Genomic DNA, 144,179 nt, shown 5'->3' with positions numbered 1-144,179 from the left:
TAATTTGTTGCTAATTTCTTATATCTATGATTTGTGTTATTGTCTTCATATTCACGAAGAATGTAAAACGAGTTCCTGTTGATCTCAACCAGGCTTATAACAGAAGTCTTTATGTCAACTATGCTTAGCATTTCTGAGTCTTCTATTTCATCCATTGTTTAATATATTTTTAATAATCAAGGTATTAATTGACGTATCAAATACAATAGACGTATTCCCCGTGCAACGCGCGGGTAAAAAAACACTAGTGTAAGTAATATTGTTATTATAAGGAGGTCAAGTCAATTTTACTTTTACTTATTATTGTCATTATTTCTTTTAATTCTTTTTGAAATAATTAAAATTTAAATAACAATTATTATTATTTTTAAATATGAGGATCTGATTTTTTTATAATTAGTAATTGATATAAAATTTTATTAGTAACTAATTAATATTATTTTTATTAATATATCGGTCAAGTCCATTTTACTTACACAATATTGATTGATTGATATTTTTTAAAGTTACAGTAGGAAAATATATATTGATTGATATTGATTAATAATTAACTTTTATTCAATTTTCACTTCAAAAGGATTTATAGGGAGGGCGTAGAAGGTTAAATAATTACTCTTTCACAAATATGATCGTTCCGGGGAAGAGAGTTTGAGTGGGTTGGCCGTAGCCTATTTCTTCACATGCAATGCATTCAAAAACACACGTGGATCCCATCTCAGCACTTAGCAGACAACAGATTCCATTAGCAGACAAATTGGAAAGCGTGCAACCAAAGTACACTAGCTAGTACTCCCTCCGTCCCTAATTATAAGCTAACATTGAGACTTTTTTTGTGTCACTAAATATAAGCTAACCTTGCAAAAGTTAATACTCCCTCCGGTCCTATTTATAAGCATGAAAGAGAAGAAAAATCTTGGTCTTTTTTATAAGAACCAAATGAAAGTTTGAGCTATATTAATTATTTTTTTCCAATGATGCCCTTATTAATTCTAACTTGTAGAATGTGTCTCATTAATTATTCTCTCTCTTTCCCACTTTCCAACATGAATAACAAAGGGTAATTTTGGAAGTTTATTTTGATTCAAGACAAATTTAATGCATTTTATCTAGTTTTACTACATTTCTTAAACTATGTGAATTTTTTTTTTGTTGCTTATAAATAGGACCGAAGGGAGTATTTCTTTCCATATTCACCCTTGCATTTATTGGTAGTGGAGCACCACCATTAGTAGTACAATGATGAAAAAGTGTTATCATAAATAGGGGTAAACATAGAAAGTTGTACATTTTTTTTTGAAAATCAATGCATCAATTAAGGCTTTCTTAGTAAGTGTGATTTTTACAACTTTAGCTTATAATTAGGGACGGAGGGAGTACATACTATGAATTTTTATTTTTATTTCACCTCAGTATTTTGAGGAATTTTTTAAAATTAATTTTAGCCCCATGACGTGTTTGTGTTTGTTCGGTGTGTCTATATAAACCCCCCACGTCTTGTATACAAAATGTGACTTATCTATTACCCTTTCTGCTTTGTATTCATTTTGTGTTTATTTGCCTGATGTCTGGCTTTCTATTTGGTTGCTGTCCTGTTTTTACTTTTCTCTATTTGTAGTGCACTCTATTTTGTATTATGGATTGTGGTACCCCTTGTACCTCTATTTATAATACACATTTGGCTTATCAAAAAAAAATCTATTACCCTATCTTACTCTTAATTTCCATACACACACGGTTGCCCTTGAGTCTTCCATCCGTTTCATCTTTCCAAATATCAGACAAAAATAGGCCACAACAAGGAACCGTGAAAGTAGAATCAGATTCAATCTCAGAATCGATCCATTTTCTGATCAATTTCTCTATCTCCTTTAATTTCTTTGCACACTTCTCTTTTGGTTGTTGACATATTGCAAATTAAATGGAAAAGAAAGTGCTTGATTTCATATTGATCCCAAGTGGTCTCCTTGTAATGGTGGCATACCATGTCTGGCTCCTTCACCGGGTGGTGAAGCATCCTACCAAAACCATTATTGGTGTGAATGCATTCAATCGCCGGTTATGGGTTCAAGCTATGATGGAGGTATATATATAGTATATGTGTGTGTGTGTATAGTGGGTGCTAAAAAGTTTCTTCCTTTCACTCTCTTTTGTGTTCAAGTTTGGATTTTGATTCATGGGTTTTGATTTGATTAAATACATATATCGACATATGAATAATTATTTAACATTGTGATTCAATGAGTAATTGTGTGTATTGATACTAGTTTTTGAGTGCAATATAAACCAATTTTTATTTTATCCTAATCTAAAAGATGAAGTTACATTTAGTTTTTAACTTTGGAAAAAGTTCTAGTGTCAGTTTACACTATTGGCTATGAACGTCTGAATATAGCTTACGTAAGTATTTGGATGTCAATCAAATGTAACGGAAGAGAACAAATTTTCATTATAATCGAGTTCGATTCACTTTTTGTGCAAAAATGTCCTAATGTCTGTTTACGTTAGTGTTAACGAATATTTAAGTATAATCGAAAACAGTACTTGAATTTATGTTTGATAATAGTGCAAATTAACGGTAGCACAAACTTTGACATAGAATCTAATTAGAACCCTTCTTATTCATTGTGATGAAAGTTCAAACACACTAAGTCTTTTGTCATCATAAAATTGTGATCATGTATTTGCTTATGTATAATAAACTATAAGCTTGTGAAGGTTTGCTTTATGTGACTAATGATCTAAATTTGAAACATTGACATTGATTTCTTCATGTATAAATGTGAAGGATGCATCCAAGAATGGGGTTCTAGCAGTGCAATCTCTAAGGAACAACATAATGGCATCAACCCTTTTAGCTTCAACAGCCATAATGCTAACTTCCCTCATTGCAGTACTAATGGGAAGTGGCAGCCAGAGGAAAAGCGTTGTCTATGAAGTCTTTGGAGACAGAAGCGAACTCGGCTTGTCAATAAAATTCTTCTCAATTCTGGTCTGCTTCTTGCTGGCATTCTTGCTTAATGTGCAGTCCATAAGGTACTACAGCCACGCCACCATCCTCATCAACGTGCCCTTCAAGAAACTGTCTGCGAATCTCCGGCACCAGATGCTGACCGCAGAGTACGTCGCCTCCACGGTGAACAGAGGAAGCTACTTCTGGTCCCTTGGCTTGCGTGCATTCTACTTCTCTTTCCCTTTGTTTATGTGGATCTTTGGACCAATTCCCATGTTCTTTTCTAGTGTTGCTCTTGTTTTCATACTTTACTTCTTGGATGTCACAATGGAGTGTGGATGGGCTGGGGTTGCTGACTCTGATAGTGTTGAGGCTGATTCGGACCACCATCATGTTGACATGGAAAATGGAAGGTCAAATTAGAAGCTAGTTTGTTGATTAATGTTAATGGTTTAAAAACCAGTTTAGAAACTTGTACAATTGATTCTGAAGCTAGAATCAATATTCGTGAGTAGCTTTTGAATTTCAGAATTATGTACCAAACAAAAGCTTAGCATGCTATAAGTGCTTTGCCTTAGTAGCTTAGTATATAGGCTAGCAAAGCTCAAAGATCCAATTCAAAATTCAACACAAGTTGAATTGAATTTGCTTTTGACGTTATGGAATTGAAGTATTTTTGTTTTGCAACGTTGTTTATTATTGATAAATGCTAAATTGAGGTTGCTCTTTGCAGATTGAGTTTCTCCCATTGTCATTTAGATAACCTCTTTTCCAAAACTTTTATTGTTTTAGAAAATCAAGACATTTTATCTCATTGGATTCCAACCATACTCTCATTTAAGAGTGTTTTCAAACTATACACCAATTAATGAACAGTATGCATCAATATTATTCAAGATAAATAAATAAATATAAAATTCCTAACCCACTTATCTTAAATATAATTAGTCAACTTAGGGTTACAGTGATTTAACCCAAGTTTTGCTTAGAGTCATTTAAACATCCCTGATAGTTGTTAGTTAAATAATTAGCAAGAATCATGATACGCGAAAAATATGAGGTGACAAAGGATCGGAGACACATAATATTAAATTAGGATAGAGGAAAATGATATAAATAGTTTTGAAATTTCAAGACAACATACATTTTGGAATATAGATAAAATGTTATAAAACAACACATTTTTTCTGTTCCTATATGATTGCCATTTTAAGCTGGACACATCTTAAAAAATGTTATTAATGTCCTAGTCTTCACTAAAATTATCACTTAATTTTCTAGAGCAGAGATCCACTTATTCCAAGAGTGATCTCCAAAACTACTCTAATCCTTATCATCCACTTTTTTAAAAGCTAATGGTAAGTAACTTTAGAGAATTACTCTTGGATACAAATAAAATACTGTACTTTTCAAAATAGTGACAAATATATATATATATATATATATATATATATATATATATATATATATATGAACGGAAGAAATGTATTTTAGATTGGAGGGAGTATATTGTTTTTTTTTTAATCATTTATAATAAATATTTTTTTGAAAAAAAAAAGCAAAACTAATAAAAGGGTATACAAGCATTGATAAACTTTGAGGACTAATCTAGAAGTTAGGTTCCATGAAAGAAACAATTTACTCTTGGAAAGACGCATCTCACTTTCCCATGGATGTAAAACTCCGTTTGCTGTAGTTGCCAAACATGCTAACGTTGGATTCTGTTGAAACTTAATGAAAGGAGAAAGTTTTCTCCACGTTTGCATGATCATACTCTTTGATGCGTCTAAAAACATTTCTAGAATTGGTTTTGAGAAGAATAAAGATTTTTGCCCTTCTTTTTTTTTTTTGGTTACACCAGGAAATGAAACAGAACAAAAAAGAACAAAACTATAACATTAAATCACTGCATAGCAGTGGAACCACCATGGATGGGGAAAACTCCGGACCTTCCAATCCCATCCTTCCTGAATTGCAAGATTCGCTAGTGCATCCGCAACAGCATTTCCGTCACGAGTAACGTGATTGATTGTTACATTCCAGCTTCGAGCCAACACGGCTCTAATCATCTCGATCACGTCTCTATGCCAATAAGTCTGAACGTCCCTGGTACTCGTAAGCACTTCCTGTAATTCCAGACAATCCACATAGCAAACCACATGAAGAAAGCCAAGCTCCCAAGTGTGCAAGAGGCCTTTATGAAACGACATAATTCAAATTGATATTGGACATGGTAATACAAAATATATTTGTATTTAGATTTTAAAATTGATTTTACTTTATCATTCTAACAAAAATCATTTTTTTTTAAATTCACTTTTAACATATCATTCGAATCTCGATTCTTCCATAAAAAATTAAAATGGAGACATATAGCATATTTGTATAGTATATTTGGATATTTGTATACATTTTATGTTATAGGCAGCTCAAAGTATCCGCAGGGATTTTATAACAGTTACTGGTAAGTCGAGACAATCAGAAACAAGTTTTATCCCGTCTAAATTTTAGTAGAGCATACTCAATTCAACATATTTATAAGGTCAATTTGAGGTTGCCATTGAGCAACCATTATCACGGAACGCTTATATACAAAGATTTCATTAAGGCGCACCTCAAGTACAAACTTATACCACGCCTATAAATACTACTAGTTTAATCGTTTACTCCTTTTTTTTTATAATAAAGACGTTGACTGTGCAAACTCATTCTGCACAATTTGAATTCGTGGAGGACCAAATGTGTTTTTAAGCCAAAATAAAATCTTCACTAAAACAATCGAGTTTTGTAGATTATTTCTATTAGAATATAACCCCCACAGAAAAAAGAAAAAAAAAAACTTACAGAAAAAAATTAGGGACAAATATAAAGTACTAAAAAATAATGCAAAATGCCATTGCCATTGCCAGCTAACACACAGAAGACATATTTTAGTTGAATATGTCACTTCTGTTGTCTTCCTTTCATCTACCCATTAAGTAGTGCTTTAATATTAATGTTCCACCAACTTGGTGGAAATTTTGAATTCAGCGTTCTCTGTATTAGTAATTTGATTAGTATTTACTTTATAATAAAAGTGAAGTTAGGTAAGTATGCTCCATGTAATAAGCCTTATTTATTTTTTAACTTTTTAAACCTCAAATCCAGTAGGTCTGCTGTATCGTGTGCGTAATGACAAAAGCCATTTATGGGCACTTCTTTATTTCCTTGGTATTTACTATTAAAGCAAAAAAAAAATGTTCGGTTTTCTAATGAGATGTATCGGAATGTTGTTATGCATCATCATCATGAATTCTAATGCACATTCACCTAATGAAGTACACTTAATGGATTAGACAAATGTGTTTCTTTCACATTGCCTCAGCACAAATCCAAAGCACGCAAAATTGTGAAATTGTGTTTCAGAAAGCAATTTTGTACATCAACCTGTTTGGTGTCCTTATCAGGCCAAAACAACCTTCCTATGTGATGTAATGCTTCTTTTTAATGAAAGAGTTTCCTGATAGCTTTTATAGTTATAAAATACCCAGGCACTTGAAAATTTGTATAAGCACATATGAAACGTATAATTGAAATAAAGGGAGAGACAAGAACTAAAGAGAGAAATATGGGAGATCTAAAATCGAAAGTTTTTGTCACCAATAATTAGTCCCGCCATGTTTAGGGCTTCAATAGGCAGTAGTTGTGGGAATCTCACTAAACAATGTTCTAGTCGACCCAAACGGCAACAAGGCTCAACATTGCGCTGGACAGTCCAAAGGTTCCACAGCTAAGTGGACACCATGTTTGCCAACCGAGACAACCAAAGCGAGGACAATTAGCTGGATGGAACAAAACCGACACATTTACTGAACAATTGTAAGGCTACCTAAAGGAAGGCATCATCACAGATGTGTTTTGCTAGCACTCTTCATGCTATAATACATCACAAAAGACAATGTTTAAATACTCACAGAAAATTGAGGCCCACATATAAGGAATATCAGCATGTGCTTAAAGCAACCAGTGCTTTGACATGGAAAAAATGAGCTACCCTTCAATACACAATAGGAAAAGCAACACGTGTTATCAAACACTATTTCAATAAAAACAACCCAAGGTGGAGTTACTCTAACTCCAAGCACATAATAGGAAGCCGTTAGTGTCTACTTGTAAAGGGTGTAGAATATCCCACCTCCAAACGTGCCAAAAAAAGCCTAAAATAGACAATACAAACAAATTAGCTCCATTAAGTAATCATATGACTCAGTGGACCAGAAGTAAAGGGCACCTAACAAACTCTAAGAAGGGTGCAGATCTCAATAAAGTTAAAGGAAACATAAGGTAAAATGCCTAAACCTTTTTCAGTTACAATGTTTCTGAATTCTGAATACCTTGTCATTGTTCTTTCCACTAAGCAAGCACCATCAGTTGCCCAAAAACTTCTTGTTTGTTTTCTTTATTTGTAGCTTCAGTCCATTCTGATATCCTGATATCCTGTTAATTTATATGCATCATAAAGAAAAATGTACCTTGCACATTTAGCACAACCAACTATTGCTCTTGAAATTGATGGTTCTCAAAATTGTACCTTGGCACATCTGTCTAAATCAAAAGAAACTGATGTTTCTGAAAGCTCCCACAGCATTTGTTTCTACCTTGCATCAAAGCATAAGATAGCAATTTCAATACACAATTTCTTGAAAGACCATCTATAGTTAGGAGCAAAATACAATGCACCGATTTCTGAAATCAAAAAACGCTTGAAAAGCTAGGGCCTATTTGGTTTCTATTTTCATTTTCAGTTTTAATTACAAAACTAAAACTGTGTAATCATTTTCTATTTTCATGTATTCATTTTCCTATGCAAAACACTAAAAACATGAAATAAAATGAAAATTAGGTAACAGTTTTGCAGACAGAAAAAGAAAATAGAAACCAAACGGACCCTTAATTCTTGATGGTTCACATTTTCTATGAACATAATGAATTTGAGGTAATAGCAAGTTCAAAATAAGCTTCCATGGTGTAGGCCGTAGGGCTGGCAACCAGGCACTATATTCAGTAGTGCGTGTAAAGAGAAAAGACTAAGAGAGAGAGAAAGAGATATTGTAATGGGATACACTGCAAGGTGCAGCCTCCCTCATATATATAATACTAGGTTAAGAGTAGTACAACATGTAGTACAAAGTACATATGGGCCTGGCCCATAGACTCTACATCTAACCCTAACTCTTAAACCTTAATGCTAACACTCCCTCTCAAGCTGGAGCATAGATATTAATCATGCCCAGCTTGTTACAAATAAAATCATTACGCACCCCATTCAAAGCCTTTGTAAACACATCTGCATGTTGATCGCCTGTTCTAACATAAGAAGTAGATATAAGGTTCTGTTGAAGCTTCTCACGGATAAAATGGCAATCCACCTCAATATGTTTAGTTCTTTCATGAAAAACTGGATTTGACGAGATATGAAGGGCAGCCTGATTATCACACCATAGTTTCATTGGAGATATCCTCTCAATTCCCATGTCACTCAAGATTTGTCCTACCCACATAAGTTCACATGTAGTTTGAGCCATAGCACGATATTCAGCTTCTGCACTAGATCGTGCCACCACATTTTGCTTCTTGCTTTTCCAAGAAATTAAATTACCTCCCAAAAATACACAATAGCCAGTGGTGGATTTTCTATACCCCCAGCAACCTTGGTCGGCCCTTTCTGAAGTGGCTGGGAGGGAATTTCTTTTTTTTTTCGGATTTTTTTTTTTATTACAGGTTGACGGCTGTGACGGCTGACCTAGGCAGGTTGAGAACCTAGGCTCTTGATACCATGTAAAGAGAAAAGACTAAGAGAGAGAGAAAGAGATATTGTAATGGGATACACTGCAAGGTGCAGCCTCCCTCATATATATAATACTAGGTTAAGAGTAGTACAACATGTAGTACAAAGTACATATGGGCCTGACCCATAGACTCTACATCTAACCCTAACTCTTAACATAATCCTTAATGCTAACAGTGCGTATGACTTATGCATCAATAAAACACTTACTCATTTATGATCATAGCCATAATTTCATATCTTCTACTATCTTTGAATGTCAGTTACTTTTAGCTTCAATTTCATGTTTCCAGCTTGAACTACAATATCTCCTTTGGATGAATCCACTTTTAGAACAGTCACTTTTTTACCAAGGGAAGCAACATGCACCATATCACCAACCTTGGGAAGCTCAAACCTATCTGCGACATTAATAGGTGAATGAAAACACAGCATAAATTTTCCTATGATATAGTTTCTAATTATAAAACCAGACAGCACAACTTCAGCATGTGCTATACCACCAGGTGAAAAGTAACTAGTTCTGGACACTTGATTTAGATGCAAGAAATTAAGCAAGGAAGCATATCATCTCGTAACAAGTTAATATTTCCCTCATGCTTCATTTTTCCTGCATATACCTGATGATGATTGGTTCAACTTTTTTATAGCAGATGCACTTCTATCAGCAATTGTAGGTTTTTTGTTGTCAGCTGCAGTATGAAGGCTGTTTGTTGCTGATGAAGGAGAGCTCTTAATGGATTTTTTGTGCTGTGAAGCTTGCTTAGCTAATGCATCCATCTCCCTCACCTTCTTGTGAATATCAGATCTTGCCGTTGCTGCAGCCTCAGATACTTCTCTCATTTTTTTAAATCTTAGTTTAGTACTGTGTTCCGCAATCTTCCTTCTGGTGTTCAACAGACTATTGTGAAGTTCTCTGGAGTGCCTATAATTACAAACATGAAAAACTCTTCTCAAAATTAAGAATTTACAAATACTCCAACGTATGGTGGAATTTATTGATAATTATCTGCAAGTATGAATTATTACCAGCAGCGAAAAAGGAGAAGTGCAGTATTTAGAATCTGTTTATTAGGATTGTTTTAGAAAAAAAAAGTTCTTTATGGAACGAATAACATATGAATGGCTCCCCTTTAAATTGTACACCAAATAAATGCATATCGGGGGGGGGGTGGAACGGCATGAAATAAAACTTAAGTTTTTCCCAAAAGCAGAGAATCTCACATTAGATAATGACGCCCTTCAGCCAATAGCTCTTGGTATTCTTGTTTGAACTTTTCCATATCGGCTATTACCTACATAAAAAGTAAACTGTGTTGAAATGCTACTGAAATATTCGTAATATGATGAAAAGAAGAGAATTTAATTATTTGGTGGCAAATAAATGGTGCCCTGTATAATTCTGGCTTGGGTTAAATTTGTATTTAGTCATTATAGAATTTCCAAATTTTGATTTTGATCCTTAATTTTAAAAACACCTTGTTTTAGTCTCTCATTTTTGTTAATAGGTCCAAATTTAGTCCTTGGCATTAAGCTAGCACGGCCAAATGATGATCAGCGGGATACAATTTGAAATTAAGCATGCACTCATATTGATTGCATTTGGGTAGAGTTAGGCCTCCCAAATTCTAACAAGTACTCTAGCATCAAGTTTAAGGCAAAATGGTCAATTCACTACTTGAAGTCTAAAAAAAAAACACAAATAGAACTTCTTACTTATGTTACAAAGACATCATATACAATCATTAACAAATAATAAATACAATTATGATAAATTACAAATACCTCATCTATCTCTGCACTGGCAGAACCATATAACTTACGAGCAGTATCTACAACAACAGATGGAAGTCCCAACCTCTCGGCTATATTGATTGCATTTGAGCGCCCTATAATGAAAATCTCGAGTTATATGTAAGTCTATCATTTAGATGATCCATGAAACATGCCTATTAGTAAGGCTATAAAATTTTCAAACAAATCTTCACGCAGAATAAACCACAGAATGAAACACGCCTATTCAGGCCATAAAACCTTTTATTTTTATTTCAGTGAGAAGGATCATAGATTGCACAGCAAAAACAAAAATGTAAAACTTCCATGTGCAAATGATATTCTTATCCATTGAAGCCTTAAAAAAGAGCTTTCTTGGGTAGTTGATATTCCATGATTTAACTCAAGCTTTTAGATGCTTCAGATCAGCACAAACGCACAAAGGAAGGAGGACGAATCAAAAGAAATGACAGAAAAACAGTGTATTTAAAGCAAGATAAAAAATTGCATTAACAAACTTCTAATCATTGTTGTTATTATTATTCATGAGTTAGAGACTGCTTGCCTGGTATGCCCCAGAGAACCTTGTAAGTTGGCTTCAAGTTCACTTCATCGAACTCCATACATGCATTTTCAAAGGCCTCATTACTGCTCATGAAACGAATGTCAGAAATGCGAAAGAAAACTTAAGGCAGCAGTTTCATACTTTTGACGTGAAGACAAAAAACAAAAAAGGAATGACAGGTAAAAAATGCCAAATCAATGTTTTTTCTAGTTATGTCTTCATCATATTTTCTGACTACCTGTATTTCAGGGTTTTCAGTTCACCGTGATGAGTTGTAGCTATAGTCAACAAGCAACCATCTTGAGCAAAAGACTCCAATAAAGACAATCCTAGTGCTGCTCCTTCAAGGGGGTTTGTTCCTGCACCAACCTAACAATTGCAAACATTATACTATATATCATAAACTTGCATGATATTGCACTTTTGAACTCATTTTACTAAACTCATGCAATACATGCCTCATCTAGTAGCACCAGTGACTGGCTTGTTGAATGTAATTTAATATTCTGCAAGATGAAATTTAGAAAGCAACATAAGAATTTCATAAATTAAAAATATCAAGAGAAAATGCCTGACTTTTAACTTCAAACTGAAACAATCAACATTTTAAATGCTGATAAAACTCAATTGGGATGTTTATAAGTTGCTCAATTTCACTGGAGCTCTGTTGTTCATTGAGTTACAAAATATGTTAAAAAAAAGTGAAACAAGGAAGGTACTTTCAGCTTTTACGTTCTACACAATCGCAATATAATTTCCTTACACTAATCTGTCTCAAGTGGCCAGAGAATGTAGACAAAGACTGTGATAAGGACTGCTCATCACCAATGTCAGCAAAAATGGAATCAAACCAAGGAATTTGCAAAGATTCAGAAGCAAGAACATAGAGACCTGCAACATGAAAGGTTGAGAGCATAAAAATCCTACAATAGCAAAAACAATTGCCAATACCTGGCTTCACAAATCATTCCTAAATAGGTAATCCATGAATGACAACAGTAGGTTAATGAAAAGAAGATTCAGTCATCATGAATAGGTTAGCACATATAAGAAATAACCCATGCTTGATGTGAAGTAAGCCGCTCATAAAATATTTAGAGTTTTGAAGGTCCAGTAAAATGATGAATTTGTATTTACATATATCCACTGAAACCCACAAAGGATTAAATCATTGATTAACTAGTACACAATACTTATTGTATTTGTACCATTCTGTCACCTAATATTTTCACTAACATTCATGATGAAAAGTTCTAGTATAACTGTTCAATCATCTGTAGCCTATCCAACTCTTTCATCTCATATTGCATGATGATAAGAACTTTTTTGCTGGTCTAAAACGTGACACTCTTATTCTGACTTTCTACCTTGATATATAATTTACTCATAATGGATATCTAACCCCTAATCCATGTCATGAGATGGTTATTTAAAGTTTGCAGAATGTTAAAATAGTTATCAATATTTATGAGCCGATTTAGCACGTGCTAGAATATTAGTCAACTAAAGCTATAATGATTGCAGAGTGTTAGTAAGTGATTAGGCCAGTTATATGGAAATAACACCCATCACATTTCAACAGAATAACACCCATCGCATTGAATTGAAATTCACATGGAAATACATGAAGACATTTACTAACACATTGAAAATACCATTATATAGCAAAATATAACTTATGTGCATGTTGAACTCATGACATGCATTTAAAGTTATTTATCATCTTAGTTGACTCTATCGCTAGCTAATTGTGTACTTTAGGCACTTTAGCAGTCCTGAACAATACAATTTCCAAGGCATGTGCACCTCTATTCGAATAGATATAGAATGAGTGATGTGATAATGGGAACAGAAGCAGAAAGCCAAAAATAAAGGTGATATAACACCTCTCTGTACAACTTTCCTATTTAACCAACTAGACTCCCAACTACCAAACGACCCTGCTAATTGACTAAACAGCTGCCTGCCTGACTGTTACAATTAACTAATTCAGTTATGCAGCAGTTTAATTCCAATAGTTCTGATGTAGATTTTTCACATTCTCCCCTCTTGGCCATTCCTAACATGATGCAACCTGCAACTGAGTGAAACCTGGAAAAACTTTATCGCAAAAATATCCTAGAAAAGAACTCCTGCTTTAACAAACTTTGAAAAGCAGTTACTATTTTACTGATAGGCCTCCAATAAAGAAGGTTTATGTTTTGGAAAATTCAATCTACAGGTATAAATGTTAGACTCAGAAGGAGTGCAGCAAGAGAATCGAACTAAATGAAGCTAAATAGGCACATAAGAAAGTGGAAAGGATTCCAAGGGAAATGAGGGGCGGGTGCAATTATTAATGGAGGGAAAGAGAATGGAAAATTAATCAAGACAGTAAGAGAGAGCTATTCTCCTTTTCTAGATTTCAGCCTATATTTATCTTTTTAAGGAGAGAGCTCTCATACCAAAATGAAAGATTTATGGTTAATTGAGGGCTCTAATATAGTCAAGGCTTGGGGGAACAGGGCATTAGCTAAAATTAGATCATGTTTTTTTCCTCAAGATTTTTTGTTCAAGGTTTGAGGTGGCTGCAATGGGATGATAAGTACCGTGAAAAGATATGCAATTCATGACCCAAGCCCCAATGGTTAAATATCAAGAGGCTTACCATAATAAAAGATTAAATTAAATGAAATTTTACTTCATGGATTCCAGTAATGATTCTATTTATGTTCAAGTAATGATGCTAAACATTGAGAGAGAGAGAGAGAGAGAAGAGAGAAGAGAGGAAAAATTGATCACCTGACTTTGCCATCATAGCAGCCAATCCTACAGTTTTCAAGCATATGGTTTTACCACCAGTATTAGGGCCAGTTATAACTATAACACGAGTTTTCTGAGGTACCAAAAAATCAACTGGTACTGGCTCTGGCTGGGTTTTCTCCATCGGAGCAACCTGATACCAGAAGTACTTTATCATGAGGAGAAGTAGATGAGAAAAACCTTAAAGTCAACTGATAACAATACTTTCCAGCAACATATCAAATATCTAAAACAAATCTTATCATATGATATACAGTAGCTTCAGTGAAGGATCCCTACCACAACTACCTGGACTGGGCGAGCTCCCCAGGGGGCCTGGGCCTCGCCCAGGGCTACCCGCCTCGTGGCGGTCACGCAAGGCCAGAGTTGGGCCTCCCTCGCGAGGCCCAACCGGCCCAACAGGGATAGTTAGCTTACGAGGCCCAGCCCCTAGCCTATAAATAGGGAGCGGTTACCACATGTAAGGGACGCTGGGCTCATTTCTCAATAACAAACTCTAAATTGAGTTACTCTCTCTCTCTAAGCGGTTATTTTCTCTCTCTAGGCAGTTACACATTCATCCCTCTAGATTCTCTCTCATGGCAATCCCTTCACTATAGGTACTATACCCTATCTCTATGTTCTTGGCTGGAACACTACCTAATGCCCCAATTTATGCTTCTCCTCTTGATGATAGATTCTTCTAGTTTTTTTCGTATACTTTTCCATGCAAATAAAAAAAAAAGAGGGAAAGGAAACATTGATCATTATTAGCAACAATCAGGATGGCGCTTTTTCTTTGAGTGTCTCTTGATTAGAAAAGGCACATTGTTGCTGGCAATCAAAACATCAGCCCTTTTACCTGAATATGAAGGCCCAACCCAGGACTAGAACCAAAACCCTACCCATCCTCATATAAAGCAAAAAATTAGGGGGTCAGGGACAAAGTGAAGAAAACAGTAGCCTCGTGTCATCAGTGACTTAACTGAAGTAGCAAGATTGGCATCCTTTTTAGACTTCTGCAGATTCTCTCTATGACTCTGGAGCAATAAAGGATGATAAGCTTTTGGCAGATACAACGTCCATTCCTTATTGTTGGGTAATGGTCCATAGGAATTGTCATTCCCTGTTAAGAAGGCTTCAGTAGAAGAAGAGCTGTTCTTTTCTGGCAGAAATATATGGGGGCTTGATCCTCGGAATGAAAGCCCATAAGTTGCCCGAGCATTAATCTGCATAATATGAACCACATTGCTAATTATCTTTTGCACCATGTTGTAAAATATAAACTGCCAACTGGGGCCACCTACATAAGCAAGTGCGCAAGTTTTTTTTGTTGTAGCAACTACGCGGGTTACTATAAAGGGCACTAATCCAAATTTTACACAGATACTATGGTATATGTTTCATATGGTAGCAAAATATCATTTTAACAGTAATTATGTGCATAGTAACCCTATTTATGTCTTTTGATGCTAGGCTCAAGAAAAAATAGGCTGGAAGTTCTGTATGTATTTACCTGCCAAATTCTGTAACTGACTTGCTGAGTTTAATTATGATCATCACTTTATCTTATTCCAAGTGATTTAGTGTAAAGTTTAGCAAGGACCTGGAGAACAGCAGGCCAGAAACTTGTGGGAGGCTCTTGCCTTTGACTTATATGCCCATGACTTAATGAAGTTTAGCATATTTAAATCAACCAATACTTATTTAACCTTTACTGAGATGCAGCTAATTATCTGAGTTGAATAAAGTACAACTAATAAAAAAATTGTACTGAAAGCATTCAATGAGATTACTTGTTTTATGCTGAAATTTAATTCATGAAAAAGAAAAAAATGTGAAATAACTGCATAAGAACTGTCAACAGTAGCAGCTGTTCAAAATACTACCCATCCCAAGTCCCAACCCTCAGGAGGAGATGATCTTCATTAAGAAGAGAACCAAAAGTGAACTCATTGAAATGTGAAAGGTAAAAAGAGTAAATCTCACAAATTAACGAGTTTAGAAGAGGGAAAACACAGAAGAAACAACTCAAATAGAGAAAATGGGGATCCACTTCTGTCAGAAAACGTTCAGGGTATTTACCACATCTAGTTGAACCAAACTGTTCAATGTGTTTTCAATATCATCTAGGTCCAGTTGCATCTGCATACAAATTATGACAACATCAGAGAAGAAAAAATCGTGGCCAGAAGAATCTGTGGAAAACCGTGTAATCAATCAGCTGTGTAGGAAATCTTTTATGACATACAGATTGTATCCATAGAATTTGGCTCATTTAATTGTATTCTTTAATCAGTTAGGACATTCTACAAATCATGGGATTAGCCTTTTACTAATTTCCTTTTTCCCAGCGGTTCTCATACATACAGATCATCCATTGATGTATTATTCAATATGAATGAAAACCCCTCTTTTTGAAATTATGGGAGAATCTTTATTTATATCATGTTTGTAACCTTTTTGGTTAATGTCAAAAGCACATCCACCTCAGCCTTTGCCACCAAAGTTCTTGCTCGCTGCAACTCATCATTTAACGGAACAGCAGAAAGTGGCTCTACAGTGCTTCCAACACCTGAACCACTGCCAATAAATACCATCTTTGAAGAATGAAATTTTAATCCTACCTACTAGCTTTGTAGACGAACATTATTTTATGAACAATGAATGACTGAAGCTATGTTGGAAAATTTCATATACCTGGACAACAAGAGACCTTTAAAACTTGTATTTTGTCCAGAATCCACTCTTATGCACCACCTGCCATCAACATTATTCACTTCCTGTTTGAATTATCACAATCGATAGGGAAAAAATATGGAGGACGAAAAGTAATTTGCGTGCAGCAGGGTGAATCTTACAAGAACTGATGATTCACTCCTTTCTTTCCTGACTAAGCTCTCCATTAACTGTTGTATCTGAACAAAGGAAACAAATAATATTCAATGATGGGAAGCATAAAATGAGCTCTGCGAGATATATAAATTTCTGTGTTTTCACCTGAAAGCTTAAAATTTTGAGATAGTTAGTTCATCACAAACTCCTTTAAATTAAAATAACTAGTTTGATCATCAAAGTGTATAGATAACCATAGGAACAACCCACCAAGTCAAATAAAAAAGCATATAAGTTTTACTAGATCAAAATCTTATTTATTTTAGTGTAAGAAAGAACTAATTGCAAATATCTATCTATCAGTTGATCGATCTATAAAGCGCACAGCACACACAATAATTACAGATGAAAAATAGATAACTTGCCAAGTGGAGACACATGCATCACACTCCAATCTTCAAATCAACAGAAATATCCCGTAATATATACTATGTACTACAAAAATATCCCAATTTAACTTGTCTCCCACACACAGTAACACAGCCATCAGATCTTTGTCAAACAACATGTCATTTGTCAAAGTACCAAGAGTTGAATTGTAAGTTCGTTGAGGAATCAGGCAAGTGGGTGAAATAAATGAGCTTCATCAGAATATAACTCAATAATACAACTATGGTCTAGACCCCTTTCCTGTTTTTTAAACCAATTCATCAATTAAACTACGGTTTTAGTCAATTTATTGTGAATTTTACCAAAATGTAATGGCTTCATTTATAATTTATAATTTAATTAGATGGAAGTACTAATTGAGTCATTCTACTTTGCAATAATCTTTCGAATGGGAGGTTTCTGTGGGGTTTGAAAAAGATGACACATTTATAATTTCAGATAAATCATATTGATGTGGTCATGAGCATAACTTTCTCCCTAAATAAATTTCTACTGGTGGAAGTTAAAGTGTATAAACAAGTGGTCAGTTCATTAATTAAAAACCTAAGACAGATAAAATAAAATCAGGGTTTTGTCCAATCCTAAGTAGATTGTTGTCAAAACTTCTGTGACTAAATCCTAATCTCAAACTAGTGTGTCAAAACATCGAATGAAATTTAACTAGATTTGTGGCTGTAAACTATACTATAAACTATTGAAATTCCATATAACTGACAAAATCAGTATCACCAGAACCAACATCATGAAATAAAGAAAATTAAGCAGGAGTTACCTTTCTCTCAAGCACTTGCACTTGTTGACGTGACTTCTTAAGCTCTGGACTCTACAACAAGGGTGTAAGCTTAAGTTATACATGTGTTTGCAATAGAAGAAGCAAATGACAGTAACCTAATTGTTCGGCACCAAGAAAGGAGAGATGCATTTTTTTAAATATTCACTTTTATCAAATACTATGCAATGAAGAATGTTAAAAAACCAAACTTAAGATAAAACACATGACATCTCAAATCAAAGAAAAGCAGCAGCTAATCACTGTCAACATGCAGGGATAAAAAAAAAAGGAAACTAGTATGAGATATGGAACAAACCGCAGAGTCTTTAATAGAGCCATCTTCATCAACAACTTGTTCTATCGCTTTAACTAAAGATCGATTGATGACAAATTCCATTATCTGCAAACATGTTTATATGGGTAGAAAAGTATCAAACATGGTAATATCAATATTTGTTTGGTTTCAGAAAAAATAAAAAGTTATGTTTTTATTTTCTACTTTCACTAATAGTCATAAAAATGATATTGTTTTCATTAATGTTCTGTTTTCGAGGATTTATAAGAAAACATAAAAAACACTAAAAATGCTGTCTTCAAAATCTTTTATCAGAATGCTTGAACCAATAAACAAAGAGAAAACAATGTGGCATTGTTCTAATTATTAGTGAAAATTGGAAATGATGGTAGGAATAAGAATTATATGCTATGGTATATATTCAAAATCTTATTTCACCATTTACCACTTCTGTAAGAGGCATGAAACGACCATACCAATCTTTGTCTTGCTTAATTGCAGCTTTTAGATCACCCTGCAAGGTGTCCGCACACAGAAGAAGAGCCCAAATAGCCCTTGCCTCATAGCCAGTCACGTGTATGCTTCTCCGGGCATTCTGAATCGCGGTTTTCACCTACAGGAACCTTAAATCAACTACTTGACAATAAAATAACATGATAGTTCTCTTGTCTTAAAAAAAAAAGAACACATTTTTACACACTAGTTAGTTACCAACCAGCAAAGCATCAATGTGTCCCAAGTGCAACCTGCAAGCGCCATGCTTGTGCATTTCAACCGCAGCATTGGTTTCATCTAAGAGTTTGAGACTTTCCTCGTAAGTTCGATCAACGGACCATAGCTGGGCCTGTTCCATGAACACCCACAAAAATCATTCTAAGTGGTTTCACCTAACAGCTTAAACTTTTACTATAATTCATTCATGATTAAGTGAACTAGAATTGACTTATCAAATTCAATAAGATTGGCTTATCAAAAAAAAAAAAAAGTGAACTAGAATTAGACCCTGCTCAAGTTCTTAATATAGTTAATTCATGACTAAATGGTCTAGAATTTGACCCTTGTTGCCACCATTCTACTAAATAAAAATTGAATTTTATCACAAAAATTCAACAGTCATGAGCATTGCCCACATTTTAAGACTAAAGGGTTCATTGATATGGCTTCATATAGTGATTTTGTGACAAAAGTACAGAACTGAAAGCAAAAGGTGAGAGATACCTTGAGGGCTTGACGGCCTAATGAAGTGGTGGCAAAGGTAGCGACCAAATCACAAAGCTTGTCCCACTCGAGAACTCTAAGGCTGTCATCGTGAATGGAAGCTGCTGCTACAATTTGCCTGTGTCTCTGCTGCTTCAGTTTGGTAATGGTTATGGGGAAAACAGAGATGGTTGTGGTGAAAGAGAACATTTTTATGAGTCTTAAACCAATGGATTCAAATGGGTTTTCAAAATTGCACAAAATTATGGTTTATATGAGGGAGAACCTGGTACTTGTGTGCCACAAAGGTTGTGGCTTGTTGAAGGATTGTTTCAACAATAGTGGTTGATTGGCATGACGATAAGAATAATAATGATGGTCATTAGTTTGTAATTTTTTTTGGAATTGTTATTCAAATCCTTGTTACATCTATTCTTTTTTTTTTCCCCCAAGCTATCTCCACCGCCGATAGGTGGGTAGACCTCTCCTAACAAATGCTTCTCCATACGCACCGCCCAGGAATCGAACCCTGGACTAGATGGTTAAGGAGTTCAACTATCTACCAGTTGTGCTACACATCGTTGGTTGTTACATCTATTCTAACTCCTATTATATTAACTTAAAAAAAAAAAAACTCCTATTATATTCGTTAAAAATTCGAAAAGGCCTTTATAAATTATTTTCTCGCACTTTCATGATGCGTTACCTATGCACTTTCAAAGTTCGTTATTGTCTCACTTTAAAGTGGGTATGGTCACTCTTTGAAAGTGCGAGTAAAACGCATATATTTATTTATTTATATTTTTGTTTAATTTCTAGAAGGAATTTGGGACTCTCAGTTAGGTTAAGGTAACAGGACTATTCTGAACTCAATTCTGCAATCATTTATGTTGATATTTGCTTCTAAACGCACTTAAAAGTGTGTGAGTCACACCTCTTAAGTGTGTTTAGTTGCAGGAAAAAAAAATCAATCTGAAAACGACGACGACGGTGATGGACGACGACACTAGAAAGAAGAGAGAAGAGAAGATGGAGGTTGAGTATAATGATGGGTATGAAGATAAGTATGAGTGGTGGTGGTGATGGTGTTGGTGTTGGTGTTGGTGAGGGAAGAAAGATGAAAGGGGAGAGGAGAGAGAATGTGAGGATGGGGTGGACAATTGTTATGATTTTTTCATTAAGGGCATTTTAATAATTTTGCACTTTAAAGAGGGTTGGAATAAATGTTTGAATAAGAATTCCTTCTCTTTACCAAATGTATTCTCTCATGTTAGACTAATTTTCCGAGCCTCTGAGATCATATTAAAAGGTGGTTAAGGCTTTTTCCAGCAAATATTTCTTTATACACATTGTACAAAAATCAAACTCTAAATAAAATACCTACAAAACTCAATTATTTATTATATAGTAGTGCTAAGATTTATTGGTCATAGTCAGTAATTAGTGACCTAGTTTTGGGTGAGGATAAAATATAGTTATTTTTTTCGATGATTGGATAAAATATAGTTAGTGTTTAAGTTGTTTATCAATAAAAATTCAATCACCCACTTTTTATTTTAAATTTATTAATGTGATAGTTTCTCCTTTTTTAACTCATATGTGATGTTAAGATTGGATAAAGTGAAAACTACACGTGTGGAATTACATCTAAACTTTATCCTTTTAGAAATATGTTTTTGTATCCTTCAACAACAAAAAATATATGTTTTTGTATTAATAATTAAGAAAATATAGTATAGTTTTTGCTATGGAAAAAAAATGGCAATAGAGTAGTAAAGAGAAATGAGAGGAAGGAGATCAGAGAATAGTTATTTAAAATTTGCATGGTCGTTATTTAGGTTGAATTTTGGGATAATTCTTTCATGGAGATTGTAACGCCCCAACTCCATTGTAGGGGTTACATTAGTAACCAAACAGATTCTCATACTTATATATAAACAAAGAATTCACAAATTGTTTTTCATAAACTCGAAAATAAGATAGAACAGCTTGCAAACTTGTACATCGACGAAGTCGTACGATTACACGGGGTACCTTCAAGCATTGTTTCTGACAGAGATCCGAAATTTACTTCGCATCTCTGGAAGGCTTGCACGAAGCACTCGGTACGAGATTGAGCTTGAGTTCCGCTTACCACCCACAGGCTGATGGGCAGACTGAAAGAACAGTTCAATCGTTGGAAGATCTCTTGCGAGCTTGTGTGTTGAACAATCGAGAGAGTTGGGACGAGCTTCTGTCGCTGATGGAGTTTACTTACAATAACAACTACCACGCTGGCATTAAGATGGCACCTTACGAAGCGTTGTACGGAAGGAGATGCAGAACCCCTTTGTGTTGGTTTCAAGACGGGGAACATTTGATAGTTGGGCCAGAGTTAGTTCGACAGACGTCAGGGAAGGTGAAACATATCAGAGACAAGATGAAGACGTCCCAAGGTAGACAAAAGAGCTACGCGGACAACCGACGAAGGGAATTGGAGTTTGCACCCGGGGACCATGTGTTCCTTCGTGTCACCTCAACTACCAGAGTAGGAAGGGCGATCAAGTCGAAGAAGCTTACACCGAAGTTTATTGGGCCTCATCAGATCATTGACATGATTGGGCCGGTGGCTTATCGCATTGCTTTACCGCCTTCCTTGTCCAAAATTCATGATGTACTGCATGTGTCTCAATTACAGAAGTACATTCCAGATCCCTCACATATTATCACCAGTGATGAAATCGAGTTAAAGGATAATTTAACTTTTGAGGTTTCACCTAAGAGGATTGCGGATAGAAGCATCAGGCAGTTGAGGAACAATCAAGTATCGTTGGTAAAGGTGATTTGGAATCAGACCACGAGAGACGCCACGTGGGAGCTAGAGGATAAGATGAGGGATCAGTACCCTGAATTGTTTTTGGACCCTTAGTTTCGAGGGCGAAACTCTTTTTAGGGGGGGTAGTAATGTGAGACCCTGAATTTAATTCAAAGGCATTAGAGTCTTTTGAGAATTATTGCTGTTATTAAATAAATAATATTTGGATTTTTCTCTAGAAGAGAAAATTGGTTGCTTGAGAGTGGAATATTCATAGTGCTCCATGTCCTCAAATGAGTAACTGAATGGAAACAGAATTCCTTTTATTATATTTTATTTTAAATGAAAAAAAAAAGAGGGATTGGTTTCAGAGAAGAGTGATAGAGTGGCTTCAAATTTGAAAGTTGGTTTCAGATTAGAATGAGAGTAAGTAAAATGACTAGATACATTGACATTGGAATAAAATTTAAACATAAGATAAAAGAAGGGAGAAAACAACCGTGTAGTTGCTGCAGAAATTGTTGAGAGTTTGTTTCTCTTAGTTGTCCTTCAGTAGCTTATATATAGCACTTTTCTCCTTGAGATTAATTCATTGGCTATCTTTTCCCCTTTCTGAAAATTTGGTTTAGAGTGTACATGCAATACTATCTCCGAAGGTGAGGGTGGTGCTGGTCTATAGAGTCATGTATCTGTGTAGTTTCATTTATGTACTGCTACCTGAACAATTGATGCTATTTGTACATATGTTGATAACCCTTCTTTTTGCCTGAACACTCACAAAATTTTAACCATGATATTATACCTTGGGACCATGGTGGTAACCTTGACTGTTTTTGTGACTAGAATACGTGACCTGTTTTGAGATTAGATAATAAGCTTGGTATATTGTTTTGCTGCCTTGAGAAAATCCTATTCCTTGTCTTATTAATCTGGTCTGGTCAATTTCCTTGTCTAGTTTAAACTCCTTGCTAAGGTAGTCTTTTCCATATCTGTTACTTGAATCACATTTGATTTCAAAAACGTTATAATTCCTCTTCTATTTGGCTATGAAACGGTATGGCTTATAATTTGGTGAAAGAAAGGTCACAAAAGAAAAACTATTTTCTATTCTCTCAATATGTAAGATGCACACCATGGTTGATTCTCTTTACTTTGCTTACCTATGTTTTGTGGAATGGTTCGGTTGATTTTCCCAGTTCTTGCAACATGATTTACTAAGTGCTTGGTGAAACTTCTGCCTCTAAATTGTCTATGATTGTTCACAGCCATATTGATTTGGTGACAAATTGGAATTCTGCTCATTGAGATTAAAAGAGACTTGCAGATACTCTATTTGGTTCTAACATTTTGAAATAGGGCAGTTGCATATTAGGGTTGAAACAGGATGTGTTGACATCCTAATTGAAGCGGCATGTGATGGCAGTTGTCCCACCTTTTGTCCCGCCCTTAGTGGCATTCGAACCAACTGTTGGTAGCAGCATTTAGTTCTTAGGAATTGATTCTCTAATTGATATTTGACTAACCTTGTACCTGACTTACCTTGTAGACTTATGTTTTGGCTTAATTTTTATTGCTTAATCTCACATGGGCACTAACCCTTTCTTATCTGATTCTCTGTTAATTGGGCGTCTATCGCCATTAGATAAAGATGTTGCACCGCGTGAAGTATGATCTTTTTCACAAAGACTCGCCTAACGAGTGGGAGATAGACCACGACACGCGCAAGGCTACATATAGTGGTTCGTTTGCAGTCACAACTACTTTTGCTGATGGACATCGCACGTCAGACTATCACATTGGAGAGTTGGAGTTCTAGCTTCCTCCACCGGATGAGCAGCAGGAAGAAGCCCCTGTCGAGCAAATGGTGGGCACATCTGAGGAAGAGGATTCGGAGGAGGAGACCATTCCGGAGATGATCGAAAGGATGATTAAGGAAAAGTTGGAGACGTTCATGCGCAACTTTTTCTTGGAAGTTCTGGCATCTCTCTAGAGCCAAGGAGTTGTTGATGTCCATGAAGCATTTTTCTTTTATTTTCTTCTTTTAGTTATTTCGTTTCGCACATGTTAAGTGCTTGAGACAATCTATGTCAAATGTTGGTTCCAAATTTTAGGTGCTACTTTCTATCGTAGACAACTATTATGGTCTATTATAAATAATACATTTGGAAGGTTTACTAATGTGATCCCTGGCTTAGAAATTGGGGCGTTACATTTGTGCTATCAAATGTAACGCCCCAACTCCATTGTAGGGGTTACATTAGTAACCAAACAGATTCCGATACTTATATATAAACAAAGAATTCACAATTTTTTTTTCAGAAACTCAAAAATACCTTTCAAATGTATTATTTATAATAGACCATAATAGTTGTCTACAATAGAAAGTAGCACGTAAAATTTGGAACTAACAATTGACATAGATTATCTTACGCACTTAACGTGTGCTAAACGAAATACTTGACAGAAGAAAATAAAAGAAAAATGCTTCATGGACATCAACAACTCCTTGGCTCTAGAGGGGTGCCAGAACTTCCAAGAAAAAGTTGCGCATGAATGTCTCCAACTTTTCCTTAATCATCCTTTCGATCATCTCCGAAATGGTCTCCTCCTCCGGATCCTCTTCCTCAGATGTGTCCACCATCTGCTCGACAGGGGCTTCTTCCTGCGACTCATCCGGTTGAGGAAGCGAGAACTCCAACTCTCCAATGTGATAGTCTGACGTGCGACGTCCATCAGCAAAAATAGTTGTGACTGCAAACGAACCACTATATGTAGCCTTGCGCGTGTCGTGGTCTATCTCCCACGCGTCAGGCGAGTCTTTGTGAAAAAGATCATACTTCACGCGGTGCAACATCTTTATCTAATGGCGATAGGCGCCCAATTAACAGAAAATCAGATAAGAAAGGGTTAGTGCCCATGTGAGATTAAGCAATAAAAATTAAGCCAGAACATAAGTCTACAAGGTAAGTCAGGTACAATGTTAGTCAAATATCAATTAGAGAATCAATTCCTAAGAACTAGATGCAGCTACCAACAACCGGCTCAAACACCACTAAGGGCGGGACAAAAGGTGGGACAACTGCCATCACATACATGCCACTTCAATTAGGATGTCAACACATCCTATTTCAACCCTAATATGAACCTGCCCTATTTTCAAATGTTAGAACCAAATAGAGTATCTGCAAGTCTCTTTTAATCTCAATGAGCAGAATTCCAATTTGTCACCAAATCAATGTGGCTGTGAACAATCATAGACAATTTAGAGGCAGAAGTTTCACCAAGCACTTAGTAAATCATGTTACAAGAACTGGGAAAATCAACCGAACCGTTCCACAAAACATAGGTAAGCAAAGTAAAGAGAATCAACCATTGTGTGCATATTACAGACTGAGAGAATAGAAAATAGTTTTTCTTTTGTGACCTTTCTTTCACCAAATTATAAACCATACCGTTTCATAGCCAAATAGAAGAGAAATCATAACCTTTTTGAAATCAAATCTGATTCAAGTAACAGGTATGGAAAAGACTACCTTAGCAAGGAATTCAAACTATTAGATAAGGTACCATGTATGCTTCACGAAATTGATCAGACCAGATTAATAAGACAAGGAATAGGATTTTCTCAAGGCAGCAAAACAATATACCAAGCATATTATCTAATCTCAAAACAGGTCACGTATTCTAGTCATAAAACAGTCAAGGTTGCCACCATGGTCCCAAGGTATAATATCATGGTTAAAATTATGTGAGTGTTCAGGGAAAAAGAAGGATTATCAACATATGTACAGATAGCATCAATTGTTCAGGTAGCAGTACATAAATTAAACTACACAGATACATGACTCTATAGACTAGCACCACCCTCACCTTCGATGATAGTATTGCATGTACACTCTGAACCAAATTTTCAAAAAGGGGAAAAGATAGCCAATGAATTAATCTCAAGGAGAAAAGTGCTATATATAAGCTACTGAAGGACAACTAAGAGAAACAACCTCTCAACAATTTCTGCAGCAACTACACAGTTGTTTTCTCCCTTCTTTTATCTTATGTTTAAATTTTATTCAAATAGCAATGTATCTAGTCATTTGACTTACTCTCATTCTAATCTGAAATCAACTTTCAAATTTGAAACTACTCTATCAATCTTCTCTGAAACCAATCCCTCTCTTTTTTTCCTTTAAAATAAAATATAATAAAAGGAATTTTGTTTCCATTCAGTTACTCATCTGACAACATGGAGCACTATGAGTATTCCAATCTCAAACAACCAATTTTCTCTTCTAGAGAAAAATCCAAATATTATTTATTTAATAACAGCAATAATTCTCAAAAGACTCTAATGTCTTTGAATTAAATTCAGGGTCTCACAGAGATTCTCATCATTTATATATTTGCCTATGTAACCACAAAAAAATTAGATATTATAAATTTACTTTATAAAGTAGACTTTAGCTCAGAACTATATATCTTATCAGTTTTACCATTAAATCGTAGTAAATTCTAAACTATATTATCAGTTTCAACTAATTTTTATCGATATTTAGTAATCTTTTATATTTCAAGTTTTCATTCAATTATAGAAAATAGATACTGATTATGGAATAATTACCGGTTCAAATTGAAATTGAAATAATTAGATGATAAAATAAAAAATAAAAATTATCATCTATATATCGATGAGACTTGATTATTAATTTTTTAAGTTGAATCTACAAGATCGATCAACCTATTTAAAGCTCTAAGTTTTTTCCCTCATATCATTCAAGAATTAATTAAGTGACCTTTCACCAACATGCAACTCTCTGTAAGGCTGCTTGTTCCGCCGCATGCAGATGGCAACGCCAAACTCTGGTCACCCTGATGATCTGCTGTCTGATCGGTCAGCATTTATTTTAGACTTTTGTGTCAGTGTCCCAGTCTTAGCCATAGGTTCCATAGTCTTCTTTCTTATCTACACTATTGTCCACCACATCCCTATACAGTACCCCGATATACGTTTAGACTCAGCTACCTGAAGATGAAAAACGATAGAAAGGGGGGGTTGAATAGCGTTTTCAAACTTAAACTTTTCCCACTTAAGATTTTAACAAATCTCTTCAAACACAGAAGATAAAGGTGCTAAGATAAGAGTTGAGGAAAACACACAATGATTTTATCCTGGTTCACTTGATAAATCCCTCAAGCTAATCCAGTCCACCTGTTAAGGTGATTTCTTCCTTCTTAGAATGAAGGCAATCCACTAATCAGAGTTTGTTACAACTGCACTTGCAATCTGCAAAGTGACTAACAATACAATGACTTAGCTGTCACTAAGATTCACTTTCTTAGTCTTCTCAAGGATCTGACCAACCTTGGTCTCCTTAAGGAAAAACAAACAACTGTTTGAGAGTTTGGGTTTACAAAGAATTGCTTCTCAGAAAGCTAAAGTAAACACAATAAGAACAGTTTGAAGAAAGATTGCTAAGAAAATATTTGTAAATTGCGTGAGCTTTTTTCTTAGGCGGCATCTTTCATCTTCAGCCTCTTTATATACTCCAAGGATTAGGGTTTAGACGTTTGCATGGAATGCTACCGTTGGAGGGCAGATCTGGGATTTCCAAGTTAGGTAAGGTCGTCAGGAATAGTACAGTTGCTTTTGTACTTGGATAGCGACTTGACCTTTAACCTAGATGGCTTCTGATCAGAGCGACACTTCATGTTGGAACTTGTGAAGCTTGGTGATCACAGTCAGAGGGAAGCTTGGATCCTCTGACCTTTGTAACTTCTGCTTCTGGGCTCAGAGGAGAATTACTTGGTCTTCAGAGCTAGCTTACTCTTGGACTTCAGAGTCTTCACTTCTCAGCTTCTGGACCTTCAGAACTTCTGGACCTTCAGAGCCTCTGGACCTTCAGAGCTTCTGAACCTTCAGAGCTTCTGGACCTTCAGAGCTTCTAGTCTTCAGAACTTCAAGTGATCTGAATCCATATCAGAGCTTAACTATCTTCAGATCTTCTGAAGCTTATTCTACGGTTCAGATTGAACATAGTGAGTGCGAAAGCGTTGCGTAGGTTACTCTTTGAGCATAGTGCTTCTGATTTATGTGTAATTAGACCAGAGTCAGAGCCTGTCATTAAAACACTTAGAAAACAACGTTAGAGTACCATAATTGTTCATACATAATAGTTAACATGTAATCATCAAAACATAGAGTTGTACTACTTGATCAAAACTTGATCTTACACTACCTTCACCTCACTCGACAATGTCATTGGCCCCAACCTAAACGCCAAATTGAACATCACTTTCATCGTCACAAATCCTAACAACTACAACATCTCTTATGATGACATTGTTACCACTCTTTATAACAAGGGTGGTTGCGAATACACCCCTTCATCAAATTGCAATGTTATTGTCGCCACTCAGTCTCCACCTTTCTTGCAACTTAATGGCACCGAGCAGACATTCCTAGTTCAAATCAATTTGGTCAATCAGTTTGTAGGTACTACATTGTCGCTGATAGGGCTCGTGGATCAATAGAATTTGGGCTCAATTTATTTGCTCGAATCAGATGGGCTGATGTTGTGGACGACATGAAGTTTGACTGCAAACATCTTAGCTATGTGTTCGAGTCCAACAATGTTACTTCTACTTCTGGAACTTGCCCATCCATCATTTGTTTTTCATTAACTTTTAAGTTATTGTCTATACTTGGTGTTTTTACCTTTTAGTTTCAGTTTAACTCAACATCCATTATTCTTGAATGTTATAATGTTTCGCTTATTCATCTCCTTATAGTGCTGCTAAAATCTTTTAATGTTCTTCATATAGATTAATGTATTATGTATGTAATGCTTTTCTATTTACCGTTCTACTGTTTATTATTCATATTTCTATTTTACCCTTTTAATTGTACTTTATGTTTCCTAATTTATTTTTCCCACAATGACATTATTTAGAAAATTATCAATTAATGCTCCCTTAAAATTCTAAGTGAACATATTAGGAACACTTTTTCCTCTAAATAGACCATTAATAAGGAATGAAGTGGGTATTGATTTTCATCCAACATGAACCGAAATACAAAGTTTGGGTTAAATCATTTTAATCTTAGATGGGCCTATTGAGTTTGGCACATGGTAATGTCAAGTTTGGGTTAAAACTTTGGTACGGTTTAGGGCTTGTAACACTAAAATCATGATTATTGTATTCGGAACAAATCAATAAAACAAAACTATAACTGCTCTATACACGTAGACGTAGACAATTTGACCGAATTGTGTGACCAAAGCTTTTGTGTGTTTCGCTCTACTCTGATATATGTATACTTGTTGTTGTCTAACAAGACCAGTGATATTTAAGATAAATGAGAAAATAAGGAATTTATAACTCACTATCTTAAATATTATTGATGCACCAAGAACTATAATGATTTAACCCAATTTTTTCTAAAGTAATTTAGACACCCACAAATTGAATAAAATATGACTTAAGCAATTCATTCAAGGAATGTAGTATATTCGTCTCTCGAAGATTAGACAAAAGCAATATGAAATGAATGTAGTCTACCGATAGAAAAGCAAATAATTCGAAAGGAATGCAACCTTTCTCATTTTGGCAAAGACCGGACATAAGCAGTCCATTTAAGTAACGCAATCTCCGTGCAAAATAGATGTTATGAATGATCCATTTAAGGAAATGAAATCTATCCGTTCCGGCAAACAGTAACCATAAGCAATCCGAAAAGAGTACGGTCAACAAAGCGAAAAGCAAGCAATCTAAAAAAAATGGAATATTTCTCGGCTTTACAATCCCAGACATAAGTGTTCGATTTAAGTAAAGAAGTCCCCGGGGGAATAAATGCTATAAGAAATTCCTTCAAGGAGTGTTGTTTATCCATCTTGGATTGGGCAATCCCCTAGAGGAGCTATGCCTAGAAAGGTCCCTGCCAAGTGGCGGGCGCCTGGTCAGTTAAGGGAAGTTACGCGGGAAACTCAACCTCCACTCTATAAATAGGGGACGGTTACCAATTGTAGGGGACTTTTGCTCATTTAATCAATCTATACACATGAAATTCAGTTATTCTCTCCCTTTCTAGTGCATTCTCTCTACTCTCTAGTGGCTACCCCTTCTTTGAGTGTTCATAGAAAGAACATTTTGGCGCCGTCTGTGGGGATCGGTGAATTCTTGATTCCCGGATCACGTGGATAGGTTGCACCTTTGTGAGCATTGTAGATTACGTGAGTTTCATGGGGATTCGACGTCTGTGACGGCGTGAATCGCCGGAACAGAGGTGTGTTTCGCCTCCGATTCGTTTCCAGGCAGCCAGGCAGAGAGGAGAGGGTGCGACATGAGGATGTACAGCGAGAGCCGGTTTCACACAGACCGGAGCTTAGGAACGAAAACCAACCTCCACCTCCACCTCCACCACCTTCTTTGAAACGACCCGTTTCAATAATCTATTTATATTAGTAAAGCTCACTTGAGCTAAGTATTAAGTACAAATACACATATGTATTAAACCATAAAAGCTCACATACCTTTATATTAAATACATTAAAAAATAAAAAATTTAATAAACTAAAAACTGAAAAAAAATTGTATTATAAAAACCTATTCAACTACTTATATTAAATAACAACATTCATAGACTTAAAATTGACTTGAGCTTTGCATTTGACAAATTTAAAAAATCAAAATAAAAAACAAAATAATATTTATTAATAAATAATTTAGATAAAATACTTTTAAAATAAAAAAATTTCTATCAATATATATCTATCTATATTGTACTTGGGGCTCTTATTTCCCAAAGTAATTATTTATATATATATATTTGGTTTTTCCAAAAAAAAAATATCTATCTATCTATATATATTAGTAAAGCTCACTTGAGCTAAGTATTAAGTACAAATACACGTGAGAACCTACATACATTAGTAAAAAAGTTGGTGTTTTAATGAGATAGCTTAGTGAGTGAATGAACGGGTAGTGGAAACTTGTGCACTAATGATTTCAGTTTTAAACTTAATAAATATCAAATGTATAAGCAAAAGAGTAACATCCATGCCAAAAGTGTAACAGACCACAAAGTTATATCTGCAAATGGTTTTAGCACAGTACCTTAAATTAAAATCAAATTTAATGTTAATTTTTAACTAATATCAATTTAGTCCAAGAAAAAAAAATATTAACAATAAAGCATACTTCCGCCAAAATTAATCTTGATATGCAATGGTCTTAGTTTGCTGTCCAATTTTCTACACGAATATATGTCTATTTTTCTTAAACTCACAAACTCTTAGAATTCCTTAACATAGTAACTCCGAAGAAAAACTAACATTAAATTAAAAATAGTAGCATGATGGCAATACCAGTGTCAAAAAGTGAATAAAATTGTTAATGTCAGGAGGCTATTCAACTATCTACATTAAATAAATAAAAAATGAAATGTATTATATTGAACCATGCATCTATTATATCTCTATATAAACAAACCAGTGAAATCACTCACAAAATCAAATTATTCATATTTCTTGGACTTCAGCTGCTGGTGAGAAAAAAATGACAATTGTCTCTAACTACTTCAACAAGTATGTCATTTTTAATTATTTTAGTTAATTTCAAAATTGCTTTTTTAAATTACTCATTCTTATTTCTTTATTGCAGGAGAAAGATCATCAACAACAACAAGAAACACACATTACTTAGTGATATATCCCCGTTGCAGATGATTGGAAAATAAAACTATGAGTTTCACATATATGGTAATTTACTAAACAATTCTTCTCATTCAATTGAAATCATACAAATATATCATCATTTATATATTTATATGACACAAATCAGTAACAAAGTGTGAGCCACATAAATTTATATACTGCACTAGAAAGATAGGTGTAAAATATAGCACTCACTATATTCTTGATAAGAAATAGGAATCTTTCACTCCTCAATATTGTCATATTATGGAAAAAAAATAGCAACTTAATCATTCAAAGGGAACAAATGACGTCCATCCTGCAGTTAGATAGAATCTATTTTTATGTTCGTGAAAGTGATTTTAAAAGAACTTTTATGCCACCAGCAATGGTAAACAACCACATCAATCTTGATAAAAAAAAATTAGCACAACTGATAACATCATTGCAACGACTAAATCAATATTAGAAAAAAAATAGTAGACTACCACGTTCATTTCAATACTAATCTAATTAAGTAATTAAATTTCTTTTATATAAAAAAAACTACTCTCATTTCAATCTCAATAGAAATCTACCTATTTTTTCTTCCGATGAAGCAAAAAAAAAAAAGAAATCTACCTGTTTGATCATTTTTTCCCTTATTAGAGAAAGAAAGTGTGAGAATATCATAACTCAATTATATACATATATTCTAAATATTCTTCTAAATAATAGCTTTCTTACCTTTCTGCAAATTTAAATTTACAATTAAAAAATACAAATTAAAAACGAGTTGCACGGGTTTAATTTCTAGTTATATTATTATTAGAAAATTGGAAGAGAAAAAAAAAGGATTCACTAAACCTAGCTTACCCTAACCCACGTTGCAGCCCCACACCCCAATTACCATTGTCAATTGCAAAAACAAAAAAAAAACCTAACATCCCCTTCAATCTCCCCCACGCATGTTACGATCTCCCCGCACATCACGTCTTCACTATCAGCAAAACTGTGTTCCCTTGACCCACTCCAATCTCCATCCTTCCATAGTTGTGTCACCAACACATTCAAGGGGTTGTTGCGACTGTAGCACCCAAGCATGACGAAGATGATGCATGCGCCACGCCGTAGTTGGGAGGTATGTCTTAGATGAAGAAGTTCCTTGGCGCAAAGATCTGATGTGGCTCGCAATTTCCCTTGATTTAGTGAGCAATTGAGCATTGTTTCGTATGATTTGGTGAGGAATTGTTGCCTTGAAATGTCTAGAACATATAGCTGCTCAAACCATATTGTTGCTGCGCATGGAGGGATACAAAGCCAGGTGCACTCTATACTTGTGTGTTGTCACTTTATGATTGTGAGGCCATGAATCATGGTGCTTTTAGCTCGCTGTGCTCTTGCTCATGAACAAAACGTGAAATCTATTTTATTTTGATTATGATTAGCTGTAGATGAGGAAACAAGAAAGATGCAAATGGATATATTTGGAGTTGATCTTTCAAAGGTTTTCTGCTACTAGGTCTTTCGGATATTATGAGGTTGTTGGGAGCAATCCACTTGATTCATTATAGTGGCTAATTCAAGTGAGTGATTTTCCAATCACTGTGGCGTATTTTTAATAATTATATAACTGATGATTTGATTACTTTAGCATATTGCATATTAATTAAATTGGGGAAACATGTTTTACAGTTCGTGAATTATCTGAAAGCTAGTTTTATGAAGTCTATTTGATTCTGATTATGAACTGACATGAGAAAGAAATTTATATTGCTTTGATTTTGGAAATTATGTGAAACTGAGATTGTGAACTTGGAAAGTTGATTATGAGACTTTTGACGAGACTTGAACTGGTTTGAGAAAACGGTTTTGGGGATCCTTGATAGAACCCCGTAGCCGTTAACGGAGGTAACGGCCTAGGTGCACCTAGCTAGATTGATTTCGGGAGGAGAGGGCTATCCGTTAGATGGAGCCGCCAGTGCACGGAGAGGGCTATCAACGAGATGTAGCTTCCCCTGATGATACGATTCGACATGTGATACGAGAGAGGAAAGGGTTATCCGTTAGATGGAGCCGCCCCTATCGGATAGGCCATCCCTTAGGAGGAGAGGGTTATCAACGAGATGGAGCCGCCTCACGGTTCACATGTGTGACCCTATTAAATTATATTTCTGATTTTTAAATGCTTCCATATGACTGACATGATTTTTATTCAGTTTCATTGAAACAGTTATTTATAAACTTGGCAGTTTGATCATCTCTTATTTGAAATGATTCTTATTAATTTTATTAATATTATATATTTTATCCATTCTGAATTGATAGTGAAAAACTCGTGCTTCATATGTTTCCCCTTTCCTGTTCATGGTGGTTGTTAAATCCTCACTAAGTCTTTGTGACTTACCCCATTCTTATTTCCATCCACAGGAAACTAAGTAGTAAGCTGGTGTCAGATTCAGATCGTTCAACTTATCTTATTGGTAGGCCTCCTTTGGTTGGTGGCTCGATTGATGTCTTTCATTTGATTCTAGTTATCTGCAGCTATAGGGAGTCTTAGGAGGATTTAGATTTGAGATTGTTATTTATTGTTTTATTGTAAAAGCTGCACTTGAGTGCTAAAATTGAAAATTTCCTTTTAATGGAAGTATGAAAATGGAGATCATTATTTGACAGGTTTTGTCATTTGAGATATTGGTAATACAGTTGAGATCTTGTATATTTATTTTTATAAATATAGAGAAACATATGTAACTTTAGAGAATAGTTTGGAAAATGATTTTTGTGAGAATCAGGCTTGCCAGACTAGGGTGTTAGTCTGTGCGCTGGTCACGACTTAGGATTTCGGGTCGTGACATTCTTCACCATCGCCTCCACCATCTTCGCTACTGTCACCTTCGCTACCGCGAACTCCAGACCATTCAGCCTCACCGGCGTCGTCGCCTCAGATAACGGTTACTCAGGGTGAATGATGGGAGGTTATGCGCAACATAAGCGATATACAGCAGCGAAACGAGCATTTGCAAGCGCAACTCGATTTCTTTCGCCAAGAGCAGCAGGATGACAATGTTCGTGAAGCGGAGACAGTTGCTGAATTTCGTTCTTTCTCGGCGGAGGTGGAGAGTGTCGCCATTCCTGATAATATGAAGACTTTGGTTTTAGAATCTTATAGTGGAGAAACCGATCCAAAGGACCAATAAAATGAGATTTTTAGATATTAAGGTTAATCAAAATTTGTTCAATAAAGTTAGAAAATGTGTCATTCCTTTAAAAAAAAAAATTTTAGTGATTGAAATATTAGGAGAGTTGGGTATCAATTTTAGTGATTTTTTAATACCCGTAGGAAAGTTCAGGTGGTAAGAGTTGGGGACATATAGGTAGGGTAGGGGAGGTCCAGGGATCAATTTCTGGTGTGTGCACTTTATCTTTCTGATGTAGCGAAAACAATTTTTTTAGTGATTAGGAAAAATAAACACCAAACTACAATCATCAAGAGGATCAACAAGCTCTATATAAACACTTTGCAATTGTAATTAAACACACAAAAAACAATGATTTAGGGCCGGTTTGTTTCATGTTTTCAAAACAATTTTCAGTTTTTAAAAACTGAAAACCTGTTTGGTAGAACCTATTTTCAAAAACAGTTTTTGAAAATAGTTCTCATTTTTTAGTTTTTAAAACTAAAAAATTAAAACAGTTAAAAAATGTTTTCAATTTCTGTTTTAAGTTTTCAGATATCAGTTTTATAAATGTTGGAAAACATGTCATTCAACGACATGTTTTCTTCTTCCAAAAACAGTTTTTAAAAATTGTTTCCGAAAATTGTTTTAAAAAACTGAAAACAAAACTGCAACCAAACAAGCCTATAGAAGTAAAAATAAAAATTAATTTGTTTAGAAAGTAAAATGACCAGACCGCATTTCTCCTTACCTGCTTTACTTTTTGGTATTCGACTAAGGTAGTCGATAGACGAGCCGAGACTAATCTCTCGCACCACGTTCCTTATTTATTATTTTGGTTTTATATAAAGTTAGTTGAAAAAGAAAAGACAGTTGGCCTACTTCATCGGCCAAGAAGATTCTCTTCATTCCCTCTTTCCTCTCTCAAACTCTCAGAAATAGAAAACCCTCAATTTCGTCAATTAGGGTTCAATCCAATTTCAAAATTCCCAATTCTCTCTTCCAATACCCATCTCAATTCTCTTCCAAATCCTCAAACTTTCCCCCTCTGGGTCCTCCAATTGCCGTCATTCACCGCCGGCGAGCCACCGTAGCTCGCATCTCCGGCAACCAAATCATGGCGAAGTTCTCCGATCTTCGCTTCCTCGCCGTCTTCGCTCTCTGCATCATCATCTTCCCCGCCGTATCCACCGCCGAGCTCGAAGAACCCTCGGTCCTCCAATTGCCGTCGTTCACCGCCGGCGAGGAGCAGAGCCTCTGCCCTTTAACGACGCCGTCTTCTTGCCCGGCGAAGTGCTTCAGAACGGACCCGGTGTGCGGCGCTGATGGCGTGACGTACTGGTGTGGCTGCGCTGAAGCCGCGTGCGCCGGTGCGAAGGTTGCGAAATTGGGGTTCTGTGAAGTGGGGAATGGGGGAACCGCGCCTTTACCTGGTCAAGCATTGCTTTTGGTTCACATTGTGTGGCTCATTGTGTTAGGGTTCTCCGTTTTGTTCGGGCTTTTTTAGGATTCTGTATGTATGAGGAGATGTTGATTTATTTGTACCATGATGATGTATGTGTACATGATCTTTTTTTCTTTCTTTCTTTTGAGAATTGTGGTGATGGGGTATGTTGATTCATGGTTCATCTGTTATACTCGGGAATTTGAACATGTTGATTCTTTTTCTATTGTTAATTGATGATATAGCCATTCTTTTATTATCTATCTGTGTAATGTTTTCATATTGGTATTGTTACTCTGCAGAATTTTGCTTTGTTGTGTGGAAATTTCTGCTACATTTGTTGTTGTTGGTTGATAGTCTTAGCTAATGAAGAATTCTGCTATGCGTTTTAATTTGGACTTCGATTTACATGCATCGCGTTCGTTTTGATAAGATCAAAACTTGTTTCTTCAATCCTTCAGGGTTAATACTTGGAATTGTCTCCAAGATATAGATGTTTTTATCTGGCCTGCTATTATTTAATTGTTTCCAATCCTTCAGTGTTAATACTTGGAATTATTCAAAACTTGCTATTATTTCAATTCTGATTTCTGGACCTTTATTATTGTCATTCAGGGCCTGCTATTATTTACTCATTACATCGCTTTCGTTGAACTATGAGCCTTGATATTGTCAATTCACACCTTTCTTGTTTGATTATGTGGGTGTGGTGTAGTTTACAATTTCCTGCAACCTGTGTCTTTGGTTCCTTGGATGATGGATGATGTAGTGTTCAAACACCATCCTATTTTTCTGGCCAAGTTTCTTGCTGTGTGTTGCATACTTTATATTTGTCATTCCTAGCTGAAGAAAGACATGGATATGACATATGTGATGATTAATAGAAAATTACATTGGTAGAATGGCTGAACTTGGAATAATTTCTTGAGTTGGGGGTAATTGTGGGGACAAGCATTTGTGGGTGAAAGTGTCTCTCTTATCTTACATTTTCTTATTCAACCAAACCAAGTGCAGCTATCTGCAGGGACATTGAGTGGTTAAAGATTTCCCTGTCCACACTCCACAGTATTATTTAATGAGATTTGGCTTTACTTGCACATGTATTCCCTCTGATGTTCTTTAAATCTCAATCATTTGTGATTGCTTATTTTATTCCCTAAAGCTCTTCTGTCAATTTAGAGGAGCCAAGTCATGTTTGATGTATATTGTCTCCATTTCCTTTACCTAACGAAGCTTGCATACACTTGGTTAAGCAATTATGGATTTCTTATTTGTTCATCATTTAAATTTGTATCAACCTGCCAAGCTTGTAAGATCAGTCTGACTTTTGATTTGTGGTTATCAAAACTGAGTTAATTGTGAATGATTATGTGGACACATCCTTTGAGCGTAAAAGTTTATATAATATTCTCACGAGAGATAATTTTGTTCGAGTTATTTAGAACCCATATTGAGTGACAGAGCTTCTACAAGTATGTAAAAAATTTAAACTTGAGACTCAATGCTATGTATGATTCTTTTAAATATGGCATGTCAATGGTTAAGGTCAATTAAAGGGTTGGCACCATCTTGCTCAGCAGAAATCAAAGCCTCGCTAGATAATCAATATCATCATTGTATATTTGGAATTGATATAGCAACATATAATTGACCTCGAACCTTGCTCACTTGATCCATTGTTGCACCTTCTGATGCTACTAAGATCAAGACACTCTTCCTCTCCTCAATTGATGCATAAGTTAGTACTGAATGAGTAAATGTTGTTAGTTCCTACAAGGACACAGCTAGAGAGTTGGATGTGGGGGTGGTAACATTTATTTTAACATGAAACATCATGTAACATGTCATCCTCCAACACCTAAAGAATTGAAATCTTGACCTGAGGAGATATCTAGAATTAACCATATGAGGTGAGAGGGGCCATGAGTTCCTAGAAGAGGTACCAGAAGTTGGAGTTGGGAATGCAGTTTGCCAGAACTGGAAGACCACTTCTTGCAAGACCACTTCTTGCACATGTATGATTATTTCTTAACCATGCTCAAAGTGAGACTTTGTTTCATGGATTTCTCAAGCATGCCTTGAATGAAGATTTCTTAAGAAGATCCGAATCCGAAATCTTACTCAACAAACAAAACTTCTTGCTAAAACACAGAATATTTCAAGACAATTTTTTTATTAATCTATTTTATAAGAAATTAACAAAATTAGGGGTGTCTAATACTTGGAGATCCATCTAACACCCTTGAACAACTGATCTAAGTTCGAGATAATTAAGTAGGCCTAAAATAAAATTAATAACAAAAGAATATTTTAAATATAGTGTCTTAAACATAAGCCCTTCTCCAAACTTTGATTTTTTCTCTTTTTTTTTTGAATGATTTTTTTTTTCTCATTATTACCAAGTCAAGTCCCTTAAGAGACAAGGGAGGAGAAAAGTTATAAAAAATCATAAATTTTATTAACTTTATAGAAACACATCAACCATGAAATTGAAATAAAAAGAAAAATGTTTGACGCCAAAATTCAATTTAGTTAAAACTTTAAAAATGTAGATAGTATTATTTTCCTAACAATTATTGTCACTTAGTTTGACAAAAAAATTAAATATTAATAATTTATAAATTGCAATTTTATTTGAATTTTTTTATTTATTCATTTATTTTTTAATCCCAAAAAAACTTTAATATGTTGCAACTAAATTAATGCTTGACATTGAAAAATGTTTTATATATTTTTACCCCATCTAACATTTTCACATGATAACAATATCCACAAATGAAAGTCATCAATCTTTTTAAGTTCAGCATAAATTATTTTACTGTGTCAACAAGGATTTTATAAAATGTTACTTTCTTCAGAGTTCAAATCAATTCTGTCAAGTAAATTAATATTTACCAAAAAAAACTTCCAAAAGCTAATATATTGTCTGGGACTTTCTATAAACAACCCATGTGATATTATTCCTTCTATTTGACTTGAAACCAGATGCTATGTTGCTATATAAGTATGGGCGTGATTGAATGATTAACTACTCTATAGAATGATAGTCTGGACAACTTTGAGCTCAGAACACAAACATAAATGATAGGAGTAATAGTCTAGGAGAGAAGAACTTTAGGGGCAAAAATAAAAGAATATGCACTCAGTCTGATAACATTGATCTTTGCTTTATTTAATAGAACCTTATATTGCTACTTTATTAACTAATCATGCCTTTACCATTCCCAAGTTGTGGGATTCCAATTGGTACCCTTTATTATTCCACTAGGATAATAATAACACAAGAAAACTGATTCTATTGTCCCCTTCATAACAATAATCATAACCAATTTTCACCCACCACATAACAAGAAGGCTCAAATACACCACCTAGGCTGTGAACCTTCAAAAGAAATGGTAATAGAATGTTTGAATCAAGTAATTTTTTCTCGAAATCAATTCAGTCAACCAGAAGTTACTTACCAAAACTTCCTCCAGAATCGATTCTGACTCTTTCCAAACATAAGCATACTGAACATGAAAACATGATCACCCCTATCTCCTGCAGAGTCCATATTCACAATACTCCCAGCAAGAATGATACAATATTTATCAAGCATCTTCACAAGCACACTAAACATTTGCTGCATTTGGGCTTAATAATGACCCCTTCCACATTTATAAATAACTTGCTTTCATAACCATCTCTGATTAACACCATGGGTTCACTTGAAAGTGCAAGAGTATGTGTTGCAAAGTCCAGTGTTGGCACTATTGTAAGGAAACAAGGTAACAGGGCGAGTTCTCGGAAGATCAGGAATAGGCTTGTCCATGTGAAGAAGAAATTCCACCACTTGCTCCATAGAGGGCCTCCCTTTGTTCTCATTCAGAGTGCAAAGCAACCCGATTTCGAGAACACGAATCGCATGCTCCAAGTTGATCAATGATCCCATTCTCCTATCTACCAGCTTCACTTTCTCATTAGTCTCATGCAAGTTCCAAGCAAAATCCAACAAGTTTTTCTCTTCTGGTTTTCCCTCATCAATCTCCACCCTTGGTCTTCCAGCTACCACTTCCAACACAAGCACACCAAACTCAAACACATCAGCACCTAGAGACACTATTGCCTCAAACTGTTTTGATTCTGCCCCAACTAGCACAAACCCAAAATCTCCTAAAACAGATCTGAAACTTACATCCAGAAACACACTGCTACATTTCAAGTTCTTGTGGGCTAGTTGCTTAGCATGGAGGAAGCTTAATCCATCCGCAACATCTTTTACAACTTTGAACCTTCTAGTCCATGGAAGAACACCAGCACCAAAGAGCCACTTATCTAAGCTTCCATTCGGGACAAAGTCATAGACCACCATGATTTCATTGTTGTCTTGACACCACCCTCTCACAGGAAGCAAATTCGGGTGGCGAGCATGGCTAATCGCTTTGATCTCCTTCAACAAACGTCTCCTATCGGATCCATGAGTGTTGAGAAACTGAGTTGAGAACCTTTTCACAGCTACTTGGCTTCCATTAGGAAGCTTTCCTCTGTAGTACACTCCTCTAGAATCACTACCTAGCAACTCAATCTCACTGTATGATCTTGTTGAAGAGGATAGTTGAGAGAAAGTGAAGCGGCGCGGCTTGTTGGGAGGTCTTGGTCTGTGAATCGCTGCCTCAATTGAAGTGTTTGATTTGGCAGCATTTCTTCTGAGTTTACTGATAAAGTAAAAACCAATGAGAACAACCACAGCTGAAGCCACTGCAGCCATAAAGATCAAAAAGCTTCTTGGAATTTCATTCTTACTAGACTTCTTGGTAGCTGTTGTTTCTGTAGTATTCTCAAGCATGATCTTACCCTGGCAGGTTTCTGATGAAGGGAAATGAAGAACGGCTTGGCTAGTGGAAGTGAAGTTCCAAGAGAGTATGTTGTGGATTTGGGTGTGGTTACCTGTGGAAGCTGAGAACCCCACAAACATGTACTCATTGAGATAAGGAGAGAGATCCAACGTTTCTGAGAAGATTGGCTTGGAAGGTTTGAGTTCTTGGTTGGGTAGTCCAAGATGAATTTCCATTCTCCTCTGAGGACCATCATAGGATATCCAAGCATGGTGAACAAAACCATCCTTAAGGGACACTCCAAATTCAGAAACATTGATGATTTTGGTAGATATGATGCTACCTAAGTTGACACCAACATGATTGTCATTTGGATCTCCAAACTCTGGGCTCATTCTTGTGTCAAATTCCACGGCCACTGCCTTGTAAGCATTTTCACAAGCATCATTGAGCATGCCAAGCCATGGCCCTGACCTTCCCACAGTGAACTCATCTTGGACTATCATGAAGGTGAGGCCACTACCACCACCACCAACATCAGCAGCAGCAGCACCACCAACACCACCACCGCCGCTGCCGCCGCCACTCACTGAGGTTGTGGAATTATGCAGCTGAAAAGCAAAAGTGGTTTCAAAGGAAGCTGGGGTCTTGGTACTGGGATCTAGCAAGCGAATTGGGAAGGAATATAAACCTCTACCTGCTAGATGTTTCAAGTCGGTTTCTTGAGATTCATGGGGGATTTGAAGAGCACCCTTTTGATCTGAGAGCTTGGCACTACCTAGGAGCTTCACATCATGTTCTAATCTGGGGTTGTTGTTGAGGCTGAAATCAGGGAAGTAAAAGTGTTTTGTAACATTTATTGGAACATCACTAGCTGAATTAACTGTAACTGGGTATGTTCCTATGGAGGCTAGAACATTGAACATGCAAAACATGAGAAAGACATGAAACAAGGAAGCCATTGCATGAGAGAAATTAGAGAAAAGTTCAATCATTCAGCAAGATGATATGATTTGTACCCGAACTAATAATACAGATAAGGCTAGAAACATGGTGAATTAGGTACAAATACTTTATGTAATTTTTTTTGTCTTATTATAAGTATCTTAGACAATCTTACTTGAGTCATGAACATCCACATCCCGATGATGCAAGTTCTTTCCAACAAGTTTCTTTTTTCATACCTTAGTATCAAATTTAAGATTTGGTTAAGAAGAATTAGGCATACACCACTTGAACTAACCAACTATCATGCAAATCTGACTAAACAATGAATTGGACTCAATTTAAAAACCAAAGGGCACTTGAAATTATCTGATGTAAATTATTTGGAGGGGTGAAAAAGATTCAGGCAATCAACTTGAGTCATGGTTACTTCATTCATGTTGGGGCAATAAGCAAGCAAAAAATAATAATAATAGGAACAAAACAATAGATAACCTTCTATGTGGAGTGTGACAGAGGAGTCATATGTATGAGGTGCAAAATTGGTTCCTGAAAATTCCTGGGCCACTCACGTTTTAGTTTGGGAGGTAGCAGTTTTGGAGCCAACCTGTTAGTGCACGCAACTGTGAATGGTTTGAAATTCTTGATATTTTTCCTTTATTTGTTTTTATTGATATATTATTAAAAAATATTTTTTAGATAATAACAATTTTGGCTTAATCAATAGTTTCTCAACTACACTATTATTTTTAATTAAAAAACTAGTATGTTTGATTTTCATACATTATCCTAAATCCTAATCCAAAATTCTTAAAATTAAAATTTGAGCTAGATTTCACTTTACTCCAAAAGCTAGTTTTGAGAGTTACTTTATCTTTTATAATAAGTGTTCGGACATGAGAATTTGGGAGAAATCTCTCCATACCGTAATAGAGAATCACTGTGGTTTGAAGTGGTTGTTGTCCATGAGATCACCTTCCAGGTTCCACCTCCAAAAAATACTTTGATGCTTAGTGCAAGTGTTGGGAGAGTATTTCAGAGACTCAGTTAGAACTCATGTCTAAAGGAACGATAGAACTGATTATAGGCTTGAAACTCATGACAATTGTGTCTGTTAGTGTGAGGGAGAACCTTTAAGCTGGGCTTCCGAGCAAACAGATGATCTTTGGCCGCCTTCCCTTAGTTTGATGTGTCTCAGACTTCAAGTGACCAAGTAGACATTAGCGGGGCGAGATGCTTCTTCTCGAGTCGTTCAGTCCGGCCTTATGGCAAATGCTTTGGTATATGCTTTTTGGTTGGTGAGATATCTTCAAACCAGGTAGCTCAGAAGCCGGCCGGAACAATAACTTTCTTTTATATGCAAATGTTAGTTGTTAGTAAATTAGTCTCTCTTCAGGGTTCAAACCTTGGACTCTTCACCCTTCATCTCACTCAACCCTTATGTCTCTTAACTTTTACCCCTTGAGCTAACTTATTTGACCGCACATTTAGTTAATGTCGGACCTTAACATCCCTACATGTCTAGGGCTAAACATCTAGAACGTAAAATTTGAAGCGATGAACATTTACGGGTGACTCATGTTTAAGTGGTCCCCAATAAATAAATCTATGATATACTATGTATGATATCATCTTAGAATTTATATTATATCTAACTCTACCACAAAATTTAAAGTGGAGTTGCCCTACCTTTTATAAAAATTTACTTTGGTGATATCTCTGGCATCTTAACAAAATGTAAACTAAAAGAAATAGATTTTGACACATCAAACTTACTTTTTCCCCCAATCATAATTCGCTCATTTTATTTTACTGTCTCCCCTTTTCTGATTTTGTTACATTATGTCTGATTTGTCTCTCTTATATTCTTATCTCTAGTCCAAATGGATCTGGAGTGAGAATTAATTTTCATAAAGAAAATCAGCATCAGATATAAACTAAGATCTACTAACACGTTTCTAAGGAATCTTCTGCATCAACATTCAAATCCTGTCGAGATCTATGAATGTGATGTGAAGCAGCCAACCAATCATTGTTTTGTGGTACGTGATTAATATAGCAAATATAATTCAAGAAAAAGTAAAGAGAGCTATTACGTGACTGGATTAAAGTTTATATGTTTAATTTTGAATAGAATACTGCAAACTAATTGATTATTCATCGAAAAAACTAAAGATTAATTAAAAGTAAATCTTACTGTAAATTGATTTATGTTCAAAAACCTTTATTGAAAAAGTGATTATAACAAAATAAATGTTCGTTATGTTTGCCTTAATTTTTATAATTGAAAAATTATTTTTGGAATTTTAGAAGCCATTGAATAAGTTATTTTTATTCGTTGTTCGCTGAAACTCAAGCTTTGCTCTTGGGGTTGAAGTTCCTTTGGAGAAAAAATTGGAAGAAAGTTGTTTGTGGTGTGGATTGTCTTGATCTTATTACTGCTTTGGGTAAGGATAGATTCAGTTTTCACATGTATGGGAGTGCTCTTATGGATATTCACCTTCTCCTTGCAAGGGATTGGGATGTTTGCATTCGCCATATTCCTCGTGAGGCCAATGAGCCTGGACTGTCTGGCCGGAATGGGAGTTCTTTTGCAGTGCGTTGTTATTGACCTTGATGATCCCCCTTCCTTGGTGGTGCCTTTGTTGGCTAAGGATTTAGGCGAGCTTTAGTTTTGTTGTTTAATTTTCCTACTTCCAAAAAAAAATAAACAATATCAATTTTTATGTTATTTTGAAATGTTAAAATAGATGCCATGTTAAAGTAGTTTTTACTTTGTATAAGCTTTCTTTTTAAACAATTTTCCACGTAACTTCACAACATAATTTGTTCAAACTGTCTTTTACTTCTGATTTTGTTATTTTTTAGGTATACCTTAACTACTAATTCTGGAGACTGGAGTTATTTTAAATTTTTTTTGGTCAACAGGAGTTGCTTTTTAAAATGTTTTTGGTCAATCGTTACTTTTCAATTGATATCAAAACCATAAGTCGGCTTTATTTTGCATGTTGGATAATGTATACGATAAAAGAAAAACAAACATGTAATATTTTTCAAAATAAAGACCAAATGACATTTATTGAACATAAATGGGTGAATGATCACTTTCGTCCCTAAAGTTATTAACGTCGGGCATATTAGTCCCTATTCCTCAGAAATGCCTCCCGTAGTCCCTAATGTTTGCAAATGTCGATCACGTTGGTCCCTGGGTTGGCTTCCGTTAGTAAACGTTAACGGGAATGGTGATTTGGCACGTTATGTGTCCTAGTGGAATTTCCACATGGATTTAAATATTGGGAAATTTTTGGAAAACTTAAAAACTTCAATTTAGTCCTAGCCCAAAATCAGAAAATCTTCAATCTCTTCATCATTTTCTTCCTCCTCATCATCTTACCCAAAAACAATCAATTCCAGAAACATTTCTACCTCAAAGACTAAACAAAAATACAAAAGAGATAAAACTGCAGAAATACAGCAACAAAGACAATTCCCTACCCAGCAAAAACAAGAACAAGCCAAAACAAAAGTCACAAAAAGACAACCCACCAAGCCAATACACAATTCCATGATAAAGCCAACCCAGCACCGAAACTTCAAGCTTGGACACCTTGCAAGCAATGAAATCCACCCAACAAGAATTTTTTTTTTGATAAGCCATTATATTATTAATAATAAGGCACAATGGGTGCCATCCATGTAACAAACAACAAGAGAAAAAGAAAAAGAAAAAGAGATACAAGAGCACACAATAACAAGTAGCAGGGGAGGGGAAAACAGAATAAACAGAACCAAGGCAAGATAGAACCCCTCATGAACCTTCCAACCATTTACTGCTAAAAGTTGTAGCATTAGAATCCCAAACACACCCTGCAGCAAAAAATCTCACGCTTTCTCCAACCAGATATAGTACCACGGGACATAAATCACTAATCAAGGACCACAAGCCAATTAAAGGTCCAAGATGAAGACTTAACCATTCAAATTCCATACATGAGATAGGACTTTGTCAATTTCAGCAACTGCACCCTGTTCATCTCCTTCTTCCTCACTTTTCATAACTTCATCACACCTTTGCATAATCTCCCTCATAAGATCCTCCATCTTTATCATCTTCTGCAAGCACATCCAAAAAAATGAAAACAGAGAAAACCCATGATTCCCAACCCAAAAAAGAGATCGAGAGAGAGAGAGAGGGGATGAGGAACTTCAAACCCAGAATCAGATTTCCCTCCTTCATCTCGCAATTAGCCTATTGATCCGAGCTCAGAGATCGATTTGAACCTAGATTGAGACCCAGAACTCGTTGATGGTCATAGCTTTGAACCCAGACATCCAAGTTGGAGGGATTGGAGTTGAAAACTTTTTCCTCTGTTAATCTCCCTATCATTAAATTCTGCATCTGGAAGATTTGCTTCTCCCACAACATGGATGTCTCCCCGTTCGAGACCCAGAACTTAGTTTAGGGTTGGGATGGTGGCTGGTAAGGGATAGAACAAGGTGTTGAAGGGATGGGTTTGGGGTTGTGGCCGATGATTTTGCGTGTAGAGGAGAGGCTATATGAGTTTAAGAAAGCTTCAATTTTTTTTCATCTTTTATTCTTCATGTGGTAGATCTGGAAGATGATGAAGATGAAGATGATGGGATGAAGAACAAATAAGGAAGATGAAGAATAAAGAGATAAATCAAAAGAGTTTTTGTTTATATTGTATTTTAATTAGTTATTTTAGTTTTAATGATGTGGAAATTTCTAAATTTAAATGGAAAAGAAAATACAAGTGCTTAAATCCACGTGGCAGGTCCACCGAGGCATATAACGTGTCAAATCATCATTCCCGTTAACGTTTACTAACGGAAGCCAACCCAGGGACCAACGTGATTGACGTTTGCAAACATTAGGGACTACGGGAGGCATTTTTGAAGAATAGGGACTAACATGCCCGACGCCAGTAACTTTAAGGACGAAAGTGACCATTCACACGAACATAAATTAAATGAAATGAAAATAAGTATTAATTAATAAAAAAACTGGACTCTTGAAAACTTTCTAAGCAACACAATCAAAATATTCTTTTCACATAGAGAAATCAATATTCACATTTCCTCTTACGTTTTGTCTGAAACCAAATCGAACTTCTATGTCAAGATGGCCTCCCAATTATTTTTCTAATTCCACTCTCACATTCTTGTCTCTAACCACACAAGTGACTCAGCAGAATCAAACTAAAGCTCTAAAGTGATATACTGAGGACATAGTTTGATAGAGAGGTAAGGGAAGGGCGGGTTGAAAAAAGAAGTGATTGAAGATGAAAAGGGGAAATGAAAAGAAAATTTTGGAAAAGTATGTTGAAGTAAAAAACAGGATTGGTCTTACATCTAGTAGTGTCATCCATATACAAAAACAATGATCAAGTAACAAGTGACATTTCATCAAACTAATTTCATTCAGATTTAGGTTTAGGGTTCGGGGACCATCCCAGATCAGTACCTCTCTACAACATCCACAAAATTCATCGTAGACACACAAATATATACTTGTTGACACAGATATGTCCTATGGCACGAGAGTCGTGAGCATGAATTTTAAAAATGAAATGGGGATAGTGGACATGTATCAGCAAAACAGAAATATGTTGGATGAAGTGCCAAAATGGTGAAGTAACACCAAAACAGAGAAAATATTCCATAACAACGCATGTTTCAGAAATTAAAAATTTTAAATAACATCTTACAGCATAGATAACTTTGATGATAAAAAATAGTAAATTCGATCGCAACAAGATGATAAAATTTGTCTCCAAGGTAATCAATCCACGCATATGAAAGACTCTAAACTAATATCAAAATCCTATTCTTCAATCATCTACTCTTCAACTATTGTTCCCTTCTCGCTAACATAGATACCATCAAGGAACTTCCGGATATCTTTGTTCTTAACATGACACTTCTGTTGAAATAAAAAAAGAAAGGAATTAGAAAAAATACCATTACAATCTTAGCAAGAGTAAAATTGGACAAGGAATGACTGTGATTGTGTGTGTTAAGATAGGAAGAGAACTCCAGACCTGATTAATGAGTGCACAAGATCGAGACACAAGCTCAATGTCATTTCCATCCAAAACCAGCTCATCCTTGACCTTCTCTGATCGAAGAATACTCACACCATCCAACATGTCCACTTTCCTCACCTAAGAATATGGCAACAAAATACATATAGGGATCAGCTTTGCTTTTCAATCAATTATGATACACCCAATTCACAGAAGCTTCAGAATTGATTTTAATGCTTAAAAATCAGTTGTAGAATATTTCAAACATGCACTTAGGTTATTATGTCAATCAATTCCATCATATACTAACAATGTAAACAATTTTATACTAACATTCAATCCATATCTCAGTATTTTGGTCTCCTTTAAAATTAATCATCATGGTATGACAAGATAATAGTCAATCTTAATAGGATGTTTGTGTAAGTCTTACACTATCAATGTATACTCATTAAGCCGAGGGAGCATCAAATGAGAGAGAACCTAATCTTGAATAACAATATAATATTAAATTATCAGTTAATCTAGCTTTCACACACCTCATTTGCTTCCAATACTAACTATCCATATAATGTTAAATTATCAGTTAATCTAGCTTTCACACACACTTCATTTCCTTCCAATACCAATCAATACAAGTGAGTGTACCAAATAATCATGCTCTCTAATCTTAACCATCTTCATTTTTTAAGACAACAACCACAGCAACATCAATTCAACATTTGTGCCCCTTAGCTATATATAATATATAAAATAACACAAAACCCAAAATCAATTGAAACAATAAAACATGATACAATGTGCCACTAGCAATCTAGAAGCAGAACCCAAAAACTAACAAAACAGGGCAATTCACAATCAAAACAATTTACAAATCAGCCACAAAGCAATCACCTCCAAACAAATCAAAGGGTTCTAACAATTCAATAAATGACTAAATAATTAAATAAAAAAAACGAATCAAAAATTAAAATGAAAAGGAAGAAAAAATGTGGGTTGCAAAAAATGTACCTTCTTTTCACCAAGGAAGTTCCTGATCTCGATTGCCTTGTTGTCATTGGTAATGCTAGCATTGATGGGAAAATGGGCATAAACAAACCGCATCTTGTAACGATACCCCTTGGTAACCCCAGTGATGAGGTTGTCCACATGGCTGAGCGCGGTGCGGATGGCGGCGGAGGTTTTCCGGGTACCGAACCACGCTTCCACCCTGAGCTTCTTCTTCCCGTCCTCACCGGTGATGAGTTGGAAATCGAGGTTGAGGTGCTTGAAGTCACGCACCAGCTTGCCGCGTGGTCCTTCGACCTCGATCACCTTGGCATGGACCTTGATGGTGACACCATCAGGGATGTCCATGGTTTCCGATGAGAGGATTGTCTTCATCTCTCACGCTCTCACACGCGCCGCCGCGTTCTTCTTCTTCTTCGTTTGTGTGAGTGAGAGGGTAATTAGGGTTTTGGAAATTGCAGGTTAGAGGAGAATTTATATGTGATGAATATTGGGCCTTTAACGTTGCGTTTGTGAGTTTTGGGCCGAAAATATTCCATGATCGATTTGCTATAGATGAAATTATTATAATGGTTGTAAGAAATAGAAATTTAAATAAAGTAATATTTTATACATGTAATAAACTAACCTAGCCCATTAAGGGTCCACAAAGTAAATTAGCCCCCTAATAATGCTAGTTACAAAGATCAATATCAGTTAAAACAATTTTGACCTATGCAAACCCTCCATCAACCATCCAACGATATGTGAATTACATGGGTTTATGATCCGGGTTCATTCCTTAGTTAGTATATGAATTCTTCAGATACGTCTTCTCATTCATGTATTCAGGTCTAGGGGTGGGAATAAGCTGAGCTTAGGTAGACTTTGCTTAAATAGGTCTAGCTTGTTTAAAAATCTTTAGGCTTGAGCATGGCCTGTGGCCTTTCAAAGCCTTTTTGTGGCCTGCCCGAAAGTCTGACTTGGCCTGATATCCTATTTAAAAACCTGTTTCACAACAAGAGTTTTAAGTTTGCTAAAAAATATATATGTAAAGAAATCATAATATTATAACTTACTAGGTATAGATGAAACTAAACGAGATTATGTTAGTTTCTTAGAGTTGGAGAGTCAATTTAAAACCACACTTCATATTATGGTATTTAGATATGTCATATATATAGACTTACAGCTTTGAATCATTATATAAGTCAATTTGCTTAAATATATAAAAATGTCAATAAGTTTATTTTTTTGTATGACAAATTTCTAATATATAGACATCATCAATGGTAAAATATATTTATACTAATCATATTTACAATGTATTAGAAAATATACTAATCATATTTACTTAAATAGGCTAGCCTGTAAGGCTTACAAGGCTTATTGAATGGTCTGAGTCTGGCCTTCTTAACAAAATAGGCTTTTCAAAAAGCCTAAGCCTTACCTATTTACCAATTTGGCCTGGTCTAACCTGGGCATGTAGTAGGTTAGGCCATAGGCCCCTACGAACGGTCTGGCCTATTCCCACCCCTATTCAGGTCCGTTGACTGTATAAGTGAATATGTTATATGTTACTTTGTTTGTGATTCAAATCCATTTGGTCCAAACTTCAGGCTCACGACCATGATCGATCATGTCGGTCCATAGCAGAATTCCCTACGGATTTTGCTGAAAAATTATGTAGTTTATAGGTAATTTTGATATTTTTAACACACATAGAAATATATGCGGTAAAATTTCCAAAAATATTTGTAGAAAATTTGGTGATCCTCGGGCCTCGACGGACAGTGCATATGTTAATTTCATGAGTATAAACTTATTTCTGATAAGTAAGACATTACATGGAGCATAACTAGCAGGGGACAGGGGCCAACCCCCCCCCCCCACCACAAGAATTTTAGATTCTTTTACCGATTATATGTATTTTTATGTAGAAATTAATATTACTTTCTATTTCTTTTTATAACTTTTCATATTGTCATCATCCACAAACGTATAGAATAAATATATTTTACTTTGTAAGTGATTTGCAAATCTTAATTAAATAGAGGATTTAATGTCCACATAGTATAACTTCTTATACTTAGTTCAGCTTTAGATCATTCAATAATAAGAAAATGTTTAAATCATTCATAAGGAAAACTTTAAATCATTCAATAATAAGAAAATGTTTAAATACTCTGCAGGTCCCTGAAATTGTCTCTCGTACGAAAATAAGTCCCTAAATTTTTTTTTCGATTCCGAATCTCTGAAATTGTTTTTAATCAGAATAGGTCCCTACTCGTGTTTTCAGCTTATGCGGCTTAATTTTTGCTGAGTCAATATTTTCACGTGGCTTTTTGATTTTTTTTGAAATACACATGGATTAAAAAAATAAAAATAAACATTTAAATGTAAAATTAAAACTCTATTTACCTAATTAACCCTAAATCTAAGTAACCCTAAATCCCAAAATCTAATTAAATCTAATTACCCTAAATCCCTAAATTCATGGAACTCGCCCCTCACCTCAGAAACCTTCCCCCACTCTGCTGAAGCTCTGCCTGAGATTTTTCTCTTCCTCTCCTTCCTCCTCATGCCTTCCCTCTCGTTCTCTCAACTCTCTTTTCTCTCTTTCACGTGTTTTGCATCACCCACACCTCTTCCTCACAAATTTCTCAACCAAACCATGAAAGAGCATGTTCAAAACACTCCTGGACCTTCATATATCTGATCTGGGCGAAGAAATCGCAAGAAACAAAGCTAAGACAAAGAAACCGAGAAGCTCCATAAATTCCGACGAGAAGAAACCGACCTGCAACTGATCTTTTCTCTTCAACCGTGACGACCCAGCCCACAAGACCACCACCACTGAGTTCCTGTAAATGTATGGTTACATGTGATTTTGTCCTAGTAAATGTATGGTCATTTGATTTGATTTTAATATATACTAGTATTGATCTCGCGGCATGCACGAATGAAATTGACTTTTGTTACTTATTTTAATGTCATTAATAACTATTAAATGAAATATTAATACATTAATTATTTTCAAAAAATGAAATTATTTAATATTTAAATTACTAAAATATCAAAAAATATAAATATGACATCATCTACCTACTAATTATAGTATGAGAGAGAAAACTTATGATAAAGGACATAAAATAAGGGAGTGATACTTGTCGAAGTTGCCACTTTTTGGTTTCGCAAATAATATATAGTATAAGATTTCTAGAGTAATAGTATCTTGGTCCATACAATTAGCGAAATGTTTAACTCTATGTGTATAGTGAACACTTATGTAGCATTGTCCATATCACTTAATGAAATTGGCGTGGTTGACACATGGATAATGTGAACAATAAAATAAATTAAAACTTATTAAATTTAAAAATACTAAAATCAAAATTTTAATCCCTAAGCCCTAATCTCCATCGATCTTCTTCATATTCTTCCCTCATCTTCATCTCCTATCTTTTTCTCCTGCTTCCCTCATTTTCATCTCCTGCAACCTTAAAATCAATTCAGGTTTCTTCCATGTGATACGAACCTAGTACTCAAATCAAACCCCTTCAAACAAATTGAGCCCTCCCCCAAAACACCCTAGCACCACCCTAGGCTCTTTCCTCCTCCTCCTTCTTTCTACCTTTCTATTCGAAAAATAACCCAACACCACCCCTAAAGTAATTATTTGAAACAATTGAAAATCCCTAACATAGACATTGAGCTTCTATCTCCAACTCTATTCTACCCAACAGAAGCTTCTAAGTAGCGAAGGGGTGTCATGCAAACATAAAGAGAAAATGTGAGGGAGAAGAGAGGGAGATGAGACCAAGAAGAGTAGGGTGTCCTTAGCATGATGTCGTGACTCTGACTAGCGCAAATGGGTGTGGTGAGGGCGCGACATAGGTTTCAACGTGGCTACCCGAAGTGGTGAGAACAAAGGAGTGATGGACTAGTTTGCTTCGTTCAATGATACACTGACGGGATGCCTGATTGAAGGTCAAAGTCACAGTGGTGGTTGCAGAGGTCGAACTAATGGTGGTTGTCTAGAAATTGTAATGATGATGCAATGGTCATGAAAGGGGATCACTGCAGTGGCGCAATTATGGTTAGTTGAGGGTTTGGTTGATGTTGGCTAGAATTGGGTGCTTAGGGGCCTGGTCATCAAGGAGGCTTAGAGGTTTTAGGTTTTCATGTTTTGGTGAATATGATGGAAGAATAGGCAAATCCTACTTTGATAAATTATAACAATAGCATATATCTATCTATATAACCATGTATAGGAGAGTTGAACCATAACATTAAATACAATAGTAGAAATTAAGACCCCTTATTTATCTCCTTGAAAAAAAATATTAAACTCATGACTTTTCATTTTTCATATTACTTATTCACTGTACTTCATGATAAAACAAACCAAATTTACCTATATAAACAAATTAGACACTCATAAAATGAAACTAGGTAATGTTTTCATATATGAACAAATATCAAGAATTAAAATTCATTAATAATAAAATAAAAATTATTAAGAAATAATTTAGAAAAAATAATTTTAAAATTATAATTTTCGCAATAAGGTATTTGTGTATTATTTGAAAAAAAAAATTGTTTTTGATCTATTATATAGTAGTGAAAGTGGCTTGAGAAGGAGGAAACTAATTAAAAAAAGTGAATAAATTTAAATTTGAAAAATAATATTTTACGTTATTTAAGTTTTTTTAAAGAGCTATAAAAGTTACAATTTATTATAATTTTAAAATTTAAAATTACTTTTTTGTTGATAAAAGCACACAAATTATGTTTTTTTTTTGTCTTTTGGCCACTAGTCTCCACAGGGAAAAGGGGCCTTACATGACTAATCTGGCTCAGGATACGGTAGTGATGTCCCTGACCACAAAGGTATCATTTTTTTACCTCAGAAATAACACAAATTATGTTATTAACAAATGAATTATTAAATTATTAAAAAAATTATTAAATTTGAGAATGTATTTTTTTACACAAAGAAAACTCTAAATTATCTCAAGATTTTTATAATACTTATAATTAAAATTTATTTTTAATATTCCTTTAAAGTATAATAATTTTTATATAATGTTGAAAATTATTTAAATAAACTCGTGCAACACACGAGTATTATATCTAGTACTATAATAATAGTATATTAAGTATTATAGTGTCTCCACCAAATAGTAAGTGACCCACATAGCTATATTTCAATCAATAAAGATTTGCTTGCACTCAATACATTCATACTTAAGTACTTAACTCATGACCATGACCACTAGGCTCGTTGTGCCTCCTCCAGGGATTAGCCGATGTGTCATGCTTGGTCGCCGCCACCGCCGGATGCTGTTAAATGTAACTTAGATGGCAGCTTTCGTGTGACAGAGCGGAGGATGGGTGGGGGCGGTGTCATTAGAGACCACTAGGGTCGTTGGGTGGTTGGCTGCTACTCAAGTGATTCGGAGGGTAATGCGTTCAAGGCGGAAGCCACGACGCTGAAAGATGTGCTCGAGCTTGCTTGGAACAGAGGCTTTCATAGAGTAATTTGTGATGTGGATTGTGTTGATTTAGTGGCCACCTTGGAGGATGCGATAGCAGTGCAGCTGCATTCTGATTTCTTGGTGCTTAATTCAATCTCTCAGCTGTTGGCAAAGGATTAGGATGTGAGGATTAATTGCGTTCACCATGATAGTAATGCGGTAGCAGATTACTTAGCAAGAAGAGGTGATGCTACTAGTACCTCGGGGTCTTGGATTCTTGACAATCCAGATCATGATTTGGAGTACATTCTGTTGAAGGACTCTCTGTCTATTTCTTAGTTTCTGTTTGTTCGTTTTGTAATTTTCCGATGAAAAAAAAATGCATTCATACTTAATAGAGAGATAATATACTAGAAGAGAGAAAAGTTGAGACATATGACAAATAATATGATATGAAAAGAGAGATCAAATAAAAGGTGAAAGCATATGGGAATGGGATAGAGGAAAATGTGATATGAATAAATCAAAATCATATATCAATACATTAATCAATTTTTACTACTACTAGAGCTGTTCTCCTTACCATATAATTAGAATAAGTTCAAAAAAAAAAAAAGAATCAAAAAGTTCAAAAAAGAAGTGAAAAGAAGAGCTAGACCCACCATCCAAATCAAGTGAGGGAGAAATACCCTTTTTCCATTTGTGAATGGGACACAAAGGTTAATAAAGTAGAAGAAATAAAATATGTAACTCTTATGTTTCATCATCACATATTTAATCAATATATTTTTTTATATTTTTCAAAGTGTTATATATTGTTAGATAACAACTAAATAGAAAGAAAAAAAAGATTACTATTCCTTTGTGATATATAAAATTTCCTCTAAAAATATTTCTCACTTGAGGTTATTTTTTCTTCTTCTCTAGAGTTTTTTTTATTGTACACTAGGTTAACTAAAAATACAAGGAAATAATATTAAATGCCATTTTTGAGTTGCTCTATAGTTATAAATTTGTGTGCATCTTGACAAAAAAATATAAATGTATACATTGCTCGAACAACATAAAGTTTCAGGACTCATTAATGTGGAAGAGATATGAAAATGATGGAAAAAGGTGTGGGAGGGGAGATCAAAAGTTATTCTTGAGGAGAACTTTGTTGTTCTTGGGGAGAGAGTTGGTTCCTTGCATTTCTAGATTTAATTGCATGCATGAGATGCCAAATAAATAAATCTTTATGGGGAACATGAAGTTAGGGGATTAGAAATAAGGAATTAGGAAAACTATTATGATTTTACTAATTTTTTATAATTTCATTTTCTAATTTATAAATTTTGTGTTCACGAAAGAACTTTCTAGTTAGTCAGACAGAGTGAAAGAGACTGGTGTGGGCCCTAAGATACATTAATCAGACTGGTCAAAGTATCATGTCCATGTCGACCCTAAAGTAATTCCGGATGGGTGGGCCTCTCGGAGTAACCCGACTGGCCTAATGGCATTGTCAAGTCCACGCCACCCAAGTCGTCATAGGCACCAATACTGCAATGGGGATTTTTATGGCCTTTAGCTCTGTGCACTTTGGTTTGGGGCTCTTTCCTAATTTTTGTGTTTTTTGTTTTTCTATCTACATGAGATTTTCTTTAATATCAATAAAGTTCAGTTTGTTCAGAAAAAAAAAATTTGTCTATAAAAAAAAGGAGAATTAAATTTAGTCAAGTTTCATTGTATGTCTTTGACATGAACCAAACATAGTACTGCTTTAATAATTTGTTCATGCTCCAGAAGTTATGCTTGCAGACTTTTGATTCAATGTTTCAATGTGCTTTTTTTCAGTTGACTCACAACCTATAAGTTACAGGTATGGCTAAGGATGGAGAGGTGGAAGCTTTGTATACAACTAAGAAGTTCAGAAAGGAACATATGGAAATGATGCCTCTACCACATATATTGCGGGAGAATCCTATTAGAATTCCGATCCAGTTCCTTAACAGACTCCAAACTCCAAAGTGCATCTGAAGCAAGTATAAATGATGCCTCTTCATTCCTATATATTTAGTTTTCTTTTAAAGGCATTCCTTTATATTTAATTGTGGCACATGTATTAAGAAGTAATATTAATATTTTTTTATTAAAAATACTTATAATTTCCTAATATATCTTTTATTTTCTTCTTAATTCTGGCTCTTCAGTTTTCCATTTATCATTAGAATTTAATAAGTTATTAAGTTACGACGGCATAGTTTGTAAATCATAATTTATTTTTTTAGAAAGCATCAGATTGAGATCAGAGCTCAAGAAATACAGAGGGTAAATGATGATTAGTGTAACAAAAAGCTAATCAACTCTCAACTAGAAACAACCCCCAAAAAAATAAAAGCTAGAAAAACCCTCGAAAAGGCACCTAGGCAAACCAAAACAGCCAGAAAACCCAAGACAAGCAACACAAACCACAAGCCACCCCAATCAACACCGTCTCAACGAACGAGATCTAATATTATCTGCAATGCCTTGAAGGGCAACTTCATCAAAGGAATCATAAGTCAAACCAAGTTGAACCCCTAAGGCCAAGGCTGCTCTTGCCCGGGTCATACCACCTGGAGGTCCCTTGGAACTTTGAGAATCAAAAACCACAAACTACTTGTCCAAATTGCCCACATCAACCTCCCCAAGGTCAAGAGAGGAGGGAATCAACGGTTCCACTGCCGAAGACAGACTCTTAATTTTCCCAGGTCGCCCGCGAGGGAGAGAAGCCTTCACTACAGGGCACCGCTCTTTGCTCACCCCCCCTGAATCACTACCACCAAAGCATACCGAAACTCCACCAAGCGACTTCTTTGGACGGCCCCGACGTCTAGGAAGTTGCGATGTTCCTTCAACACCAACACGAATCAGTTGTTCAGCCCCCTCCCAAGATAAGGGGCCAAAGCACCTTTCAGCAGGAGAGTGAACAACAAGATCAACAAAAGGGGGCAAACAACCAGCTACCAAGTGACACGCATTTTGCTGCACACAGTCTCAGAAGGAGGGAACCTCCAACTTCCAAGAGCGCTCAAGATCAACCGAAAGGAAATCGACTTTGGTAAGCGGCACTGGTCGGAGCAAACCAGAGCAGTAAACGGGGAAGAAGCTGAGTCTCGCCGTCCTCTAGACTGGTTCTCTCCAATCCGCCACTCAGGAAACAAATCATCAACCAAGGGCCTATTGGGCCCTAACCCTTCGCACCCTGCCTCCACACATCGCCAATCAGAAAAAAATTTAGGGAACAGAGCCGCCTCATGAATCCTAGCAATCTCCTCACAACATCTCCATGATACTGGAAACAAGCACTCTTTTGCTGCAGATCGATGCTTCTGGCGACCTACTTGGCTACTTCTTTCGTCCCCATAACCACATCTCGCCACGAGATAGAAAAAGGAGCAGACCCAACAGCCTTGGTTTCTCTCTTCCGCAAAACAGAGAGCACTCTCCTCTGACTGAGATCCATGCTAGCTCCATAATGCTCTCTTGAAATTAAAAAATGACAGATAATTAGATTTTTTTTTCAAAATAGTGTCATATTAAAGAATGATGCTATAGTGAGCTCTACTCTCTCAATAAAATTATACTCAATATTTTCTCTCTTTTCTCAATTGAGAGTGTGTTTTACGCACTACCTACAAGAGTACGATTCTCCTAAGTCAAACTAATTATTGTAATCTAGAATTTGCAAGCCAGCTAGTAACTCTATTGCAATCTCTTGAAATCCATCTAATAGAAACCTATCAATCTCACCGGAGGAAGCTTTTAATTTCCCTAACCGACTGACAAGAAATTTTTCCAATCTTACCTCCTCCATAGCAACAACGAGCCCTGTGTAGCCAGCCTCACACACTACCCACCGGAAGCCACGAGTTCAAGCCTGGGAGAGGCCATGGAAGAGAGCCAGAGCCTTCGCCAAGAATGACGAATCCCCTCGCTTGTGACCAATGAGGTTGGAAATCCAGACACCTTTCTCGTCCCTGAACACAACCAAACTCGTGCTTGCATCATGGATCCACGTTTGGACAGACCAAACATGAAACCAAACATGCACTAATAGTTTCTTTTGGATTCATGGATCCACGTTTGGACAGACCAAACGTGAAACCAAACATGCACTTACTTCTCCTTTGAAAGTTGTATGTTCAATTTTCTCTGCCAATGTATGAGCTGTGTTGGTAGGCAATATAGAAGTACCTCTACAAGTTACATATAATTCCAAAACATGTCCTAACCTGTAGTGATGAGCGAACACCCAAATTTTATTCATTGAAATCTTGGAGAAACACACGAAATATGGGAGATAAGTGTCTGAGGAAAAAAATATGAATAGAAAAAGTAATTTCTATCATTAAAAAATCAATAAATTAGTTCATTTAAATTGGAAAAACAATATATCGGTCTTGAAAATTTTCGATTTGTATTTAACTAGCGTTTTTACCCCGTGCGTTGAACGACGAATATTGATCTCATTATTTAGACATGTATTAATGAATTAAGATACGAAAAAAAGATGAGCATTCAACCAAACAAAATAAATCACAATGGGTATCACACAAATTGCAAAGTTTGACAAAAACTTCATATATATTTAAACCTAAAATTATTTAAAATTATGAAAAATATATTTAAATTAGATGGAAATTTGTTCTAGAGACTGAGTAAAAGTGGAAAGAGCTAGGAGACATAAGTGTTGGAGGGGAATGAAGAATACCTGTGGAAATTTATGTGGTATATACTTCTATTTGTCATCGATTTGACAATTCCTCAAATAGACTATGTTATTTTCATTCAAATTTGAAATTGATTTTTGGAGAATTAAGACAGGTCTAATGAAAATAAATTAAATCAATTCATTTGAATAATTTCGGATTTGTAATTTGTAACAGCCCTGTCATAAGACAAATTTGAGGAAGACTTTTTGCTGATTTTCAATCTTCCATTTCGTGTTACTTAATTTAAATTTAAATGACTAAAAAGTCAAGCATTAAAAACAACAATATGTGGAATTCAAACAGTTTTATTTAGCACCAAAAAAATCAAAGGCTCTTATTTAACTTCTCATTAACTAAACAGTTTTAATTTTTATCATTTAATCTTATTTCGTTATTTAATTAGATTTCCTTATTTAATTTAATTTCCTTATTTAAGTTCCCAACACTCAATATTTTTTTTTAAAAAAAAACCTAACCAATTAATGTTAAATGATCATCATAATTACACATAAAATTAAATCATTAATGTAATTATTTTAGTGAAAATATGTTTGACTGGGTCACTGGGTTGATCTCGTTCAAGGCTATTGTAGGCTATTCCCAACAAAAGATACACTTAATTGTTTCCATAATTCAATCAATTAAAATACGGAAGGGGTAGGGTGGATTAACTTTTTTTACATTGATTCTATCCATTAATTATGAGTGATGGTCAACACATTTCAAATAAAATTAGTAATGGGGGACAAACAAACAAAATTATAGGGAAATCACTTAGGATAATTAATTTGTGTGAGTCTCTCTGGCTGTGACACTTGTCAGCCAAAGAGGGGGTAGGATGAAGTTGATTCTTGGAATGCCATGTGTAAAATTGTTTTGGATAACGATTTTCTTTTTAATAGTTTATAGATGAATGATTAAATATAAAATGGTTCAATTTAAAAAGGTGTGGCTCAGCAGATTGAGTGTGTGGGAAGAGCTCTCGAGTTTGATCCTCACACAATAGGTGACTAAATCCCGAACCTGACGGCATCCAAAAGGTGACCAGATACCGAATGTATATACAAAAAATATATAATGATTCAATTTTTTTTTTTGTTACAAAGAGAGGTCTAGCCCCAAAAGACAAAAACAACGACTAGCGAGCAGCCAACCCTACAGGAGAGTGAGGGAGAGGCTTCAAATCACGCCTGAGCAAGAAATGACATTCGTCAAAAGGAGACTCAAAGATATGAATACCATTAGGAAAGGAGAATCTCACCTTTTTTTTTTTTTTTTTTTGATAAAAGGAGAATCTCACCTTAGTGCTAAGTAGTCTGCTAAATAATTAGTCTCTCTAGGAGGATGGGATATTGTGTGATCACTCCATGCACATCTTTCAGCGATAGTCTGCTAAATGATTCAATTTATAAACTATATCAAATGATTTTTTTTTTTAATTTGTATATCAAATGATTCTTAAATGGTTCATTTATAACTATTGACGGTCTTTCTATTTAATTCTCTAAATAATAATGTCGTTAATGTCATAGTTTTTTTAATGGTCAAATTAGTTCCTAAGTTTGTCAAGTTTGATTTTAGTTTCTATGAGAAAAAATGACGTTTAGTGACGGTCAAAAATCACCAGTAATTATAAAAATAACCGCCACTAAACGTCATTTTTCCTCATAGAGATTAAAATCAAACTCGCAGACAAACTCAGGGACTAATTTCATCATTAACTTTTTTTTATTCCAAATGTCATAGTTTAAATTTGAAATTTATCAAGGAATAAAATGCGGACATTATGTGCAGCGATGTGAATTTCAAACATGTAGATTATCAATTAATAATAATTACGGTCCTTGAAATTTAATTACTCGACTATTAATGTCAAAGTTGATTTCAAAAAAAATGTCAAAGTTTAAATTTGAAATTTCAAAACTCAACAATGTGGTAGTAGTAAATAGGATTGATGTCCTATCCAAAAAATGAAGGAAGGAACGTGTCGTGTTGTGTAAGAGCCTCTGAATAGCAACATGAGAAAGCAGGAGGAATATGGGAACCAAGCGTATGAGGGAAAAAACCGTGAATGAAAACAATATCCGTAATTTCTATCTAAAAAATAAAATAAATTAGTTCATTTGAATTGGAAAAAACAATATACTACTCCAACTGGAATATTCTGATTTGTATTTAATAAAGAATTAAAATCCTAATTAAATAATACTATATTAAAAAAAGATTCTAGAAATGGTTTAATTATACTTATTTAAGGCATTTAATTTTTTTAATAATTTGAATTAGGGAATAAAATAAGGACCTTAAGGTGAACAGCCAAATTGATTGTTATGCAACCGAGCGAGTACTTGACTAGTTGATATATAAAATACAGCCACTACAAGTTATGGCATATGATTGCTATTGTGCGTATGCGTATGATTTATTCACCTCTTCCTATCCTCTCTATTATCTTGGGAAATAATTTTGTGGAAGCTCCATAACGTTCTGCGTTGAGTGTAGAAAGAAGTCCAACATTGTTAAGCATGGCGCAAAACTGGTGTTAATGATTTGCATCAGTATCCACCGAAAAACTTGCTTCAGGTGGCTTATCACGGCATATCATTTCTAAACTTTCTTCCCCAACATAAGTAAATCATAAATTTCTAGTTTTGTTTAAATAATTTTTTTAGTTTGAATTCTTGTGAATCAAAATATTTTCATCTCACTGTCTATATGCGTGTATTTTATTAAGCATATTTTTAGCATTTGTAATAGGATTTTACGATTCGGTCTTGATCTTACGATCTATGACCTTTCATTACCTCCGGATCCTGAGTAGAATTCCGATCCCGACAACATTACACGAATAAAAATAAATTGAAAAATCATTACATTCAAAATAAAGAACTCAAATATAAGCTACAGCCTACATGTGAGAGATTCAAGCTCTCCCTTGTTTTTCTAGAAGGTTTGTTAGATCACTTTGAATTTACCATATATGTTCTCAAATTAACAAACAGTATGAGATGGCATTGGCAATTTTCTCTCCCAAGGAGATGACAGCTACGAAAAAACCCTCAATTCATCTCTTTCTTTATCCTCAAAACAGAACTCATGTGTGTATATGTTCAAAATATACACATCATGCGCTCAATAACAACCATGCACCTGTGTTTACTAATTTCAAAAATCACCAGCTTTATTCTCAACCACTTCAAGGTAGCCTAACAAATTTTCCCCTTTGATTATTTCCTTTTTATATAGATTTCTGAACAATCATGATAGGTTCAATTCAGAGATTCATCGGTTTTCATAGCATGTTTGAGAATTTTTTGGTTTGAACACAGGTTTTATTATGTTTGAGCTGGGCAGGACTTCTACGGACGCGAAAACTCTTCCTACCAAGAATTAATGCATTTGCATTCACGGACAATCTTTCCACAATTGATTCTAAAGCTTTTGTGAACCAGAATTGATTCTAAGGAAAAATAAGTTGATCCAACCATACTATTAGTCTTTTTGAAAGTTGTGCACTCCTAAATGTGGCAGAAAAGGTTAGTCTTTCCCTCCCCTGCCTTCTGAATTCATTTGTCCTAATATGCTCATATTTTAACATGTTAATTTGCTTCAACTTATTTTTTTTTTCAAAATTAACATTTTCACCCACTTCTCAAAATTAATTTGAACTTTAAAATCAATTGTAAAAGAATATCTAGACAGTTTGCATTGCATATATGTATATCATAGCCAGAGAGATTGAACATAATTAAATGTAATTAGTCACACTAGCTAAGAACAGAAAGGGAAAACATTCAACCGTGCAAGTATGTTAAGTTGCAAATAAAGCTTCACATCAAGTAAGTAATGCTAATTATTTAGACATTGAACTCTTTTGAAAGATATTCCTTTTTTTCTTTTTCTTTTTTGGTTGCTTCATGTATTTCATTGAACTCTTTTACACATATGCCGATTTGTTATAAAGAACAGAACAAGCAAGATAAGAAATACAACAAAGGAAATGAATAACTCATAATTTTTTTAACTTTGTTATGCTAGTTTCCAAATTTTATGAGTGCAACCTTGACATGTTTCAGTTTTAAAATTTACTGCAATTTTCATTACTTGGGAAGTGTAAAAGCATTTTGCATGGGGAAATTTGATTTGTCGCTATCAAAACTTTTGTCTATCTTCCTAATTTTTGATAAAGTTTGTTCTATTACATACTTTAGGAAGTTATATAGGAGTACATCTTATACTAAGAATACACTTAACTAACTAAGTGTTTATATATATTTTTTTTTTAAAACACTAAGTGTTTATATAGTGATACGTATGTTAGATCCTGTAAAAGTGATTATAATTCTGAAAAAAAATCATGTGTTAAGAGGGATTGTCGCATTTTCATATATGAATTCTTTCCCCATAATCAAATCAATTTGAATCCCAGAATTTTTTATTTTATTTTCAATTACAGAATCAATTGGCTTCAATGGTTTATATAGCTTACTGTATGTTATGATTTCATCAATCAATTAAACTATGCATTTCAGTGTATATTGATCAAGTGGTGCACGTGTAGAAAATCCTCTGCATTGGCACAGTTCTGTGAGTTTCAAAGAATGTTTCCATTTCAAAGATCAGCATGCAAATTAGATATAACTCTATACATGTTTCCAAAACAAAAAATTAAATATACATAAGAAAGATAACATGATAAACAACATTAAACGAAAAATAGAATCCACACTATACATTTAACATTCAAAACAAACGTGCTCCATACTTAAGAAGTAAGTTATCTCAAGCAAATATATTTCCTATACTTAGCTTTTACTCTTGCAATTGGCCACTTCCACTGTACTATCCATTTTGTTTAATAGCCTTTATGTTATTTTAATGTAAAGCTTTCTTATGAAATTGTTATAAGTAAAAAAATAGCAGAACTGATCTAGAAAACAAAAGAGTAACGCGAAAGTATGTGAGAAAAAGAAGAAAAGTCCAATTTAAATAGCTAGCCATATGCATGTAGGCATGTAGCTAGTTAGCATAAGTCTATCATGAACTCAGCAACACGTGTTTCATTGTATTTTACTCTCTTTAACTTTATTGGTTTCTTACTTTCTTTACATTTGAACTTTCTGCCAGGAAATTTTTCCAAACACTTCCTTATAAAGAAGACATTAACTCCTAGTGAACAACCATCGTTTACCTCCACCAATTGTCTCTTAACTCAAAGATTAGAATAAGGCACATTATTATTACTATTTATTGTTACACCTGAATGGCACATGACATGTTTAAAAATCATTCTATAATAATTTTGAGTCAGAACCAATTGTGGTAAAAAAAATTCTTTCAGTAGTTAACATCTTTGATACCACTATTGATTTTGTGAGAAGAAAAGCTGATACAAATAACATGTAGTGGAGACAAAAAGAATGATACCGGTGGCTAGGGACGCACCTAGGTAGCCTCAAATGGGGCAGCTCCCCCCACCAAAGAAATTTTTTCTTCATTGAATGATATTCAAATGTTATTTTTGTGCTCATAACATATGATTTTATATACGGGTGATTTTGAGAGATCTAAGTTTACCTAAAATCGAGTTCAGGAGGTGATGGTTGTCCTCTCATATATATAAGAGTGATCTGGATGATATCTCTAGCTAATATGAGAAAAATTTTACAATGGCATGGTGGAAATTGGATAAGCTGAGATTCTATATAGCTCCCTTTGGCACAATTATAGAGCATTGATTTTTGTAACTGATGGCTAAGATTAATAAAAAAAAGTTTTGGGTTGATTTATTAGGTGAGAGAAAGTTTCCAAACATAATTTTTGCCTAATGCATGGCATGAGTGAAAGAGTTTTGGGTTGATTTATTAATGAGGCACATTCATAACAAAATTAAAGAGTTTTGGGTTGATTTTTAATGAGGCACATTCATAACAAAGTTAAAGAGTTTTGGGTTGATTTATTAGGTGAGAGAAAGTTTCCAAACACAATTTTTGTCTAATGCATGGCATGAGTGGCACCTGTCACAAATTTAGTATCCACTTCTCTTCAGAACAATTTTCCAAAGCATTCCAGCATTTATTATCACTCTTGACTTTTTGATTTTTTCTGATACTTGCATTTACATTACCTTAGCAGGTGCTGAGCCAAAACCGCTTCTTTCACCTCTCTTTAGTGGTGGAACATTTATATATATCACTCTTGTGGGAAGACACAAAGGAAGCAAGTTAAACATAAAAGAAAGAGAGGGAAAGAGCATCATGACGAATCTCAAGGAAACGTTCATGTCTTCCCAAGCTCTTCTCAGCATGTTGCTAGTGCAAGTTTTTGCAACTGGGATGCAACTTCTTTCAAGGGTGATATTGGTTCAAGGAACTTTCATTTTTGCACTACTTGCTTATAGGCATCTTGTTGCTGCAGTTTGTGTTTTCCCTCTTGCACTCTACTTTGAAAGGTACAAAGATTTTTCATTTTAATCATTGGCTTAAATGCATTTGGTGCCCTTGATGTTTCAGGTTCGAGCAAATGACACCCTGCATCTATTTTTGTCAACGTTTGTACCCTCGATGAAACAAAATAGTGTAACGAGTACCCCTCCGTCAGTTCAACGTTAAAAAACTAACGGAGGTAATGACGTGGCTTTTTTTTTTTAATTTTTTGGACCTACCACGTTTTGAAAGTTGAAAAAAAGGGTGGGGGAGATTCGAACCTAGGACCTATAAGTGGCAAAACCCACCCCTAACCAGTTGAGCTACACAAACACTTAATATATTAAGCAACACAATTTTATTTATATCATTTATCCATTTGATGTTAGTTTCTTTGCAATTGCTACTCAGTTTGAATACCCAAAATGAAAGGATCTGAGTTTGAGAAATCTTCATAGAAGAAAACACAATTCAGGTGGCTTTCAACCCACATGCTGATACTAACAACATCATTAGCATCTAGCTCATGTGTAGAACGATAGATTACCCTTCTTCTTCTTCACCTTTTCACCTTTATTCAACAACCAACACTTTATTCTCTATTTAATATTGAAGTTTGGAGTCCAAAAATGAGTTCTGTAGGTCAAAACTTACCAAAACGCAATTCTGGAGATTTTCCGGCGAAGTGTCGCCGGCAAGGATGGTGGCCCGCGTCGGAGATGTCGCCGGGGGGGAAAAGTGTAATGGTTCTCCATCCTTTCGTGGCCAGGAACACGGTGGTGGCATCCGTTTCTCCAATTTCTCAACGGTTTTCCAGGAAATCGCAGTTACAGGTCGGATGGTTCGTCGGTGAACGACCAGATCGCGGCCGTGAGACGTCCAAGAGGCATTTCTGGTCGTTCCTCTTCACTTGGGTAGACGGGAATGATGATTTTGTGGGGTTTTTTAGCCGATTCAAGTGCAACGAATATGGTGTTGGTGGCGGTCTCGCCGGAGACGAATGAAGAAGATGAACTCACAGTGGTGGTGGTGGTGGTCGGCCACTGGCGGAAGTGGGGGTAACTCCAAGCCCAAATCTGATCTTGGGTTGAGGAGGACAAAGCTTGGGTAAGTTTCATGGTGTTGTCCTTTGAAGGAGAAGAAACTTTGGAAGGAACACGGTGACGGTGGTGATAAGGTGAAGAAGAAGACACAACCAAGAGAAGGAAAACATGAAGAGGAGAGGGAAAGGAGAAATGGCAGCGTGAAAGGGAAAGGAAAAGGGAGAAGAACTGTGTTGGTGAGAAGAAAATGACGAAATAAAGATATAAATAAAATTGTATTGCATTATATATTAATTCTTTGTGTAGCTCAACTGGTTAGGGTTGTGTTTTGCCACTTATAGATCCTGAGTTCGAATCCCCCCACCCTCTCCCTCTTTTTAAAATTTTAAATGTAATTTCCACATAAAAATAAATAAAAAAGCCACGTCAGCTGTAACACCCCGATTTCGGTGGCGTCACTTTAGTAACCAAAGAAATAACTTAAGCGGAAAAACGTGAATTATTTTTTTTCGATAATGTAAGTAAAGACAGAAAGAGATGAAACTCTAAAACGAAGATAACAGAACTAATATACAATATGATTACAGCCCCCACTGTAAGTTGTAAACCACGTCACGAGTAAACCTCCAGTGACGGAAAGTAAAAGAGAGTAACGCCCGTAGGCAAAAGTACAAACCAAGGTAAAAATACTGTGTCCGCAACACTAAACCTCAAAATCTGAGAACAAGTTGGCCCAGCGGCCTAAGAAAAGACCCCCTAAATCCAACCAGCTCTCTGTGATCTCCATAGGAAACCACACAAAAAGCTACCGGTAGGAAACTACCCTGTCCCCAAAACTGAAGCATGACGGTCAGAGCATCGACACTACTCCTACACTAATCCCATCTCGAGTAAGTCGCTCGGTGGCCAGCGGGGTCGACCACCCCTGAACCGTAGTCCTCCTGATCAAGCTTCTTCAACCTAGTTTCCCCTGAAGGGTGAACCATCGTGAACCGGTCCGCCATACTCAACTGACAATGGCGTAGTCCGCCCAAACACACACAGAAGACGCGAGGGTCAACTCCAAAGAATTATATAAATATTAAAGCCAAATATATATATATATATGGGATAATAATTATTAGCCTCTCAGGCTTAGAGTTTAGGGATAACATCCTAGGGTTGCATATATCACAATGAATATAAAGATCATAATAACAATTAGCATGCCTCAAGTAGGATATACAGGTACCAATCACACTCAGCAACTAAGTCAGCATGTATGTTGCATGAAATGCAATGCTGGGTAACAAAATGCATTCCGGAAGAAGGATGGACACCATCGAGTCAGCCCTAACACCGGCCAAAGTGGGACCATTCCGCTCGGGCGTCTCTTACACCACACAAAAGTAGTCAGATCAGCAGTGAACCCGTAGGTCTGCCATTCCGTCTGCTACTGAGGACCACCGTAGTGTCCTAAATATGGAAATCCGGGTCTTATGACCATTTTGGAATCCACCGAGGTCCGGTAATCCGCCGTGTATTAACCTCAAAATGAGTGCATGAATGCAAGTGATTAGCCAAACAACGTCTCCGACCTCACTCGACACGTCGTCACGTGTTCTAGCTAACTTATTGTCTCTAAAAAGCCTACCCTAAGGCAAATGTCGATTCTGCGACAAAATGAATTAATCAAAAAGAAGAAGAATGTACTTGGGAACTCATGGTTCCCGGCTAAACTTTAGATAGCCAATCAATAAACTGCTCATCGAGCGAAAGGGTACCGAAGTACTTGGAAACTTATAGTCTCCGGCTAAACTTTAGATAGCCAAACGTTAAACTGCTCATCGAGCGAAGAGAGTATCAACATACTCGAAAACTTGTAAGTTCCTCAAAACTTGGACTCGACGACACTTATCATATCTTCAGGACTAATATTCAGGCTCTAAGCTCTTATCTAAAGTTGTTATCATTGTTCAAGGGGTTTAGAGATTGATTAATGTCTTATGAATTTTCTTTGAGAAAATAGATTTCGTTTAGTCTTATGATACTTCCTACGAGTTTCAGGGATCCCATAATCCCAAATAATTTATGAGAAGGTCTCGATTCATTAAAACATAACAAGGTCCGAACTTCGTTCGTCCTTTCAAACTCTCTCAAAATCTCATAAAAATTCGGCATGACTTGCCCGTAATCCTCACTTTCCAGAAACATAGGCACGAGTGGAATAGCATCATGAAACAGCTCAACCAATAGGCATAAACAGCATATTCCAACACATCCTAAGTAAACCATGTAGCACATAGCATGTGAATCATTTAGCACACAATATCATGGCATCAAGTACTCAACAAGTTCGGCCGAAGCCTCAGACATCATTTCAGACATTTAGCAATTAGGTGCATAACACATAAATCAAGTCGAATTTCATCGACACCTAAAGCATTATCTAGTAATTCAGAGAGTAGCCCTCACCTGTAACTCCTCCAGCGTTTTCCTCACAACCTCCTTCACGTTCCTCGCCTTGATCTCCAGGAAACTCCTCAAAAGAACCTTAAGCCAAAATCACAGAAATCAACACATTGAGTCAGAAACTCAGCAAGCAATAAGTCCTAGGGTTACACGGTACATTACAAACTCTGTGGTACGACAATCTAACGCGTTAAGACAAGTTTTCGAAAAAGTCGGATTTCCTCCCCCCTTGGTATAGCTCTCGGCCACTTTCCTTAATTGGGAGGGTCGATTTTTCTTCGATCAAACTTGGTTCCTAGGTTAACATAAGCCGTAACTAAGACGGTTCTAGGCTCGGAAAAATTTTCGGATCGAAAACTGATATAGGGGTAGTTTGCTCATTATTTTTAGCTCAAAATTTCAAAATTGGATTTTTGAAAAACAGATTGGATGGAGACGTCCACAACGACGTTTATGACGACAAATCCTACTAGCACTAAGCCAAGTCGATAGATTAGAGCTTAAAGGTTGCGACTTTACCGAAAAATGGGTATTTAAGGTAGAAATTGATCCCGGCGGCATTTCGTCGACATTTGACAAAATCTAATCCGCAGAACACGCTCAGGAGCATGCAGGGAAGAAGTTTAGACACTGAAATCAGCGTATTTGAACAGTTTTTCAAAAACCTCAAAATTTTGAACTCAGAAAGTCGTAGGAGAAGTGGACAGAAACGACGATTCGAAGGAGAGTATAGTTTACCTACCTCGAGGTCTTCGATTAGTGACGATCGGTGAAGCAAACGGGCAAGAAACGATGAAGATCCGGATCTCTCTCTCTCTCTAGGTGCTCGCGGGTTTGGGGAGGGGAAATGGGTATTTTTTTTTGCAAAAAATCTAATTTTCAAGCTATTTATAGGTTTTGGAAAAAGCGGAAAAAAGATTTTTTTGCGATTCCGATTTTTCCTGCGCGTTCCTCTGCGCATTCTAAGATAGGTTCTGGCGACAGAATTCCAGAACTCAAAACAAGATTCTTGGAATTAAACCAAAAGATCCAAAATCGGCATAAGTCGGTGTAAGTCGGATTATCCCGAAAAACTACTTTTTGCAGTGATCGTCGGATGAGAAAACTTCCTTCTGAAGAAAGATTAGGAATGATGAGAGAAATAGGAGAACGCGGGTGGAATCTTCTTTTGCAGCTCCGAATAGAAAAAGTCTTCGTCGTCTGTCGATCTTAGGTTTTCTCGAACTATCAGGAATTCCGTTTCGGCAAACTTCCGAGAATTGGAATTTGACGTTCGTACTTTCCAGGATTTCGCATCGAAATGGTTGTTTAAGGACGGAAAAGAGAAGTTCTAACATTTCTCTGAGGATTTTTGGAATTAGTTTCCATCGTGTCCTAAAGCGTAAATTAACTATTCACTAATACCTTTGACCTAGGATTAAGCGTATGTTAGTCGTGCTATAACTCTTATCGGTTTTTCGATAAATTCTTGGACTTTTCCTGAACCTTTTTCCTTCCCAAATTTATCTTAATCAAATAACTCTTTTATTTTATTCACTGATCCAAAGCGTTAAAACTTGGGCCTTACATTACTACCCTCCAAAAAGAAAGTTTCGACCTCGAAACTTAAGGGTCAGTAAAAAGTTCTGGATACTGTTCCTTGATCTTTTCCTTCAGCTCCCACGTCGCATCGCCGGTGTCCTTGTTCCAAATAACCTTCACTAACTCGATCTCTTTTCCCCTCAACTGCTTTATCCTTGTGTCACCAATGCTGATTGGCGGTGTCTCGAAAGACAAGTTATCCTTCAACTCAATGTCATCCAGCTCGATGACGTGCGTCGGATCAGCAATATACTTCCGCAGTTGTGACACATGGAATACATCGTGAACGTTTGATAGAAAAGGCGGTAGTGCGATCTGATAAGCTACCGGTCCTACACGACGAGTAATCTGATAAGGTCCAATGAACTTTGGCGTCAGCTTTCTTGACTTGATTGCTCGACCAACTCCTGTAGTCTGGGTAACTCGCAGAAACACATGATCTCCTTCTTCGAATTCCAGGGTTCTGCGCCTTTGATCTGCATAGCTCTTCTGTCTACTCTGAGAAGCCTTCATCTTCTCTCTGATCTGTTTAATCTTCTCAGTTGTCTGTTGCAGAAGTTCCGGTCCTACTAACAAATTCTCTCCATCTTGATACCAACATAAAGGTGTTCTACACTTGCGGCCATACAATGCCTCATACGGTGCCATACCTATGGTCGTATGAAAACTGTTGTTATATGTGAATTCAATCAGTGGCAATAGGGTGTCCCAACTGCCCTTGTTGTCTAACACGCAAGCTCGTAGCAAATCCTCCAATGATTGGATAGTTCTCTCAGTTTGCCCATCAGTCTGTGGATGATAAGCAGAACTTAATCTCAGCCTCGTTCCCAAAGCCTCATGAAGAGCTCCCCAAAAATGTGAAGTAAACTTCGGGTCTCTATCGGAAACGATACTTGTTGGCACTCCATGAAGTCGCACAATCTCAGCTATATAAATCTCTGATAGCTTATCCACGTTGTACGTAGTTCTCACAGGTATGGAATGAGCCGACTTAGTCAATCGGTCCACGATTACCCAAATCGAATCATATCCCTTTTGAGTTCTTGGCAACGCCACGACAAAATCCATCGATATGCTATCCCATTTCCATTGAGGTACATCCAAGCTCTGTAGCATACCTGAAGATTTCTGATGTTCCACCTTCGCCTTCTGACAGATTAAACATGCAGCTACATATCCTGCCACTTGTCTCTTCATCCCTGGCCACCAAAAATTCACCTTCAAGTCCTGATACATCTTTTTCCTTCCAGGGTGAATGCTCAACTTGCTTTTGTGACCTTCGTCCATAATCAACCTCCTTAAGTCAGGGTTGTTAGGTACGCACACTCTATCCTTGCATCGCAGGATATTGTCACTCCCTACCTTGAATTCCGGGTCCTTACCCTGAATTACTAAATTCTTATTTTCCGAGTAAAAATTCATCTTGTAACTGTTGGTCTCGGATTTCTTCCATCAATCCATTGGTGATCTTGATCGTCCCAAACTTCAGTTCTCCCTCAGATGCTCTCACATCTAAGCTCAAATCTCAAAATTGTTCCAGCAGTTGCAGCTCCTTAACCATCATTGATGAGATATGCATCTTCCTGCTCAATGCATCAGTAACGACATTAGCCTTTCCAGGATGGTATTGTAAGGTAAAATCGTAATCCTTGAGAAATTCCATCCAGCGTCGTTGTCTCATGTTCAACTCCTTCTGGTCAAACAAGTACTTTAAGCTCTATGTCGTCCTGCTCGACCACTCGTGTCGGTTCTATGTTGGAAATAACATTGGTTGACGCTACGTGCAATTGCACAACCTTAACCACTTGATCCTTTACTTTTGTTCGTCCAAAAATTCTGCTTAAACTCAGTACACCTCTGGCATTCCAGAGTGAATGTTCAACCTGTCCTCGTGATCTCCACTCATGATTCAAAACTTAACTCGATCGCTCTATAACTCATAGACGAACTATTCCCTTGGAATCTACTAGTCCATTAACGTCGATTCCAACTTCGTAACTATCCTCATTCGCACCATGAAATCAATCTTCTACTTAGTCATCACTCAAAGTAAAACTCGACGTGAGTCTTAATACCTTGTGCATCGCTAGACCCAATCCCTTTTAACATCCATTCATCAGCAACTTATAAGCTAATCACCATCTTAATATCTTACAATCCATTATTGTCATCTCCCCTTTTTCGAGACTTCCCTTACTTGAACCATAAAACCAACCTTCACTTATTCACAACCCACTTTACAATTACCTAAAATCCTTAACACTTCCCCCAAATCCGAACTTATTCCCTAGAAGATCAAACCATAGCTGTACCTCAGGAAACTTAACTAGTCATTTTATCACCCGATCCCTCAACATTCGGAGGTTTAACTACAATCATTAATGCCAACACCACTAAATCTCTGATTCGAACATGATTTTCACCTCCCAAGGTCAATCTTAACCCTTAAATCCTCACTTAACTTAGTGAAATTCACTTGCTAACCCCAGCATGCAATATCAGAATCCATAACAAAGTTCCATTCACTCTTAGACTCTAAGAAATTTGTCCACATATAACAACCTCAAGTATTAATCTTAATACTAACTCTTTATTTCCGTAACTAGATCGTCCTCCCATCAATCCGATACTTAGTCTCTCGATCAAAACCTGACAAACCTTGAGTCCTACGCACTTAAGACAAGAATTCATAGACTTAAAACCTAAACTTTCACCACGTTTGGACCTCAAATGTCCTTTAATTCTTCAATACTTCTTAAATGAATATCCATTTCTTAAACTATAACTCCTCCCCAAAGGAAATCAATTACTTAACAAAAACTTTACTTCCCGACTCCACTAATCCTCGATCCAATCAAATTAATCTTACCAATCCATCTATCAAAGTCCATTGCCAGTTCTGATTCCGAATATCACCCCCTCAATATTAAGTTGATCAGGCCTAATACATCGAAGGTGAAGATTTAGAAAAACCCACTGGAACAGTCGATGAGTTCCTAACATCCAGTAGTCACAGAGATCTTGATATTAAATCCTCAATGATGCCGCTACGGAACTACACACTCTCGACACCATACATATACTATCCATACGGAATCTCCCTGAGATTCATCCTTCAGCTTCTAGCTTCTTTGTTAAACACATCGGTGCAAGACTACTTTTCTAGGCTTAACGCGTTATTCTAAACCTCGTGTAACTTCTATAGTTTAAACACGAGCAACGGTCAAATAAAGTATTATTAGGCGTAATAACTATAAAGTCAAAGCTCGACAGTAAAGGCAAGTTAGGTGTGTTGCACACGTTACGAGAGTATTGAAGCGTATTATACCGGAATGAGAAAGAATAGTTAGAAGGTTACCATCGTTCTTGCGCTCTCCTCTGGCTAGTCCGTCAGCTCCCTCAGCCTCTTCACCATCCATGGTGTAAACTTTTCCTCTAGCAGCTTGCAGTGTTAACAGATGGTTCAACCTTGGGTTTCTTGCAAACCACGGCTAGGTGTCCCACTCGGTGGCAATTAAAACACCTTGGTCCAGTCGCTGAGCACCTGCTAGCAAAATGCCCAATTTCCCCACATCTGTAACATGACACTTGTTTCTCTGCCCCTCTAGCTATGGCAGGAAACTTGCCCTTCATCCTGTTGTCAGACGGTCCCGCTTGGAACGTCCTACAGTTCACGGCCAAATGTCCACGTTGTTTGCACTTGAAGCATCGTGGTCCAGTCACTGAGCACTGAAAGGCGTAGTGTCCAAGCTTTCCACAACGGAAACATGACACAGCCTCCTGGCCAATAGTTGTGGTCGTCGACTTGCGTGATCCTGGAATAGGGTCTCTTCCCTCAGGATGCAGGTATGGCTTCCACCGTCGGTGCTCCTGAGAACCTGATCTCACTGGTCCTCCAGTTCCAGCTCGGTCCAATCCACTATGCTGGTACTTGGACGCCTGGATTAGCGGTTGAGGTTGCTCACGTGCCGCCTCCTCAGCGCGTCTGTAAGCGTCCTCAGCAGCCTGATTCATCATTGCCTCAATCATGGTAGCTATTGCCTTCGCCATACGGTCAGGGCTTACCATCCTATGCTTAGTCAAACAAACAGTTAGTACTCATCATCGGATAGCATCTAACATACTATACAATATGATTAAGCAATAACTTCAATCAATTCTAAGCGACAAATCGCTTGGCAGACAATCAATTTTTACTCTTTGCAGAGTCACACAACCTAGCACAGAAGACCTATTCCCCAAAGACTCCCGAAAGACTCGACAAGCTCTGATACCACAATGTAACACCCCGATATCGGTGGCGTCACTTTAGTAACCAAAGAAATAACTTAAGCGGAAAAACGTGAATTATTTTTTTTCGATAATGTAAGTAAAGACAGAAAGAGATGAAACTCTAAAACGAAGATAACAGAACTAATATACAATATGATTACAGCCCCCACTGTAAGTTGTAAACCACGTCACGAGTAAACCTCCAGTGACGGAAAGTAAAAGAGAGTAACGCCCGTAGGCAAAAGTACAAACCAAGGTAAAAATACTGTGTCCGCAACACTAAACCTCAAAATCTGAGAACAAGTTGGCCCAGCGGCCTAAGAAAAGACCCCCTAAATCCAACCAGCTCTCTGTGATCTCCATAGGAAACCACACAAAAAGCTACCGGTAGGAAACTACCCTGTCCCCAAAACTGAAGCATGACGGTCAGAGCATCGACACTACTCCTACACTAATCCCATCTCGAGTAAGTCGCTCGGTGGCCAGCGGGGTCGACCACCCCTGAACCGTAGTCCTCCTGATCAAGCTTCTTCAACCTAGTTTCCCCTGAAGGGTGAACCATCGTGAACCGGTCCGCCATACTCAACTGACAATGGCGTAGTCCGCCCAAACACACACAGAAGACGCGAGGGTCAACTCCAAAGAATTATATAAATATTAAAGCCAAATATATATATATATGGGATAATAATTATTAGCCTCTCAGGCTTAGAGTTTAGGGATAACATCCTAGGGTTGCATATATCACAATGAATATAAAGATCATAATAACAATTAGCATGCCTCAAGTAGGATAAACAGGTACCAATCACACTCAGAACTAAGTCAGCATGTATGTTGCATGAAATGCAATGCTGGGTAACAAAATGCATTCCGGAAGAAGGATGGACACCATCGAGTCAGCCCTAACACCGGCCAAAGTGGGACCATTCCGCTCGGGCGTCTCTTACACCACACAAAAGTAGTCAGATCAGCAGTGAACCCGTAGGTCTGCCATTCCGTCTGCTACTGAGGACCACCGTAGTGTCCTAAATATGGAAATCCGGGTCTTATGACCATTTTGGAATCCACCGAGGTCCGGTAATCCGCCGTGTATTAACCTCAAAATGAGTGCATGAATGCAAGTGATTAGCCAAACAACGTCTCCGACCTCACTCGACACGTCGTCACGTGTTCTAGCTAACTTATTGTCTCTAAAAAGCCTACCCTAAGGCAAATGTCGATTCTGCGACAAAATGAATTAATCAAAAAGAAGAAGAATGTACTTGGGAACTCATGGTTCCCGGCTAAACTTTAGATAGCCAATCAATAAACTGCTCATCGAGCGAAAGGGTACCGAAGTACTTGGAAACTTATAGTCTCCGGCTGAACTTTAGATAGCCAAACGTTAAACTGCTCATCGAGCGAAGAGAGTATCAACATACTCGAAAACTTGTAAGTTCCTCAAAACTTGGACTCGACGACACTTATCATATCTTCAGGACTAATATTCAGGCTCTAAGCTCTTATCTAAAGTTGTTATCATTGTTCAAGGGGTTTAGAGATTGATTAATGTCTTATGAATTTTCTTTGAGAAAATAGATTTCGTTTAGTCTTATGATACTTCCTACGAGTTTCAGGGATCCCATAATCCCAAATAATTTATGAGAAGGTCTCGATTCATTAAAACATAACAAGGTCCGAACTTCGTTCGTCCTTTCAAACTCTCTCAAAATCTCATAAAAATTCGGCATGACTTGCCCGTAATCCTCACTTTCCAGAAACATAGGCACGAGTGGAATAGCATCATGAAACAGCTCAACCAATAGGCATAAACAGCATATTCCAACACATCCTAAGTTAACCATGTAGCACATAGCATGTGAATCATTTAGCACACAATATCATGGCATCAAGTACTCAACAAGTTCGGCCGAAGCCTCAGACATCATTTCAGACATTTAGCAATTAGGTGCATAACACATAAATCAAGTCGAATTTCATCGACACCTAAAGCATTATCTAGTAATTCAGAGAGTAGCCCTCACCTGTAACTCCTCCAGCGTTTTCCTCACAACCTCCTTCACGTTCCTCGCCTTGATCTCCAGGAAACTCCTCAAAAGAACCTTAAGCCAAAATCACAGAAATCAACACATTGAGTCAGAAACTCAGCAAGCAATAAGTCCTAGGGTTACACGGTACATTACAAACTCTGTGGTACGACAATCTAACGCGTTAAGACAAGTTTTCGAAAAAGTCGGATTTCCTCCCCCCTTGGTATAGCTCTCGGCCACTTTCCTTAATTGGGAGGGTCGATTTTTCTTCGATCAAACTTGGTTCCTAGGTTAACATAAGCCGTAACTAAGACGGTTCTAGGCTCGGAAAAATTTTCGGATCGAAAACTGATATAGGGGTAGTTTGGTCATTATTTTTAGCTCAAAATTTCAAAATTGGATTTTTGAAAAATAGATTGGATGGAGACGTCCACAACGACGTTTATGACGACAAATCCTACTAGCACTAAGCCAAGTCGATAGATTAGAGCTTAAAGGTTGCGACTTTACCGAAAAATGGGTATTTAAGGTAGAAATTGATCCCGGCGGCATTTCGTCGACATTTGACAAAATCTAATCCGCAGAACACGCTCAGGAGCATGCAGGGAAGAAGTTTAGACACTGAAATCAGCGTATTTGAACAGTTTTTCAAAAACCTCAAAATTTTGAACTCAGAAAGTCGTAGGAGAAGTGGACAGAAACGACGATTCGAAGGAGAGTATAGTTTACCTACCTCGAGGTCTTCGATTAGTGACGATCGGTGAAGCAAACGGGCAAGAAACGACGAAGATCCGGATCTCTCTCTCTCTCTAGGTGCTCGCGGGTTTGGGGAGGGGAAATGGGTATTTTTTTTTGCAAAAAATCTAATTTTCAAGCTATTTATAGGTTTTGGAAAAAGCGGAAAAAAGATTTTTTTGCGATTTCGATTTTTCCTGCGCGTTCCTCTGCGCATTCTAAGATAGGTTCTGGCGACAGAATTCCAGAACTCAAAACAGAATTCTTGGAATTAAACCAAAAGATCCAAAATCGGCATAAGTCGGTGTAAGTCGGATTATCCCGAAAAACTACTTTTTGCAGTGATCGTCGGATGAGAAAACTTCCTTCTGAAGAAAGATTAGGAATGATGAGAGAAATAGGAGAACGCGGGTGGAATCTTCTTTTGCAGCTCCGAATAGAAAAAGTCTTCGTCGTCTGTCGATCTTAGGTTTTCTCGAACTATCAGGAATTCCGTTTCGGCAAACTTCCGAGAATTGGAATTTGACGATCGTATTTTCCAGGATTTCGCATCGAAATGGTTGTTTAAGGACGGAAAAGAGAAGTTCTAACATTTCTCTGAGGATTTTTGGAATTAGTTTCCATCGTGTCCTAAAGCGTAAATTAACTATTCACTAATACCTTTGACCTAGGATTAAGCGTATGTTAGTCGTGCTATAACTCATATCGGTTTTTCGATAAATTCTTGGACTTTTCCTGAACCTTTTTTCTTCCCAAATTTATCTTAATCAAATAACTCTTTTATTTTATTCACTGATCCAAAGCGTTAAAACTTGGGCCTTACATCAGCACCTTCCGTTAGTTTTTTAACGTTGAACTGACGGAGGGGTACTCACTACACTATTTTGTTTCATCGAGGGTACAAACGTCGACAAAAATAGATGGAGGGTATCATTTGCACGAACCTGAAATATCAGGGGCACCAAATTCATTTAAGCCTTATTCATTTGATTAACTTTCTTTATGTGTATGATATTTGTTCATGTTTTTAATTATTCCTCATTTTTCTCTGTAATACCCCGATTTCGGTGGCGTCACTTTAGTAACCAAAGAAATAACTTAAGCGGAAAAACGTGAATTATTTTTTTTCGATAATGTAAGTAAAGACAGAAAGAGATGAAACTCTAAAACGAAGATAACAGAACTAATATACAATATGATTACAGCCCCCACTGTAAGTTGTAAACCACGTCACGAGTAAACCTCCAGTGACGGAAAGTAAAAGAGAGTAACGCCCGTAGGCAAAAGTACAAACCAAGGTAAAAATACTGTGTCCGCAACACTAAACCTCAAAATCTGAGAACAAGTTGGCCCAGCGGCCTAAGAAAAGACCCCCTAAATCCAACCAGCTCTCTGTGATCTCCATAGGAAACCACACAAAAAGCTACCGGTAGGAAACTACCCTGTCCCCAAAACTGAAGCATGACGGTCAGAGCATCGACACTACTCCTACACTAATCCCATCTCGAGTAAGTCGCTCGGTGGCCAGCGGGGTCGACCACCCCTGAACCGTAGTCCTCCTGATCAAGCTTCTTCAACCTAGTTTCCCCTGAAGGGTGAACCATCGTGAACCGGTCCGCCATACTCAACTGACAATGGCGTAGTCCGCCCAAACACACACAGAAGATGCGAGGGTCAACTCCAAAGAATTATATAAATAATAAAACCAGATATATAGGGTAATAATTATTTAGCCTCTCAGGCTTATACGTTTAGGGATAACATCCTAGGGTTGCATATATCACAATGAATATAAAGATAATAACAACAATTAGCATGCCTCAAGTAGGATAAACAGGTACCAATCACACTCAGCAACTAAGTCAGCATGTATGTTGCATGAAATGCAATGCTGGGTAACAAAATGCATTCCGGAAGAAGGATGGACACCATCGAGTCAGCCCTAACACCGGCCAAAGTGGGACCATTCCGCTCGGGCGTCTCTTACACCACACAAAAGTAGTCAGATCAGCAGTGAACCCGTAGGTCTGCCATTCCGTCTGCTACTGAGGACCACCGTAGTGTCCTAAATATGGAAATCCGGGTCTTATGACCATTTTGGAATCCACCGAGGTCCGGTAATCCGCCGTGTATTAACCTCAAAATGAGTGCATGAATGCAAGTGATTAGCCAAACAATGTCTCCGACCTCACTCGACACGTCGTCACGTGTTCTAGCTAACTTATTGTCTCTAAAAAGCCTACCCTAAGGCAAAGGTCGATTCTGCGACAAAATGAATTAATCAAAAAGAAGAAGAATGTACTTTGGAACTCATGGTTCCCGGCTAAACTTTAGATAGCCAATCAATAAACTGCTCATCGAGCGAAAAGGTACCGAAGTACTTGGAAACTTATAGTCTCCGGCTAAACTTTAGATAGCCAAACATTAAACTGCTCATCGAGCGAAAAAGTATAAGCATACTCGGAAACTTGTAAGTTTCCTCAAGACTTGGACTCGACGACACTTCTCATATTTCCCAAACTAATATTCAGGCTCTAAGCTCTTATCTATGGGTATCATTATTGTTCAAAGGATTTAGAAATTGATTAATGTCTTATGAGTTTTCCGTGATAAAATAGTTTTCATTTTAATCTTATAATACTTCCTAAGAGTTTTTAGAGATCCCATAATCTCAAATAATTCCCTGAGAAGGTCTCGATCCATTAAAACATAACAAGGTCCGAACTCCGTCCGTCCTTTAAAACTCTCTCAAAATCTCATAAAAATTTGGCATGACCTGCCCGTAATCCTCACTCCTCAGAATCTCAGGTACAAGTGGAATAGCATAAATAAAACAGCTCAGTCAAAAGCATAAACAGCATATTCCAACACATCCTAAGTTAACCATGTAGCACGTAGCATGTGAATCATTTAGCACACAATATCATGGCATCAAATACTCAGCAAGGTCGGCCGAAGCCTCAGAGAACAATTCAGACATTTAGCAATTTAGTGCATAACACATAAATCAAGTCGAAATTGTCGACCCCTAAAGCATTATCTAGTAATTCAGAGAGTAGCCCTCACTTGTAACTCCTCCAGCGTTTTCCTCACAACCTCCTTCACGTTCCTCGCCTTGATCTCCAGGAAACTCCTCAAAAGAACCTTAAGCCAAAATCACAGAAATCAACACATTGAGTCAGAAACTCAGCAAGAAATAAGTCCTAGGGTTACACGGTACATTACAAACTCTGTGGTACGACAATCTAACGCGTTAAGACAAGTTTTCGAAAAAGTCGGATTTCCTCCCCCCTTGGTATAGCTCTCGGCCACTTTCCTTAATTGGGAGGGTCGATTTTTCTTCGATCAAACTTGGTTCCTAGGTTAACATACGCCGTAACTAAGACGGTTCTAAGCTCGGAAAAATTTTCGGATCGAAAACTGATATAGGGGTAGTTTGGTCATTATTTTTAGCTCAAAATTTCAAAATTGGATTTTTGAAAAACAAATTGGATGGGGACGTCCACAACGACGTTTATGACGACAAATCCTACTAGCACTAAGCCAAGTCGATAGATTAGAGCGTAAAGGTTGCGACTTTGACGAAAAATGGGTATTTAAGGTAGAAATTGATCCCGGCGGCATTTCGTCGACATTCGACAAAATCTAATCCGCAGAACACGCTCAGAAGCATGCAGGGAAGAAGTTTAGACACTGAAATCAGCGTATTTGAACAGTTTTTCAAAAACCTCAAAATTTTGAACTCAGAAAATCGTAGGAGAAGTGGACAGAAACGACGATTCGAAGGAGAGTATAGTTTACCTACCTCGAGGTCTTCGATTAGTGACGATCGGTGAAGCAAACGGGCAAGAAACGACGAAGATCCGGATCTCTCTCTCTCTCTAGGTGCTCGCGGGTTTGGGGAGGGGAAATGGGTATTTTTTTTTGCAAAAAATCTAATTTTCAAGCTATTTATAGGTTTTGGAAAAAGCGGAAAAAATATTTTTTTGCGATTCCGATTTTTCCTGCGCGTTCCTCTGCGCATTCTAAGATAGGTTCTGGCGACAGAATTCCAGAACTCAAAATAGGATTCTTGGAATTAAACCAAAAGATCCAAAATCGGCATAAGTCGGTGTAAGTCGGATTATCCCGAAAAACTACTTTTTGCAGTGATCGTCGGATGAGAAAACTTCCTTCTGAAGAAAGATTAGGAATGATGAGAGAAATAGGAGAACGCGGGTGGAATCTTCATTTGCAGCTCCGAATAGAAAAAGTCTTCATCGTCTGTCGATCTTAGGTTTCTCGAACTATCAGGGATTCCGTTTTGGCAAACTTCCGAGAATTGAAATTTGACGTTCGTAATTTCCAGGATTTCGCATCAAAATAATTGTTTAAGGACGGAAAAGAGAAGTTCTAACATTTCTCTGAGGATTTTTGGAATTAGTTTCCATCGTGTCCTAAAGCGTAAATTAACTATTCACTAATACCTTTGACCTAGGATTAAGCGTATGTTAGTCGTGCTATAACTCTTATCGGTTTTTCGATAAATTCTTGGACTTTTCCTGAACCTTTTTCCTTCACAAATTTATCTTAATCAAATAAACTCTTTTATTTTATTCACTTATCCAAAGCGTTAAAACTTGGGTCTTACATTCTCTAACCATTTTGTTTGTGGTTGCAGGGGTCGTCCAAAGAATTTCAATTGGAGAGTTTGGTTTTGGCTCTTTGTTAGTGCATTAGTGGGGTATGTGCACTCTTTAAATCCTCCTCCTTGAAACTGGATCTCTCTTTATGAAAAAAAAAAGATCATTTATTGATAAAACGACAAGAAAATATTTGGTTTGTGGTTTACATGAATTTATTTTGGGTTATTTCTCCTTATACTCATTTAAAATGGATGAATTCTTTACCTTTTTACCTTTGATGTGCCATGTTTTTTTTGACAAAATGTGCCATGTTATTATATGTACAATCAATTTTTATAATTTGCATTTGCAATTTAGTCATAATATTGTATTTAGCATTTGTGTTTCTATTACATCTAGTCAGTTTCATGGGTAGTGTGACTTGTTGTGAGGTGAATGCCAGTGATGCTTGTATGTCTCCTAAAATGGTGACTTTTGACTTTAACTTGTACTGGTTTCAGTTTGTAGATTATAATAATATAGCATTGATGTTGCAAATTTTTTTTTATTTTAAACAATAAATTAAAGGATACTGAACTCTCTCTTCTTATAAGGGTATTTCAGCAAACCCATCTTATATTTTGATATGATATTATTAGTTTGTTATCTATGAAGTGTAAATTGATATGTGAAATTCTTAACATGAATATGAGAGAATTGTATTTTAACAATGTGATGCACCTATTACAGGATGACCACAGCTTTTGGATGTTTTTATTATGGTCTGAGAGACACTTCAGCTACATACGCTGTCAATTTTCTCAACTTGGTTCCTATATTCACTTTCATTGTCTCCATCATATGCAGGTATGTATCAACAAAGATATCTATAAACAAATAATCCACCATATGCTAGCATTATTAATTGCATAATTAACTATAATTGATTAGTCATTTTGTGTTTTTGCAGAATGGAAAGTGTAAGGATACAAACATGGGGTGGTCAAGCTAAGTGTGTTGGGGCAATTTTGTGTGTTGGAGGAGCATTAGTTACAAGTCTTTACAAGGGAAAAGAGTTTTACATTCATCGTGGTAGTCACCACGATGCTACTCATGTTGCTGCGGCACACCCGCATCACATGCTTCGCGGTACTTTCTTTTTGATTTTAAGTTGCTTCTCATTATCAACTTGGTTTATTGTACAGGTAAAATTGGTTCATCATATGGTATCGGAGTCTCTATAATCAATTCGTCTAGCTTTTTTCTATTATCATCCATCTTATGGAGCTATATATTTTTAATTTAAACAGGTGCCGTTGGTTAAAGTGTTTCCACTGAGGTATTGGGGAACAATGTTATCATGTTTTATGGCAGCAGTTCAATCTGCAATTATAGGTCTATTCATTGATTCTAGTGAAGCTGCTTGGAGATTAGAGTGGAATTTGCAACTCTTAACTATAGTGTATTCGGTAAGATCTACACAATGTATTTTCGTCAAATTGAAGTTGCCATATGTTTAATCAATCAAAACTATTAGGAGTTAGGATGCATCAATTAGAAAATCTATAAAACTTAAAGTATATAGTTGATGATATAAAAAAATTTGAGGGGATCGGTTCGAGTCTTGTATATGAAAAGAACTATTGCTGTGAGAGGTAGCCCTACAAAAATGTGAATGTCTATTTCTTGAAGAGGACTCCTTCTTGTGAAGGTTACCCGTGTTAGAAGTTAGAACCATGAACACTGAAGTTATTAACAAGTTGGTTTTATTTGTGCAGGGAGCACTGTCTACTGCTGCTACATTTTGCTTAATGTCTTGGGCAATTACAATCAAAGGACCTACTTATCCCGCAATGTTCAATCCTTTAGCTCTTATTTTCGTGGCCATATCAGAAGCTTTCATACTTGGGGAGCCACTAACAGTTGGATTGTAAGAATACTTCTCCTTCTTGGCATCATGCAAATGTATATTTTTCCTTTTAATTAACTTATCTAGGCATTGTGGGGTTTCTCACGGCATATCCAAGTCAAGTGTGTGTTTGAATTTCCGTTAACAGGGCTCAAAAGCACTTTTAACTGAAAATCCATTACTCGAAATTGATTTAATAAAAAGTACTTCTAGATGAATGTAACGGAAATTTAAACACGATTAGGTTAAAGCTACATCAGCTTCGCTTTTCTCAACAGCTTCTTTCATAATCTAGCTTAGAAAATCACTGATGAAAAACCTATTTGCAGGATGCTTGGAATGGTTTTCATCATAATGGGATTATACTCCTTTTTGTGGGGCAAAACGAATGAGATACCCAAAATGTCTCAAAAGAATGTAGGAACTGGAGAAGTATCAACAACCATCAATATTGATTCTGGTGTGGCGCAATCAACAGCTGTAGTAGTACCATGTTCTTCACCTATTGATAGTAGTGTATTTCTTGAAATTGAAAAGACAAACAAATGCTGAAAATGTAACATTTTAATTCCAGGTGAGATTGATTTAAGTTATTGTCCTTATTTTGCCTTGTAATTTAAAAACTCAATAATAGTGTCATATTGATGAGAAGGTATTGGTGAATTAACTCTCCTCAAAGTAGTAGTATAAACAAGCATTCTCTCTATGCTTTCTTTTTGAAGGAACAAAGATAACATAGGAAGGCTAGAAATCTGGGTAGATAATCGCCCTGCTTTTTCATCAAAATATGTGAAAATTAAGTCAGAGATGTATTTGCTACTAATTATTGCAATAAAAATGTGAGAGACTGAGTTGAAAATTGAATATTTTGTATTTAGCTTTTCCCTTCATTAAGCAACATGGCCTAAAATGCCATGAAGCTCTAAAATGGACTGTTTTAAATTGTCGTTAACAACTGCAATTGCATGTTTGCGCGATATCATAACCACAATTGTAGTTGCATCAATTCACATTGTAAAGAGTTTTTGAGTCATCACAATGGTATTATGACTATAATTGTAGCCGCATCAACCTGAATTTGACCATAATTTTGCGACATATACGCAACCGCAACTTAAAAGTGTTCGGAGAAAACAACATTGATACCGCACAAAAACTATCTCAAGAACTATCCTCCCTTCCATCCCTATCATAACCCCCAAGTTGGCAATCATCTCAAGAATTAGAAATCATATATCAATAAACGGGTTGGTTGGGTATCATATTGCACAAAAACTATCTGAAAACAACAATGATACTTAGACTACACCAATCCTTTTTTTGGTATTAAGGAGGGCCAAAGCTCATGCCAATTACACCGTACCAGGCACATCATTTGGGCTGGCTAGCAAAAATAAGCTTATTTCGTTGTTGCACCATTTTGGTGTCTTTTTGAAGATTAATTAAGTTATGATTTTTTTATATTGATAATAAAATTGTATAATTGGCTAAGACTTTGTCTATGATGGACTAAAAAAAATTTAAAATCTGGTTCACAATTTTAAAGATTTTTCTTGTAAATTAGTTTTAACACATGAGTAACATATTGTAAATAACATATTTTAAATGTTATTTTTTATAACAAGTAAAAATATGGTTCATGTGTGCAACAATTTTTAACATGGTCCACAATAGGAGTGTCCAATTCACTAAATTTCATTGACATTATTAAAAAAAAATGAAAATAATAAAATGTAAGATATGTAACATGAAAAAGTCACATGTATTTGCATTGAGGGTAAAAGACATGCTGAAAAATCATGTATTCAAAATAAAGAACTCAAATACAAGTTACATGAGAGATTCAAACTCTCCCTTGTTTTTCTGGAAGGTTGGTTAGATCACTTTGACTTGTACCATGTTCAGTTGTTCACAAATTAACAAACATGAGATGGTATTAATAATTTTCTCTCCCAAGGAGATAACCTGTGAAAAACTCTCTGTTCATCTCTTTCATTCTCCTCAAAACAGAACAACTCATGTCTATCTGTTCAAAACAGGGTTATGATTCAACAAATTAAGATTAATCAATTTTTAATCTCTTTGAAAGTTGTCCTCTCCTAAGTGTGGTGGCAGAAAAGGTTAGTCTCTCCCTCCCCCAACTTCTAGGATTAGTTTATTTTTCTTTCTTGAGAGTAAATTCTGTAACCCAACTTCTCACAAAAGCATATCTCCACAGTTAATTTTGACTTCTAGAACCCAGCAACACGTCTTTATTATATTTTAGTAGTACTTTCTTTAACTTCCTTGGCTTCTTTACATTTGAACTTTCTGCTAGAAAATTTGTTCAAATAATGAACACTTCCTAATATAGAACACATTAACTCCTAGTAAACAACCATCCATCACTTCACGAAAATGTCCTTACCTAGCTAGTGAACACATTTTCTACTTCACATTCACATTGTAATTAAGAGTTCTTTTACTTTTCATTTCGATCTTATATTAACATAGAGTTAATTACAACTTTGGTCCCCGACGTTTACCAATGTCACGATTTTGGTCCCCCACTTAATTTAATTACATGGATGGTCCCCGACGTTGTAGGTCGTGTGCAACGTTAGTCCTACCGTTTATTTCTTAATGGAGGAGGCTTACGTGGACATCTAGTTGGAGAGAAAAAGGAGATCTGAGGAGAGAGGGAAGCACGTGAGTATCACGTGAACTCACGTGAACCTTATATGAACTCATTATACCCAAATCTGAAACCCTAGGGATCTAAATCGCGTTACCTTCTTCGTTCCAGGGAGGTCAGGGGTTTGGGTATAATGGGTTCAGATAAGGGTCACGTGATACTCACGTGCTTCCCTCTCTCCTCATACCTCATTTCTCTCTCTAACTGGACGTCCACGTAAACCTCCTCCATTAAGAAATAAACGGTAGGACTAACGTTGCACACGGCCTACAACGTCGGGGACCATCCATGTAATTAAATTAGGTGGGGGACCAAAATCGTGGCATTGGTAAACGTCAGGGACCAAAGTTGCAATTAAGCCATTAACATAGGCTTAACATATTTGAATTCCACTATACTGTTTCTTTTAAGTGAGTGGTCAAGTTGGTTCTGAAAATGTTAAATGTTGCCAAATTCAATTTGTCCGTAGAAGAACAAAATACCTCTCGCAGTCACTAATTGTGTAAAATGTAGGTTAACTTAGTCCTTAACCGAAGTTTTATCTGGCAACAACTAGAACTAACTTGGCGTCATTTTACATAGTCAAAGACTAAATTAGTCCGTAGAAGAACGAAATAACTCTCGGAGTCACTATTGTATTTGCATACCTCAGCCGGTGCTGAGTCAAAACTGCTTCTTTCTTCTCTCTTTGGTGGTGGAAACATTTAGATATATATATATATATATATATATATATATATATATATATATATATATATATATCGATCCCTCTTGTGGGAAGACACAAGGCACTTGTTTGTTTACCTTGTCTAATTTTCTTCATAGTGAGAAGAATGAGTGGCACAAAGAGAGAAAGGGAGGGAAAGAACATGAAGGCTCTGGTGAGCATGTTGCTGGTGCAAGTTTTTTTAACAGGGGTGGAGCTTCTTTCAAGGGTGGTTCTGGTTCAGGGAACTTTCATATTTGCACTCCTTACATATAGGCATATTGTTGCTACTATTTGTATCATCCCTTTTGCACTCTACTTCGAAAGGTACAATACAAACACTTTTATTTCATTCAATTGATTAATTATAACTAGTAGTCACTTTTTGCTCTTAATTAGTGTTATTATGTACAACATTTTTTTTTTATATATTTATTCATGTTTTGCCCTTTAATTTTGTTTGTTATGGGGCAGGGATCGACCAAAGAACTTCAATTGGACAGTTTGGTTTTGAATTTTTGTTAATGCATTAGTGGGGTATGCATTCTCTAATTATCTCCTTGAAACTACAGGATCTCCCTTCATGAAAATATATGAGCATTTATTCATAAACGACAAGATTCATTTTTTGGCTATATATGTTGTAGTATTATAGTAGTGATAAAAAAAACACTTACTAGTAAGCTACATTAACATGTTATGTGAAACTTTAACATGAATTTGAGAGTAAACATAAATTGGAAAAACGCCTAATATTGTGCGATTTTAACTCTAATTGAATTTTCAACATTATGCAGAATGACCGGCGCTATAGGATTTTACTATTATGGCCTGCGAGACACGTCAGCTACCTATGCTATCAATTTTCTCAACATGGTTCCTATTTGCACCTTCATTGTCTCTGTCATATGCAGGTATAGCAAGATTTTTTTTTTGTGTGTTTGACACATGTGTCAGTATCTGCTCGGGAAACTATAACTGTTTCTCTCGGTGCCCATTAGGGTGGGCAAGTTTCAAATTGGTCCATGGGTGGACCAATGCCTAAGAATCGTTGGATATAGGAATCTAGAAATATTCTTAAAATAGATGGTTAGGATTAAGTAAGTTAATGTTAAAAGGGTAAAAGCGTCATATTCTCTCTCCCTTACTCAAACTTTCCTCCATCAAAAACTCACACTACCCGGCCGCTGCCTCCTCCGCCATCGTCTGCCACCACTATCGTTGTTGTTCTGGTGTTCTCTTTAAGCGATAGCCCACAGCGTCGGTCCAGGCGGCGAGGATGTTGACGCCGGGAGCGATTAGATCCGGTTTGAGAATTCGAGGGTTCATACCGTTCGGTCCTCTGGCGGAGAACGAAGCGAGAACCGGTGTCAGTTTGATTCCGAGGATCGTTCCTTTGAAATCGAGAGTGGCGGTGGGGTTTGTAGAAGAGGAGCTGTAGGCTTTGATTGCATCTCCTTCGTTGCATCTCCGACGAGCCCTTCGCCGTTGGAGATTCCATTCGCTAGAATCATTCCTTCACCACCGGCCCCTTCGCAACCCGTATCATTCACGCTGAGATTTGTGTTCATCGACAGATCTATCAAATTCCAGCGGGGTTGGAATATCTTACGGCACAACGTAGGGCCAATCGAGATTCAAACTTACCAGTTAATGCCATTTGGGAACTTTTGGGTTCGCAGCGGTTTAAGGGAGAGATCTGTTGGTCAATTGGAGGTGTTCTTCAATGAGCAGTGTGTGTAACACCCTCTAAACCCCACGTAATTATTAAGCCATAAATCAGAGTAAAATGCATAACACAGAGGGTGTCACACTTATTCTCCAGAAACATAAATCAAAACACCTGTCATGCTCATAATAAATATATAAATTTTCCAACTTTAATGTCGCAACATCATATGCATAGCACAACGGATTTATTTCAACTCCAAAATTTAACATAAAGAGAGTTCATAGGTAACTCTTAACATCAAGGTACAAAACTAAACATTTCCCGGTGTTACATAACAGAGCATGACTCCCCTAACTAAACCGTAAATGAAAGACTAGCTCCTCCAACTAACCCTCGCGAGAAGCTCGACTATCTTCGGTACCTGAGCGATGTCGCATAGAACATCATTCCAACAGAAGGGTGAGAACTCATATCATATGAATAAGCATAATAATAAATAATGTAAAAGTTTATCTATGCTCCACATAAATTACTCACATTCACTAACAAATAATAAATTATGTAATTTTAACATAATTAATCAAGTTCACAGTTATGGCAAATACTCCATAAATTATAGCTCAATTAGAACATATATAATAGTCTCTAATTACCACCACATCAAATCTCTCCAAAAATATCACCATAACACATATGACTCAAGTGAGACCCGTGCAAATGCCTTTGGTACCAAAGTTGTTATCCTTAGCGGTATCACCGCGTCCACTCCAGACAGATAACCACCAATAAAGCCCTCGCTCTAGGCTTCAAAACCACTCCAGTTTTGGGACAAGTCACTAGCCTCCACGAGAACTAGCAAACATTGCCTCTTGACAACTATGCAGTGTATTGTGCAAAACTCAACTAACATATGCATATTCAGACCATCTCCAAGTCCTAATTATTTTAGCATATTCATCACCAGTTGCACAAAACACATATTACATGTTATCAATTATACAACTTGCAATCACAACAACTTAGCATCTCAAACATAACATCAATTCAGAAACAACATCATATAATGATTATTAAAAATAGATGTAAATTAAATATAATTCATATATAACAGGTTCTGCAACTATTTCCTAAAGACTGGATTTCTCTCTAAATTTTCCCAAAAACTCGCGACATGCTCATGCTCGCCATCTCGCGACATCTCACTGCACAACTCGCCATGTCGCGACATCTCACGACATCTCCCTACGCAACTCGCCATGTCGCTGAATAACTCGCCATGTCGCGACATCTCACGACATCTCCCTACGCAACTCGCCATGTCGCTACATCTTGCGACATCTTCCTGCGCAACTCGCCATGTGCGCGCACCACACATCTAATGAACTATTAAACAGATGTAAATTATCAAATGTACTCAGAAAAATCTAATATTTTTATCATGGTTCCGTATACACGTTTTGTAAACCTCTATAAATTTTCAAGTCACAATTCGAAGTACAAAAATCAGGAAAAATCGTACACTAACCGCAGTTCGCAAGAAACTGGACAGCTTAACCTATACTCACTAAAATACACATAACTCGAGCTACAGACGTCGGAATGACGTGAAACCAGTGGAAAAAGTTTCGTAACAGAAAAACCTACAACTTTTATGAAGACTACTTCTTCAAATTCGGCCATTAACATAGCACGAAAAAGGGTACAAGAGAACGTAAATTTCTGCGCATCATGCAAGCCTATCATCTACCCCCAAAATCATCTAAAAACCAAACCCTAACTATTTCAATTTGGGATTTTTTGCAACCTAGGGTTCCTAAATCATGCTTTCTATCATTATCCACTATCATACCAATCCATAAAACATGAATTCAAACCCTTACCTCTTGTAGATCAGTTCTAAGTTTTCTCCTCTTTTCTCCTCTCCTTCTCTGCTTTCACGTGTTTCTTGTTCTGCTTCTCTTCTAATCCTTATTTTTTTCTTTTCTTTCTTTCTATTTCACTCCTAACCCTTAAATAACCATACAATGGGCCCCACTCTCAATTACTCACAATAAACCCTAAAACCTTATTTATCTATATCACATAATCACTTAATTATCTAACAAAATCACTTAATTACCATATACCATAATACTAATTAAAATAAAATAATAAATAACCTAATAACAGAAAATGGGGTGTTACAACTCTCCCCCACTTAAGAATTTTCGCCCTCGAAAATTGCCTTAAACGAACAACTCGGGATAGGAATTCCAAAACAGTATCGATTGTGTCATAAACACATATCGAATACAAAAAGAATTAGACATGCTAATAACCCTAGACTACTGACCAATCATGCTCTGATACCACTAATGTAACACCCTCTAAACCCCACGTAATTATTAAGCCATAAATCAGAGTAAAATGCATAACACAGAGGGTGTCACACTTATTCTCCAGAAACATAAATCAAAACACCTGTCATGCTCATAATAAATATATAAATTTTCCAACTTTAATGTCGCAACATCATATGCATAGCACAACGGATTTATTTCAACTCCAAAATTTAACATAAAGAGAGTTCATAGGTAACTCTTAACATCAAGGTACAAAACTAACCATTTCCCGGTGTTACATAATAGAGCATGACTCCCCTAACTAAACCGTAAATGAAAGACTAGCTCCTCCAACTAACCCTCGCGAGAAGCTCGACTATCTTCGGTACCTGAGCGATGTCGCATAGAACATCATTCCAACAGAAGGGTGAGAACTCATATCATATGAATAAGCATAATAATAAATAATGTAAAAGCTTATCTATGCTCCACATAAATTACTCACATTCACTAACAAATAATAAATTATGTAATTTTAACATAATTAATCAAGTTCACAGTTATGGCAAATACTCCATAAATTATAGCTCAATTAGAACATATATAATAGTCTCTAATTACCACCACATCAAATCTCTCCAAAAATATCACCATAACATATATGACTCAAGTGAGACCCGTGCAAATGCCTTTGGTACCAAAGTTGTTATCCTTAGCGGTATCACCGCGTCCACTCCAGACAGATAACCACCAATAAAGCCCTCGCTCTAGGCTTCAAAACCACTCCAGTTTTGGGACAAGTCACTAGCCTCCACGAGAACTAGCAAACATTGCCTCTTGACAACTATGCAGTGTATTGTGCAAAACTCAACTAACATATGCATATTCAGACCATCTCCAAGTCCTAATTATTTTAGCATATTCATCACCAGTTGCACAAAACACATATTACATGTTATCAATTATACAACTTGCAATCACAACAACTTAGCATCTCAAACATAACATCAATTCAGAAACAACATCATATAATGATTATTAAAAATAGATGTAAATTAAATATAATTCATATATAACAGGTTCTGCAACTATTTCCTAAAGACTGGATTTCTCTCTAAATTTTCCCAAAAACTCGCGACATGCTCATGCTCGCCATCTCGCGACATCTCACTGCACAACTCGCCATGTCGCGACATCTCACGACATCTCCCTACGCAACTCGCCATGTCGCTGAATAACTCGCCATGTCGCGACATCTCACGACATCTCCCTACGCAACTCGCCATGTCGCTACATCTTGCGACATCTTCCTGCGCAACTCGCCATGTGCGCGCACCACACATCTAATGAACTATTAAACAGATGTAAATTATCAAATGTACTCAGAAAAATCTAATATTTTTATCATGGTTCCGTATACACGTTTTGTAAACCTCTATAAATTTTCAAGTCACAATTCGAAGTACAAAAATCAGGAAAAATCGTACACTAACCGCAGTTCGCAAGAAACTGGACAGCTTAACCTATACTCACTAAAATACACATAACTCGAGCTACAGACGTCGGAATGACGTGAAACCAGTGGAAAACGTTTCGTAACAGAAAAACCTACAACTTTTATGAAGACTACTTCTTCAAATTCGGCCATTAACATAGCACGAAAAAGGGTACAAGAGAACGTAAATTTCTGCGCATCATGCAAGCCTATCATCTACCCCCAAAATCATCTAAAAACCAAACCCTAACTATTTCAATTTGGGAATTTTTGCAACCTAGGGTTCCTAAATCATGCTTTCTATCATTATCCACTATCATACCAATCCATAAAACATGAATTCAAACCCTTACCTCTTGTAGATCAGTTCTAAGTTTTCTCCTCTTTTCTCCTCTCCTTCTCTGCTTTCACGTGTTTCTTGTTCTGCTTCTCTTCTAATCCTTATTTTTTTCTTTTCTTTCTTTCTATTTCACTCCTAACCCTTAAATAACCATACAATGGGCCCCACTCTCAATTACTCACAATAAACCCTAAAACCTTATTTATCTATATCACATAATCACTTAATTATCTAACAAAATCACTTAATTACCATATACCATAATACTAATTAAAATAAAATAATAAATAACCTAATAACAGAAAATGGGGTGTTACAACTCTCCCCCACTTAAGAATTTTCGCCCTCGAAAATTGCCTTAAACGAACAACTCGGGATAGGAATTCCAAAACAGTATCGATTGTGTCATAAACACATATCGAATACAAAAAGAATTAGACATGCTAATAACCCTAGACTACTGACCAATCATGCTCTGATACCACTAATGTAACACCCTCTAAACCCCACGTAATTATTAAGCCATAAATCAGAGTAAAATGCATAACACAGAGGGTGTCACACTTATTCTCCAGAAACATAAATCAAAACACCTGTCATGCTCATAATAAATATATAAATTTTCCAACTTTAATGTCGCAACATCATATGCATAGCACAACGGATTTATTTCAACTCCAAAATTTAACATAAAGAGAGTTCATAGGTAACTCTTAACATCAAGGTACAAAACTAAACATTTCCCGGTGTTACATAACAGAGCATGACTCCCCTAACTAAACCGTAAATGAAAGACTAGCTCCTCCAACTAACCCTCGCGAGAAGCTCGACTATCTTCGGTACCTGAGCGATGTCGCATAGAACATCATTCCAACAGAAGGGTGAGAACTCATATCATATGAATAAGCATAATAATAAATAATGTAAAAGCTTATCTATGCTCCACATAAATTACTCACATTCACTAACAAATAATAAATTATGTAATTTTAACATAATTAATCAAGTTCACAGTTATGGCAAATACTCCATAAATTATAGCTCAATTAGAACATATATAATAGTCTCTAATTACCACCACATCAAATCTCTCCAAAAATATCACCATAACACATATGACTCAAGTGAGACCCGTGCAAATGCCTTTGGTACCAAAGTTGTTATCCTTAGCGGTATCACCGCGTCCACTCCAGACAGATAACCACCAATAAAGCCCTCGCTCTAGGCTTCAAAACCACTCCAGTTTTGGGACAAGTCACTAGCCTCCACGAGAACTAGCAAACATTGCCTCTTGACAACTATGCAGTGTATTGTGCAAAACTCAACTAACATATGCATATTCAGACCATCTCCAAGTCCTAATTATTTTAGCATATTCATCACCAGTTGCACAAAACACATATTACATGTTATCAATTATACAACTTGCAATCACAACAACTTAGCATCTCAAACATAACATCAATTCAGAAACAACATCATATAATGATTATTAAAAATAGATGTAAATTAAATATAATTCATATATAACAGGTTCTGCAACTATTTCCTAAAGACTGGATTTCTCTCTAAATTTTCCCAAAAACTCGCGACATGCTCATGCTCGCCATCTCGCGACATCTCACTGCACAACTCGCCATGTCGCGACATCTCACGACATCTCCCTACGCAACTCGCCATGTCGCTGAATAACTCGCCATGTCGCGACATCTCACGACATCTCCCTACGCAACTCGCCATGTCGCTACATCTTGCGACATCTTCCTGCGCAACTCGCCATGTGCGCGCACCACACATCTAATGAACTATTAAACAGATGTAAATTATCAAATGTACTCAGAAAAATCTAATATTTTTATCATGGTTCCGTATACACGTTTTGTAAACCTCTATAAATTTTCAAGTCACAATTCGAAGTACAAAAATCAGGAAAAATCGTACACTAACCGCAGTTCGCAAGAAACTGGACAGCTTAACCTATACTCACTAAAATACACATAACTCGAGCTACAGACGTCGGAATGACGTGAAACCAGTGGAAAAAGTTTCGTAACAGAAAAACCTACAACTTTTATGAAGACTACTTCTTCAAATTCGGCCATTAACATAGCACGAAAAAGGGTACAAGAGAACGTAAATTTCTGCGCATCATGCAAGTCTATCATCTACCCCCAAAATCATCTAAAAACCAAACCCTAACTATTTCAATTTGGGAATTTTTGCAACCTAGGGTTCCTAAATCATGCTTTCTATCATTATCCACTATCATACCAATCCATAAAACATGAATTCAAACCCTTACCTCTTGTAGATCAGTTCTAAGTTTTCTCCTCTTTTCTCCTCTCCTTCTCTGCTTTCACGTGTTTCTTGTTCTGCTTCTCTTCTAATCCTTATTTTTTTCTTTTCTTTCTTTCTATTTCACTCCTAACCCTTAAATAACCATACAATGGGCCCCACTCTCAATTACTCACAATAAACCCTAAAACCTTATTTATCTATATCACATAATCACTTAATTATCTAACAAAATCACTTAATTACCATATACCATAATACTAATTAAAATAAAATAATAAATAACCTAATAACAGAAAATGGGGTGTTACAGTGTGTAGCTACTTGCGGTTTAAGGAATTGAGTAAACTCAATATTTAACAAGTTCATGATTTGAGATCAAATTTCTGAAATTGCGTATGGTTCAATATAAAGGTTTTGTTGAGGGATCAAAATTAAGAGGAAAGGAGGTGATGGTTGTTGTTGTTGTTGGTGGCTGGCTGGCTGCAATGGGGTGTGATCGAGGAAAGAGAAGGGGCGGGTGGAGGGTAGCGTGGGAAGGAGGGAGTTAGTGTGTTGGGGATGGGGAGGGGGGAAATTACTGAAGAGACCCTTGGTCCACCCATGGACCAACTTGAAATTTGCCCATCCTAGTGGGCACCGTTTCTCTCAATCTCTTTTGAAATTTGAATACATCCCTGCTCCACTATGCTTATATATGCAACATTCTTAATTGCATAGTTAAGCATTATAATTAGTTATTTTGTGTTACTGCGCAGGATGGAAAATCTAAGGATGCAAACATGTGTTGGTCAAGCTAAGTGTTTGGGGGCAATTTTGTGTGTTGGTGGAGCGTTAGTTACAAGTCTTTACAAGCAGGGACGGAGGCAGGAATTTTATTGGGGGTGACGAAGATTTAAAGGAAGGTAATTTATAAAAAAAAATTTACTTTAGGTAATTTATAAGAAAATTTCACTTTTTCTCATAAAGCATGTGCAAAAAAATCATATATAACTAGCAGTTTTTTATAAGCATAAGAAATATATAATTAGTTTTAGTATAAGAGATACTAACCAGCTCATAAGCATTCTGAGAAGAAAAAAAAAATCAGACTTCACAAAAAAAGAACAATTTGAGCTTTTGAGCCAGCTCATAAGCATTCTTCATTGTCTATCTCTTTTTTCTTAAAGAATGAGTCAATAGTTCTCTTTTTAGTCATCTTTCAAGAAAGGAAGAATTTGAGCCACACACTACTTCAAAGTTCAAACATGTAAATTCACTAAAAATACAAACAATTTTTTTAGCTAGGTAATGGTTAGTGTCAAATCTTCTATATATATATATATGTAAAGCACACTTGAGTTTTTGCATTAAATACAAAAGCAAAACTTAAGTGTTGCATTGTATTGAAAGCATCCAAACAAAAAAAAAACTTTGTAATAAATATGTTAAACAATAATAAAGTTAAAATTGAAAATATATATATTGTAAAAAACTATTCAACTACTTACATTAAATAAAAACATCCATAAACTTAAAATTTACTTTAGTTTTGTATTTCACAAATATTAAAAATTAAATTCAATAAGAAAATAATATTTATTAACAAATAATTTTGGGAAGAAAGAGACAAAAATATTTCAACATTAAACTTCCAGTAGCACACTTTTCATAAAGTTTCAACTGAAAGTACTACTTTTAAGGCTAAAAAATGAAAGAAAGATATAAATACCACTTTATAAAAGTCTTTTTCTTTTATAAAATATTTTACACAAACAAAGACTAAATTATTCAACTCTAATTATATATTTTCATACTTTTGCTTATTATTGAGAGTGCATTACTATTAAAACATATTATCACCAAATGAACTTAAAATAATTTCTATTAAAGCACAACATAAAACATGTGCTTTAATATACTAAAAAATTAGTGTACATTTCATTACATCTATGATATTCTTAATTATCTACTATTGAATAATTTTTTCTTATATTACATATATTATTGTTACAAATAATAGACATATAACTTAAAACAAACTCGTGCATTATCCGTGCAACGCACGGGTTTAATTTCTAGTTTATAGTAATATAATGACTACATATCAATAATTTCATAAAGCCCAAATTCATAAATTTTATGATGATTAAATAAGGCTATACAGTCTCTCAAAATTTATTTTCTTGCAGAGAACAAAACAACAATGAATGAATGTTTCAGCATCTGATTAGTCCTAACGACACTTTTTTTTATTTGCTACTCCACTCACTTTAATCCCCCTGTATTCTTGATTATGTTTTTCAGTTTCTCATTTGCAGCCACAAGTTCACACTAGCTACTAGTGCCACACTCCGACACTTATAGTGAATGCAAATCATGAAATTATACTTGATAAAAAATATTAAAAAATTATGCAACTCATCAAAACTAAAAAAGAAATGAATACAAAGAAACAGAGGGAAACAGAAGCAAGAAAAGGAACGGATAAAAGTGGGGGTGCTAAAAAATATTTTTTTTATATGTATTGGTTAGAAAATTTCCAAACTTGGGGGTGACCGGAGCATGAGTCTGTCACCCCACTCGCTCCGTCCCTGTTTACAAGGGAAAAGAATTTTACATTCATCATACTAGTCACCACCACGATATCTATGATGCTGGGGCACATCAGCATCACATGCTTCGCGGCACTTTCTTTTTGATTTTGGCTTGTTGCTCATTATCAGCTTGGTTTATTGCACAGGTATAGTTGGTTTCGTGCTATAGTATTAGAATCTCTATAATCAAGTGATTTAGCATTTGTGCATTGTTAACACTTGAAGTCTGAGGCATCCAATGTACTCTCTGAGTCTGGAACGCCCTAACCTGGCCTCAAGGTAGGGTCACACTTGTCACAAAGGTCAGGGCAAAGTAAGCAACACAAAGGGTTACATGTTGCTCATAAACCCCTAATAAAGTGGGAGGGCTTGTATATAACCCCCTCAAACCAATTTAATGTTGTTCCAAATTATTTAGCTACTACTAGAAATAAGCTACTAGAAACTCCTAGTAACTCAGAGGACAAAGCAAGATTTTATATATAAGGGAAGCTTGGTCCAGCTGAAGGAGTATTTTCACTCATGAATTTTGGGACCAAAAGCTAAATATTTATTGCTGGTAACTACTAGGAGTCAATATAAGTTTACCATGTACCCTTAATGCTGGTACCCACTTTTTTTTAATGTGATTATTAAACTTCTTACGTAGCTATTTTCAATTTAAACAGGTGAAGTTGCATAAAGTATTTCCTTTGAAGTATTGGGGATCAATGCTACAATGTCTTATGGCAGCAATCCAAGCTGCAATTATAGGCCCGTTCATTGATTCTAGTGAAGCTGCTTGGAGACTACAGTGGAATCTACAACTTGTAACTATAGTGTACTCGGTAAGATATACATAATTTTTGTATCTTTGAAATGAAGTTGTCATATGTCTTAATGAATTAAGACTACTAGGATTCTTCAATTAAAAGAATATATTAAAATTAAATTAAGTATATGATATTTATATAAAACAATTGAGAGCAGAGATCTTCCATATCACTTTATGTATTGTTTGTAGTTCTAAATCCAATTATGATACAAATGGCGGTTGGCTCCAAGTGATACATGTTTGATTTTCGATTTCGAGTTTTGTGCATGACATGACCACTGAAGTTACTAATTAGTTAGATTTTTATTTTTATTTTTTGTGTATAGGGAGCACTGGCTACAGCTGCTACATTTTGCTTAATGTCTTGGGTAGTTTCAATCAAAGGACCAACTTATCCGCCAATGTTCAATCCCTTGGCTCTTATTTTTGTGGCCATATCAGAAGCTATCTTACTTGGGGAACCACTAAAAGTTGGAACGTATGAATATTTCTCCTTCTTAGCTTCATGCAAGTTTTAATTTTTTTTCTCTTTTAATTATCTTGTCTAGGCATTGTGAAGTTAATTTGGCTCTTCATATCCAATAAGCGTGTGTTCAAATTTCTGTTAGCAGAATTTAAAAGCACTTACATAGAAAATTGATGACTCGCAATGGATTTAATAAAAAGTACTTCTAGATGAATGTAACGGAAATTCAAACGCTGGCTAAATTGAAGCTATATCAGTTTGGCTTTTCTCAATAGCTTCTATTATAATCTAGCTTGGAAAATCACTTATCAAAAACCTATTTGCAGGATACTTGGCATGGTTATCATCATAATGGGATTATACTCCTTTTTGTGGGGCAAAACGAATGAGACACCCCAATTGTCTCAAACAGGGGCGGAGGCAGGAATTTTATTGGGGGGTGACGAAGATTTAAAGGAAGGTAATTTATAAAAAAAATTTACTTTAGGTAATTTATAAGAAAATTTCACTTTTTCTCATAAAGCATGTGCAAAAAAATCATATATAACTAGCAGTTTTTTATAAGCATAAGAAATATATAATTAGTTTTAGTATAAGAGATACTAACCAGCTCTTAAGCATTCTGAGAAGAAAAAAAAAATCAGACTTCACAAAAAAAGAACAATTTGAGCTTTTGAGCCAGCTTATAAGCATTCTTCATTGTCTATCTCTTTTTTCTTAAAGAATGAGTCAATAGTTCTCTTTTTAGTCATCTTTCAAGAAAGGAAGAATTTGAGCCACACACTACTTCAAAGTTCAAACATGTAAATTCACTAAAAATACAAACAATTTTTTTAGCTAGGTAATGGTTAGTGTCAAATCTTCTATATATATATATGTAAAGCACACTTGAGTTTTTGCATTAAATACAAAAGCAAAACTTAAGTGTTGCATTGTATTGAAAGCATCCAAACAAAAAAAAAAACTTTGTAATAAATATGTTAAACAATAATAAAGTTAAAATTGAAAATATATATATTGTAAAAAACTATTCAACTACTTACATTAAATAAAAACATCCATAAACTTAAAATTTACTTTAGTTTTGTTTTTCACAAATATTAAAAATTAAATTCAATAAGAAAATAATATTTATTAACAAATAATTTTGGGAAGAAAGAGACAAAAATATTTCAACATTAAACTTCCAGTAGCACACTTTTCATAAAGTTTCAACTGAAAGTACTACTTTTAAGGCTAAAAAATGAAAGAAAGATATAAATACCACTTTATAAAAGTCTTTTTCTTTTATAAAATATTTTACACAAACAAAGACTAAATTATTCAACTCTAATTATATATTTTCATACTTTTGCTTATTATTGAGAGTGCATTACTATTAAAACATATTATCACCAAATGAACTTAAAATAATTTCTATTAAAGCACAACATAAAACATGTGCTTTAATATACTAAAAAATTAGTGTACATTTCATTACATCTATGATATTCTTAATTATCTACTATTGAATAATTTTTTCTTATATTACATATATTATTGTTACAAATAATAGACATATAACTTAAAACAAACTCGTGCATTATCCGTGCAACGCACGGGTTTAATTTCTAGTTTATAGTAATATAATGACTACAAATCAATAATTTCATAAAGCCCAAATTCATAAATTTTATGATGATTAAATAAGGCTATACAGTCTCTCAAAATTTATTTTCTTGCAGAGAACAAAACAACAATGAATGAATGTTTCAGCATCTGATTAGTCCTAACGACACTTTTTTTTATTTGCTACTCCACTCACTTTAATCCCCCTGTATTCTTGATTATGTTTTTCAGTTTCTCATTTGCAGCCACAAGTTCACACTAGCTACTAGTGCCACACTCCCACACTTATAGTGAATGCAAATCTATGAAATTATGCAACAAAAAAAAAAATCTATGAAATTATACTTGATAAAAAATATTAAAAAATTATGCAACTCATCAAAACTAAAAAAGAAATGAATACAAAGAAACAGAGGGAAACAGAAGCAAGAAAAGGAACGGATAAAAGTGGGGGTGCTAAAAAATATTTTTTTTATATGTATTGGTTAGAAAATTTCCAAACTTGGGGGTGACCGGAGCATGAGTCCGTCACCCCACTCGCTCCGTCCCTGGTCTCAAACAAATGTTGCAGCTGCAGAAGTATCAATAATCATGTATGATGTTCCTGGTCATGTGGAGCAATCAACAGCTGTAGTAGCACCAAGTTCTTCACAAATTGAATTATTTAAAGCAAGATTGGTTCTTTGCTTTTTTTTTTCATCGGTTTTTTTTTGGGGGATAGGGTTAAAGGAAATAAGAGCTAAAGGATTGGACATTGGAGGATAAGTAGGTCCTTTGATTGAAATTGCTCAAAGACATTAAGCAAAATGTAGCAGTTGTAGTCAGTGCTTCCTATTTTGGTATTGCTATTATAGATATTATCTCTCTTCAAAATTGTACTAATTAATAAACGATTCATCTCTCTTTGCTTGCTTTATGAAGGAACAGAGATACGTAACATGGGAAGGCTAGAAATCTAGGTAGAAAACTGCACTGTTCTTTTACCAAAATATGTGAAAATGAAGATAGTGAATAGTGATGCACTTGCAGCTAGTTACTATAATGGAAATGTGAGGGACTGTGTTGTAAATTGGATTTGATATTTAGCTTTTCCCTTCATTTAAAAGTGGGCAATATAGACTAACAAATGCTTGACATATAATACGGTAGTATTTTAAATTGCGGTCGCGACTGTAGTTGTGGTCTATCAATCCACATTCGTCAAAACTCCACATTGGAGGCCGGGAAACAGGATATGTGACTCAATCCATGCAAGTCTGCTTTCGGAGTGGAGGCCGGGAAATTCCTGAGGTGTATGCTAATCAATCGGTGTATTTCGGGGGTTAGATTTCCCACCCCACTACTTGGATTTCACACCCCCAATTTTCGGATTTTTATATTCCGAATTATTTCGGAATTTAATATTCCGAAATTTACATACTTAGTAGTACAAAATACAACATAACATCTCACTTTTGAGTGAGAAAATACTTCGGAAATTAAGTTTCCGAAATACTTCAGAAATTAAGTTTCCGAAATTTATTTTAAGTGGGGTGACATTTCTAATGGGTGGGGTGTCAAATCCTCCCCTCGTGTATTTCTCATCATGTCAGCATACAATATAACCATTTTCAGGCGATGACTAAAACTAGAGTATTTTCCTAGATGCAAGGGTGTTTTTGCAGCTTTACTACTATTAGGGACCGAAATCAAACTGCACTCATTGTAGAGGGACAAAAAACCTAATTAACCATTTTTTTACGTTTAAATGCAAATAAATTGGAGCCTTCAATTAATATTATTCATATGTCTTACTCATTGATGATTGGTAAGTGCTAAGAAATATAAATAGGTTGGGCCGTACTCACCTTTCTAAAGTTCAAATTTGTTCTACCTTCCAAAATTTTTAAGAGTTGACCTAACCTTAACAAAAGATTAATACAAGGCATAGACTTGAATCATGAGTATTCTTAATTATTAAAAGATTAGTACAAACCATAGACTTAAGTTCAAAAAAAAAAACCATAGACTTAAAAGGTTTTACTTGACTTATATTAAAAGATTAATTATATTCAAATAGAAAGGTAGACCCAAGTTTTCATATAACTTAACATGTTCAAATTTTAAGTCAATACATATAAAATTTCGAAACATTATAATAAAATATAGAGAATAATATATATCAACTCAATCAATCAAATTATAAGAAAGTGTCACATTAACTAATTAAATTAAATGAAAATAAATGTTTCTCCCACATCTTGAAATTTTATTGGTTGATATTATAAAAGTCATTTCCATTCTTAGTGTCTATAAATTATTAAAAAATTAGTTTAGTAAATAGACTTCTAAAAACATTTTAACCTTATTTATTGATCACATTGTCAATGCCTATTTGACTATTTCCACCACTAGCAGAGAGTCACTCTCGTATCTAGGCATAAAGCATTTTCATCATACATGCCTATATTCCCAACTCCCTTAGTTCTATTCACTTTTTCTCAACTACTATTATAGATGACATTAACATGTTGTATTGGGATGTTTTTGTTTTGGGACACACACATATGATGCACAAAAAGAAAATTGGACACTTTCCTGTGTGTGGTTAGCTAGTGTGTATAGCATCCCCTCATCAAAGTTGGTACTTTGTGCGGGTATGAGAGAGATTGTGCAAATATATGATAGTATATCATTCCTGTTAGCTTTTCTACAATTTTATAGCATTTGTAGATTTGTGTGTAGACTGAGAATTGAGAAAATTAGATAGTTATAAGAACATGGGAAGAATTTCAATGACTGGAAGCTATGCAATTGCCTCATCAGTGCAAGAAAACCAACAACAACAACAATCTTGCATTACCTGCACCACTTTTAACATTCTTGCTCCTATATATAAGCGACTCAATCACGAGGTTTGTTCTTCTTTTGCATTATGAGCAGGGTTTTAAATTGCGGTCGCGGTCGCGTCTGCATTGTACAATAGCAGATAAGCGTGGATTGATGCGACAACAATTGCGGTAGTGAGATGCCGGCGTTGAGAGTTCAAATCCCTCTATATCACGGCCGCAAATGCAGTTTCCGACCGCAATTTAAAACCCTGATTATGAGATTCCCATACTTGTATTTTTCAATTCCATAAATGGGGTAGTCTAAATTTGGATGCTTTTTCAATATGTCTTGGTGGGGTGAAAGCAGGGCCAGAGCTGCCGCGAAAGTGAGTACAGAGCTTATTGGTTGGCGAGGAATCACAGGATATTGGATGGGTTGTTGTATGAGAGATCTTCCATTATCTGTCTTCAGGTTTGCATGTTCATCATGGCCTTTTTATTTAAGCTGAGTTGGTTGGAGTGACTTGCAAGGTTCTTTAATGAGCTCAAGGTTAATGATAAAATGTTTCAGTGAATACACCATTGTTGTTGTTTTCAAGTTCTCTTCAAAACCTTTGTTTCTTCTTGCGATGATATCTGCATTTGACAGATGATGGTGCTGATTGTGTTGGATTTGTGCAGGAGCTTTGGGTTGGAAATGTAGAGCTTGTTAATTTGTATGAGAAGAGACTTGGTGATGCTGGTTATATTACTTTAAAGCTTGGAAGAACTAACAACCGCGGTGATGGTATGTAAACACCCTTTCGGATTCTCAGTTTTTTCAATATCTCAATCTGATTGTCATTTTTATTGATAAGTTTATGTTAGAGATGTAATAAAATAATTCATGAGCTTTCTCATAAAAGCTTAAGATTTCAGTGCAGCTCATTGGACATTGAAGTTCTAATCTGATCTGATACCATGTTGTTGAAACCTGAATTGAGATCTTAATGTTTTGTCTCCAACCTGAAATCTGATAAACTGGCTGATTTAATTTGGTTGCTGGAAACACCACATGATTGACAGATTTAGTAAATGTTATGGGAACAACCATATTTGAATTTTGATAATATTGAGGAAAAACATGACTTGTCCTTTGTTAGGAACCCAGAAAATGGAAGAAATAGAGTGAAATAAACTTGTATTATTTACTGAGATTCTGGTGAAATCACCAAGAATCTGTGTAGCAGTAGTTACAGATGGAAGAAGATAATAAACGAAAAGATAGCAGAGGCAAATTAGAGTGTGCCTCTATTCTCTCCCAAGTTCAAGCCTAATCCCAATTCTAGCCTACCCCTCTCTCACACAATACATGTTTATATAATCCCCAATCTCTCTATTTCCCACTACCTGCACAGCTCATGCCACCTCAGCAGGCGGTTACTCCTCTCGTGGGAATTGATTTGGTGCATTGCACCTCTTCCTCTTACTTTCATGCAGTGTTGTCAAATAGCGGCTATAGCGGCCGCGACCCGCTATAGCGTAGCGGAAATTTGGCCCGCCGCAATCGCTACGCCGCGACATCGCGGCCACCGCGACAAACGCGATTGCGGCGCAACTCGCAATAACGCCGCGATGGGCAAAGCGGAAATATCGGGTGGAGTTAATTTCATGCGTGATTTGAGGGAATTTTCAATAATGGCACCGCTTGGAGAATGTAATACCACCGACTGATTTAATTGGATGCCAATTAGTGGAAGAAAATGGCACCGCTTGGAGAATGATGCCACCAACTGATTTTTCTAAAATGGCACCGCTTGGAGAATGTAATGCCACTTCTTTTTTTCACACTCTATTTTCTTTTCTTTCCTTTTCTTTTTTCCTTCCTTCTTTCTTCAAATTTCCAGACTGTTTTCTTTCTTTTTCTTTTTTCATTTGTTCGCTATTCACAATTCAAACTTTCAGAATTCAGAATCTGTTTTTATGTTTTTTCACTCTGCTTTCTTTCCTTATCTCTTTCACATTTTCTTTCTCTTTCTCTTTTCACTTGTTCGTTATTCACAATTATCTGTTTTTTTTTTTCACTCTGCTCTCTTTCCTTATCTCTTTCACTTCGTTTTTTCTCCACAGTTCCGGTTTCTGTTTTTCATTTATTCACCCTCTGTTTTCTGCTTTTTATTCTGTCTCTGTATTTTATTTCGTTCTTCTTTTGTGACAAGCTATTTTTGTATAATATTTTACTTATTTTAACCGCTATGCGGTTACCGCTATTTGCCCGCGACGCTATCCGCTAAATGAAATAGCGGATTTTGGCCTCGCCGCGATTTTCCGCGATCGCGATTTGACAACACTGCTTTCATGGACTCTAGTAGTATTGGGCCTATCCCTAACAATGGGGTTCCTATCATCCTTTTATTCCTAGCAAATGAAACCGTTTCAGAAAGTTAAATGCTGATCATGCTCTCATGTTTTTTTGCAACACTTGTTGAATTTATATGTACAAATGCTCATATGGATTTATCTTTTGGAGTCTTCAGGTCTTCTGGTAGCAGTGCAAAAGGAACATTTTACAATTCTTAATTATAAGGAGTTGTACTTCAATGATTGTGGTGATCGAGTAGCTCAATTGTTACATGTTGAGTTACTTTCTCCACCTTCACAATGTCAAAACAGTGGTATTAGGCAGGAACTACTCATTGTCAACACTCACCTACTATTTCCTCATGATTCAAGTCTATGCCTTGTACGACTACATCAGGTATGTAAGCACTTAGTTTTGGTATAGAAGCAAGCACCATAATTTCTTAAGCTTGGCAACTCAACTTAGACATACATTGAATTTTGCTTTTCTTCAGGTCTACAAGATACTTCAATTTGTGGAATCTTATCAGAAAGAGTACCAACTTAAGCCTTTACCAATTATACTATGCGGGTAAGGTTCAAATAGAGTTAGTTTCATTTACTTCTTTTATTTTAAAGACACTAGAATCAATGCTAATATGTTATTTTGCAGTGACTGGAATGGAAGCAAAAGGGGACATGTTTACAGGTTCCTGAGGTCTCAGGGGTTTGTATCATCATATGACACTGCACATCAGTACACTGATGCAGATGCTCACAAGGTAATATGACTACTGACTAGACTAGCACTGCTTTCAGAATTTTTGAGCTGGATAATATCCCCATCACTCTTTTTTTTTCTTGTGTCAACGCAGTGGGTTAGCCACCGCAATCACAGAGGAAATATATGTGCTGTTGATTTTATATGGCTTCTAAATCCTGACAAATATGGAAAACTACTAAAAGCAAGTTGGAGTGAAGCAGTGTTTGGCATGTTCAAGGTAATCTTTAATCATCTCTTCATGAACATTTAACATTTAGGACACTGGTCTTTTTTCGTTTAACTTCATTTTCTGTTGAGCATAAGGATAATTGGACAATAAAGTTAAAATGCTATTCATTGTTGGGGAAACATGATTTTGTCACTGACAATAATTTTCTTCATTTTCAGTATCTACTAGGATAGTAGCCCGTTTCCGTGCGATGCACGGACGAGCGATTCTGCGATTTAATAAAGCTAAGGGAATGAAGGGATTTGCAGGGTGAAGGGTCAGGGTTCGAATCCTGACGAAGGAACTAATTTACTAACAATTAACAACTAACATTGGTCTATCAAAAAAAATATAATTAATTTTGTAATTATTAAGATGAACAAATTAATTTATGTACCAATAATTTGAAATCTTTTCAATTATAAATTATTAAGATGAACAAATTAATTTGAAATCTTTTCAATTATAAATTATTAAGATGAACAAATTAATTTATGTAACAACTAAACATCTTTGCCAAGTTTAATTTAAATAACTCAGCAGACCAATCACATTTAAGATAAGTGTAATATAATTTTTATATTTTATTGGTTCATTAGGATGAGGTTAAAATCAACAAAATTTATTGTCTAACTTTGCCATATAGAGGTGACAATAAAGTGCTTATTAACTTTAATAGATATAATTTTTTTCTAAAAAAAAAACTATAATAGATATAAAACATATGTATTTTGCACTTTTTCACTTTTTAATATAATTATACTACAATAACATGTTAGAATATTTATTAGAAATGCACAAATGATAAAATGATAAGTCAAAGAGATATGGTCTCTTTTTTTTCTAAGATGTAACAAAAAAAAAGTATGATTAGATCTCCTGTTATCCAACAACACCTATAGACTGGAAAAAAAACCTACTTGATTTATTATATTAAAATATTACCTATACATAAAATAATTAATAACTGTGCATCTTTCTTCATGTCAATTTTGAATATAACTTTACATATTTATAATTCTAAGAATTAATACAAATATATTTAATTTTTTAGCAAAAATATTTAATTTTAGAAAATTTCAAAAGCCTAGCTAGCAAAGAAAGTAGACAACCTTCTTAGAAAAGATGACAATAGACAAATCAATATAAACAAAGGACAACACTGAGTTGTGGTCCCATAAAAAGGAAGCAACTTCATAGTAGTCTTACAAAGCATATTGTAACACAAAAATATGTCTACTAATTTTTGAAAAATAAAAAAGTACACACATTAGTTTTTCTCATACCAAGCAAATTCTACTTATAGATTTGAAAAGAGAAACATTTTCAATTCAGAGTGATAAAAAAAGAGAGAGTCATTAACATTAGATTGAATTCAAAAAACTCAAACGAAAGCTCTAAGCACTTCATGTGAACAAAGAAAGCAGGAATTTTTTATGAGAAAGTTAACCAAAGTGGGTAGTGAAGAGACTGAATGAGAAGGGATTTTCAGCGGGAAGACTTTATCCCAGTCATCCAGTGTGACACATATATAGGGGCTTCCCTTTTTAGAAAGTAAATGATAAAGTCTTGTTAATAAAAAAATGTATGAAAGAGGAGGATTACAAAATTCATGGAATGCAGAAATATATAGAAAAGGAATCAAGTATTCATATAGAATGTAACTTAACCACTTCTAAAATTATATTTGTGAAGCTTCAATCACCTTAAGGTACATATGATTGGTGAATAACAGTATCTAACCAGAAACAAAGAGACGTAAATGACAAGTACATAAAACTGGTAGGAACTTCTCCAAGAGGCACCTTTGTTCAAATATCCCAATTCTCGCTCTGATGCAGCACTCACCAATTTTTCTCAGCAAAATGGTGACACGCTCACAAACCCACAAAAAAGAGTTGGCCTTTTCATTTTGTCTACTTCCTTCCTCCAATGAAGTCCTTAAGTTCATCTTTTGTGCTTGTTATGTCCACGCAATAATTGGAATCACTTTCTGTAAATACTGCAAAATCATTCATAGGATCATATCCAAGTATTTTGACAAAAAACCCTGCCATAAAACCACATGAAAGTTGAAATACTATCTTAAGCTAAAATCCATTCCGTTCCTCGAACCCCAAAAAATAATTAAAATGAATAGCTAATAACAATTTTACTTGTTAGGTCACTGCTTTCATCTGACATAGTGTAAAATAATGAACTTGCATCTTGAGGCCATGCCAAGCTAACACCACTGAAATTATACTTTTGGACTATTAATCTACTTTAGAAGTCTTTCAAACAAAGCATAAACAGTTCACCACCTGAAATTTCAACTGTGTAAGCAAGCGAGTTGTGACCAAGAAAAACTTTAAATGTCTCTCTTTCTCAAACTAAGCAGATGCAGTGAACTGTACCCACAAAACAACTCATGAGTCAAGATATCTCTAAAATCATAAAAGGAAACAAACTAAATAATAAATATATAAAGGAAGGAAAATAAATTCACAACAGGGATTAAAGTAAGGGTTTGGACATTGGAGCATTCATTATGAGAAGATGGCATAATTGGTTTCTTTTAGCCAGTCAATGGACCTGAAGGCAGCGAAACTACAGGAAGAGGGGTATAGTGTATCAATGTATCAACAGTACAGAAAATTGATCTCCCTTCCTTTGTAGTGTTGTTAATAGATGTCTACATGTCTCTGGCCAATAAGGATTCAACCTTAGCTCTGAAAAACTACATGATAAATAAAAAGATAGACAACAATTTACAACCATATTTGAAATCTCTTGCATCAAGAGATTTATTTGAATGAAAATCTTTGAAACAAAGAGGACCCAAAAATCTTATCTAAGAAGATCAAGAAAAATGTAACTTGGACAAAACTAACAGCAAAACTGGTTTCTTGCTTAAAAAAGTAACCCAAAAAAACACAGTCAAGTTGTTTGAAAGCAATTAGCTAGATGAGATTGACTATTAGGGAGCTTGATTATAAAAGGTTTGAGGGGAAGAGAAAACTAATTCAGTTCACTCATAATAATTGTTTCTAAAATAACAAACCTTAGAATGTCTTGGTTCCTGGTAATTTTGTTTCAGTCTCACTCGTGGTAGTCTTCTAGAAGCTAGCCTTGACAGCAAGGACCTTCTTCCTTTAGTTGTGGTGGTTGGAACTGTGTACTGTGGCACATGTTTTCAACAGGATTTCTCCATGGGAAGCCACTTCACTTCAGATCCATTTCTTGCAGTGGTTCCACTTCATATCCTTAAGTTATTGTCAGAATTCTGAGGCTTATATGGTTTAATGTTTATGTCCAATATTTGTGTAAAGGTGCATCTATAGCTGTAGAATGCAAAGAGGGAAATTCCAAACAGAAATTCAAGAAAGAAGTGAAAACAGATAAGCATGGGGATTTCAAAGTGCACTTGGTTTTTCAAGTGAGGAAGCATGTGAGGAGAATCAAAGGATGTACTTTAAAATTCTTAAGCAGCAGTGAGGCTCATTGTGTTGTGTCCTCAACTGCTACTTCTTTTTCACTAAGCTTTAAGTCGAGAAGGCAGAGATGACACATTCCCAGATAGAATTTTCTCAATCAAGCCTATGAAGAAACCAAACTTCTGTAAAAAGAACCAAAGTACCTCAAGTTCTTTTTTACAAATCACAACTTTAAACACAAAACATTGATCATGTTACCGTTTTAAAATCCGCTTTTCTTTCTACGGTGCTTCTCGCAACCTTTTGCTCAGACTGAGCCTCCACTCCCACGCGTGGCCAGTGAAGGAACTGCTCACCTCTATAGTCCAGCACTGATGAACCTGCAAGAGACAGAGCACCCACCATCTTATCTCACTAAGCCAACCTCAAATGGGTCTAGTATGCAATCAAATGGATCTAGAATATGCCATAAATACATAAATGATCACTTCTAAATATTGTCACATTTCCTCTTCATACTATTTACTAAACCCTCTTCCAGATTGTGGCAAAACGGAAACAAAAGGAGTTCTAAAAGAGAAAATTGTTGTAAATGGTAAGAAATTGAAAAGATGAACTAAAAAAGGGTCAATTTTGCAGAAATGGAAAAAAAAAAAACAAACAAAAGCACCCAAACATAAGAGGACAAACACTAAACATGCGAGGAAGAAAACAGGGTTGTGATGTTCCCTTACAGAATAGTGAAGCAGCAAAGGGTTGCAACGCTTTGTTTTTTCTTACAATCCTCCACCTGTTCCTTCCATGCAACACCATTGTAATACTCATGATTGACCAGGACATACTGAAAAGAGAAAATGATCAATGCCAAGAGAGCATCATTCTCTATTCCCGTTTCTACAAGCTGTATGGTGAAGTCTAGCACTGCAAGATTCAGTCAAGAACATTAGACAATGGAAAGAATGTATGTAATACAGCACAGAACTCATAAATGTATGAAAAATCAATAAATTCTATATTACAAAGTTAAATAAACATAGATCTACATTAGTGTACTGTCATAAAGTACATAAGTTGATTGTAGTATTTTTCTTCCTATTCAGGTTATTGGTTAGTGAATTTGCTTTATTGCAGTAAAAGGATAAAGCATAGCATCTTATCATAATTATAAGGCTACCACTGCACGAAAAGTTGCAATTTCTTTGAAAACACTCATCAAATATATTGAGTGCCCCCGAGTTGTCAGTGTATAAAAATTAGAAATGGGGACTCGTCTTCATATAGTTCAACTCTCAAAACAAGCTAGTTAAGCACAAGAACGCAAGCCACAAACAATCTGAAAAAGTCAACAGTATAACAATACAATGGATAAAAAATTAAACCAGCAAGAACTTATTCAGTAAAAAGAAAACAGATTTACCCCACTTTCATAAGACAATTAGTAAATTCCCACAACTTTTTTACTTTGCTTTTTCTTCCAATCCTCCATCTGCTCCTTTCACGATTGGAAAGACATCCATTTTTGTGGACATTCTTCCTTCGCCTATTTCTTCTTCACTCATATTCTGGACATTTAAGATTGAAAAAACAAATAGAAAAAGAAATAACCATCAGTTTTATCTATCTACACTTCTAAGAAAGAAAAAACTGACCTGATAAGATCAGACATGTATCTTTGCCAAGGCATAAACTTGGAAGAGGATTGAAAATGCCAGCCTAACGCCATCAGTAAGATTGGGGGAAAGACCAATTCTCAGAAATTTAGAGAAATAGCAACATGAACAATGAAAAGCAACAAACTAAGGCAGTATTTATAGACAATTGGAAAGGGAAAACCAGTGACAATTGAATGGAACAAGCAAACAGGCTGGATCACGATGAAAACCAACCCCTTGTACTGACCTGACATTAGGAAAAGCTTCAGCTGACGAAGAAAATGACGTCTTTAGCTTCTGATTTTGCTCTACTCCTGACAACAAACAGTGAGCACTTCCACAATCTCCTTCAACAATCTATTCTACTCCTTCTCATTGTCACCTAACCAAAGAGGGATTGAAGAAATTTTGCATCAATCCTGATCAAAACAAACAGTAAAACCCGAAATCTCGTCCTTCTCCTTCCTCGAAACTTCCACAACTCTTCTCTTCTCCAACTACTCCTAAACCTAACCCACGCTACCCTGCAAGAATGACGATCGCTCGCACGCTACAGTGAGGGAACCTGCAAGAATGACGATGCAAGTTGAGTTCATCAACAGACAGAAACGTCGAGAAGAAACCCCCACGCTACAGGGACAGGGCCTGCAGGGATGACGATAACTCACGAACGCATACCATGGAAACACAGGAGAAAAAAGTCTCACAGATCAAGGGCCAGGATTAAACCGTGGAAATGGAGAGAGAGTCAAATAAACGGCCCAGATTGAAAGTTCTTTTAGGAATAGTGATTTCTTGAGTCTCTTTTAAAGTGTAGTAGATTACAAAGAGCTTCATTGACAGGGTGTGATGCATTTGCTTTTCTCAAGGCTGGCAATGAAGATTGTATTACCTATTCCAGTTTCTGTGAAGCACTTCGACAGGTATGGAGTAGTAGATGACTAGAATTCACATTAAAGTTTCAGATTATGTACGCGCATGCTTATCTGAGAAGTTTGCATGCTAATATAAGCTTTTCCATTTCGTGCAGCTTAATTTAATTGGTCATTGCCACGGGTTAAGTGTTGAAGAAACAAATGACTTGTAGTTCCGAGCTGATACTGATGGCAATAGTGTTCTTGATTACAAGGAATTTCTGGTAAATTGCATTAGATGAAGTTAGCAGTTATTTTAATTTCATATAAGAAGTCTCTGAATGAAGTCTTGACTAATTTTTAGTAAAAAACTGTATTTAAACATAATCAATGACTATAAATTAAGGATAAGTTGAGAGTATGGCATTAGGCTTCTTCAATGACATGATCAACCTTGTAATGGGGTGTGATTGATCAAACATGTCAGCAAACATGCTGTCTCAATATATAATTCTACTAAACTGAATAGACCATTTGGCTTCTTCATCTTAAACTTTGTTGGCTAAATCATCGTTACACTATTATATGGTTGCAGAACCAAATCTGGAATCCAACAGGGTCAGATCAAAGAGATGACAACAAGAACATACAGAAGCATGATGGGTCAAGTGATAGTGAGGAGGATGAAACAATTGGTTTTAGTGTAATAAATGCAGTTCTGTTTCCTCCAGAGGTGGAGAAAGGTATATGGCCTGAAGACTACTCCCTTTCTGATCATGCAAGACTGACTGCAGTGTTCTCACCTATAAGAATGTCATGCTCCCAAATGATTTCTTGACAATGCTTTGGAACACTCTAGCTTAGTTTTTAAAATTAAGACTCATGTTCATTAGTAACACATAAAGGAAAGAGTGTGAAATGATGGAAAGGGAAGGAAACATTAAATGGTGATGAGTGCACCATCATTGGCCAGAAGTGATTTCACAGTCATGACAAGGCATAGCAAAAGCAAACTAAAGGGAAATTTTGAAGCTCTACACAATTCTAGTATTCTCATACATAACCTGCACCAATGGTAATTTTTGAAGTAGCAACAGTCAAAGTTCAGTTTGGTTCCCCCATTTATCTTTGCTGGTTGAAAGAAAAGGAAGCAAGGAAAGAAGGACAATGATTTGTTTAGTTGTTTTACAGGGGTCATAAGCATTAGTTATTTTGTAGTTTGGTGGTGAGAAGCATCAAATAGAGCTTCTTGAAATTGAGGAGTTCAGATAAATTGTATCCTGACACAGATTTCTCTGTGGATGAAGTTGTAATCAATCAAAGTTGTACAAAGCACTACAAACTTCAGAGTTTCTAAGCAAAGGCAACAAAAGACCAACTGCCAGCAATGAAGTTAAAATGCTTTGAAATTTAATGACATAGAAAAGTAGATGTACTAGAATAATTAAATTACACAGATTACATCAAATTTGTAATCTTTTGGAGCTTGGTATGGTCAGGACTCACTCAGGAGTGTTTTTACTAGCTAGGGTTATCATTCTTTGTTTTTACCTTTAATAACAAAAACATTACATTATTTTCACTTTATTTTATATTTTCAAATATTTGTATCACAAATATAAAAAAATCATTATTTTCACTGTCTTATATTAATATTTAAAATAGGAAATAATGTAAAATTGTTGTAATTAAAATGAAAATAGAGAATGAAATACCAAAAAAAAGAAAGAAAAATACAAATCCCAATCAAAATAAGCCTTAAATATGCTCCCTAAAAGTTTAATTTAATATAAACAACATCAAATGATAAGGAATCATTTAATCTGTTTTTTGTTTTTAATTTTAATTAATTGATAGTTTTTATTATAATTATAAAAGAAGTGGTGCATAATATGACTAAAATCTTTGTATTTTCACTCGTTATTGTAAAATCGTTTACTTAAATTTGATTCAAGCTCTTATGTTTAAACTTGTACTCTTTTACTCTTTTAGTAAGGAGAGGGTTAAGTCGGGAACATATTTTCATCATGTTTATTGCTTTCAAAATGTGTTCATAAAAGTTGAAAACCAAAACGTGATGAAAATAATATGGGACTTTCTGTAGGAGAGAAAAAAGTCATTTTTTAAGAAATAATTAATAAACCTAATAAATAATCATGGCATATTTTTTCTTCAAAAAATTCTTGCAGCACGTCCTGTAGGTCAAGAACAAGAGAGGATTCTTATCAATTTTTTTTTAATTACTAATGAAAATAAAGAACAAATGTTTATTATGTTTTCATTTTAGTTTTTATTTTCAAAAATTTATGAAAGCAATTGTAAATATCTTCATATTTGTCCCTGTATGATAGCTTAAGTGGTAGGAGCTTGAGGGACATATGGGTTGGGTAGGGGAGATCCAGGGATCGATTCTTGGTGGGTGTCATTTCTCTTTCCAATATACCAAAAAAAAATATCTTCATATTTTTTTTCTAGTAGTTTTTGTAGTTGCGAATTAAAATAAACGAGATAAAAATAGTTACAAAGTGAAGCAAAAAGAGAGTGCACCATCTTTCAGCCATCATTTGTGTTATAGCTTATGCCAACCATGAAATCTACGCTCTAACCTTTAGTAAAGCTAATTATAAAGTGGGATTCTCTTTGTACCATTTCCATTTCTCTTTGTACCTTTATTAAAGGAAGCAGACAAGATGTTTAGACCACGGTTCTTTGCCAAGGAATTCAGAAATTGCGGGATTTGAAAAGGAAGTAAAAGTAAAACTACTCTATGTTTTAATATGGCTCTTTTCAAGTGAAGTCCTTAAACAAGCATGAGTATCCTCTTCTATTGTCTTAATAGAGTAATCAACAAAAGTAGAGTTTTGTGCATTTAAGTGGATGTTGTTTTGACGTTATAGCTAATGCAAATGTGATTTCATATATTTTACGGTATTAATACAAAAGCTAAAATCTACCACATTAAGTTTAACGTGAATCAGAGAAGCGAGATTTTGACATGTTGCCTTCAACATGAATCACGTTGAATTCAGCGGAAATCCAAACGCAGATAAATTGTCAATTAGAATCACCGATAGATAAAATCAAACATAACTTGAATCTCAAGTATGTGATATAGATTATTCAGTGAACACAATTATGTTGGTTTGATTTAATATATTGGATTCCACTATCCAAATAAACATCTCAATTTCTCTCACCTGATAGGATGATCTATAAGAAGATGATAGCATCGAATCTTATTAATTCTTTGGGACTTCAATCCTCAAAATCGCTTTTGTGACAACAATTTTCTAATTGATCATGGATGTTGTCAACATCAAATTGGCCATATAATCCAAAAGCTAAGGGCTAAAGCACCCATTTGCATCAACTTCAATTGCAATTTGCTAATATCATAAAGGCAAGGGAGACAACTTTATTTATTAATGTGTTTTAGTTTATTTTTGGGATTTTTAGAATCAGTTCTCATTTCCCATAACCAATTTTAGGTGACTGCCAATTGACTTGGAAATTGATTTTAGTCTCAAAATCAATTATGCGAAAAAGCTAGAGACATGCGGGAGACATAATCAATTGTAGGATCTCATAACTGAATTTCATAATATTACCTTACAAAAATCACTTTTCCATAAACGTATAAATTGCTTCACTTCCAACTCACTTTTAATGAGTTAAATGTGGGTGAAAAAAGCTTGGTATCGGGTTAATGAGAAGTGATTTCAAAGTGTGTGTGGATGTGCAAAAAGTGTGTCCCAAACTCTAGATATAACAAGGTAAATCTACTTCCAACTCCAATACTTATATTGTAGTGAGAACATGAGGTAGTATTTGTCATGCAAATAGAATAGGATGAAACAAGCTATTCTGTTCTATTCTTTTCTATTCCACCCTTTTAGGTTGAGCCAAAATGTACCACCACTTTCCCACTTATGTCATGTTCTATTCTACTTTATACACTAAACAAAGAACAAAAACTGAAAAGCCATATGTTTTGGTTATGTCCTATTCTAACATGGCTAATAAATGCTACCTAATTATCATGTTGATGGTATTACTAAATTAGTTTAATCATAGCAATTATCATAGAAGAAAAAGGTGGTGTGACTGTGAGGCTAGTAGGGTAACGTGAACCAATTGTATAGCCATAAAAAGTCATGCAAGTGGGTTGCAAATGGAGTTTAAGATGTTCACACTAATATCAACGATTTAGCTTTAAGTTCCATACTTTTTATGAGGAGTATCTTTCCTACTTTCCGTCTTGTTTTCCCAATCTTAGCCTTTTAGGCCTGCACAAGAAGTGTAATGCTATCACTTATAGGATACAAATGCAATTAAAGACATGATTGGATCAGCTTATTTTTTCTCTGAATTAATTCTAGCACCCAGAAACTACTTATAGAAGCTCCTACCGATAATGGATTTTGCCTTTAGAATCAATTGTAGAATGATTTGCAAACGTGCTATAAATGGACATTCCTTTTTCAACCAGATTCAAGAAGGATTCCAGGTTCACAAATTAGCAGCATGGAAGAAACAAGTACAAGATATATTTCTTTACATAAAGGTACAAAAGCACAACTGAATAAAATAAGGTAATGCTAACCTCAAGCAGAGAGAGCCTTATCCTTATGTCAATGAAAAATAACAAAGAACAAGCACTCAGTGATAGGGATAAAAACTCAAGTGCAATTCATAACCATCAGGTACCCTTCACCTTGCAAAAATATGTCTCAGCTGGTTGCCAGGAGCTGAAATGTCACCATGGTCATTGTTATATCAGGGCTACCTGTTGACCAGAAAAGAAATGCAATGCGTTTTAATATTCAAGCGTAAAATGAAAACCAGAAAATGAGTTTGCGGATAGTAGGAAAGCATGATGATTGGCAACTAAGTAAAAGACACAATTATAAAATGTAAACATCAACAAAGTTTAATGACTATGAGCATGTTTGTATTCAAATTATACTAATGTGAAAATCGGTTTTTCTCAAATCAACTATATCCTTCCTTTTAAAAAAGGTGCATTGGAAAGTGCAATTCACCTTTTAACAGCTGCGGAAAGTTTGTCCAAGCACATACTACTACATCATTGACAAGGCATGGTAACACAAAGGGCACTTCATAAAATATATGCATGAGGTCAACAAAACATACTTGTGCATGACAATAAACAATGAAGCTTTCTGATGCCATTTCTCATTCTTCCATCCCATGTTAACATACATGGATAGCATGATACTGACATTTCATTCATTTAGGCTCTCTTACAAGCCAAATACATGGAAATCTTCTTCATCCTAGCTATAATTCTTTTTTTAAATGTAAACATGCACAAAATACACAAAATAAAAATATATAAGTAAAGGTGAGTGGAAGTTTGAGGAGAAAGAGAGAGTAAAATGGAAATGATAACTGTGATAGTTTAACTTATTTTACATACAGAAAAACTTATAATCAAAATGATAAAGTTCTTTTAGCTGAAAAACTGTTGCTATAAAACTATAGTGAGGCACAGGTCCTGTTTCGGGAAAAATCCCGGGAGGCCCTATGCTCAGCTAACCCTGTTTAGGCACGAAAAGTAATACCAGAGCAACAAGTGGATATTCAACAGCAGAAGTTGATAATAATAATGCAAATCCAAACATGTAAAGACTAAAAATAACAATAATCACTCTCATATTGTCAAAGCTTATTCATTGAGTCAACTAAGTCTCATTCACTCCACAGAACTATGGTACCACTAACATTTTAGATTATAAGTAGATCAACTTGTATATGACTTAATAGAAACGTGTAGGAGGTAAAATCCTTTTACATTAGAATCCTAGACTCAATACCATATCCCATAAATAAGCATAAAAATTAGGATACAGAAACTTGAAAATGCTTTACATGTAACTTGAGAACAAAATACCTTTCCAATGGTGCAACATCGAAACTAACTGCATAAACATCATCCACTAGAAGATCAAAATTCACCCAGGCAGACTAGTTTTGAAGTAATGTAATCATTCTAATCATAATCATCATCACTGTCTTCATAATCAGAATCTGATCCATCACTCCTTGGCTGCATCAATGAATTCATGTCAAATGATGGTTCCATTTCCATCTCTTCCATATCAATAGTGTCATAGTCCATTCGCTGCTCAAATTTCTCATTAGAACAATTCAGCATCCATGACAGAGAACACTTCAACCCTTTCTTGGCCACCATCTTATGCCTAGGTTTTATAGTTGACTCCAAACCATACGTGAAGAATGCTGGAAAAGTAACCAAGTCCTCCAAAGGCCTTCCCATTTCCATATGGAAGAAATCGAAGCTGAGTTTCATGATGTTAATGTCTAAAGCAAGTAGTTGAGGGCACCCAACAATCATCTTCCCCATCTGCTGCGAGGAAAACCCACAATCCTTAAGAAAATCAACATGCATCAGCAAAGGTCCACTGCTGAGGCTAACTACCTGTGGCATCTTCTCAACAATTCGTCCAAAATCCTCAGGATCCAAATCAAGTACAGAATTGAGCACACTTCTCTGATTGAGAAGCTTTTGCTTCAAGTCAGTTCCAATGATATCAGGATACTGCGCAATTACAGAGGGAAGTGATGTTCTCCTAACATTAAACTCTTCAAGCGATTTGACGTTTGGCTTCACCTTCTCATCCAGCCCAAACCCAAGAATATAAGGCCGATTCTCTATCAATCTAGCTACAGCTAGCCTTGGAATTCCCAAGCTTTCTAGATATTCCACAAAAGGCTTGATGACTCTACCAACTCGCATCCCCAAAATCTCTGGATATCTAGTTAAGACACCTCCAAGTTCTCTTCTCCCCACACCAATACCAATCAAATAAGCAACCGATGTGCTCATGGTTCCCTCAAGTTTGAATCCTAGCAATTCAGGGTACCTCTCGAGAACACGAGGAATATCATTGGGCCTGATATCCATCCCCTCAAGATACTTGACCACCGGTACAAGATCCACAACCACACTGGCATGGAGAACCTGTGGATATCTCTGCAAAAACTGCGTGAAAGTGGATTTCCTGACCCCCAATTTTCCAAGGAAATCAAGCACAGGAATCATGTTCTTCTTGACACTGCAGCCAAGAACAAGTGGATAGTTGTTAATGTCCTCAATCGTAAGCCCCAAGCTGTGAAGAAAATCCACGCGCTCCCTCATAACATCAACCGTCACAGGAAGTTCAAGACCATCAAGCTCATCAGGAACAACGCCGATCCCCCGCAAGAACTCATAAACCTTCTCACGCATCACCGCCTTATCTTTCTTCATATCCGATAAACTAGGCCGAACGTATAGCGACGAGGGGCCTCCCCGCCTCCTACTCACCGGACCAGAGTCCCGCTTGGACCCCGGCGAATCCACAGTTCTAGAAGCCAATACACTATTCGTAACAGAATACTGAAGCTTTGTAATCAACCCCATCCTCCTAAAGCAGTTACATGGCAACCTAAGAGCTAGTGTAGCACCCAACTTAGAATGACCAAATGTAAGAATAGGCATTTCTGTTTGACCAATTGAAAAACTGGGTTTTGTTAATTCACCAGAAAAGGACATAACTTTAATATTTTCAAGGGTCAAGTACCATTGAATCTGCAAAACAAGAGGTATCACACTATCACACACTTGATTGAGCACATAATTGAAACCAGCAGAAAAGATACAAACTTTAAACAAATTACGGACGTAAATACTAAAAATAAGGAACCCCAAAAGTTCATTGTTTTGGATAGAATCACTGAGCTCATAAAAAATTCTGGGTCATGGCTCTCATACACAAAAGAGAGACCATTCACTATACTGTGTTATTGTTGATAAGGTAAGTTATAGATAGTGAGAGATAGAGATTGACTCACAGTGAGGGAGAATGGATAGCCACAGTTGAAATTCCACTCCTTCGGCTCTTCCCTGAACAGTGCGTGCGTGATTCAGGTTCAGGATAATGCAAACTGGAGAAGGGTTTAACGGACCTGTGTCTACTTCGTTTCAGAAAAATCTCGTTTTTTTGTTACCCTATCTTTATAAAATGATTTTTTTTTTTTTAAATTTGAGAAGGTGTATTTAGTTAATAAAATTTAGTTGATGACCAAATATCAAAGGCAAAATGATTTGTTCATTTGAAATCTGGACTCATCACCCATGACTCTTATATTAATTTTTTATATAATGTTCCTCAAGAAAATAAGTAGGAAGTAATAATCTTATCAAATGTGATGATGTACCAGGGTAAAATTACGATAGAGAATTTACCTACAGAAAATAATCTGACTCTCAAATCAATTCAAGATTTAGATAGAATAACTCAAAGTCTATAATGCTCTGTTTAAATGCAGAGGTGAAAATGAGTTTTGGAAGAAATATAAAAGGAAATAATATGAATGAAAAATGAGATGATTTTTAAGTTGTTTGGATTTATGGAAAATGATGAGAGAATGAAAGGAAAAGTGAGAATAATAATTGTATAATTATTATTTATTCAATATGAGTAATTAATAAAACCAAAAAGTGCATTGTACTTCACAAGAATTAATAATTATAATGAAAAATATCAAACTTTCACATGCACCAAAACAACTACACGGCTTTGGTCAGTTTTCTTGCTAAGGATGGGTGGAAAACTTTTAATCCACTGTTCACCGTCCATTTTCCTTCCCCTCCATTTTCATGTCTCCCCTAAACAACTCAAGATTCCATTTTCCACTCATTTTCATGCTTACCAACTTCCTTCCTTACAAATTGACCACAAACAAACAGACCATAAGAGTATAAGTGAGCAAAATGAGAAATTGTTTGCTTACAATGTGATCAAACGTGTATTTATAGTGGTTATAGTGATTAATGGTAAAAACGGTTAATTGTGTTGTTAGCTTGTCGTGCAAGTGGTAATGAGGTATTATCCTTGCTTTGGTGAAGCTGACCATCAGTTCTAACACTTTAACTTTATGTTGAGCTAGTCAATTAAACAGTGGAAGTTTCATGTATGGTAGTCATGGCCGACTAGTTTAACAATCACTTGTTGTGAAGTCATTCGGATCGATTAGGATGATGGTAGGCTACGTAGTCGTTTGAGTTGTCAAGAACATGAGACTCTACAATTCGACATGTAATGTAAAAAAATCTCGCAGTACATGAGAAATGAATCATCTCAAGTGAAGTGATCGCATGATAGAGATCTTAGTTATTAAAAATATTTTTATATTTCAAAATGAATGACATTTCTCTCAAACTATTATGTCATTTAAGATGTTCTATTCCCTAATTGATGTGTTTTGCTTTTAGTTGTACTAAATTGCTTGTTTCAACTAGTCCAAAAGGCTAGAAGGCTTAATAACATTTCAGCCAACCAGAGGTCTCGTGGCTAAGCAAGTATTGTATGGACGAACTAGATGACTAGCTTAGTTAAGGATCATCTCGGCCCAATTAAGCTGATTGGACGCATGATGACCCTTTAAATAACTAACAAGCAAGGTTGCCTATAAGCAGCATTATACTCAGAAGACCAACTATAAGACGTTCAAGAGACTTGCACATATAATGACAATGACCTCTAAATCTTTAAATACCAGTGTAGTTGCTCATTTACATAACACTTTACTCATTAATATCAATATCAATATATAATAGAAAAGAAGAACTTCTATCAGGCTGATTTAGTGACGTGACAGCACCAGATATTCTTAAATTCAGAGGTTCACACTATTTTCTTACTGCCTTTGTTCCTTTTTAACTGTCAAGAGAGATAAGAAACACACATATTAATGAGTGAATTTAATTTTCTTAATTTTCATAAATGTATTATGTGTTTTCCTATTTTACCCTTTAGAATGTGTTTTAACTTTCCTCATTTCTTGCTTCTACAATGACACTATTAGGAAAAACATCATTTATTGCTCTCTTGAAATGATAAGTGAACAGATATATTGGAACAAATTTTTTTCTTCAAAATGAACAATTACTCCCTCCGTTCCTTAATATAAGAACCAAGCAACAACTTCACACCCCTTAAGAAATTTAGTAAATTTAGGTAATTGCATTAAATTTGTTTTTAATTTATATAAGTTTTCCAAAGCTACCCTCCACTCATTATTCATAATCTTTGTGGATCATTAATACTATAGAAAGTGGAAAGAGAGAGAAAATTCATTTAATAAGGGCATTCTTGTACAAAATTAATTAATGTACCACAAACTCCAAGTTGATTCTTATAAAAAGGACCAAGGTGCGCCTCTCATTTGGTTCTTATAAATAAGAACGGAGGGAGTATTAAGGAATGAAGGTAGTACTGTACTAATTTAAGCATTAGAGCTTCTTCGCACTAACAAAATTAATTAAGACCAAAAAAAAATCCGAGTCTCAACACTGTTGTTGGTGCTAGTCTAGTTTAGGCTCGGGGTCTTTTCTTCCCCTCATCTGTAACCAAAAAAAAATTAATTAAGACCATTCATTACCATCGGATCGGATACAAATAATCTAATTTTCTTCACAAGAACACCTGCCATGTAGTCGTGGACCAACTAGCCAACTTGGGAAAAAGAATTGTAATTGATGAAAAAATCCACTTCAATTTTTCTCTTCAAATAGAGAAAAACTATGAATCTTACCTAATTATTTACCCTCCTCATTTTTTTTTGGTACATATCCAACCGTATCTGTTTCAATTTTATTTTTACCCTTCTCATTTCATATAATAATTTTTTAATTGTGGTTGGACCCTTTTTCACACTAGTGGAGGTAACTGGTAAGGTAAATTATTCATTTCCCATTCTTCATTTCTTACTCACCAAGTTAGTGAATAGTAGAGGTCCTTGTCGGTGCAACAACTGTCACGTGTCCTTTGCGTCCTGTCTCCCATCGATCCTAAATTCCCATTTCACCCTTTTCTCTCTATCCCTACGCGTTTTACACGTCATCTTGACAGGACTGACACCATGTCTAATTTAGTCCTAAAACAAAAACGAAGGTCATTACCGTAATACACCGTAATCATCGTACTTGTACACTCACTGGATATTTTGATATATTTCATTTTTTAATGGAGAATTGTTAATTTATTTTTAGAGGGAGCATATTAATATCCTACTATTGCCTTTTGAAATTTTAATTTGTTAAATAGAATTAGACACATACGTCTAATTACATTTTTTTTATCTTTTAAATTTTAATTTAATTTAAACATTTTTTAAAGATAATTTAATTATATTTTTTTTAACGTGAATTTAATTATAACATTGTAAGATAGTATATTTAATTGAATGGCTACCAAAAAAATTTACACGCCCAGTTATAGTTATTAAATTATATTTTTTTAACATTTTTTTAAATCATATTTTTAACATTAAGTCAAAATATATTGATAAATGTTTTGGCCGGTTCAAATGGCGATAAGACTCAATAATCATCTTGGATGGCCCATGAGTTTTACAATAGAGTAATGTCGTGTTGGTGGGCCAAATTTGAGCGAGATTTATTTCGTTCCATAACCAGTCGAGCAAAATAGAGTTGATACAACCAACAACACAAGACTACTTGTCCAAAGTTAAGAAAATAGGATTGGCTAGTCTAACTGGTTGACATGAAAACCAATTAGGTGACCAGTTCATTTACAAAGAAAATCGGTAAATTATATGATATTTAAAAATATATGTATTTATTATTGGTTCAACCATGATTGAACTATTGAACTATGAACTAGTATCTTCATTGTTTCAACAATCTCTTTGGTTTTAAAAATATTGGATTGGCCCAGCGTGGCCTTGGAAGCCATCCACAATGACTTCACTTAGGTTAAGTAACTACACCTCATATCAAACTCACATATATGTTTGGTTGTTAATTACATAGATATTATTCATTTTGCTCGTTATGTTCAACTTGATTTTTGAGTTTTTTGTGCTCCAAAAGTGATTTGAACGTCATAATGTCTTATGCAAACACCACCCACATTGTGGTCAACCCACTTACTATCCAGTGCAAGGTATAAAACCACCACAACAGAGTTTTTTTTTTGTGCTTGGGAAAATTAAACAAGAACTACAACACTAAGATATTCTTGAAAAGCAAAATAACAACCCGATCTGAGGGCCAACAAGACGCATAATGTTACACTGAAGATGTGCACCTACCTCCTAGACAATCTGCAAGGTCATTAGTCTCTCTAGAAATATGCTGGAGTCTCACTTCCCAGTTTCGCAAAAGAAGAATATGTAAGTCCGTGAAGTCACTAGCATGAGAATGAATTGAATCTCTTACTCTACCGTGTGTCCACAATCTCTAGACTATCCAACTCACAATAACCATACTTAATGTTGTTCTCCCATAATTATTAGTAATTATTAGAGTGAACAACTCAAATTTTGGAAGAATAATAAATATATTATGGAACATATGTAAAATACAACCAATATATTTATATATAAATTAAATATTTTAACAATAGTAGATATTAATTACCTAAAAAAAAACTATTTATTTTTCCTTGTAGTTAGTAAAATATATTTGGTGAAATTTTTGAATACATTTGAATGATATCACTTGAATTTAATTTATTCAACAAACAAAAACAAACAAAAATACAAACTAGGAACTTAGTCAATTAAGGGAAAAATAACAAGACATACAATAAAAAAAAGTTCTTTAAAAAAAAGTTCAAAATAGTTTAATATATTAACACCACTTAATTTTGCAATTAATAACAATATCTAAAATATTTCTGATCATACTCCGTTTCACCGGTATGCTTGTATAATTAGTAGCATTAAGAGTCTTCTTCGCCGGAGTTGAATAATCCACTGCCACCATTTGCTTTGCGAAGGAAATGTTGTTGTTGATTTCTTGGCCAAGCTCGGAGCGTCTAATATGAGCTTGACTTAGTTTTGGGATTCTCCTTTAGTTGGTGTGACGTCCTTTTTACACGATGATGCCCTAGGTGTTGCCTTCTTGAGGCAGTAGTTTCTTCTTCTGTGTTGTTTTCTTTCTTTTGCTTCTTTTATCAAAAAAACATGTTCAAAAATCAAATATCTTTCCATCAGGGTGGTTGATACTTGATAGACGTGATGCAGAGTTGAAAACGATCCTGTTGAATGACTCCTTGTTGGTTTCGCAGCAATGATGATACATATACACCTCATTTTTAAACACTTCATTTTCACCTCTTTTTATTTATATTTCTCTTCTCTTATCATCTATCACATCTCATACTTTCTCTCTATTACTTTTTATTTTCTTCATATCCCTCTCCTCATTCCATCTCTCTCCACCTCAAAAAAAGTGTGAATGAAACATTATTCTTTCGGTTTGATAGTGTGTTGGTCTCTTGCAAATATCTTTAAATCAGATGTTTTTAACAACAGTAATGATATATACACACCTCATTTTTAAAATACTTCATTTCCACCTCTTTTTGTTTCTATCTCTCTCCTCTTACCATCTATCACATCTCATACTTTCTCTCTCTTACTTTTTCTTTTCTTCATATCTCTCTCCTCATTCCACCTCTTCCACCTCAAAGAGAGGTGTGTACGTAACATTATTCTTTTAACAAACCTTTGAATCAGTTTCTTCCTACTGTAACTTTGAATCAGTATTTTTAGAATTAGAAGGTTCATTATCAGATAAAAGTTAAATATAAAATAAGGTAAAAAAAACAGTAAATTGAATGGAAACTACCTACCAATAATTCTGGTAAAAAATCACAGTCTTCTTCTTCTAAATTCATTGATTTATTTATTATTTCCAAGTAACTTTCTCAGCAAGTTCCTTAACCTTTACCTGTTCATCAATCACAAAACAGCAAACAAAAACCCTCAAAATCCTTCGAATCTCTCACTCCGATTCTCAATTCAATTTCCACCTTATAAATCTCCTCTCACCAACACTCCCTCCTCTTTTTCTCTCTCTCTGCTTCTCTTCCCTTTTCTCTTCCTCTTCCTCTTTCTATCTTCCCTCAAACCTCTGTGTTTCTGTGTTTGCATAATGGGTGCCGTCGATTTTTGTCCGCCGCCGCGTAAAGTGGAGGAGGTGGCGGTTCTGTCACTCAACAAACTCCCTTTAGGCTTCCGATTCCGCCCCACCGACGAGGAGCTCATCGATTACTACCTTCGCTCTAAGATCAACGGACATGGCGATGATGTTTGGGTTATCCGTGAAATCGATGTCTGCAAATGGGAGCCTTGGGATTTGCCTGGTAATTTACCTCCACCTTCTTTCTCTTGTCGTAAATTCATCTGGGTTTTCTCAAAAATTGGGAAAGTTTTGATCTTTTTGCTCTGCTGATTTTAGTAACTTTAACTCACAAAACACTGTTTTTTTTTTTTTTTGCAATTTTGTGCTTGTGGATTGTAGTTATTAATTTTGTGCCTGTTAATTTTCCCTGATTTTGATTTGGGTTGTCTTATGAATTGGGAAAGTTCTGATTTTTTTACTCTGCTAGTTTTAGTAATTTTCCTTACAAAACACTGTTTTTGCAATTTTGTGAATGGGAAAAACGAGTTTTGGGAGACTTGAGCTTTGCCTGTTAATTTTCCCTGATTTCTCTGATCATATTTTGATTTGGGTTGTCTCCAGAATTGGGAAAGTTCTGGTCTTTATGTTCTTCTGAAAGTAATCAATTGAAGTTATTACTAATTAAAGATCAACCCTTAAAATTGTGATCTGTGTACATGAGTTAGATAATTTATAGAGCTGTTTAAATATCAGTTGTTAATTTTTACTAATCAATGACTATAATTGCTTACTCTCTCACTTAACACACTTCAATGGAGCTTGTTGAATGAGTTCTCTCTTACTAGTATTTATTTTTGATATGTTGCTGTGCTACTTGATTTGACGATTTTGTTCTTGATTGAACATGTGGGGTTTTTGTTGCAGATTTGTCAGTGGTGCGGAACAAGGATCCAGAGTGGTTCTTCTTCTGTCCGCAGGACCGTAAGTACCCAAATGGGCACCGGTTGAACAGGGCGACGAGCCATGGATATTGGAAGGCAACGGGCAAGGATCGCAAGATTAAGTCTGGCTCCACCTTGATTGGGATGAAGAAGACTCTAGTTTTCTATGCTGGTCGTGCTCCCAAGGGGAAGAGGACCCATTGGGTTATGCACGAGTACAGGCCTACCCTGAAGGAGCTTGATGGCACCAACCCAGGACAGGTATAGTCTTGTCTCCTGTTTCCATTGTTTTATATTTGCTTTTTATCATTGTTTCTATGGTTTTTTACATTGAATCATTGCAATGTGTGATAACTTTATAATTTTCTTTTACGCTGAAGTAGGAAACGTGGTGAGCTGTTTTGCATTTGTACCTCCATGTTTTATGAATGGTGATGTGAGTTTGTTCTTCCTGTTCTGTTTGCAAGTGTGGTTGAGTGATCTTTTCACATATTTGTGACAATTTAACAAAGCAAAGTTGACTCACCAGCTATTAGATATTTCTAGTTTTCTTTCTAGTCTTATTTTCCTCCCACGTTCGAATTTGAAGGTTGCAATTATCTTGTTTGCACTACTTGGTACAGCAGATAATTTGCAGTTTCGAATTTGATACTTCTCATTTCTCAAGGTTTTAATGTTTATCAAAAGTTCTTGTTTGCTGAGTTTGAGTCAACTATTGTATCTATATCTCTTTGAATTGATTATCTATGTATTTACTTTGATTCTAATTATATGATGATACGATATATTGCTAACTTTTCTGTTTGGTTGATTTGACTTATACCAGAATCCATATGTCCTTTGTCGGTTATTTAAGAAAAACGATGAGAGTCTTGAAGGTTCAAATGAGGAAGTAGAGCAGATTGCTTCAACTCCTACAACTGCAAGTTTCTCTCCAGAAGAAATACAATCTGATCCATCGCTGGTTCCTGTATCTTCCTCACTGGCCACAGAAGATGATAAGCACCTACCAGTTATCCCTGAGCAGTCTGAGGAAGCAATATCCAACATTATAAATCCAGTTGATTGCCATAGTGATGGAGGTGATGCTCATGATGCAAAAATTCAAATTATAGAACCACCTGCACAGGTTAGATTGACTGAGTTTTAATCAAATGTTTATTCCTTTCTTTTTCTTGTTTTCATTCCTCCTTAATTGATTTGTTGATTTAGTAACCATACTTTATCTTTGCTATTTCAGGAGGATCAGCCATTGAACTTTGACATATTTTATGATCCAAATCCAACATTTCAGCAATTGGATGACAAACTGTTCTCCCCAGTCCATGCGCATTTTCCACAAGAATTTTATTACCAAGCTAACAATCAATCAGACCTTCAATATGGGACAAATGAGACAAATATTCCAGACTTTTTTAACTCTGTTAATTGGGATGAGTTTTCTCATGAAGACTCAACCTTGTTTAATCTTAAGGACAATGGATCATGCAGTGACTCAGATGTGGAAATGGCCAATTTGACGGTTAGTATCATTCTAGGTTTCTGCCACCACCAGAATGACATTTGTTAGTTTTGAAACACCTAGTGGCAGCCCTAACCCCTTTCTAAATTACACATCAAATCGCTACTTGAGTTATATCTGTGTATAGATGAGTTTTCTTAGCTTGGTTTGCTTGTGCCACTTATATAATGTTACTCTTTTTGTATGCTGTAGCTTCTGCAAGCAATAGATGCTGCTTATCCTATGGAGGCAATTGAGCAAAGGAGCAATGCAGGATTATTTCAGAACAATCCCCAGATGGCTTTCTCAACTAATGTTGGTTTGGACCAAGTGACCTGTGCAGTCAATTATAATGAGCAATCAAGAAGCTTTGATACGGTTGTTCATGGTGATACGGGAATCCGGATAAGGACTCGACAAGGACGAAATGATCAGCCAGACATGAACCCTACCCTACCATCACAAGGTATTGCACCGAGAAGAATACGACTGGGAAGACTTGTTATGCATTCGCATGGTTCCGATGAGACGGCTAAAGATGGGAGTGGTGCACCACCACAAGACCATAATTCAAAAACCATCATTGCTGGGGTGAGAATTTTGTTTATATAACTTGCGTGTCTAAATAAGATATGTCACTGCATGTTGTGATATTTATGTGTTCCTCTTTTGCAGGAGAAGGAAGCTTCAGAAAACCATGCTGCTGATGAGAGTGCTGCCGTGGATGAACCGGAGAAAACATCTTCTGAGTCAGCTGACTCAAGAAAAATCTGTCAGCAGCCAATTGCAAAACCCATATTGGGGTGGAAAGACTTGCTATTGGGCAGAAGGGTCCGTTACACATCAAAGGTTTCGTCCAATCGCGCCATGTGGTCTTCTGTTCTTGCAGTTTCTGCCTTTATACTGGTTTCAGTTGTGTTGCTTGTTAGTGTTTGGGGATATCTTAGATTTTATACTGCTTACTAGAGATCATTCCTTTGTTCAGAATTTGCCTCCATTGCTTTTTTGGGGACAGTTAAGGAGGCATGTGTAGGGTTGAGTTTCTTAGATTTGTTGATAAGAACATACATTATCAATATATATGTAATATATGTGTATCATGTAGTGGTTGTAGAATATGGTAGTGGACTGTAGACTCTTGTTGCCGCATTTAGATTCCTAGTTTCATGGCTTCCATTTTCGTTTTGTTGTTAGATGTTGGCTGTCCACTTTACCACCATTCTTTTGTTCTGTTATTGCTTTGCTCCCATTTTTCTTGGTAACATAGCCTGGAAAACAACAACTAAGCACCCGGCTAAAACGACGATGAGTACTAATCATCACCTACATTAATGCTAAGAAACCGATGCTAAGAAACCGATGACATCCACCAAAACCCGACTCCTCCCATGTTTAACAACTCCTTGTACGCCGTACCCTTTACTTAACTTTCACATTTTTGGTGTGTTTACGAACATGTTCCAAGCCGAGAAAACATCAGTTTTTCTAACGTAAGAAGGAATGTGAGTGTAATGAAAGAAATGTGGTTGCTAACACTCTTCATCAGGACTGAATCCTCCAAGCACCCAAAGTTTTGGCTGCAAGTTCTTGTTACATAGTTTCGAAACAACAAAAAACTTCTTGTTACATGATAAAATTAAGATTCTTGTTTGTCCCTGTTGGCTCATGATAAATAGGTTAACCGGATGCAGCCTTTCCGGTTAACCTATTTATTAGCTGCGCCCAATCATTTTTGCGACATTTTTAGTTCTTGCTGCTGTGATAATAAGGAATTGGATTCCCCTTATATATAAAGAAAAACTGGTCCCACCAATGTCCCTCCAACCTTGCCCCCTTCTATTATTAATTTACTCCAACAATATTGCTTAGTAGTAGGGATGGCAATTTCCACCTGTATATGGAGATCCCCGTGGGGACTGTCCCGTTTGGGGCCCTGATCCTGGGGAATTTTTCCCTGTGGGGGTGGGGATGGGGACAAAAATCCCCCCGAAACAAATTTGGGGATGGGGATGGGGATCACCCTCCCCGCCCCGCGGGGACCCCGCCCCGTATATATATGTAAAAAATTAATAATACCTTTAGTAATCAAAGTCAAGTAGGTAATAAAAAATATAAAGTATCATAGCCAATTATATAGAGTTCAAAAAAAAATATTTTGGATTGAATGTTGAAATAATACCTTTTTTCGGCGTTGACTTTTGAGATATTTTGGATGATAGACTTCACATTTTTTTGGATTGAATATTGAATTTTATATGTCAATTTTCTTATTTGTAGACTTAATGTTATGAATTTTGATCAATGTTATTTGAACTTCAATATACATTTTCATGGAATTTGACATGTTCTATTCTCATCCGTGGTTTCTATACATTTGTGGTTCAGGAAGAAATTTGTGTATTTTTTATATTTAATTTAGTTTTATTATATTTTTAATGATGCGTTAATGGTCCCCATGGGGACCCGTGGGGAGGTGGGGATTGGGGATGGGGTGAAAATTTACCCCGGGTGAAAATTTACCCCGCCGTGGGGAATGGGGATGGGGACGGGGACAAAAGAGAGATGCGGGGACGGGGATGGGGGGGGCCACTCCCCGCCCCGTCCCGCGCGGGTGCCATCCCTACTTAGTAGTTTTACTTCCGTCACAAGAACAATATTACTTTGTAGTTTTCATTTTATTGGTTGTAACTGGATATTCTCAAAATCGACAAATATGAGACTAGGTCTCTTTTAACAAATTCTTCTGCATATTTACCAGTTATGCCAGATTTCGTTTGTTGTTTGTTCAGTAGTCTGGATTGATTTTCATCGGACTTTCTTAATTCTTTAATGTGGTTGACAAATAGAAAAATATATTATTAATATTTATTATTCACTTCTAATTTAAAATTCTTTTACTTTTAGCAAAATAAATAAAGATCGCTGAAGATATCATCATATAAGAAAGTGACATCTGATTACTATTATTTCAAATATTATTTAACAACTAATACTAGTTTGTTCATAGTTCAATACTTGGACTTAGATCATTTAGCCTAAAATGATAAATCAGTACCTCAACTTGCAAACATCGGTACACCTTTCCAATTCAACTAACTTCGCAGAAACCTTAACAATCTCCCTTTACTTCCATTCCTTTTTCATCCTTTCCGATTCAACGACTTAATAGAAACCTTAACAATCTCACTTTACTTCCATTCCTTTTTCTATGGTGTCATTCGTTTTCTGAATTTTGTCCAACCACTAACTCTAAACTTTCATCCTACCTCACCATATTTAACATGCTGAAGGGAGAGCAAGGCTAAATTGAGATTAATAGTTCAAACATAGTTTGTAATTTGTAACATCAAGTCTTTTTTCTTTTGAAATGATCAGCTACTAATAGTCTATTAGTTTTTTTTTTTTTTTTTTTTTGGTCAATGATAGTCTATTAGTTTAAAAAAATTGACTACAAATATATCCTTTTCATTATTTTGAGAGACCACAACTAAATGTCAATACATCGGCAAACAAAGTTTAAAGGCTTTATATCCAAATAGAGGTAATTCAGCTCAAATAGATAAAACAAAAACCATGAAGTAATGCTCCCCTTATGGCCTTATCACTACTCAAAATAGTGATAAGCTCAGTCTCAAACTCATGACAAAGTACTAATTGGCACCCCACCTATTGGGTTTGGCACCCCATGTATTCAATACGGAAATTTAATTTCCGTTTTCAAAACGGAATTTAAAATTCCGATTTGTTTTTTATATGCAATGAACGGTTGAAAATGTGCCACATATGCTAAAATACATAACGGTTTTTTAATTTCCGTTTTTTTCGTATTAAAATCGGAATTTAAATTCCCGTTTTTAATAAAGTGGGGTGCGAAACCCAATAGGTGGGGTGCCAAACCAAATTCCCCCAAATCAACCCTTACAAGTTGATTTTTATATTATTGGTCTGCCAACAAAGAAAAACAACTTTATCAGAAAATGTTGACAGCAGAGATGTAAAAGCGGAAACGGGCACCAGAGATGTAAAAGCGGAAACGGGGGGTGCATAATAAACTCAGACCCTCATTAAGGAAAGTGTATTTTAAGAACCAAATACAGCTAAACCATTTGCATAGGTTTGACCAATACACTGGAATTGAAATTATCAAAAGAAACACCAGAAAACAAAAAAAAAACGCAAAACTTAGAGCAATTATTCTTCTAGTCAAACCAAAGTACTCATTAACAAGAAATCAACCCCGCAAAACAATTCCCTACCCACCAGTGTTTCTCTGATCAGTACTTGTAGTCCTTGACATGGAGGCTCTCTGAGGCGCCCTCACCAAGTTGAGAGTCTCCCTTGTAAGTTCCAAGAGTTGCCTCTGAGTTAGCCTTGGCCCTTGTCAAGAAGGCAGCTTGAGCCTTCTTCACATTCTCTTCCTTTCCAGACCATGCCTTAAGGGTGCTCTGCTGAAGTGCCCTTCCAAAAGAGAAGGAGAGAGTCCATGGCTTCTTTCCCTTGACCTGGTTGATGGCATTGAGGTTGACGGAAGCTTGCTCCTCACTCTGCCCACCAGACAAGAAAACCACAGCTGGAACTGCAGCTGGCACAGTCCTCTGGAGGGCCCTGACAGTGTGCTCGGCGACCACCTCAGGGGTAACCTTAGGAGAATCAGATCCGGGGGTCACCATGTTAGGCTTCAAGAGAGTACCCTCGAGGAGGACATGGTGGTCATTCAAAGCCTTGTAGCATGCAGCAAGGACACGCTCTGTGATAGCAGCACACTTGTGAATGTCATGAGGTCCATCAACCAGGATCTCAGGCTCAACAATTGGAACCAGACCATTCTCCTGGCATATGACAGCATATCTGGCCAAACCATAGGCGTTCTCATGGATAGAAAGCTCAGATGGCTCGTTGGGGCCGATCTTCAGCACGGCACGCCATTTGGCAAAGCGTGCACCGGCTTCATAGTACTTAGCGCAACGCGCACCAAGGCCATCTAGACCCTGAGTGGTGGTCTCTCCATCAGTTCCGGCAAGTTCAACAGTACCCTTGTCAACCTTGATACCGGGGAGAACACCAGCTTCCTTCAAAACATCAACAAAGGGCTTGCCTATATAAAAACCAGCCATGATGTCAGCACATGATCAATGCCATATCATCCAACTTCATTCATATTCAAAAGAGATAACAAAGACAACAGCCTCAACAGAAGGAATACCATGGAACAATTAATTCAAACTTACAAATAGAAAACATTTTGTGAGGGAATTGGATACTCTCAAATAAGGGGATACAAATTTTTAATCATGGATAATCAATTATTAGTTGCAAGCCCACTAGTTGTATTAGTAAAAACGGAAAGAAATTTGAGTTCTACTAGAAAACTTCTCTTGTTTTTAAACTTGGGCAAGACAAAAAGAAACAAATCTAATAAACAGAAAACTTGACATATATTAAGGCATGCTCAAAAAACATTGCTACAACAGTTATCAATTCATGAATTGAACCATTAAATATAATACAATTAGAAGATTATTAGGGGTATACCTGCAGCAGTACTCTGGTACAGGGTTTCCTCAAAGAGGATCACTCCACTGATGTACTGGAGAGCTCCAGGGGTGGTGAAAAGGAGCTCACGAAGAGCACGCCTGTTGGTTTCAACATTCTCAACATTGATGCTGGCTAGACGCTTTCCAATAGTTCCTGTTGATTCATCAGCAGCGAGAATACCCTTTCCAGGGGTGCCAATGTAGGCAGCGTTGGCAATGAGCTCATCTGAAAATTTTGTCATTAATTAGCAACAACACCCAAGTTCAAACCTTAATACAACAATAAAGAAAACGCCTGAACATAAATCCGATGAACATAGACATAGCCAAACCAAAATTATGAACAGAGATGTCAAATTCTATAAGAAAATTCTATTAACAAAGGTTACTGTAATAAAGACACAGTTTCTATCAGCATAATTAATAAATTAAAAGCACATTAAAATATCAAATCATTTACTATATTATGGTTTTCATGCATACCTGCTTCACTATTATCACATGTTCTCATCAAAATATCAAATCATCTTCTATATAGTATTTTCATGCATACCTACTACACTATGATCACATGTTCAGTTCTTTTCACATATGACATGAAGCTTCATCAAATTACAAGTTATAAACAGATTCAAGATCTCATCAAAAAGGGCACAAAAACAATAGCTTGGACATAAATCTAACAAAAACAAAGAAAGAAACAGGATCCTGATGCAAAATTCTATAAATCCAACAAAAACCCTTCACATAACAGGCATATATGTAATCAGGGATTAGATCAACAACAAAATTTCAACAGAAATTCAGATCTTAAATTCCCAAACCGATAAACCCTACAGTGCCATGACATCAGCAACTACCGATCCGTACAAACAAGTAACAACAAACATAAAGTACCAACAGAAAAAAAAAAAACAGAATCAACAGGTATCAATAAAACATCATAATAAAAAACAAAAAAAAAATCAGTAAGATCAAACGAGATGCGATCGAGATCAAACAGATCTAAGAAATTAAGACAGAAACAGTGCGAATTATGCAAAAACTAGAACAACATGAAAACGAGAAAGAAGAATCGAAGAGAAGAGAGAGGAGAGAAATTGGTATACCATGGTACTTTCCCTTGAAGTTCGACATGATCGATAGGAACGAGGAGAAGAGAGAAGAGAGGGTTTGGTATTTGAATAGAGAGGGTAGGTTTGAGAGAGCGGTGTGAATGGAAGGTGAAAAGTGGGTGAGGGGGTTTTGGGTTTTTATAGTGGAAAATGATAGGTGGGTTTGGGTTGGTTTGGTGACTTGGTGAGAAAGACAAAAGGTAAACGGGGAAGGTGTGAAGCACTCGAGAAGCGTCTACCTCTGTCTATGATCTGTGGACTGCCGTTGATTTTCTTGCGAACCACACCAAATGGCGGTTTCGGGTTTTGGTTTTGAAAAACCCATGTCCCTATATTGCGGCCCACTTTTATTGGGCCCAACTCCATGCTCCCTCTTCTCATACCAAGGCTATTTTCGGTTCGGAGTTAAATTTCACGCCTGCAACACTCAATTTCTCGCATCACTTTAAAGTAGTAAAATACTATACTAGCCTCAGATAAATTACATTCCAAGTTTGAAAATTCGAGATAGATTGTAATTTATTGTTCCGTGAATTAAAATCTGGAATAGAAATATAGATGTGAGAGTGAAGGGGAAAGACGGAAAGGTAAATGGGTTTGTTACTTTGTTTAGCTAGAGGGGTATTTTGGGGATTATTATGTTTATGTTTTGGTGGGATGAAAAATTGGATGATGAAGGTGAAAAATGTAACACTCTTTTAATTAAAAAAGAAAATGAAAGGAAAAATAAATTGGACGAAGGAAATGGAAAGGAAAATGAAAGGAACTTTTGGGTTGTTTAGTATGATAGATCGTGAAAGAAAAAGTGGAAGGAGATTAGGGATGAAAGTAGGTCAAGCTACCAATAGGGGCATATGGCATAGCCTACATCAGGCTCAGGCCAGACCAGACCAAATTACTAAATAGATAAGGTCAAGCTTGGGCCACACTCACTTTCTCGCATCACTTTAAAGTAGTAAAATATTGTACTAGCCAGAATTTAGAATGTAACAATATAGATGTATTTCGAAATTTAGAACTCGAATGTTAAGTTTGTGAAATAAGTTTCGAGTAAAAAGTGAGAGTGAAGTGGAGAAAGGGATAGGTAAATGGTTTTTTTAGCAAGATGAGTATTTTGGGGTTATTATGTTATGATGGAACAATGAAGGTGAGAAATTTAACACACTTTTCGGTTAGGAAAGAAAAAAAGTGAGAGGAAAAATAAATAGCAGGAAAGAAAGGGAAAAGAAAATTAAAAAAAAAAAATTGGGTTGTTTTTTTTATGTTACAAGAGGAAAATTAATAAATTAAAAACTAAAACTAGCTAACAACATCTGGATACAAAGATACATAGACCAACGAAGGGGGTCGCGTTCAGATCTGTTTCTGAGCTCTTGATAAACTAGTCTGACGCGTCAAACAATCTGTTGTATTATTCTTCTCACGTTGTACATGTAAGAATCGCACTAGTAGGAACCTGGGCATCATATCTCTGATTCGTTGTAGAACATCTCTAGCACATAAGGTTCTTAAATCAGCATTACTTTGGAGAGCAGCAACTACATTTAAACAATCAGAGAAGCAAACAATACTTTGAAAGCCCAAATCAAGAGCATGTTGCAACCCCAGATCTGCAGCTAACGCTTCAGCCATGAAAACACTACAATTGCTCGACTCGTCGTCACTACTAAAATTTATTCTCCGTCCTTATCTCTAAACACCACCGTACATCTCATACAACCAAGGACTGGGTTCCAACTACCATCAACCGCTACCACCTTGTCCGTCCCACTGTCAGTGATACTCGAACATATACCATCCGACATAGGAGGGGGTTGAAGAGATGAAGGTTGAAGGTACCGTCTCCAAGCTATAACATCATGATGCACAAAGCGCAACACATGGTTCAATTGCCTGACATTCCCATTAAAAACTCGATGGTTGCGCCACCACCAAGCCCACCACAACACAACAATGGTGGTTGGGTTATTTGATATGATAGAACATAAAAAAAGTGTGTGATGTATAATCACTATTTTACCCTTTATAAATAAAATTAGTAAATAGCTCATATATTACTCTATATCATGACTTTTATTTTAAAATAATTATCAAATTTTATAATTATAAGTTTTAGCGCATCTTTGGAATTCCTGGTATTGTATAAAATTATTTTAAAATAATTATCCAAATTTTATAGTTATAATTTTTGGCATATATATCTTTGAAATTCTTGATAGAGTATAAAATTTATTTTAAATTAATGTTATACTTGTTATGATTTATCCTAAAATTAAAATTATAATGCATTATGAGAAATATATTATTATCATAACAAGAATGAAACTATGAAAAAGGAATTAAAAATGTATGTGTTCAGAAAATACAAGTGGATCCACATTTAGCATGGATCCGCATCAAATTACAATAATAAATTGAAACCAAACATACTCATAATTCAAATTTAATAGTGCATATGGGTAATACATGAATTTTGAGCAAAAGTACTACTTGATGCCAGTTTTCCTTCAAGTTTGGGAGGATTGTTCCAAGGGATTTTTTTTGAAGAAAATATAGATCAGGGACGCGTGGCCCCATGACCTCCATTGGGAGATAGGGTGCCTCCCTTTTAGCCTATGGTTGGTCATTCTGAGGAGGTTCGCCATGGGGGTACGCTCAGCAACTAGCACCCGCGGTTGTGGATCAAAGGGACCAGCTTGCTCGACAAACCCCTCCTGGTTATCAGGGACCTCATTTGAGTATGATCTGAGGCTTAGGACCCATCAATTTTTTTTCTTTCCCATATTGTTTGTAGAGCATCCAAACAAGGGAAAGTGATTTGATATGTGGGTTTTCTTTCCTATGCTAATCTTTCCCCTCTTTCCTCTAAAACAAACACAGCACAAAGGTAGTTTTGCATATAAGTTGAACCTAAAATGAAAAAAAAAATCCCAATCAATAGAAAGATGTTTGTTAACTTTTTGTTATATTTGTTAACTTTCGTGGATTTCAATGAATTAATTGTAGTATTTTTTTTTAAAAGGGCTAAATCATGATCCAAATGATAGTGCATATTTAATCCAATTTAATTGTTCAAGTGTTCCATTTATTTAGTCGTGGATATTTGCAATATTGATTTGTGTGAATTACGGTGTAGGCCTTAACTCATAGGCTCATAATGAAAAGAGAGTAGGGGTTAAATATATTTTTGTTAGGTCCCCTCTATAATCACTTATCTAAAAAAGTGTCATAACTTACTCCGTTGACGATTGTGAAAGAGAGTGTGAGATATAAAAGAAACTCTATTCACTTGACCCACAACTTCAATTCAAAACGAGATCACTCAAACCTTGAATCATTATTCTACTCATGATTTAAAAGGTACGCAATCCATCTCTTAATACTTGATATTTTAAAATAGGGTTAAAATAAGTTCAAAAATATGCAAGTATAAGAACTTATTTTATAAGCTAATTAATTTGATAAGTTTATGAAAATAAACTCAAAGGTAGGTTCTAAGTTATGTTTTTAGAGTCGCCAACTTAGGTTGGCACAACTAATCACAAGTTTTGGGTTTAACTTTCACTTCCCTATAATTTGAGGGTTCAAATCCTCAGCACCAGTTGGTGGACAGCCCTCATCATGGAATCCCTGACGCTCTACCAAGGAGTGAGTCTCTGTTGGTCTCCCCACAACATGCCACTAGTGCCCTACCTCATAGTATGGATGTGTTTTTTCTCTGTTCTATCATTTTTATTTATAAAAAAAAAAACTTTTAGAGTCAATTTGAAATAAATTATTTTAACTATCTCATAACATAAAATCAGAAATACAATAATAAAGTGTTTTGTGAAACTTATGAGACACTTTAAGACCCACTTACTTATAAAAAATAGCTTATTTTTATAAATTTCTCATATTAATTTATGAGTAATTTTTATCCATCTCTATAAACAATTTTAAGCTTATTTCAATACACTTATTAAACAATATTAATTAATAAGCGCTTAGTTAAGTTTTGATTTTTCTTAAAAAAAGTTGTGATTTTTTACGTCAAATAAAAGTTATATATTTGATGATAAAAAATTGGTTGAAAAACTTATAATATAAGATAGATTTAAACAAAGGTGGCGACTAGCATGAAAGTGAGATTGGATTGTTTATCATGAAAAACTATAAATTTTATCTTAAATTAATTTAAAACACTAATTATGTCATTAATGTTATTTTTCTTTTGACCAATTTATCCTCTTCTTCACCAATTTACCCAACACCAACCCATCACTTATACAACCACCGTTACAGAGTTACCACCACCTCAAAGCTTTCTAAATTGAAGCCATAAATTTAAATGCAGGTAAATCAATTCCATGTTTAAACAAAGGATAATTATTTGTTGACACCTAAAAAATGAGGTGAAATGAGGTGGAGGAGGAGAGAGATAGGAAGAAATGAAAAAAGTAAGAGAGAGAAAATATAAGATGTGATAAGTGATAATAGGAGAGAGATAGAGATAAAAATAGGTGGAAATAAAGTGTATAAAAAATGAGGTGTGTATATATCATTGTTGTTAAACAAATTATACAAAAATAAAATTTGTTATTTGATTGTCCAGGTTTCATGTTTAGTCTTCAATCATCTCTTCCATCCTCCAATCCATTAAAGATGAACCTTTGCTGATCAGCTGGGATCCCTTCCTTATCTTGGATCTTGGCTTTTGCGTTATCAATGGTATCTGAACTCTCCACCTCCAAGGTGATGGTCTTGCCGGTCAAAGTTTTCATGAAGATCTGCATTTGTTCCCATCAAAACACAAATACATAAAAGAAAACAACAATTTATGGGCACAACAGAGAATCAAATATAAGCCTAAGATGGTAAAAATTAAACCCAAAATTTTGGGGGAAAAGATTCACACATACAAATACAAATATATCACTAAACTAGAAACAAAACTAGATGAATCCGATCCGAAATTAGCAAAACTAGAAATCATCAACACAAATTACCAAGAGGAGAATACAATTGAAATTGAAAATCAGATAATGGGGTTGAGGGAGAAGAGCGTGAGATAGGTGTGGAGAGAGAGGACATTTTTGTAACACTGCTTTTTTATTTTTTTCTCAACAGGTCACTATCACATGCTGTAGCAGATAATTTTGCTCATTCATGGGTGAAAGACCTACCATTCTCTTTCATCCTAGAAGCCACCTTTACTTGTCAATCTAACAAGGTCCAGCATCAGCATGTAATTAAATAGTTGAATTCCTAAAGTATTTATACCATGGTTTAATTGATCTCTACTGCTTAAAAAAATTGATCTTACCTGACTACATTGACTACATATGGAGAATGATTTAGTTGAAGAAATATACTCACTTAATAAGATTAATGTTAGAGTCTCACATTGGCTAGAGATGTGGTCAAGCAATTGCTTATATATGGTTGTGCAAACCTTAACTCTTGAGCTAGCTTTTGGGTTGAGTTAGGCCTCCTTCATGGTATCAGAGCCAATGGTTGTTTGACCATGGGCCTGGGTCGCTATCCTAGATCCATTTGTTGTGGAGACCTCCCATATTTGGGTCACCCGTTTCATTCCACGCTCCAGATGTTCTACACTGGGCGTGAGGGGGTGTGTTAGAGTCCCACATTGGCTAGAGATGTGGCCAAGCAATTGCTTATATATGGTTGTGCAAACCTTAACTCTTGAGCTAGCTTTTGGGTTGAGTTAGGCCTCCTTCAATTAATGTTGAGATTCCCAATCGTAATAGTAATACCTTAGGAAACAAAAATCTTTTTAGGTGCCCGTGTCCGGTCTAGGTGGAGATACGTGGAGTGATGTTAGATTAAGAAACATTTCAATAAAAGGACAAAAAAGCAATGAAGCATCCATCAGATTCAGAAGCATATTCCTTGCAGTTTCCTGTTGCTCAGCATTGTTTAAATTCACATGGGGCATACATACCTATAGGCTCTGCAAGATAGAGGGCGTATTATTTTGCATACTCTTGGATCTCCATAGTTTTTGTTTTTTTTATAGGCCTTGGATCTCCATGGTGATGTGCATTAATGAAAATAAACAGCACACATTTCACACACCCTCATTTTCTCTCTCTACTTTATTTTTTGTACATATCACTCTAGGTGTCAATATCAATTAGGTATTCACTAAACATTTTTCTTATAAAATTAGCATTCCATTATTATTGCCTAAAAAAGAGATAGTTTTGAAAAAAAATGCACATATATATGGTATGATTGACTACTCCTCTTTTCTTTAGAATTCGTTTGATACGTTATATTAAGCATGATAGTATAACCAGTGGTGGAGTCATGATATTTGTTAAGCCTGGACAAGATTAAGTCTAGGCCTAGCTGCCCACACCTGACGTCTGACTTAGGGTTTTAAATTGCGGTTGCGATCGCGGTTGCAAGTGCTGTGATTGCAGTGTTGCAGCGTGAATAACCTGTTGCAATGACAAATATGTCATATTTTCAATCAAATACCCAACCCAAATAAAAAATTTGAGATAAAATAAAAGACAGAACTACTTTCATATCTATAATATCAAATAGTATCCTAAAATCATTTGAGCAATTATTCAAATACTAAGAATTTTCAATTATTAGTGAATCAAATAATGAAACAATGTGCTAATTTAGTATAGTAATTTTTTATTAAATTTAATGAGTATCTCATTAAAAGAGGTCGAGGCCCGGGTTTGGGTGCTTGGGAATGACCTAGGTTTTCAGTATTGGATGCTCGCACTTGGGTCCGTTCCCATGCGAATGGGCAACATTCCTCTCTATTTCTGGCGGCTCTTTGGGGTTTGTGGCGGTGGAGGAACAATGTGGTTTTGGGTGAAAATGATTGGAACTTGGAATATGTGTTGAGGTGGATCCGACAAGAGGAAAATGACTATGGTTCGATGCTCATAACAGTTATGGATGCAATTGTTGATGGTGGCCGGAATCGTTGGCGTGCTCCGACGTTGGGTGCGTGTAAGCTTAATACTTATGGTGCGTATCATGACTCTCGTCGGTGTATGGGAATAGGGGGAGTCATATGTGGGAGGTTAGGTGAGTGGATGGGTGGTTTCATGGAGGGGATTTGTGGCGGAAACCCTTTGAAGGCGGAGGTTTTGGCCTTGCTTAGAGGGCTCAAGCTGCTGTGGGACTTGAACCTCCGTGTGGTAGTTTGTGAGGTTGACTGTTTGGAGATTGTAGATACTTTGCAAGACAACCGTTTCCAGTTCCATGAACTTGCGTCTGATTTTCGTGAGCTTTGAGACCTTCTACATCGAGTGTGGACTATTCAACTTGAGCATGTTCCTAGGAGTGCCAATGAAGCTGCTGATTGCCTTGCAGGTTTGGGTTTAGACCAGCAGTGTATTTACACGCGTCTTGAGGATCCTCCTCCTTCGCTCCATCCCTTCCTATCAAGGGATGTGCTAGCCTTGTAGCTTTTCTTGTTTTGTTTTTAATTTTAGGATGCACCAAAAAAAAAGAGGTCGAGGCCCAAAGATAAGTACAAACCAACTGATTATAT

The 144,179-nt window shown here is 35.8% G+C and overlaps 11 protein-coding genes, 4 long non-coding RNA genes and 2 pseudogenes across 25 annotated transcripts; 8 read left to right on the top strand and 9 right to left on the bottom strand.

The window, feature by feature from the left end:
* Window positions 1–1,524: 1,524 nt before the first annotated feature.
* LOC130734060 (uncharacterized) lies at window positions 1,525–3,684 on the top strand. Its single transcript, XM_057586354.1, has 2 exons — window positions 1,525–2,080; window positions 2,786–3,684. The coding sequence occupies exons 1-2, from the start codon at window positions 1,919–1,921 to the stop codon at window positions 3,371–3,373; spliced, it is 750 nt and encodes a 249-aa protein (XP_057442337.1). The 5' UTR covers window positions 1,525–1,918; the 3' UTR covers window positions 3,374–3,684.
* A 2,860-nt stretch (window positions 3,685–6,544) lies between these two features.
* On the bottom strand, window positions 6,545–8,081 carry LOC130734059 (uncharacterized). Of its 3 annotated transcripts, none has more exons than XR_009017735.1 (3): window positions 7,878–8,081; window positions 7,521–7,587; window positions 6,545–7,426 (listed from the first exon to the last, which is right to left on the bottom strand). It is a non-coding gene; the product is annotated as an uncharacterized LOC130734059 (long non-coding RNA). The 3 variants fall into 3 exon arrangements; XR_009017736.1 differs by having other exon boundaries at window positions 7,521–7,583; XR_009017734.1 differs by having other exon boundaries at window positions 7,521–8,081.
* A 906-nt stretch (window positions 8,082–8,987) lies between these two features.
* Window positions 8,988–19,804, bottom strand: LOC130734057 (uncharacterized). Of its 2 annotated transcripts, none has more exons than XM_057586352.1 (19): window positions 19,467–19,804; window positions 18,964–19,092; window positions 18,694–18,861; window positions 18,270–18,353; window positions 17,954–18,004; window positions 16,758–16,814; window positions 16,597–16,679; window positions 16,356–16,479; window positions 15,982–16,041; window positions 14,883–15,125; window positions 13,897–14,050; window positions 11,879–12,006; window positions 11,574–11,621; window positions 11,354–11,484; window positions 11,116–11,198; window positions 10,563–10,666; window positions 10,002–10,072; window positions 9,398–9,702; window positions 8,988–9,178 (listed from the first exon to the last, which is right to left on the bottom strand). In XM_057586352.1, the coding sequence occupies exons 1-19, from the start codon at window positions 19,653–19,655 to the stop codon at window positions 9,024–9,026; spliced, it is 2,367 nt and encodes a 788-aa protein (XP_057442335.1). In that variant the 5' UTR covers window positions 19,656–19,804; the 3' UTR covers window positions 8,988–9,023. The 2 variants fall into 2 exon arrangements, with proteins under 2 accessions (XP_057442335.1, XP_057442336.1); XM_057586353.1 differs by having other exon boundaries at window positions 16,386–16,479.
* A 1,883-nt stretch (window positions 19,805–21,687) lies between these two features.
* Window positions 21,688–22,353, top strand: LOC130729606 (uncharacterized). Its single transcript, XM_057581418.1, has one exon. The coding sequence runs from the start codon at window positions 21,688–21,690 to the stop codon at window positions 22,351–22,353; it is 666 nt and encodes a 221-aa protein (XP_057437401.1).
* Window positions 22,354–24,695: 2,342 nt separating this feature from the next.
* On the bottom strand, window positions 24,696–26,157 carry LOC130731698 (uncharacterized). Its single transcript, XM_057583954.1, has 2 exons — window positions 26,110–26,157; window positions 24,696–25,099 (listed from the first exon to the last, which is right to left on the bottom strand). The coding sequence occupies exon 2, from the start codon at window positions 25,091–25,093 to the stop codon at window positions 24,752–24,754; it is 342 nt and encodes a 113-aa protein (XP_057439937.1). The 5' UTR covers window positions 25,094–25,099; window positions 26,110–26,157; the 3' UTR covers window positions 24,696–24,751.
* Window positions 26,158–32,715: 6,558 nt separating this feature from the next.
* On the top strand, window positions 32,716–34,972 carry LOC130731697 (uncharacterized). The gene is made up of 3 exons (XR_009016783.1): window positions 32,716–33,228; window positions 33,353–33,490; window positions 34,335–34,972. It is a non-coding gene; the product is annotated as an uncharacterized LOC130731697 (long non-coding RNA).
* A 983-nt stretch (window positions 34,973–35,955) lies between these two features.
* On the top strand, window positions 35,956–36,786 carry LOC130734056 (uncharacterized). Its single transcript, XM_057586351.1, has one exon. The coding sequence runs from the start codon at window positions 36,201–36,203 to the stop codon at window positions 36,588–36,590; it is 390 nt and encodes a 129-aa protein (XP_057442334.1). The 5' UTR covers window positions 35,956–36,200; the 3' UTR covers window positions 36,591–36,786.
* Window positions 36,787–39,664: 2,878 nt separating this feature from the next.
* Window positions 39,665–42,374, bottom strand: LOC130734055 (L-type lectin-domain containing receptor kinase VIII.1-like). The gene has a single exon (XM_057586350.1). It carries the CDS (start codon window positions 42,335–42,337, stop codon window positions 40,232–40,234), a length of 2,106 nt encoding a protein of 701 aa, XP_057442333.1. The 5' UTR covers window positions 42,338–42,374; the 3' UTR covers window positions 39,665–40,231.
* Window positions 42,375–47,943: 5,569 nt separating this feature from the next.
* Window positions 47,944–49,801, bottom strand: LOC130734054 (60S ribosomal protein L9-like). Its single transcript, XM_057586349.1, has 3 exons — window positions 49,346–49,801; window positions 48,350–48,472; window positions 47,944–48,231 (listed from the first exon to the last, which is right to left on the bottom strand). Exons 1-3 carry the CDS (start codon window positions 49,715–49,717, stop codon window positions 48,148–48,150), a joined length of 579 nt encoding a protein of 192 aa, XP_057442332.1. The 5' UTR covers window positions 49,718–49,801; the 3' UTR covers window positions 47,944–48,147.
* A 12,768-nt stretch (window positions 49,802–62,569) lies between these two features.
* LOC130734053 (WAT1-related protein At1g09380-like) lies at window positions 62,570–85,233 on the top strand. Of its 2 annotated transcripts, XM_057586347.1 has the most exons (9): window positions 62,570–62,735; window positions 62,864–63,070; window positions 65,670–65,985; window positions 82,735–82,797; window positions 83,429–83,545; window positions 83,649–83,883; window positions 83,989–84,147; window positions 84,457–84,608; window positions 84,917–85,233. In XM_057586347.1, the coding sequence occupies exons 3-9, from the start codon at window positions 65,792–65,794 to the stop codon at window positions 85,137–85,139; spliced, it is 1,143 nt and encodes a 380-aa protein (XP_057442330.1). In that variant the 5' UTR covers window positions 62,570–62,735; window positions 62,864–63,070; window positions 65,670–65,791; the 3' UTR covers window positions 85,140–85,233. The 2 variants fall into 2 exon arrangements, with proteins under 2 accessions (XP_057442330.1, XP_057442331.1); XM_057586348.1 differs by lacking the exon at window positions 62,570–62,735 and having other exon boundaries at window positions 62,825–63,070.
* Window positions 85,234–88,094: 2,861 nt separating this feature from the next.
* On the top strand, window positions 88,095–102,633 carry LOC130729598 (WAT1-related protein At1g09380-like; annotated as a pseudogene).
* A 1,449-nt stretch (window positions 102,634–104,082) lies between these two features.
* On the top strand, window positions 104,083–114,948 carry LOC130734051 (uncharacterized calcium-binding protein At1g02270-like; annotated as a pseudogene).
* On the bottom strand, window positions 109,337–113,565 carry LOC130734052 (uncharacterized). Of its 7 annotated transcripts, XR_009017732.1 has the most exons (5): window positions 112,991–113,565; window positions 112,756–112,804; window positions 112,509–112,653; window positions 111,826–112,012; window positions 109,337–111,471 (listed from the first exon to the last, which is right to left on the bottom strand). It is a non-coding gene; the product is annotated as an uncharacterized LOC130734052 (long non-coding RNA). The 7 variants fall into 7 exon arrangements; XR_009017733.1 differs by having other exon boundaries at window positions 109,337–110,394; window positions 110,719–111,471; window positions 112,509–113,565; XR_009017731.1 differs by having other exon boundaries at window positions 109,337–111,273; window positions 111,350–111,471; window positions 112,509–113,565.
* Window positions 114,949–118,087: 3,139 nt separating the features above from the next.
* LOC130734050 (transcription termination factor MTERF4, chloroplastic) lies at window positions 118,088–121,634 on the bottom strand. Its single transcript, XM_057586346.1, has 3 exons — window positions 121,476–121,634; window positions 119,512–121,212; window positions 118,088–118,383 (listed from the first exon to the last, which is right to left on the bottom strand). Exon 2 carries the CDS (start codon window positions 121,174–121,176, stop codon window positions 119,611–119,613), a length of 1,566 nt encoding a protein of 521 aa, XP_057442329.1. The 5' UTR covers window positions 121,177–121,212; window positions 121,476–121,634; the 3' UTR covers window positions 118,088–118,383; window positions 119,512–119,610.
* A 5,752-nt stretch (window positions 121,635–127,386) lies between these two features.
* Window positions 127,387–131,195, top strand: LOC130734049 (NAC domain-containing protein 62). Its single transcript, XM_057586345.1, has 6 exons — window positions 127,387–127,801; window positions 128,485–128,762; window positions 129,328–129,630; window positions 129,742–130,023; window positions 130,216–130,593; window positions 130,678–131,195. The coding sequence occupies exons 1-6, from the start codon at window positions 127,591–127,593 to the stop codon at window positions 130,966–130,968; spliced, it is 1,743 nt and encodes a 580-aa protein (XP_057442328.1). The 5' UTR covers window positions 127,387–127,590; the 3' UTR covers window positions 130,969–131,195.
* Window positions 131,196–134,024: 2,829 nt separating this feature from the next.
* Window positions 134,025–136,805, bottom strand: LOC130734047 (fructose-bisphosphate aldolase, cytoplasmic isozyme). Its single transcript, XM_057586344.1, has 3 exons — window positions 136,646–136,805; window positions 135,535–135,762; window positions 134,025–135,097 (listed from the first exon to the last, which is right to left on the bottom strand). The coding sequence occupies exons 1-3, from the start codon at window positions 136,671–136,673 to the stop codon at window positions 134,277–134,279; spliced, it is 1,077 nt and encodes a 358-aa protein (XP_057442327.1). The 5' UTR covers window positions 136,674–136,805; the 3' UTR covers window positions 134,025–134,276.
* A 4,345-nt stretch (window positions 136,806–141,150) lies between these two features.
* Window positions 141,151–141,809, bottom strand: LOC130734048 (uncharacterized). Its single transcript, XR_009017725.1, has 2 exons — window positions 141,640–141,809; window positions 141,151–141,420 (listed from the first exon to the last, which is right to left on the bottom strand). It is a non-coding gene; the product is annotated as an uncharacterized LOC130734048 (long non-coding RNA).
* Between the last annotated feature and the right edge of the window lie 2,370 nt (window positions 141,810–144,179).

The sequence above is a fragment of the Lotus japonicus genome, chromosome 1 (assembly GCF_012489685.1).
Source record: "Lotus japonicus ecotype B-129 chromosome 1, LjGifu_v1.2".
Taxonomy (NCBI): domain Eukaryota; kingdom Viridiplantae; phylum Streptophyta; class Magnoliopsida; order Fabales; family Fabaceae; genus Lotus; species Lotus japonicus.
The sequence above is the reverse complement of the archived record's forward strand: the minus strand, read 5'-3'. Positions and strand labels throughout refer to the sequence as shown.

Excerpts from the sequence above, each read along its gene's own strand:
- LOC130734053 (XM_057586347.1), top strand. The coding sequence starts at position 65,792 with ATGACGAATCTCAAGGAAACGTTCATGTCTTCCCAAGCTCTTCTCAGC. Across the intron at positions 82,798-83,428 it reads TTTGTTAGTGCATTAGTGGG|GATGACCACAGCTTTTGGAT; the intron begins GTATGTGCACTC and ends CACCTATTACAG. Across the intron at positions 84,609-84,916 it reads GAGCCACTAACAGTTGGATT|GATGCTTGGAATGGTTTTCA; the intron begins GTAAGAATACTT and ends ACCTATTTGCAG.
- LOC130729606 (XM_057581418.1), top strand. The coding sequence starts at position 21,688 with ATGGAGTTTACTTACAATAACAACTACCACGCTGGCATTAAGATGGCA.
- LOC130734054 (XM_057586349.1), bottom strand. The coding sequence starts at position 49,717 with ATGAAGACAATCCTCTCATCGGAAACCATGGACATCCCTGATGGTGTC. Across the intron at positions 48,473-49,345 it reads ACTTCCTTGGTGAAAAGAAG|GTGAGGAAAGTGGACATGTT; the intron begins GTACATTTTTTG and ends CCATATTCTTAG. Across the intron at positions 48,232-48,349 it reads CTTGTGCACTCATTAATCAG|AAGTGTCATGTTAAGAACAA; the intron begins GTCTGGAGTTCT and ends TTATTTCAACAG.
- LOC130734047 (XM_057586344.1), bottom strand. The coding sequence starts at position 136,673 with ATGTCGAACTTCAAGGGAAAGTACCATG. Across the intron at positions 135,763-136,645 it reads CTTCAAGGGAAAGTACCATG|ATGAGCTCATTGCCAACGCT; the intron begins GTATACCAATTT and ends CAAAATTTTCAG. Across the intron at positions 135,098-135,534 it reads GTACCAGAGTACTGCTGCAG|GCAAGCCCTTTGTTGATGTT; the intron begins GTATACCCCTAA and ends GTTTTTATATAG.
- LOC130734050 (XM_057586346.1), bottom strand. The coding sequence starts at position 121,176 with ATGTCCTTTTCTGGTGAATTAACAAAACCCAGTTTTTCAATTGGTCAA.
- LOC130734055 (XM_057586350.1), bottom strand. The coding sequence starts at position 42,337 with ATGATTGAACTTTTCTCTAATTTCTCTCATGCAATGGCTTCCTTGTTT.
- LOC130734049 (XM_057586345.1), top strand. The coding sequence starts at position 127,591 with ATGGGTGCCGTCGATTTTTGTCCGCCGCCGCGTAAAGTGGAGGAGGTG. Across the intron at positions 127,802-128,484 it reads GGAGCCTTGGGATTTGCCTG|ATTTGTCAGTGGTGCGGAAC; the intron begins GTAATTTACCTC and ends TTTTTGTTGCAG. Across the intron at positions 128,763-129,327 it reads ATGGCACCAACCCAGGACAG|AATCCATATGTCCTTTGTCG; the intron begins GTATAGTCTTGT and ends GACTTATACCAG.
- LOC130734060 (XM_057586354.1), top strand. The coding sequence starts at position 1,919 with ATGGAAAAGAAAGTGCTTGATTTCATATTGATCCCAAGTGGTCTCCTT. Across the intron at positions 2,081-2,785 it reads GGGTTCAAGCTATGATGGAG|GATGCATCCAAGAATGGGGT; the intron begins GTATATATATAG and ends ATAAATGTGAAG.
- LOC130734057 (XM_057586352.1), bottom strand. The coding sequence starts at position 19,655 with ATGTTCTCTTTCACCACAACCATCTCTGTTTTCCCCATAACCATTACC. Across the intron at positions 16,042-16,355 it reads TTTTGACATTAACCAAAAAG|ATGCAACTGGACCTAGATGA; the intron begins GTTACAAACATG and ends ATTTGTATGCAG. Across the intron at positions 11,199-11,353 it reads CTGAAAACCCTGAAATACAG|TAATGAGGCCTTTGAAAATG; the intron begins GTAGTCAGAAAA and ends TTTCATGAGCAG.
- LOC130731698 (XM_057583954.1), bottom strand. The coding sequence starts at position 25,093 with ATGTTGCACCGCGTGAAGTATGATCTTTTTCACAAAGACTCGCCTGAC.
- LOC130734056 (XM_057586351.1), top strand. The coding sequence starts at position 36,201 with ATGGCGAAGTTCTCCGATCTTCGCTTCCTCGCCGTCTTCGCTCTCTGC.